The sequence below is a fragment of the Falco rusticolus genome, chromosome 9 (genome assembly GCF_015220075.1).
Source record: "Falco rusticolus isolate bFalRus1 chromosome 9, bFalRus1.pri, whole genome shotgun sequence".
In the NCBI taxonomy this organism is placed as follows: Eukaryota; Metazoa; Chordata; class Aves; order Falconiformes; family Falconidae; genus Falco; species Falco rusticolus.
The window spans coordinates 5,263,243-5,377,077 of NC_051195.1; the positions used below are offsets into that span (position 1 = coordinate 5,263,243).

Sequence of the window (113,835 nt, forward strand, 5' to 3'; positions counted from 1 at the left end):
TGTGTGTATCAGAGCTTCTGTGCCCTCTGAAGCTGCGACCCAACCAGAGTCCTTCTGCAGGCTCCAAAATGGAAATTTCCCAAAACCAAATCAAACAGGACCCAGAGAGGCAGGGGATACAAACTCACCATGAACCCATCGTGCTGCAGCTCCGCTCTCCCCTTTGTTCTCTCTACACTGGGAAAGAAAGTTGTCTCATAGCTGGGAAACATCAAGACATTTCTTGATCTGCCAACTTACACCTGGCTTTAAACCAAACAAGCAGCAATGCTTTGATTCAGCTCTTCCCACCGACGAGCACTGCCCCGACATGACCCCCAGCCATCGTCACAGATGAACCAAAGCCCGTTTTGAGTCCCGCCCAGCTCTGCCTTATCGGATGGCTTACAACAGATGTTCTAAAACCATCACAAATTGTGACAATGGTTTGTGCAACACTTCAAGCCGTAAGACCTCCAGGTGTGGCTGATTAGAGAGAAGAATTTAATTTCAGTCAACATATGCTCATTTACTGGTTAAGTGACCCTCAAATGCACAAACTAGCAACGTGGAAGTTAGGGGTCTGTTGCTGTATTTTAGGTTTTCCTGTTGCTATTTGGTTTGGGGTGGTGGGGTTTTTTTGTTGTTTTAATATAAGAGGAGTGGTTACAGTTTGTAATAGCTTTCCTTTTTCCAGAGAACCCCGCAAAATGTTTGATGAGCATATTTTTCTGCATGTTCAGAAGTCCTCATTGTGTATATGAAAGGAACTCAGTTCTGAAAGTGCTGGCTACTTGCCTATTGAGAGACCGTTTTCTGTCAGGTGGGGAGTGCGTTTTCCTTAGGATCCTTAGTGAAGTCACCTTGAGATATTTTATCTGTATAGTCCTCCAGTATTAGTAGCTCTACAGCTACTAAGACAAACAGAGAAAGAGTAGTTTCAGAAAGACATAAATCCAAATGATCTCGAAAGACAGAAGAATATATAAAAATGCTATTACTGCCTATTGAGACTGTACATATTTTTGATTTATATTTGAAAATATTTTATCAGAAGAAATGTTACACTGTACATTGCATGTTCTTTTGAACGTTAATATACCAACACAAATCAACATTTGAATGCTCTGATCTATGAAACAAGCTATTAGGAAACACTGGTTGGTTCTAGTTACCCAATGTATTAGTTATTGCACATAAACCAAATGTTTTTAGAGGATAATAAATGCCAAGATTTCAAAGCAGCTTAATAATGTCTCTAATATCAGATAATGAGAAATTCCCTCAATGCTGCTAAGCTGGATTTTGTTAATTATAGCAACCGATCTCACAACTGGCATATTTAACCAAAATAATGATTGTAAATCCTATTTGTTAGCCTGGCACTCCGGATTCACTATACGTTGAGGTCTCACTGTCTCTGGCGTGGGCTTGGAAAGAACTCTTGCTTCCTCTCACCTGTGCGTACTATCAACCACGCTACGTAACTCTAGACAGGCAGATCCAGAAGAGTAAGACTTCTGGCCACGTCCCCTCACCTGGACCTAGACCAAGGAGTTGCACTTCAGAGAAGACAACTCCTTGCAAAATGCGCGGCAACAACTGCCTTTCAGTACACCATAAAATGACAAATTGTGTGAAAATTCTTCGGGAATCGTACAATATATATTCATCTGCCCGTCAGCTCTCACTTGATTTGTGCCTCCACCAACAGTTTGCACAGTGACAGCGTAACAGGTAAATATTTATGAAGTATTTGTGGTAGCTGTTAACCACTTTCACGTAATTCTCTCTGGAGAAGATCTATCACATTGGTACACTGAATACATTCTGGGGTTAAGGAAGAACATTTATTCAGCTTTTGTGTATCCAGTAAGCAAGCTCAGTAAAGTCAGACAGCTGCTTTCAAAGTAACTGTGTTTCAAATCAAGCTTAGCTTGGTAGGAAGAACTTGAAATGTGTCTCTTACCAAAAGATTTCCAAATGGAAATGCAATAACATGTTAATTAGGAAATTCTTTACATAGCAAAAGGCTCCCAATGAACAATTACTTCGTATTTCACATAAGCCTTTTATAACACAATCTTTATATGGGGAAAAGAAAATATGGAAGAAAGAACAACAGCATAGAAAACGTCATATAAAATGTTGTATTTGAGTATTTCCCAAGTAGTGATTAAACCTTTCCATGGAAATCTGCCTCAGACCGTTATCACAAACAGAATAAAACTAAAGAAACCTGACAAACGATACAGTCATTCTCTCCCAGCACAAAAACTGCAAGATCTGGGAAAAAATTTAGATGACACATTAGAGAGTCATCACCCGATACAAGAGATGAGCATTGTATCAAGTCAAATATAAAATTCAGGCACTTTTTAATACATTCTCAATACAGGCTTTTCTTCTAACGGGGAAGCCCAGATGCAACGTTTGATACTGACGATGCTGTTGCAGGACGACAGACTAGACTGACTGGGCTGACTAAGGGCGTGTAAAGGGGAAACTCAGTAATATAAACACATATCGAGTATAAAGCAGCTTTAAGTCCCATCACCAGCACAGAAAGCCTCCCGGCACTCCCCACGCCACCTCTGCAGCCCTGCACCTACTGCTACAGCCAGCCACCATCAACAGCCCTGTGCCCACGATGCCAAATGTAGAAACGCAATTTATGACAATCCATAAATGCCTGTCCCAAACTCAACAGGAGGTGGGGAGTGCAGGCAGCTCTTAACAGCTCCTGGACAACGGCACAGCGCATCTCATCACTAAACCAACATCTGCGTTTAGTGCAGCAATGGAGTCCGGCTTAAGGAGATGAAATAACTCTTCCCAAAATCAGCGACCAGAATAGCTAATGCTCTCCACAGTGGCACGTGCCCTTTTAAAACATGATGAAAGAAACTCAGTGGTTGTAATTAATTTGTGCACATATTCCTCCACAGAATTCTGTGGACAAAATCCAATTACAATACACACATTTCTTTCAAAAGTTATTGCATACAGAATATAGCATATAGAACTGAGAGATGTGAAATATTTACAGCTGTAACATTAATTAAAGGCTTGACCTCGCTTTTCTGAGAACTGTTGAGTAGCTGATAAGGCTGTTCAGGTTGTTTTCTGGGCTAGGCCTCCAAGTTCAGACCGTAGGAAATAACACTATTTTGATTTTTTTCCTGATTAGGTTTTCAAATGGATACCTGACACAATTCTACACAGAGACAGTTCTTTTACATAATCCTGGATATCCAGCCCTTAACAGTCGTTTGAAAGCTCTGCACTTTCCTCCATAAAGGGTTTGCTTTTAGCTCTATATTAAGTCATTTAAGTATTGCCATACACTTCCTAGCCTCACGTAAAACTGCAGTAGACAAGCTAAGATAGCATCTCCAACTAGGAGACCTATTAAAACGTATGAATCAAAACCTGATCTCTGCTAACACTCATGTTAGCAAAGCAGGCTAAACTGCAGCAGCTAAGGACTGCCCCACATTAGCCCAACTCATCACGTTAATCAACGCTAACTCAACCATTTTGTAGTACGGTTATGACTATTTTAGACTTGCAGATAGACTGCATTGAGCAGAATAGCTGTAGTTAACTGCTGCGGTGTCTGTAGTCTTAATTCTAGTCTAACCATCTCCCTAGCCACTTCAGCTGAAAGAAAGCCTCAACCCACTTGAAATGCATTAATAATGATAACAACAATAATACTACTAAAGCAAACTTCAGAAATTATCTAGGCTACCCTCCTACTCTTGAATTTTTGAAAAATCTCAGAGCTGTTAAACTGATACGGGAGGGTTTTTTTTTATTGGCATTAGGAGAATTATCACATTAATTCTTTACCTGTCAACAGGCAAAGCATATATGTAGGGGGATTAATTCACTAAAGTAGTTACCTCCCTTTGAAAGGAGAAAACTTTCTAATAGTGCTTTTCCTCTTTGCTTGTTTCTTTGTATAAGGCACCGCAGTCTGCCTTAACAATCGTATTTGTTAAGTGTCACTTACCCTAGTTTTGCTAGAAAATCCTTTGGGAGCCTCAGCCTGTAACATTCTAAGCTCCACTCTAAGTGAATCATCAGTCACTAGCAAGCTTTAAAAACGTGATTCTTTTAAGTCAGTCAAAACCAGCAAACCAATCTGTCCCTCCCAAAAACACTTGAAACAAATTGCCAATTACAGCAATTATAATGATTTTTCACATATTAAGCCTTCCATCTCTTGATTCTTAGTTAATTAGTTCTCCAGTACTGAAGAGGTTTCTGCCATAAATAAAATGTGTAATTTTAAAGTAAACAGAGGGGTAAAAATGCAAATACTTCTCAACCTCCCCTCCCCCCGGAGAAAAACTTTGCTAGAGAACCACTAACTTCCGTGAGTGAGTTTTCTATGCTGCAAATTAACAGGCCCTCCCTAACTCCCAGGAAGGCTCTGAAGGATTAAAATTTGTAAAATGCACTGAACACAGAAAGGCCACCGTGAGGTAGTGTCACAGCATTTCTATTATCTAGCTTACATCTCTGTCTTTTTGCAGAACTACTAGAGCTTTTTTAACCCCATTTCACAAAGATTTCAACTCAACCTTTTATGAAAGGAGAACTATAAATAGCCTTGTAGATTAAAACCGTTAAAAGCTGAGAAGGCTGGAAAGGAAGGTAGATATTATCCAGCTTTCAGTACTACAAATTGGGGCTGGAAGGGCTTAATTACCAAGATATACTTAAGAACACACTAAGGGCTGCTATAAAAATTACTCCAATTACAGCAGCTCTACAGACATTACTCCACCTGGAAGAGAAGAAACCATCACTTCTCTTTCCACATACCTCTTCTGTACCCCATGCTAATAGAGGGCATCACGAACAAACAGAAGCTTTGTGCCATACAACAGTTCTGCTGCACACTGAGTCCTTTCTCTCAGGTGGCCTAACACCATTCACACCAGGTAGGCCAAGGATTTTGCTTCTTTTGTTTTCATTTTGAAATCTCAACGTGGAGATACGCTGCATGTATAACATAAGGCAACAAAATAATTTCAGCCAATGTGTTAGCTTAGAAGTCTCTAAGGCAGAAACCCAAAATTTGAATTTGAAGGTGGAATTCATGATTTTGCATGAATTACACACACACTGTCCCGAAATGGGGAATTCATAGTTTTGCTTATGATTTCATCTGTGATGATATATTCTTATTTATGATGTAATTATAAAAGCATTAACAACAAATGTGTAATTAACAATGAATGTTCAGGAAAATAATTTCCATTAACAGTCAATAAGTCCTTATGGTTTCAGTACTCCTGTGCTAAGCTTTTTGCAATGGTGCTCAACTGGATATTTGAAGTTCCTTCATATATTGTACCTGAAATCAGAAGAAAATAGGTCAGAATAAAACCACAGTGAGTACATGAGAGACCAAGATATTGTTTTAACAGTTCAGTTAAAATGCTCACAAATTATGAAGTGAAGCTTTACTAAGCAAGTTCTAGAAACAGAATTACAATAACATAGATAATATTATAATACAAAAATGTTCAGATTTAACAATCTGCAACAGTTAGACTTCTGCTGGTACAATATAATGATGTTTTCCTGAAAAGCAATTCCTAAATAACCAACAAACCCTAAGTATTTACAAATGCTATCAGCAATAGAAGTCAAAGAAAGGATAATATTGTTAGAGATGTCAGACTGTAAGGTCCAAGGATTATACTAGGAAACAACCAAGTCTTGAGAATAAAACTCAACATAGATTCAGATCTTAATGCCAAAGAGGGGATTTTCAGGTTTTTTGAGCTGGAATCTTGTTAATAGAATGGGACACAATGTCTGTATCTGTATTTTAAATGGTATTTAAGTAAACATTTTAGTTAGCCTTACATACAGATGTTTATACCTAAAGTTTAACCTTTTTACATCTGAGCCTTTGAATCAGTGTTGGTAAGTCTCAGGGAAAAAATATCTTAAATAAAAATAGCCACTCATTCATCCTCAAACTTTAATACCACTAATGCTATAAGAAATACTTGTTTAGAAACTGTCACTCACCTATCTTGCAGTCACGATAATACTTTTCTATTGGATAATTTTTTGTGAATCCAACACCACCCATCCATTCAATGCATTTACTAGTTGTCAGTGTTGCAACCTATGAAAATAGTTTCAGAGTTACAATTTCAGGACTCCACTTCCTGCAGATGGTAGTAAATTTTATTCTTTGTAGCTATTTAAAGAAAACCAAAACAGCAATAAAAGCAGTAAACTAGGACAAGTGGGAAGAAGATGACTGGTAATCTTGTATTCATCTTATGCAAGCCATTTTAGAATAAAAAGGACATTTTTCTAAATCAGAGAACATCAAGAATCCACTAAATACTGCAATAGTTCATATGCTGCCCTTTGAAAAAGACTAGCAGCGGTATACAAGACAGCAGTTACAAAGGGGCAGAAGCAATCCAGTTTTGAAACTTTTTAAGAGTCACAGTTGTGACCAGCAGAGTTGAAAGAGTCACAAATGAAGTCTCACCATGCCATTTCTGCAGCCACAAAAACAGAATTCTGAGAAAATGAAATCTCTCGAGATGAGTGAAAATATTAATTCGCTTTCTCCTTGGATGTTGTTGCTTGTTTTTCAAAATTTTATTTAAGGACATGAGCAGTTTATTCTTTGGTAGCCTACTTTACGTTCCATACATAGACTGAGAAGCAAGATAAAAGTACATCCACATATTTCACATCAAAATATGAATTAAAAGTAATATGTTCAGTAACAGAAGAACTTTCTACACAGCAGTGAAATAAATCCACTGAATAAAGGAACTGCAAGTTACCTCAGCAGCGTAGTACTTGGCCATGCTCGCCTCCTTTATGAATGGCCTTCCTGTTTCAGCAAGACGGGCTGCGTTGTAGGTCAGCAACCTTGCTGCCTCCAGCTGCGTGGCCACCTGAGCTATCTGATGTTGCATCCCCTGTAACGAGTACACCACAAGTCACCCAGAACCAGTATCTCGTACAGTATCTGTACTGTACAACGTACAGTTGTACGTGTAAAGTACAACTGGCATTTCTAGCAAGAACCATGCTCTTCACCAAGCAACATACCTACACTCTAAAGTAAAAATACAAAAATCCAGATGGACTAGTAATTCCACATTTCTCTGCGTCTATTGACACTGAAGCTGGGAAAACTTCTGGGCCCCCAAAGTCCTTTTAGGAACTGCACTCTCATCTTCTCCTTCCCTCTTCTTGGATTCAGGAGTACAGGGGAGCTTCTTGCCTGACTGGCTGGACAGAAGGGTTACTTATTGGCACCCACGAATATCAAGGAAAATTTCAGCCAAATCTTAACATTCTCCTCAGCACTGCAGGGACAAGGCTAGGTCAAAGCTGTATTTTTATTTTGCAGCTGTCTACTGAGAACATTCATACGTTAACAAGTCTAGGTCCCTGACGAGCTCAACAGAGAAAGACTTGAAAACAAGTACCTCCTAAAGTGGACAACTAGCAAGGTGACAACTATTTCTTCCCAGGTCCCATAGCTATGAGACAAGAGTTAGGAGCAGTATGGAAGTACGGACATGAGTGATGAACAGATTCAAGGGGAAGGAAAAAGGTGATGGAGCTTACACCTAAATGGTAGATATTACAGAAGAATGGGTTTATTTAAGGAGACCCAAACATTATGATGACTGAAAAATGAACATTTAGTAGTCTAACTTGCTCCTAAACCACAATGAAATCATTCATCCTACTTGAACATTAACTCTTCTTCCTAAAATTTGCAAAAAATGATGCAGGTTGAAATAACAAAATGATTTGGCAATTACAAATTCCATTTTCCATTCAAAAGATGCAGTTCCAATCACTTCCTAGATATCTGTGGGTGCATCCTAAAATTTGTATAAATTACGAGTAGTACTAATGTTCCTTCTCTTCAGCCAAGATGTAGGTTTCTTTTAACAAGAAAATTACTATAGTAATTACAATTATGTATCTTCCTTATTAAACTATACATCATTTTTGCAACAAAGAGTCTTTTTTGGTTTAAGATACAGATATTATCCTGAAAACGAAATGTCTTTGTATAGCACAGGAAATCCAATAACTCAATCAGTTTTCCTCATCTTCTTATAATTTCTAGTGTCTCCAGAAAAAGGCCTTCCCCTATGCCTCATGAAAGGGTATAAAAACTGGAATACATTCAACACAGTGATATCAAAATCAGAAAAGAAAGGAGTTCCATGTGCATTATTTTCAAAGGCTGTCAATATGCTATCAAGCAAAAGGAGTTATGTCAGTAATGTTTTGAAGTTTTCAATTATTTATATGGTACTTGCAAAGGCATATAGCACTGAACTCATGTATTTGATGTGGCAGATGAATGCTCATCCGAAATGCTTCTGAAAAATTCTCAGATATTGAGGAGGAGAGACATGGCACAAGGTGCAGTACAAATTATGCAAATCAGATTATTCGTTTTACTGACTTCATCTACAGTCATAAGTGCTACTTTCATGGAGGAAATTTCCTATGTGTACATTAACAAGTACCTGGAAATCGAATACGCTTTTCCCGAACTGGACTCTCTCCTTTGTATAGGGAACTGTATGGTCAAAACATCCCTGTGCCAGTCCTAACATCTGTAAGAAATAAGAAATATGTAACTAAAAATTAGTTAATTGAATGCACTTAATGGAGACCGTAACAGTTGATCTTCTGATTAGGCAGTTCACCCTTTGTAAAAAGCTTGTTATCAGGAGGAAAGTTAAGTTTTCTTACCTAGGGATTGCTAAAACTTACACAAAGCTAAAATATAATAAAGGTTCTATATAGAATCTCAAAAGCCAGAATTTTACAGTTACTAGATGTACCGAGGTGAGTTATGACAAAACAAAACAGAAGACGTTGAGGAATAAGCCTATTCCATTCATGAAAGAAACTTTATTAGTACAGGCAAATATTTGTGAAAACACCATCACTAATTTTTGAACAAAACTTAAGGGCCAACAGTGGTTGCATGAATATTAAGTGTTTCTTGGAAAATTCTTAATTACATGAGAAAATTACCGTAAGCTACAGATCTACATTACACTGTTAAAGGAAAAATAATTTGAATGATTATTCAAAGCTATTTCCATAATCAAAATAATTTTTCATTTTATAGAAGACACTGGACTGTCAGAATTAGGAATTTATTTCAGAAGTTAGAAAACTAGCGTAGTGGGAGGAGAGAGAACATTTCTTCCAGAATTTTCTAGAAAAAGCAACTCTGCAGAACAAGTTTAGAAGACCCACTGCTTTTTCACACACTCTCTTCACTCAGCAGTGAAGAGAGCAAAACATAATTTTTATCTTGGAGGATAACACACGGGAAAACTACACATGAACATTTATAAAGAAGTAACTCGCATCTATCCTAGTGTCTGATTTGTTAGCCTAAAGAAACATTATGAAATCTGGAAAGTAAGTTAATTTTACATTTTTTTAACTACTAAATTTTGAGGAGTGTATTGCATTCCAAACAAGACAGCAAAGAAAGGACCTTGACTTTCATATACCTTGGCATATATAGCTATTAGGAAATAAGATCAGTTGGTTTCATTATATAACTACCATCCATCTGAATGCATTGTTTCTACCTAATTTCTTTCCTACAAAAAACAAAGATAGGAAATTAAGATTAGGGAAAGCATCAGATAAGTAAAAGAAAAAAACAAGGGGGGGGGAAATGAATGGCGTGAAGAACTATCAAGAAGCAAGGCAGCAGTATATGGTAAAATTGGAATCTTGTAAAGTCAGGAAGGGATTCCACAATGTGGCGGTCAGCGGCCACATCAAGTGGCTTAGTCAAACTACTTGTAACGATGTACAAGAGATAGGTATTTTTTGATTGACCTGCATATTAAGCTGAAAGCCAAGGGCCCCAGGAAGACAAAAACATGATTCTGACTGGGTTCAGATATCTACTCCATCATTTAAGGTTTTAGAAAAAAACCACACAATACATAAATAACATGAGAAAATAACACAGTCTGCTGCTAATCAGCTGTATTACCAGATTTGTTGCCTTCTTATATAAACTCATATAGATGAACCACGTATATCAACTACAGCACCCAGAACAATATACGCAGCTACCTTGCACTAAAACTATCTGAGACTGTTCTCACAGCCACAATTCCATTTTATGAAATGTTCGTTATCTTTTAAAACTAAATTCAGTATTACAGGGCTTTAGAACTGCTGTTCTTGTCCATTCGAGTACATTTCTCTTAATCTGGAGATGCCAACAAAGTAGTAACTAAGATATAACAACTACCTGATATTAACTTCAGGTTATAAGTGTAACTTGGAGTAATTAAGAGTAAAATCCAGACCATATATTTTACTGCCAGTGCCTCTACTTTATCCATATCTCTGGGAACAATGGGGCCCACAGGCCCAGTTTTTTAAATGCCGTATCAGACAAAGTTCAGCCACAGGTAATCTTGAGTAATGATACAAAAGCCAATCCATTTATCAGCATAGTGTTTTTCATGAGGACAATTACTTCTGGTCTGCCTGCAAACTAGGGCAAAAGGTAAGGCAGACTGGTAGTACAGACATATTACATCATATACAGCACAACTACACCCACAACAAAGTAGAATCAAAGAAAAGATTACTTTCAGAAGTAAATTAAAAATATAAAAACTTGCCATAAGTAATTTTATTTTAGGGCTGACCCTGATTTCCACTGAAATCAACAGCAATCTGAGATCCAAATTGAGTTTACAACAAAATACAACATTTTGAAATAACTCCAAGGCCAATAAATGTTTTCCCCCAAGATGCCATAAAGTTCAATTTTCAAACGCAACAACAAACTAGGACACTTCTGCTATAAAAATATCACATTTATTTTAAAAGTAAGTTGACTTTTAAAAATAAGTTGTTGGGAAAGCATCAGTTAATGTAAGGTCGCATTTGGCAATCCCATACAATCACAATTGGAAACATTAGTATTATACATTTCAGTGTGTTATATTTTCCAAAGCTAGTTTTCTTTGTAAAATAAATTTGCATAATGGAAGATAAAATTGTTGATATATTTCATCAGCAATAAGTTAACCACCAAAGACAAACTAATTGCTATTTAATATTTTCTAAATCTACTGCTTATGTCACCAAAGGAGAATTCTACCATTTACAGTTGGTTTAGTATTTTGCTGTAACTTAGCTACAGGAATAGTGACATCTAGTGGCAATTCAGTTTTTAATAAAGTATTTTCTAAAGTTTATTCTTACTAACTTTAAATATTCTGTAAATTTCAATTCAAATTCAAAGTGACGTACTGGTTATATTCAGTATTAAACAAAATCACCCACCTGTGCAGCAATACCTATCCTGCCAGTATTTAGCATTCCAATTGCATACTTATAGCCTTGTCCAACCTGTCCCAGGATATTGGTCTCAGGAACCTAAAGAATGAAACAACTCAATTATTCCTGTTCTTTTCTGGTTTGCAACTGCTAGTAGGGTTCACAGGTGAAACAGTGTACGTGTTTTATTTAATGTTCCTCATAAACTTTATGACATAATGTTATGCCTCATAAAGGTATAAAATATAAGCCAGACATTTGATTCCTAGAATATCTGATCAGAACATTTCCTGATACATGTCATTACAAACTGATGACTGAGAAAAAAACGTATCAAAATTTAAGAAATCCAACCCTCCTCAAGACATCCGTGAAAGAACAGGGAGGAAAAAGTTAAAATAGGTCAAAAAATCAATACTGTACACAAATTATGCTTCAATAGCCAAACAACTTACAATACCTTAACATTTTCAAATGTCACTGGGCAGGTAGAAGATGCTCTGATTCCAAGCTTGTCCTCCTTCTTCCCTACATGTAGGCCCTCTGTGTTGCGATCTACTATGAAGCATGTAATTCCCCTGTATCCCTAGGATGAATTACAAAATATTCAAGGACTGTTTTTTATACTAACGACACCAAATGCTGGTCTAAATATCTCATTCCAATACTGAAATTTTACACTTGTTTAATACTGTATTACGAAATAAAACACTGGCACCACCACCTGTTCCCGATATCCCTGCTAATTTTGGTTTAACAGAGGCCAGAGATACCTTTCTATTAAAATATTCCGTGTGGAAAACATAATCAGAAAAACCTTAAAAGTTCTCTTGGTAAGACAAGAGGGCTGGTATTACGTACATGAAACAGGACTGTGGTGCCTCTCTATACTGGAAATCACTGGGAAAGCAGGTTATTGCTGTGAAGTTACTGCTTGCTGTTGGAACATATGTCAACAGCCAAACAACAGACTGCAAGAAGATATTGGGTATCTTCAGACTATAGTGGTCAAATGAATAATGGCTCTAAACCCATCTGTCAGATGATTCTATAGGATGCAAGACTTCACTTAAGCCTAATTTTTTCTGCTACTCTTCTCATATAAGCCTGCATATATACTCTTCCTTTTAAAGGTGTCCAAAGTAAGAGCCCTGGCTGATGAGGCTGGCGTCTCTGGGAACTATGTGTGAATATTGGAAGAGCTGCACAATTGTAAGCATTGTAACAGACCTAATTTAACACCCAGAATCGGTGCACACATTCTCCTTGTGATTCCAGGTTGCAGAATGTTGGTATGTATTTCCTCACTTTAGAGGTAGTGGAAATATAACCAATAAAGTAGTCTGAAATCATTATGACGCTATCAAAAAGTTATCAAAAAGCCCAGAGTTGATTTGGTATTCAGATAACAATCTGGACAGGACACTAATGCATGTGACGACACATAGATTGTACAGCTAATCTAAATATTAGCTTCTCTTATATACAGGCTTACGATCTTCACGTTTGATACCTTAAACTAGATTCTTGAAGAACAGAATAGTGATTCCTGATAGCTGTCACTTTTTCCTTTGTGTAATTCCTATTCCCAGTTCTCTCTCCATCACTCATTCTTGCTTCCTCAGCGTTTCCCCCAGCCAGAACCACAGCAGTGTCTCTTAAGCAACATACTACAAGGTCCATGAGACAGAAATGTGAGATGTTCCTGGCCATGTTTCCATCTCTTTCTGTCCCTAACATCCACAGCACCTCCTCTCACTTAAGAGAGTGACACTGAGAGGTAGAAAGAGTCTTGTGGCTCTTCTGGAAGAGTTGCCTCTTATGAAAGAGCAGGCTGCTGTGTCAACCTCACCTTAATGACAGCCCACCTCAATAAATGGGAGCCACTGGTGCAAAGGGTCCATTTCAGTACACAGTTCTACACTGGTCTGTTTTCTTATTTATACTGATGCCAACTGTTATTTAATCTTTGAGCAACACTGACTTTTAATCTTCTCGAATATTTAAAAGCAAACTTCTAACTTTAAGCAGACAATAAATTAAATATTTTTAAAATGTTACATTAAACCAGAAACAACTCCAGATTATATGGCGATGTACAGCAGTTAACAAATATAGAAACCAGCTTACTGAATATATTTTCAATGTATATAGTACTCTCAAAACCACCCACCAGCTTGTGAAGAAATTAATAAAAATTAAGAAAGTGACATGATGTTCAACTGCTCAATACAATTGCAGAAACCTCCCTTTTCTTATTTAGTCAAAACATGAAAATTCAATTTTTAAAATAAGTACCTTCAAGTTAATTTTTTAAGAAGGAGATACTGGAAGATGTTTAAAAAATAAGTACATTTTTTTAAACAATGTAGTTTTGTATTTGATTATTACTCTACCATACTGGTACAGTACATTTTAAAGTCTGCAGCTGACTTTTATCAATCTACATCCAAATTGGTGACAAAACTTGAAAAAAGGATATTCAGCTATGTATTTTTTTACCTGAACACACTTTCCTACAGTATACTTGTTAGGTTTTTCAGCGCATGTAGCCCAGGCTCTATTTTGCATTTTAACACCAACTTGTCCATTAAGCCAGAAGGGTTGGAAAGGCTTAGACTTGCGTGTTCTTGCGCTACTGAGAATAATATCAATGCATGCTGTGCTCTTCACCTAAGCAATTATCATTCTGACATTTTTATTTTCCCTGGTGGAAGAAATTTATTCAATCGCTCAGCAAGTTCTCAATTTTTCTTGGGAAATATTTTTGAAGGTTTGCTGTCAGCTAGGAAAAGGTGCAAAGAATATTAACCTTTAACATCAGATTATTAATACAAAATCCATAGTTTCATGTACCATCAGCTGTCACTGAAATGCAACTAACTTTAGCAACTTACTAAGGATGGATCTGTATTTGCCATCACAAAGAAAACTCCTGCATGTTCTGCTAAGCTAATCCACATCTTTGAGCCGTTGATAATATAGTAGTCTCCTTTCTTTTCAGCGCGAGTCTTCAAAGAAAAAGCATCACTGCCAGACCCAGCCTCCGAAAGACAGAAACTGCCTATCTGTCAATTGAAGGGAAAAATTAATTTTTACTGAACACATAGGCCCAACATATAACAAATTCTGCAATGAAAATAGCTATAAACAAGCACTCAGTTTAACCTATTGCATCCAAGTAGCTAAGTTTCAGATAAGGAGATTAAGAATAGAACTATGTAATTACGTGTCTCTCAAAGTCAACTGCTTTAAAGTTCTGTTCCACAGTAAATTAAATTTTAATGAAGCTAATAAACGCCTTTCCACTTTTACCTCTCAGCTACTGATGACAGGACGCATCTATATCACCACAGATCTCAGCTCTAACCAGTGTTTCAAAGTTCACATGTAAAGATACTTTCCAGTGCTGTAGTCACAAAAAAACACACCCCAGTAACGTTACTTTGGTAGTAAAAACTACATTATAGTTTAGTAAAGTAAGACTTTCACTCACTGTATCTTTAGCCACTCTGGGCAAGTAAGTTCTCTTTTGTTCTTCTGTTCCGTATGTGGTAAACAACTTATTTGTTAGTGTATTTTGGAGTTCACATAGAAGAGCTACAGCTGGATCAACTTTGGCCAATTCTTCCACCACCAATATGACTGAAAAAAATGAAGCTCCAGTTCCTCCATATTCTTCCCCAAGCTCAATACTCATCAGCTGAAATGTAAAAGATGGAAATATATAGACCTGTTAGTTCCTGTCAACAACTTGTTAGTCCAAGCTGACACTTAAGAGATTAAAATAAAAACCACAGAATATAAGTATTTCCAGATCCTTTCCCAGACCTGTTTTCTTTCAATACCCTGAAAAAAAATGACAATTCTTCACAGAATCGTAGAATCATTTAGGTTGGAGATCATAAGGTTTAAAATCATTGAGTCCAACCACCAACCCAGCACTGCCCAGCCCACCGCTAACCCGTGTCCCTAACTGCCACACCTACACCCCTTTTAGACACCTCCAGGGCTGGTGACCCCACCAGCTCCCTGGGCAGCCTGTGCCAGGGCTTGCCCACCCTTTTGGTGAAGAAGAACTTTCCCTGCCACCCAACCTAACCCTCCCCTGGCGCAACTCGAGGCCGTTCCCTCTTGTCCTGTGGCTGGTTCCCTGGGAGCAGAGACCGACCCCCCCTGCCCACAGCCCCTGCCAGGGAGCTGAGAGCCATCAGGGCCCCCCGAGCCCCCTTTTCTGCAGGCTGAGCCCCCCCAGCTCCCCCAGCCGCTGCCCACCAGCCCTGTGCCCCAGCCCCCTGCCCAGCCCCCTGCCCGGCTCTGGACACGCTGCGGCCCCTCAGGGTCTGTCTGGGAGTGAGGGGCCCAGAGCTGAGCCCGGCTTCGAGGGGCGGCCTGGCCAGTGCCCAGCGCAGGGGGACGGGCGCTGCCCTGGCCCTGCTGGCCACGCTGCTTCGGCTACCAGCCAGGGTGCTGCTGGCCTTCTCGGCCCCCTGGGCACACGGGGGGCTCATGCCCAGCCGCTGCTGCCCAGCCCCCCAGCCCCAGCCCGCGGCTGCCGGGGGCGGCTGTGCCCCACGGGCAGGGCCCGGCACGGACCCGGGGTGACCCTCACACCGGTGGCCTCGGCCCCTCGGCCCGGCCTGCCCAGGTCCCTCTGCAGCCCCCTGCCCCCTGGCAGGTCAGCGCTCCCCCCGGCTGCGTGTGGGCCGGAACCTGACTGAGGGGGCACTCGATCCCCTCACCCGGGTCATCGATCAGGAGATTAAACAGAGCCGGCCCCAGCGCCGAGCCCTGGGGAGCACCACGTGTGACGGCCGCCGGCGGGGGGTGACTCCTGTCACCACCACGCTCTGGGCCTGGCCACCCACCAGGCTTGTACCCAGTGAGGGGGACACCTGCCCCCGCCAGGAGCAGCCAGCTCCTCCAGGAGATGCGGTGGGGAATGGTCAATGGCTTGGCTCACGCCTCGGCAGACAACATGCACATTAACGCAAGAAATAACTAACATTCATTATACGCGCCAATCATCACCCTAATGTAATTAAATTTTCCAGAACAACTGCAATCTCAACAGAAGTCTATTATTTGCTGTTGACATTATATGAAATGACATTCTAAACACAGACAAGCTTTAGGTTTGATAGCAGGAAAGGCTAAAATCGAATCCAGGAACGAACACCACAATAGCTGTTACACAAGTCCTCGTGAGACTGCCCACCAAGGACACAGGACTCCCGATACCTTTTTCCAGCAACACTTATCTGAGTCATGGTGGTTCTAACATTCTATGCAATTATGCTTATCCAGTTAAAAAAATCCAAATAGTGAGGTGAGGGGGAGTCAAGGAACTCAAAGGTAAGATGAAGAATGTGGTATGTAAGAAGGAGAGATGGAAGCAGTATTACAGTAAAAGATGGAGAGTGATAATGCAGTGGAAAAGAAGAGAAAGTTACCTTGCTGTTGATAAATCAGAAGTTTTTAATGATTCACTAGTTCACATGAATTATATCTCTCAATCTTTTAAGCTAAAAATCTGAAAAGTGCACAGCTAGAGACTAACAAAATTGTATCACTTTCTGAATAAAAAAATAAGTAAAAGTGTGCAGACCCCTTGTTCAAACAATCCTCGTATTACAGAGTCTTCCATTTTTGAATTCTCATCCATTTTTTGCACCAGAGGTGCAACTTGCTCCTGAGCAAATTTTGCCACTGTAAAGAGGACAAGAAAGAAAGCATGTAAGTATTGTAACACTTTCTTTGAAGATCAATATAACAGTAATGTGGTACTTTTGACAGGTTATGTATGTATTCCCTGACTCTCCCAGACAAGTTAATAAAAAGAAAGTTGCCCAATTGAAACAAGATGACCTACCTGCCACAAGACTCAATTATAATTACATTCTGAACTTAGCTATAACTCTCTACATCAAAGCAAATACTTCCTATAAATTCAGAAACTTTGAAAGCATCTCAGCAACACTTATGTAACATTGGTTGACCAAAAAAATTATGCAAATTATTTCAAATACATCCCTTATTTGGTTAGCTGTATTGTATTTCTGTAAATTAAACCTGCATTTTGGTAAGATGGTCTCAGGCTTTAATGCATGTTATTTTGAGTGAACAAAATCCTGAGACTGCTTTGTTTAATCAGGGCCTTTTGTAAGCTCTCTCCCAGATGTGCAGGTCCTCACTCTTTCACCTTTGCTCTGAGGATCCCTTCTGAAACACTGTCTTCTTTGCGCAGGCCTGGCTGCATTGCAGACACTCACACCACATCTGTCACCATTCTGGGTATACTTGAAATCTCTCACAACCAGCTGGAGCAGTTAACTGGAGCTGAACTAAACACTTCAGAAAGGGCACGAGTCAATGCCAGGCAACTTCTGTGACAGCAACAGTTTTAAACAGTTAACATTTATTTATGCAGAGTACACTCCACTGTGGTACGTGGAACTGTGCTATGGTAACATGAAAAAAGAACATTACATTTTTCTCTTGTGAATTAAAGCAGTTTTAAAATTAAGCACAATCCCACAAAATAATCTCAACATTTAACTAGAAATAAGTAAAGAAACTTCTAAGCCAAACTTTCCCTTCTAGTTAAGTATTTCTGAATTTTAACTACACAGAAAATAGGTACCCATATTTTTCAGCATTGTTTCCTCTTCGGTGAATGTCTGAAGCGGAGCACAGACAACTCCATCACTGGCTAGATTTGGCATCAGTTCCGATTTGGAGGATCTAAAGACATGTGGATAAGCCCGCCAAGGAGCCAAGTACGCTGGCATATTTCTTTTCAGCTGCTGATAATAAATACAGAACATGCAAACAGTTAATAGAATTTGTATTTGTATACAGACAGCAGTACAAAATTTTACGTAGTGTTTTTATTCAGTAAATGATCAGGAAATGTAACTTACATTCAATTTCTAGTTTGAAAGGTTTTGAGAAGATTTACATCCCCCACCCCTCCCGCAGTGTCCTAAAACATAATATCCTTTAATTACACTTTTAACCCCACGCAATTTTCTTTCTAAGTTTGCTAACACAATGCTGCTCTACAAAGTATTCAAACATTAATTTTAGTCAATTTTGGCATTTACACCAAATAAATCCTGCTGATAGTGTTTATTTTTATAGATGATTTTGCAAGTCCATTGCAATGCTCATGTAGTAAGCATCTATTTTGACAGAATACCTTAATTAACAAATACAAGAGTAAATGTGAAATAGACATACAGATGTTTTTCATAGAAGACCTGTCAACTTTATCTTAAGGTTTCTACCTGGCTTTCTAGAGACCAGCAACTCTTGTTTCTAAAGCTATCTGACAGCACTTTATCTGGATTATTGGTAATGTTGTGAAAGGGCAGAACTTCTAACAGCACTGTGGATTTTTGTGTTCAAACTCCACTACTTAATGATTTTCAGAAGGAGCAGACATTTGATAGACGAAGCCCTGGTATTTGCATGCCTCTGTATAGTTAATTTCTACACAGTTAAGTTTAAATCCTATAGTTAGTATGTTAATAATACCATGTAACTAATACCTAATGTGTTTTATTTGGCTGACTTATTTAAAAAGTACAGGAAGGAACTAAAATTAACCCCTTCCCATTTATCCATGGTATACAACAATTTCAAATGAGATCAAGAAGCACTGGTTATCCAACCAAGAGAGCAGAGGTATTAGAGTGTTTTACTATAGGGGGAATGGTGTTAAGCTCATGTGGCAAAAGTCACAAAAATGAACAGGACAGTGGCTTTGGCAGCAAGCTACATATAGTTGATTGTCAGAATGGTAGACATAGATAATGTGACAGGTAATTAGTTTTGTACCTTGGAGACCTATGAACTACTTTGTGTTCAAAGACTTAATGAAGTAGGTAACAGCAGGCTTCAGAAAGGAACGTTTGGTTTGAAAGTTAATACACTTTCCAATGACACACTAATTTCTTAGGATTTAAAAAAAAGTTAGCATAATAAATATGATCTGGCTTAAAAAGCAACAGGCTAACACAGTAGCTCAACTGCTGCAAAATGTATTCCTGAAAAGCAGTATTCAAAAAAGAAGCAAGTTCAACTCAACTGACTGATCTCCAAAGAGACAAGACAGAAAATGGCTTTGCTCTCATGGCTCCCTAAACCCAGCTTACTCTGTGGCTAACATCTACAGATCAGATCTTTGCTGCAGATTTCTGTCACTTCTGCTATGTTAGTCTAAATTGTGGAGATATTAATGTCTCACCAAGACAACTGCTGACAGAAACCTCCAGCAGACACACAGCTGTGCCATAAAAATAACGTATACATGAGCATATGCCTGCCAACATCCATTTTTGCCAACATGCATTCTTAACCCCAAAGCGAGGAGACCGACTGACTATGCCGTAACCAGACTGCTATTTGGCTCACAGAACGCAGGACAATTTTGCAATGCACACTGTGATAGCAGCATTCCTCAAAAAATGGCAGAAACTTCAGGGTCAGGAAGTAAAAATTCCTTTGATCCTTCTAATAATTCACTCTCTTTCATGTTGGCTTTCAACACTTGTCATCTGCCTGGCTGAAGAACTGATGTAAAACAGATCTACGGACTCTTTTTTTGTCTTAGAGACAAGATGCATAAGTCTATTATGGGAAGGAAAACTCCAACTTTAGCACAACCAGTCATGCATGACAACAAAAAACACAGTAAGAAGTGGTAATACAGAAAATATTGCTGTGAACATTCAATGTTCATTCACATTCGACACCCCTGGTCACATAAACCAAACACTGACTAGTGGGGCTGATTCATGAATACAAAGATTGGATGACCAGCAATAGCTGCAACACTTTCAAATGAAGACGAAGTTACTGGCATGACCATAGGCTTCACAGAAAAACAGAGCAAGCTACTCTATTATAGATAAAAACCAAGGCAACCATGTTCTGGAAGCTGTCAAGTCAGGAAAAGATTATTTGCAGAACATCCAACTATGGTAGGGTCACTCAACACCCAGGTGCGCAAACATCCACCTGTGTAAGTCTATATCCTTAGCAAGGTCCGATAAGGAAAAACCTAAGTATGCACACACACATATATTTAACATGGTATGCTTCCTGAGTAGTTATAGGATTAGAAATCACACATATTTCCTGCTTCTTCCACTACTTTATTTCCAAGTACAAAGAAAAAAGCATTCTTCTGTTATGGTAGCTTAACCGAAGATGAATCACTGAGAATATTTTACTGGTACTGACCAAGAGCCATCGGGAAAAAATGCACAGTGCCTTCTTAGGAATACAAATCTTTTTGAAAATCTGCAGGTAGGTACAGTCAGTAGGCAATAAGCCAGTACTGCTGAAACAACTAGTATTACTCTGGGATTACCTCTACTTTTGTTTGATGGCACCTGATGCTTGGGTGTAGAATTATCAACCCCACAGGTGAACATATCACGAAACTCATGCAGAGCACTCTGCTTCACGCAAAGCAAGAAGTACAGATCTTGTAGACCACAAAAAATACACTGATTTTTCTCAGATGCTTTCATGAAAACGGGAAGCCAGACAAACTTGATTAAAAGCAGCCCAGCAAGGTCAAACACAAGCGCATGGGGCTGTATCGGCAGAGGTGACCTGCCAAATGCCTGGCTAGCAAGTAGAAGCTTTGAAACACAGTAAACAACTTAGTGTTTGTTACAGGTTACGGCCACTACAGCAGGCCTGTTCTTGGCAACATGCCAAAGGTTCTGAGAAAGTTACCACTCACGGGAACCATCCCTTAGTAGAAACCACCCCAAGCCTTCCCCTCTCCCCACAGCTTTCACGTGGAGGCTCTTCCACTGAAATCAACTCACTTGAGAGCAGCAGGGAAAGGCATCCTACTGCAGCAAGAGAAACAAAGGCAGCCCTCAGTGTACATACAGAACAAAAGCAGTATTTATCACAAGGTTACCTTGAAAAGTCTTACAACCAGTAGGATGGTCCCAAGGGATGAGAGCTGTACTGGCAACACCCACGGACACAGCAGCAACCCACAGGTATGCCAGACTAATAGCATGGTGTAGAAATTATGTTTTATTTCAACACCTACATTTTTAAAAAATCAACTCACTACATTATTGTTTACATTTTTATTCTTAGAAGTCATACATATTACTAACTTACAGATAGCTTTTTAAAGTATGTGTATTACTCAAATCTTTTGATACTGCTTCCCTTCCCTTATTTTCTGTAGGTAAGGTAAAGATGTCCACTGCTACAAGATTCATACTACTTACCCTACTGAACACAAGTATTTGAAAATTGGTTTCTGGGTTGCTGATAACATTGATTTTTCTGCTTATCTCAATTCTTACCTCTACCTCAGCTCTTTAAAGATCAGTTATTTCAGCTTCCTTGTTTGTTTTATACAATCTGAAACAAGACTTTAAATGCTGGTAGACCTGGCAGCAGCATTAAGATAAAGCCCAAAGCAATATATTTTCCAAAGCTCACTCTGCCTTCCTTGATGACTTCCACTCCTGTATCTGTTCTAGCTGGTTTCCAGCCAGCTCCTGTTTCTAAGCTGAGAAGCTTCATCACAGGAAGCTTGCTTGCTCTCATTTATGGGGTTGATTTTCTTTATTTGCTGTCACCACACACACACAAGCTGCCATGAGAAGGTCCCAGACAGTTTGTTTTCTCAGTCTACACAGTAGAAGCTCATGCATGGCACGAACCCTGGTATCCTGCTTCTTTCCTTCGCCTTTTGATTATCCCTGTGGCGCCACAAGCTTGCTTAGGTAAGTAAAGCAGACGTGAAAGCACCACAGCTGCTGGAGCCGTGCTGTCTCCTCACAGGCGTGTCAGCTGCTCCAACTACAAGCCGCTTCACAAGACTAGCAAGAGCTTCTCTTAGCAAGGCGTTACCTGACAGCACCCCTCCATGCAAAGAACCGGCAAGGCAAAGGAGCCGAGCGCCTGCAAACCCACCCTCAGGCCCCTGCAGAGCTGCACCTGAACCGGCCGCCTGCGCCCCGCCAGCTCCGAGCCCCCGCGCTCAGCTCCCGCCGGGAGCCGCCCCCGGCCGGCCGCGGCAGCCCTTCCCCACCGGTGGCACCGGGGAGCCGCGTACCGGGCCGGCGGGGCCCCCTCAGCAGCCTGCGGCGAGGGGCAGGGAGAGGCCAGGCGCGGGCCCGCCGCGCACGGCACATCCCCCGCTCACCCCTCCCTCAGGCACCCGCGGAAGCGTCAGAGGAGGCCGGCACCCCGGTTAGGAGAGGAGGGCCCACCCCTCTCCCGCGCTCAGGCGCCCCGCTTCACCTTCGCGCAGCTCCTCAACCAGCCGCCCGCCGCCGCCATGTTAGCGCCCGCCGCGGGCCGGCCCCGCCCTGATGCGCGCGCCGCGCCGCTGAGCGGCGGGCCACGCCCCCGGCGTGGTCTCGCGAGACTGCGGTGGGCCGGGCCGAGCCGCGGGAGGCATAACAAACATGGCGGCGGCGGCGGAGGCGGGCGGCGGTCGCGGCGCGGGGCGGCGGTGGTGAGTAACGTCCTCTCCTTCACGCCCTCCCCCCCCTTCCCCGCGCTGTGAGGGGGCTCGGTAGCGTGGCCGGCCACCCTCTAGGTAGCTGTAGCAGTGGTGGCTGGTGCCGTGACACGCCTGCCTGGCGGCCGCGGGGCCCCCGGTGAGGCCTCCCTTTGACGTGAGGGGGGCCGCGGCTTCCCTGCGGGCAGCCGGTGGGCAGCGGCGGGGGAAGGACGGGCGGGGATGGCCGCGCTGCCCCGCTGGGGGCGGCGGGCTGGGCCAGCCGGCGCAGCCCCTCGGCTTCTCCCTTGTGGGAAGCGGGGGGACGGGGCAGGCAGGCTGGCGCGGGGGTCCCCGCGGCCCTGTGGCTTCCCGCGGTCCTGTCGGTTCCCGCCCAGGCGTGCGGGCGCGGCGGGCAGCGGGCAGCGCGGGGTGTCGCACCGCTGGCCGAGGTTGCCGTGGCAGGTGACAGGTCGCGGGGCTCGTCCCGGCGGCCGCCGGCGCTGCGATTCCCCTTCCCACGGGCACAACTGCCTGAGAAGGAGCAGGAGGGCCTTGGTTGAGAGTTTGGGATCGTTCCTCCTTCGTTATTTTAGTTTTAAGTCATTTGCACCAGGAAAAAAAATGAGACTAGTGCAGAGAGATTCCCCCTTTTCTTCCTTAATTCCCTAAAAGAAAACGTGATGCATATATGTGCTTGTAGTCATGTTATTTTATTCTCTTATAATTACTACAGTGTGAGTTCTTGCTGGCTGTGTTGAAGTACTGGTTGTTCTGCGTCTGAATTATTTTGTTTGGTAGAATTCTTGAGGCAAAATATTTATAACGCCTTTCATCCTAGCGCATCCTGTGGCGCTTCTCAGGCAATAAACTCGGTACACATCAACACTATAACTAGTGTTAAATCCAGCAGTTGTGCCTGTGTAGAAAATGAATAACCAGTATTCTACCCGTCGGCATATAAAGCTGGAGAAGATGTAGTTGCCTATGCAGAAAACGTTCTGTGTAAATAGAACTTGAGGACCATTCAGTGTGATCAGTCCATTCGAGTGCCTGAAACATGAGCCAGTCTGCTCAGGTTTCTAGTAATTACAATTGCACTTACTGGTTTGCGGCAGCGACGACATAGCGAGCCCTGAAAAGGAGAATTGCTGGTTGTATATCTATAAAAAAACCCCTAACACAAAATCACAAAAGGTCCTTTTGTGCATAAAAATGTAGAGGTTTGAGGTGGTGCTTAAATTATGACAACTTACCTACATTGACATGAAAAAAAAGAGAATGTTTTGAAATTAAATTGATGAGGTACAGTTTTATTCAGTTGTTTACCAAAATTATGTATTTTCCCCAATCATTTTGGTTTAAATTTGCGTAATTTCTTTAAAAATTAAATGTAATTACAGAAATACAGTCAGGTAAGTTTTTCTACCTTGCAGAAAAGGGTACACAGATTCTTCAGTGAAAATATGGACCTTTAACATTGTTTCACGCTGAACCATTCAAGATTCAGAATGTTATTTAGAATTCAGAATTTATTCAATATTTAAAAACCAGAATGAATTTTAAATGGTTATTTTTTATAATTTGGTGAAAGTTGGCCTGATCAGAACTCTACCTTACATTGTCCTGTTTTTCTCTTCCATATCTTTATTTTTTATCCTGATATCTTTATTTTATTGCAGGAGACACCAACAAATGGAACATAAATTAACTTAAGTCTACATGAGGCTGGTGACACCTGAAAGAGGGTAGGCAAAATTGATTTGTAAAGATGTGTTCAAAACTGACTTGATGATGATGATAATAGTAGTAGCTGAGCATGCATCAGTATGATGTAAAAGAATATACTCATCTGGATGCCAAAAATTAACTAATGCTTGTAAATAACTTTGGAAATACGGGAGAATGTGTTTTAAGTGTGGGCTTGAACTCAGGACTTGAGTGTTTGTACGTCACCTAATGTTTTGTTTAGTAGCTATTGGAAAACAAAAGGGTATTGTTAGTTAAAATGTAGCATTATATATTATTTCTGATTACAATCTGCAGGAATAGTAATGTGACTAACTCATTGCTTTCTTTCTAACTGAATCTAAGTTCTGTCTTCACAGACTCATTGCAAGTTGAGACTGTAGATGTTTGTTACTTACAGTCCCAAAAAAGGGGATGACCAGTTACTTCTAGTGAATATTTTTATTATTTCCATGTGAAATAATGAAGTGGTGTGTTAATGGTTTAACCCCAGCTGGTAACTAAGTACCATGCAGCCACTCTCTCGCTCCCCCCTCACACAGAGGGATGGCGAGGAGAATAGGAAAGGAATGTGAAACTCAAGGGTTGAGATAAGAGCAGTAAAGTAAATCAAAAGCTGCGCATGCAAGAAAAGCAAAACAAGTAAAATCATTGACTACTTCCCATGGGCAGGCAGGTGTTCAGCCATCCCCAGGAAAGCAGTGCTCCATCGCACGTAATGATTACTTGGGAAGGCAAACACCGTAATGCCAGGTGTTTCCCCCTTCCTCCTCCTTCCCCCAGTTTATATACTCAGTGTGACATCATACGGTATGGAATAGCCCTTTGGCTAGTTCGGGTGAGCTGTCCTGGCTGTGTCCCTTCCCAGTTTCCTGTGCCTCTCCAGCTTTCTTGCTTGTTGGGCCCAAGAAACTGAAAAGCCCTTGACTTAGTATAAACATTACCTGGCAACAACTAAAACCATCAGCATCCTGTCAGCATTGTTCTCACACCAAATCCAAACCACAGCACTGCACCAGCTACTGAAAAGAAAAGTAACTCCATCCCAGCTGAGACCAGGACAAGTGGATTAAGACTTTCATGCAGGATAGGAAACTAAAATTTGGGGAGAACTATGAAATGCGGCTTTCTGTAAGGCTTCTTTCCATCTTTGCTAATCAGTGATATTCAGTTGGTTTCCCAACACTACAGTTACCGTAACTGACTTGTCCAACTCTTGGATTTTTTGGTGCCACATGCTCACCAGAGAAACTATTCAAATCATCAGTATGTGATGAATATGTGAAAGAGTGTATGCAGTCTTTTGAAAAGTTTTTGCTGGAAGTGTTTGTTGTTTTTTTTTTAAATTAAACTTAGAGCAGTAGAGTGTTAGAACCTGTCTTTCAAAATAATGTATTTTTTTCAAGTTTTTTCCTTACAGCTCATGGGGCTTGGGAAAAATAATGGACTTAGATTTCCTTTCTTTCTTTCCAGGGAAAGTGGAGAAGCTGTACTCTGTGTTTTCTATCTGACCTATTGGGAGTACATTTTGGAGCATGTTTGCTACTTAGATAGGTACTAAAATTCAGGTATGAACCATTAAAAAAAAAGGGGGGGGGGAGGGGCAAGTTGATTTTGATTATTACATCATTTTATCCAATTTGATATTGTCCTTACGTTGCTGAAATTTATTTCATCAGTAATATGTTTGGTGATTTCTGAGTTAAAAGCTAAAAATAATTTATTAGGGCTGTCAGTTTGTGCATTGAGTCATATGGTATGATGAAAGTAACCCTTCACTTAAGTTTGTTGTGGGTTTTTTTGTTTGTTTTTATGAATACATTCAAATTCAATGACATACGTGTTTTGAAAATATTTTTCCTTCTAGGTACAAGAGGCTGTAAACATAAAGAGTGAATATGGGTGAAAAGAAGCCAGAACCTTTGGACTTTGTAAAAGATTTTCAGGAATATCTCACACAGCAGACTCACCATGTAAATATGATTTCTGGAGCAGTTAGTGGAGACAAGGAAGCAGAGACTCTTCAGGGAGGTAAGCTAATTTCAGCGCTATCAATTTTTTTTTTTTTTGAGAATGACTGGATGATTTACATTTCAGATATAATTATGTAGACCACTACAATTGTATGGATGCATTTCTGATAGTGATTTTCACATCACAAAAGATGTGTATGTACCTTTCTTTTAATCAGGGTGTGTTTTTATAGTTCTGTATATTTAAAGACCAAGGGCGTGCGGAAGCAGAAGATATTTGGCATATTCGCACGGCAGGGTAGGTAGTATCCCACTGATTCTTGATTGAAATGTGTTACGTTATTCACAGCTGGGACAGAAGGTGATCAGAATGGTCTGGATCATCCTTCTGTTGAAGTTTCACTGGATGAAAACTCAGGAATGTTAGTGGATGGGTTTGAAAGGACATTTGATGGAAAGTTAAAGTGTCGATACTGCAACTATGCCAGCAAAGGAACAGCACGGCTTATAGAACATATCAGAATTCATACAGGTATGGAATATTCTGCAGTATTTTGCTGTGAGGCGTTGTGGTATTAACTCAGTGTTATGATTTGCATGTGAGGAGTAAATACCTTCAAGCAGTGTGATAGTTCTTGGAGCTACCCAACAATTGGAACTCCTTTTTTGTTGTTTTTTTTTTTTTTAAATAGATTATTTTATTAAAGGTGTACCTTGTACCTTTTCAAATTATGCAGATTCCTACTTGCATTTGTTATTGCAGACTACTGAATTTGAAGTAACTATGTATGGAAGTAAAGTTTAGAATGGAAACATCAGTGTAAATTGAAGGGCCCTAAATGTAACTTCTAGTTTTTCCTTGCTAATCAGAAAAGTGAAAAACATACATCCTGCCCCATGGAGACTTATAAGGGCTTTTCTTCCTCTGTTGTTCAGCTATGAAAATATTCCTGTTTTGTAGAACTTTCTAGATGTGGCAGTATAAAACTAATAAGAAAACTATTCATACAGGTAAAATATTCACATCAGGGTGTATCATCAAATAAGTGATTAGTAACAGTAATGAAAAGGAAAAGCATTTACTATGGCTTGTTTCAGAGCATTTGCCACTGTTGGATTTCTAAAGTTGAAAAGCAGAACTCTCAGTAAAGGTTAGAATATCCTCAACTGTTCATGAAGTCAGCTCTGACATCTTGGCAAATGAGAGAAAACAAATGAAAGGTCCTTGTGATGTCTGTCTTTGGTCCCTGTCAAGTATATTATACTGATACAGAAGACTTTATGGTTGTTAATTAGAATAATAAGAAAAAAAATTGTATTCTGCAAAGAATGGAAGTTTTGACAGGTTTCTGATCTGTTATGAACTGTCCCGGAACTTTTAAGTGTATGGTGTTGATTGTCTTGGGTAGGTGGCATTCTGGGACTCACTTTGAAGGAAACACATTGTTGTAACTTGGATGTAATTAGGTGCAGTTATTAGTCAGATTCTCATGTTGCTGTGACCCATTGCTGTGAACCGTTGCTTCTACACAGTAACTCCCAGGGTGTATTTTGGGGGAGTCAGTGCTCTTTGCACTGGTCCTGCAGTGTTGGCTTGTTTCAACAAGGTGTAACAGGATAGAAAGTGGCAGCCAACTAGAAATCCAAGAGTTCTGAGGTTCAGATTCTGAAGATCTTGGAAATTCTCGTCTTGTGCTACTGTGAGCTACCTCTGTGTGTAGCTGTGGTTGTTTTCAGATTCCCAGTGAAAGTTTTGTGTAGTTTCAGTAGTGTACAAAGTGCTGTGGCTTGTGCATTTGACACAGCATTAATGCCATGGCTTGCTGCAGATCTGCAAAGCAGCACTGTGTTTTGGAGCACTTTTTTTGGTCTAGTTTTTCATAAAGCACTTATAGCTTTGCCTACTGTTTGCCTTATATGGTATGTGGACAATAAGAAATTTTTTTATTTTAACAGCTTTGCTCGTGCAGTGCTATTTCTGAGCTTGTGGAATGAGGGCCATGTAGTAGGAGAAAAGGTATTGCAGACTTACACAGTTAATTTTTAAATGGTACTTAAAGATGCAGAAGTAACATCAACTTTAAAATTTCATGTCTTTTTAGTAGCATATAGCTAGTGCCATCTAAAATCTTGCATCCCAAGCCCACAGTTACTAATGGCCAGTTGTCAACATGGGCAGATGGACTGCTAGAAGTGTGACGGGAAACATAAATTGCTACTAGATGTTGGTGTTGTGTGTTTGCTGATTCTTGAGGTGTCTTTGATGGCTTCGGTGTGCAGGGGGGTTTTCAGAAAGAATGACTGAAATAATGTATTGTTACTTAATATCAAATGTCATACATTTTAGGTATACTAAGAAGCAAAAAATTAAATCTTCTTTAAATGTCGAAGTGTGGGTATTGGTATAGTGTCAGCATTTCTTCTCTTACTCTAGGAAGCTGCCTACCTTTTTTATATTCTCAGATCTTAGGTTAACAGTTCTTTTGTGTTTTCAGAATGCTTTCTTATCCTGCTGCTGCTTTAGGGAGCAGAGGTCCCGAAGTGGCTAGAGGGAGCGGAACAATAACTGCTGCAGGTTATGACCATTTCAGCACAGTTGCAGCATAATATATACAAAAGCAAGAAGGGTTCCAACCAAGAATTGAGATGCTGAGAAGTGTCCTCAAAAATCTCTGACCCAGTGGTTGTTGTTCAGAAGCCACACAAACTTAAGTTTTTTAGGACAAGGCATAATATTTGGGGTTTCAGCCTTGACTAACATTTTGAGTTGTTTCTCAAGGTTGTGTTATATGATATTGTTAGCATTATACCAGAAGAATGGAGCTTTACATGTGGGCTGACTATTGTCTCAGCGCTGCTGCAGGTATTCCTGTTAACAGGGTATATGCATGACACATTTGATCAAAGAAGCTTTCACAAATATCATAGGAAAAGGTAGCCAAATTGAAGGCACGCATCACTCTACTGCAAAATCATGCAGTCTGAATTATCTGTTTCAGAAAGCTAGCTAGCATTGAGAGAGGGATACAGGACATGTCAGCCTACTGTCGATTGAAGAGCTTCAGCAATTTGGACACACCTTCACATAGTGAGTGCTTTATAGCGAGGTTACTGGTTCAAACATGTCTCATGCCCAATAAAATACCAGTAACTGTACAAATGATAACAGTTCATTTCCCTACACCAATCTGTTCAGTTTTATAGCATAGACAAGAATCTCAGGCTCCCAGAGGCCTTTTATTTCTCTGTGTAGTTTCCCCTTTGCCTTATTACGATACATCTCACAATCTTAATAGAGTGCTGCATGGTGTAGTGACAACAATGCCATTTTGCCATTACCTTAATGGCTCTTCAGGAAAGCCTGGCTTTGTTTCTTTGGATAGAGACAGGGGACTCCAGAATAAGGGAAGTTTGTTTGGTTTGGTTTTCTTGTGTTTTTTCACTCAAGGGCAAGGGGATCCAAGACCTGAGTGTTGTTTGGCTCAGAAAAGTGGCAAAGGGCCAAGAGATTGATGCTGATTCAGTCACTCTGAGCCTTCATAGTCCATACAATCAAAGTAGGGACGTGATAGCCTCAGAGTAATCTAAGTAAACTGCTAGTGCATCCTGGTTAACACACAAAAATGCAGCAAGGTATCTGCCAAAGTAATTATGAACCAGGCATGATCGCGCAACAATTAAGTGCAACTTACTGCAGAATTAACATCATGTTGAGTCTGACAGCAGTGTAATTAGTAGTTCAGCAGTATTAAGGGCATACAACATGAGATGCAAATTTATATCTCTGTAACCAGTTTAGAATGAAATAAGACCATTCAGATTGACAAGTCCTTTGTGAATACGGGGAGTTTGTCAGTTGTCTTACATCATTGTTTGTACCAAATCTCCAGATCTTTACAGATGTATGTATATATATATGAATACATATGTATGCTATGGAGAAGTCAAGGTTTCAGCTGGTGCAAATAAGGTACTTGGAAGTAGCACAAAAATTACTTTCTTTCCTATTGAAGAGCCAGTAATGTAAAGAAAAAACCTATTTGGTATCCCAGGTTGTGACTCCAAATTGTGTGATGTTCCACAAGGGCTTCCTGAATCAGTCACATGCTGTCTTACGGGGCCTCTACAGTGCTTGCAGTGTAATAGTGGCCCTCACTGCATTCAGATTTCTGGCTTTTATAGTTCTAGGTGGATTTTGAAAGCCAGGAAACAGATGTATTGGCCTGTATTTAAAATAGTAGACAATGTTTCAAAAAAAATGTGAAAGCTGAAGAGAAAGGAGTCCACTCACATCTTTCTGGAGTTTGTTGTGCTGTGTGGCAAGAGAATCATTTGCACAATAGTGATTTAGGAACTGACCTGGCATTCTATGTAGGAATATGAGATGGTGCTTCATTTCAGCACCGGAACATGTGTCAAATCCTTCAGGCATTTCTACTAACATTGCACACCTGGATCTAAAAACTCCTGGAAGATCAGTCTATGAAAGGAAAATCAAAAGTCCCAAAGTACTATGTTATAAATAGGTTGGCCTCTAATCATGTCTGAAATTTTTTTAAGTACTTTTAAAAGTGTTAATGTGAGTATCTCTAAATATCATTTAATAGAAGAGCAAAGTTCCACCTATCCAAAAGGAGAATACCTGACTATCATGTGAGAGAGAGCACACAGCTGCCCAGGGATTAGCTGGCTTTTGTTTTCTTTAACTCTTTAGCCACAGGGTCCTTTTTTTCAAAATTCAGTTCTGGAGTAGATGCATGTGTGCATGTGTTATTTAGATAATAGTTCCAGGATGTTTAAAAGTAGGAGTGTTTGGAAGATGCTGAAAGGATACCCTCCCTCAATGTTGAAGCGCAGTTATCATTTAGAATGATTACATTTTGGTGGTACAGATAGTCCTGTAGCCAATGGTGTAGAAGAATGGCTGCAGAAGCATGGCCTTAGAATCTCTGAGGATCTGCACAATGCAGGCCTGGTATCAGAATAGGCCTGTAATCAGAATTGTACTGAAGTTGCTGTGCTGAAGTTAACAAGAAAGGTAGCCTTGAGCTATTCTTGAATCCTGAGACCAAGTAATTCTGTTGTGCCAACAGGCCGTGGCTGTAACAAGCTACAGCTGCTGGGAAAGCAGGTGCAGGGCCAACAAAGATAGGGACCAGTATGGGAAGATAGGGAGTAACAAACTACAAGGCTGAAGCACAGCAACACAATTAGCTACATGGATAGAATGCTTATTTTAGTCATGATAATTAGGGGTGTGAGAACTGCGCGCGTTTAGAGACTACTAACCAATTATATTTCTGCTTTACAAATATGCAGCTCCCAGTTAGCTACTTTTTGTTCCATGCAAAGCCTTTTTCAAGCACTCTATGAGATGCTATGGGCTAACCTCCTTTAATTTTCCAGGTGAGAAGCCACACAGATGCCATTTGTGTCCTTTTGCATCAGCTTATGAACGTCATCTGGAAGCTCACATGCGATCGCATACTGGTGAAAAACCATACAAATGTGAATTGTGCTCCTTTCGCTGCAGTGACAGAAGCAACTTATCTCATCACCGCAGACGCAAACATAAAATGGTGCCTATCAAGGGTACAAGGTCTTCCCTAAGCAGCAAGAAAATGTGGGGGGTTTTGCAGAAGAAGACCAGCAATTTGGGGTACAGCAGAAGAGCATTAATTAATTTGAGTCCACCTTCCATGGTGGTTCAGAAACCAGACTACCTTAATGATTTCACTCATGAGATCCCAAATATCCAGACTGAAGCATATGAGAGCATGACAAAAACAACCCAGAGCAGTGGGTTGCCAAGAGAGCCGCAAGACCTTATGGTAGATAATCCTTTAAACCAGCTCTCTACATTAGCCGGACAGTTATCTAGCTTGCCACCTGAAAACCAAAATCCAGCCTCTCCAGATGTTGTTTCCTGTCAAGATGAAAAGCCTTTCATGATACAGCAGCCTGCTGCACCTGCAGTAGTTTCAGCTGTGTCAGCAAATATTCCTCAAAGTTCATCTCCAACCAGCCCAGACCCTCGGCCTACACACAATCAAAGGAACTATAGTCCCGTGGCAGGTCCCAGCAGTGATCGCAGTGCCCACACCAGTACTCCCAGCATAAGTAACAGTCAACCAAGTACTCCAGCTCCAACCCTTCCGGTTCAGGACCCGCAGCTTCTGCATCACTGCCAACACTGTGACATGTACTTTGCGGACAATATCCTTTATACTATTCACATGGGATGTCATGGATTTGAAAATCCTTTTCAGTGCAACATATGTGGGTGTAAGTGTAAAAATAAGTATGACTTTGCTTGCCATTTTGCAAGAGGCCAACATAGTCAACATTGACTGAGAACATGCTTTCATTTAGTTTTTTAACATATTACAGTATATTTTTCATACTTCCTGAAGGAAAGCTTGCACATTCCCGTATGAATCTTCACATTAATCATTTTGACAAGGGAGGCAAATTTGTTTCTATGTTGTCATAAAACTTGCCAGGGAAATTTTGTATAAGATGTGGTTGTTATTTCATACGTAGCCTTTCAAAAAAAGCTGAGATAGTGCTATAAGAATTGGAATGCATTCACATGCTTTTGTTGCTGAATTTAAGTTGCTTGCACTTAATCCCAGTAAACATTCTACAAATGTAGAAGCAGAGTGTGTCCTGAGATACAGGATGCAATTATCAGACTATTAACTAGGCAAGACAAAATATATTAACCATAAGATATGAAAGGTTAATGCAGTGACACATATGACTACTTTGGAGATGTACTTACCCATAAAAAATTAGCTACTCCAAACTGGAAAAACAAACAGAAGCAACTTTCACATACAAATTCAATTTGGTGTAAAACTTGCTTTAATGTGATGGAGGTTAATAATAAGTTTTTCCTTAATATAGTCTAAACTCTTCACACCTAGGGCTCAAATACTAATTTAACTATTATTTTAAAAACTCCTCACAAAACTAGAAGATAGCAGATTATTGTGAATGAAACTCTGGCAGAAAAAAAGGAAGTTAAAATCTTGTCATTCACTAGTTATACAAAAGAAAAATAAAGTGAGACACCTTACTTTAAACTACACTTCGCAAAATTTTACATCATTCTTTATAAAAGAAGGTAATTGTAAAACAGTCATAATAAAGAACTTGTAGAACTAATATATATTCCATGAGATTTTTAACTGCCTTAAACTAATTTGTACAGATACTTAAAATTTGCACAATTAGACTTCTGTCTTGCAGATAGAAGTTCTAATAGAAACAAACAAGAAGTTTACAAATTAAAAGTCATTTGTTCAGTTTCATCCTGGGCCAAGCTACAACTGATAGGTTGCCTGTATGTTTGGAAGTTTTATAAGCAGGTCTATTGTAAACTTCAGCTAACTTGGAAGTCAGTTTGTCTTGTTCCCTCCCCCAGATCTGCTGTTCTTCTAGTGTGCTAGAAATAAGGGGAGGGGCTTCTGGGTTTTCTGAACTGGTCGTGTAGTAGGTAAAGAAATGCCAGCTAACGACATTGGAAGTCATTGTGATTAATAATTGTAGGTGGCAAATGGTAACTGAAGATGTACGTGAAGTCCATTGCACATGTTTATTTTTTTTATACTGTACATCTTACTTTAGAAGCACCTAGGCTAACAGACAGGCACTTTAAACCTAGCAAAACTAATAAAAGCTCTTAATGTGCTACACAGGAATTTGTAATGTTTCAAAAAAGTGAAGAACTGTTACATTTCCCATTATTTAGACATGCACTTTTATCTTAGTTTGTCTTATTTGAGACAAATTAAAGCTTCCCTTATATGTTCCCCTTTTACTGTCAACAAAGTATGGCAGCAAATATATTTTGTTAAAAGCAGGAAGATTTTACTAACGTTCTGCAAGTCAGTGGTTGGAATCTGAATAGCAAATGTTTGGCTTATTCAAATTGATATTGTTACGGGAGCTAAAGCTTCCTGAAGCCAATGGAAAAACTTACAATGACTTCGGTGTAAGGTCAACGCAGGAAAAACCACCCTTCTGAGAATTCTAGCTTTAGAATTAATTTTCAGTTTAATGAATTAGAAATTTGAGAACCAAATATCTTTCACTGTACCTAACCTACTTACTGTTGAATTTTCCATGCTTAAGTAACCAGCTGAAGGAACTGGATTCTTGGCTGCACATAGTCTTGTAGCGGTGAGATCAAAAATACACGGTTGAAGTATTTCTTATGTAGTAAAGATGGATGATAACATACTCTCACTCCTAAAAAGATTTTTGGTTTCAGGCCTGGTTCAAAATCCTTTTCAGTGCATTTGTGAAACAATCTGATTTTCATTTTTAATAATGATACTCTTTATAATTCCAAAATATCCCTTAGTTGCTTTATACTTTTTAAATTTATTTTATAGGCAAAACCGCAACTCTGTGTGCGTAAACATACAGAGAGAGCCCTTTATGTTAATGACTAAAAGTTGACTGAACTGGAATCCAGTAGGAAGTTACTGCTCCTGTACAGGTTTTGTAACTTGACTTTTCTAGTCAAAGAATGTAGAAATTACAGCTCTCTTTTGATCACATATTGATACATTCTACAATCTGGATTTAGGTAGAACACAACAACAGACGTTACTGGTGAAGACTATTACAATTAGCAATTTATAGAGATAATTTTCCTTGCCTTTTGGTAGATGGTGCAAACGTCTATTCCTAGGCTCTGGCAACTCCAAGATTCTGAAATGGTGGATCATAGCAGCCAAGTACTCGTTGGTTTGCAGCTCCAGCCTTTCTCCCTCTTGGTATCGGTAGGGAGATGAACTCCAGTGAGTGCAAATGTTTGAGATTTCATCCTTCTGATCTATTAGGACTTTCACTGGCAGTGCCTGCAAACATTATAGACTTTTCGTTTTGCATCAGCTAATGATTTGGCAATTTAGAAGAATGACTTCTGAACCATGATGCCCGTGAATGAAATTTGAGATAGGAGAACAGGTAGGTCACTACTAGAGGTAGCTGGTAGCAAGAGGAAGCCTGCAAGATCTTACTGAAAACGGGCCCTCATTTAGGAGGGGATCCTCTGTTGCTGGAGAACACATGTTCTTAATAGTAGAACTCAGTATGAAAAAGAAAATCTAACCCCAAACCTTGCAAATTGTTGTTTACAAGTGTTCTAATACTGCTGACTTCATACCGTTGTTTCTCCTTCAAAGTACCTAAGAAAATCAGCTTGGACATCTATGAACTGTTGACCAATGATAAAAATAATTATTTTTCCTTCTTTCCTTGTGCAAGCTCCTATTTGCAGGGTGGATTCATAGGCAGCAGCAGGCTTTGGTATCTGGACTGGGATTCTTAATTTTCTGATGTAATACCGTATGCTCAGTTGTGCCAAACAGTACACTGACTGATCTGTTTCCTTGTCTACTGAGTAGGTTTGTAAGGTGTATTTTCCTATTAGTTTTTCTTAATTTTGTACATGCTATTTACTGTAATTTAAAGACCAGAATGAGTACTGGAAAATTGTTTTAGAGTATGATTCTGACTATTTCCTTGCACAGGCAGGCCTTACTCTGAATCAGTGAGAGATATTTGTCAGGAATTGTGGACTTGAGTCCTTGGTTAGTAAGACTTTTCATATTGAGTTCTCCATGTGCTACGCTGCACTAACTTTTTTCTTTTTTTTTTTTTAAAAACAACAAATCCTTATAAGGTGGTGATTAGCATTGTAACTTGTATTAACAGGCAAGTTTGGGAATGAGCTGAAATTTTTCCATAGCTTGACTCTGTTGTAGTTGCAAAACATTAACTTTGTGGATTTTTTTGTTTTTATTGTAATAGATTATTCTATAGATTTGTTGAAATTTTTAACATGCACTATTGACAGTACTCAATACAGACTTACTATTATGAGGCTGAACATCTTAGTAGATTATCTCAGTTAATACTTAAACCAACTGGGAAGCAGCTAATAGGGAAAAATAATTGTTTTTTCAGATATATGTTCAGATGCAGAGGATTTTGACATAAAATGCTGGTTGGCATTTTAACACAAAACTCTGTGCTGGAATACATGTTCCAACAGTGTTTCCTAGCAAAACGATCTGTTGTTACTTATTTTGTTCCAGAATGTTTGGGGAGTTTGCTCGTTTGGTTTTTGTTTCTTTTTGACAAAGGGAATGTAATTTAGAAGTCTTCACTGGCAAGTTTTCTGTTAATTTTAATCTATGGCAAATGGATGTTCTGCTGCAGGAAATCTATCCCCTGCTGAAACATTTTTCATTGAGCAATCTTTGTGTATGTGCTTCTAAGTACCTGCTTTGTTAATAATATGTATTTCAGTGTAAAGAGCATATTTTGTATGCAAAAATGAAACCTGTTAGAGTTGTAAAATAAATTTAATTGTGTAGTGAATGTTTTCAGATGACAGTTAAATCTGAAGTAACTCTGCTATATCTGGTGTAGTTCATGTTGTGAAGCTTTGCTTTTGTAAGATAGGAATAAAATAACACTTTCTAATTAAGTTGCATGTTAATTCTTAGTTGCCTATGCTTCAACAGGTGGAACTGGTGAACTGCTCATGACTAGGTGTGGTCTAGATATGGTAAGGAAGGTAAGCTTACCTGCTGGGTAAGCAAGGAACAGTGCCTTTGTTTTGTCTACTCTAATTGAAAAGGCTTCATTTTATTGCTGACATAGGACGTGCTTCTTTTCCTTTCTGCTGTTAATCTTGCACATTTGGTCATCTTCCAAATTTTTTGTTTCCTCATACTCGGATCCCCTTTTTATCAAGAGCGTTTGTATGTCTGAAATCAGTTTTTATCGTGGTGAGGTGGTTGTCGCTGCCTATGGAACTTCTGTGTATGTTGTTATGAGCAACTCTGAAGGCACCACGTTTTAAGTTGACATCGGAGTTAATCCTACATGCGTGCATACATGCATGCAGTTCTCAAGTTTCTGGTTCTTTGCAGTTTGTCAGGGAAATAAGCAGAGAAGCCTAGAGCCATCCCATCTCGCTTCTTGGTTTTATACCTTCCCAGGCATGTATTCTCTGGAGGTGCTCAGGTAGCCGATTGACAGAGCACAGCAGGTCACCATCCAACGTGCTCTTCTAAACCTAAGCTGAAGGAGGCTCTGGGAAAGCTGATCCAGACCGGGGTTAGTCTCGCTGTAAGCAGGAAACAGGACTAGGGGACTTCTATGTGTTCCCCCCAGGCTAACTTTTTCTGTGATTCTGTGAAATTTCAATAAAATCTAAGGATGGTTTGGTTTTGGCTTGATATTCAAAGTACGCTAGACTGTTTCTCTTCCATAATAAGGGAGGAAGAGTTAGACAAGGCACAAGCCTCCAAAGGAGAAGGCTTTATCTCTTAGATGCTTTCAGTGGTACTGCTCAAGGAATAAACACTCTGGGCTCTTAGAAAACACCACCATTCTCTATGTCATTATTTTAAAATATATTTATTAACTACATTGCTTGCTCCATGTTGGAATGCAGAGATGAAACTTGCAGCAGGGTCTGAATATTGATTTTGTATGCAAATTTGTTTTTTCAAGTTATTTCCTTGCCGCAAGTCTTCCAGAAGTTCTGCTTTGAGTTTGTTGAGCTCTTCTGCCAGGCTCTTCATCTCACTTGGGAGTATGTTTTTATCTAAAAGAAAATTAAAGCTGAAATTTTAACGTGATCCTTAAAGATAAAATTTACAGATTCTTGACTCGCACTACAAGTAACTTTGACCAGACTTTGGAAGAAGGTGATTGCTTTGGTCACACCCGCAGGGTTGGGATTCCTTAACAGTTTACCCCAAGGGAATTTCATAGGCTTAGTCTTACGTTGCCAGCTAGCACCTAGAACATGCTGCACATACCTTTTGCATCCTTCATTGCCTGAGAGATGATTCGTCTGCACGTCTGATCAGCCTGATGGACAGCACTAGCTGCACAGATTGCTCGATCTGCTTCCTAGCCAGGGTGACCAACAGAGAGGAAGAATACGTGCAAACGCATTAAACTTGATTTAGGCTGCCATCAACATTTGAAGGACTCTTTGAAAACAAGTAAAACATTAGCAGCAACTTGATGACCAGTGCAGTGCGCACCTGCTCTGTTGAATTCAGAGGTGGGTATGTGCGATGTTAAGAAGTGAACATTATTTTCCTTAGTGTGATGTGACAGCTCCAAAACCTTTTTACTACTCTAGAACATATAACAGTATTCTTAAAGGTAGTTTAGTCGCTTAACTTAATAAGGTGATAGAAGTACCCATTTGAAATAGGATTAACTCTTTGTGTATGCTTTTGCAATCAAGAAGTGCAATCGCTTTTCTCAGTTTCTGTCATTGTGGTGTTCTGAATACAATTTAGGATTAACTAACTTGCTCATTCACCATTATCCGAAAGAGCTGCAACAGTGAAGAGAAGCCTTGCTACCTTTTGCTCAGTGTCTTCCTCATTTTGCTTCACTGGATTTTCCAAAGCAGTGGCCAGCAAACTAATTATCTGCTCACTAAGAAAAAAAATAACAGAGTAAACCACATTAATCAAACAGTTTCGCTGAAGATTTTTCTTTCATTTTGTGATGACACCTCATCACAGAAAAAAAAGCAAGTCCAGTTAAATTTATGAGGCAATCAATGAAATAATCTTTATACAGCAAGTTAGATGAAAAACAATTACAGCTAAAACTACAGCCAATTATTTCCAGTCTTAAAAGTTTCAGACAATTCACATAGATTTTCAGCAGCAGTTTAGTAACACAGTTTGGAGGTTAACTCTGCAAAGAATGATGGCCATGAGTTCCTGACAACTGGCGTGTATTCTGTGTAGCTGACAGGCTTCCAAAAATCGCCATATGGAATGTTTTTTACATACTGTTCAGGCACAGTGAAAAGCTTCTACCCCCCCTGTTCATGAAAATGGTACTTAGTGAAAACCCCAGCATCAACCCGGTAGCATACTCATCCTCTGGAGCGCCATCCAAACTTTTCAGAATGAGGCTGTTCTGTTCCCAAGCGTTCTTCTTGGGATCTGGCATTTCTATTTTTCTTGCCATTAGATATATTGTCTGGTCAGGTACTGGACGGCTTCTTAGACAATTTCTCTGCAAGCAGCATTCAAGTGGACACTCTAAAAATAACTGGCAGAAGCTCAAGGAATCTAAAAGAACATAAACAGCCGAGTTTACCTTTAAGCTATTAAAGCAAAGCATTCTAAGTGCAACATGCAGGAGAAAGGCTTTACATAAATGAAGAATTTCTACACTAGTTCTGAGCCTGAAATGAATATGAACAATTTTACCTTCCAGGCTGCTCAAGTAGTAATTTCTGAGATCAACACATATAAGAATGGTTTGGAGTGACCTAGCATTTCTAATGACGCAGTAATAAAGGTGATGCTTACTGTACTGCAGGAATCTAACAATTAAGAGTTACAAATGTTCCACATGAGCATGTAAAGAATGGGAGTTAAAGCACGCTGAATTTCCAACAAAGCTGAAAAGGTTCTTGTGTGTAGGAACAAAGAGTAATTACATTTTCGAGCCAGCTGGTACACCTCATATCTCATGCTCTGGTAATAAAAATTGTCATCCAAGATGAGGTAGAGCGGCCTAGACGTGCCTGGAGGTGCCCAGCAAGGGCCAGGTCCGGCCTGTCCCTCCGGCGGGCAGAGCAGGCCCTGCCGCTGGCAGCAGGCCAGCAAGCGGTGCCAGGCGGCCGGCGGGGCGGGGGCGGCCTGGGGGTCCTCACCGAGCAGCGCCCGCAGGACGCGCTCCAGGCACTGCAGCAGCTCGCGTCGGCTCCGCTTCCAGCAGGGCGGCTGCGGGGGAAGGCAGCGAGGGGTGAGGGCCCGCGCCGCTCCGCTCCAGCACCCCTGCCAGGCCCCGACCCCCCCCGCTACTCCCCAGGCCCCGGCCCTCCGGCAGGCTCCGGCCCCCCGGCCCCCAGCCGCCCGCCCGGCCCTCCGCCGCTCTCCAGGCCCCGACCCCCGGCCCCGGCCCTGGCCCTCCGCCGCCCCCCAGGCCTCGGCCCCGGCCTCGGCCCCGGGACGCGCCGCGCTGCCTGGCAACGGCCGTCGCGCAGCCAGTGACGCTGCTGAGCGGCGCCTCGGGTGGCCAATGAGAGCAGAGGGCGCGCCGCGGGAAGGCGGAGAGCCGCACTGACCAGCGGCCCCGCCCCCGGCTCGCGCGGGCGGAAGGCCTCCGGCGGGATCAGCTCGTCGTAGGCCAGCAGCGCGCAGGCCCAGCCCCGGCGCTGCGGCAGGCGGCGGCGCAGGGCGCGGCCCAGCGTGGACTTGCCGGCGGCCGGCAGCCCCCCAGCACGCACAGCCCCACCCGCGCGCGCCCGCCGCCGCCCCGCCGCTCCGCCGCCGCCGCCAGCGCCGCCACCGGCCCGGTAGCCGTCCGGGACTGCCGCCGCTCTGCGCATGCGCGGGGCCGCCGGGCGGGGCGGGGCGGGGCGGGAACCGCCGGCCTCACTCGCCGGTTAATTGGATAATGAGCTAAATATTGCATCTGAGTCGGGCGGCTGCGCGAGCCCGGCCGTGGGGTCTGTTACGAACATAAAATCGAGATGCTACTACCTGTGCGGACCCTGATGATTTATTTTAAATTGCGGTAATTCATACTGCGCTTGTTGGTGAGGCCTAAGCGATAGGGATACGTGATAACAGCAATTAAAGATCCCGAGGAATTAAGGACGGTGACGCTCCCTCGGCAGAGCCCGGCCCTGCCTGCACGCGCTGGGTCCCGCGGCCAGCCCCCGGTGAGGCGGCCAGCACAGGGGGCAGAGGCCCGTTCTGCAGAGGCGGCTCTGTACCGGGCTCCGTGCCCTGCCCCACGCGCTAGCTCGTACCCCAAAGTTTGCACGGTGCGATTTACCCCGCGACGTACGGGCTGGTCAGCAGCCTTGGTCTTGCCCATGAGTTTGTCTCTGCGTAGCAGCTTCTTTTCCGTTAGGTGCCGTTTTGACAAACTGTCGCTACATGTATTTTCTTTTACATCAGTACAGGATTCCAATTGTCCCATTTAGCATGATGAAAGTTACCTGTTGGCTTTGTAGTTGAATCAGTTTTTAGCAAAAATCGCAATTTGTGGTAACCAGTAACCATTAAACCATCGTTACATTGTATAATTTGTTTCCTGATACCCCACCTTTTCTGTAGCAACAGAGATGGGCTGGTTTCATTTAGACTCAGATACATTACCTACTGAGTTTGTTTCCACGGCTAGTGTTACGAGGTTACTTTCATACACTACCTGAACTGGCAGGTAGCGTGGCCAGTGGGTCGTGAGGGGTGGCATCTGGGTCCCAGCTTTGATTGGGCTGCGCCGAGGACAAGGCTCAGAGCAACGCGTGGGAACTGTCGGCGAGCCTGGCATGTGGGGTGCAGCTGCGGTGCGTGTGCTGCTGAGACAGCGCTCCGGGAATTGGGCAGACTGCGGGCTTCCCAAGAGGTCAATCTACATTCTAATTTTCACAGCGGCGTATGACTAGAGGAGAATAAACTCTGTAAATAACTGCATTCACTTCTCTTTGGCCTGCAAGTAAAGCTGCACTTCAGAAGAGTCCTGTTCTCAGATGCTGTTACAGATTTCATCTACCAAGAGTTGAACTTCAGGCTTTTGGTTTAAAAATAATCAAGAGGTGAGGCAGAAGAGGCACAAATATAGCCAGCAGCAATTAGCAAAACAATGGGGTGTTACAAAATCTGTGTTTGGTGCCTCTTGGCATCAGGTCTTTTTCCAGAGGTACGTGCTTTCCGAAGGCGTTTTGGCTACACGAGGAGAGGAGAGGACTGGAGGATTGCAATCTTTAAGTTTTTTTCAGACCAGTTACTTGTCAGAATTGGGTGAGGGTTCCCAAGAAACTTTTCAGACGGTTGGTGTAGGTGGGAGTGGGGGTTGTTGAGGTCCTGAAGGAGCTGCAGGAATCTGGGTCTGTGCTAGCTGCCTGAAGTGTGGAAAACACATTTTGTGAAGTATTTCATGGCTTGAGACAACTGACTGGTATTTCTAAACTAGTTCTTTATAATTTTAATACAGTTGCTAGCATTTATGCATATATTTAACTCTCTCTACCCCTCCCTCTCCCTTGTAGCATTTACATGTGCTGTTATGTTTTCTATACAAGCAGTAAATCAACATTTCTCCTTCAAGCATTTAATCTATTACATCTCATACGCAGCTGCATGAAAAATCCTCCTAAGTGGGACATGAGACATTAGGAACTTCACTTGATACAGCAATGTAAACATAGCAAATATGAAGTAAAGGTGGTTTTAAATACTACAAACCTTGGACCAGGAAAATGCAACGTTGTCAAAAAATCAGGACTTGATGTGGCAGGCTGGAAAAGATGTTGCAGAAGATCAGGTTAACAGAAAACACAGATTTCAAAGTGTAGCTAATTATTCAGTATTAAGCTAATGGCATTTTAGAATTTGGAAAATTTAGAAAACTTTTATTTCCTGATACATTCTCCATATTCTCCACAACATTTTGTTTTGATAATTTTTATTTTGTTTTATGAGAGCTAGATATACAGCCTGGCTAAGCAGCTTCTCTGGTACGTGGCCACAGAACCCAGAGCTCAATTTCTGGCTGCTCTGCTAAGTTGCAGCCTGTTCCATCCCATACCACTCACAGCCTGTGTTGACAGGGCAGGCAATAAAGCTCATACGTACCCAAACAGAAATCCTGTCTAACACATTATAAATTATTTTAAATAATATATATTCAGATGGTTTCAATGTATCAGAAAGCCACAAAGTCATCAGTAACTATGTTAGAGAAAAGGCACTGTATAATTCAGATTACTCAACGTAAAATAATGCAAGTATGCATCTATCTTACCTGTTTATTTCTTGCGTTATGACTTGGGCCGTTACTTTGCTTTGGTTGCTGCACATTGTTGTCCCTGAAATAAAAACCACATCATCAGGAAAATCCCCGTTTGGTTTAACTGCCATCAGGGATGCAGCATTTTTCAAGGGACAAGTCTATAGCTCAGAGATCTGGATTCTGTTTCTGACTCCACCCCTTTCTGGCCTTGACAGATAATTTCAGTGTGCTACGCCCCTGTGTCCATGCAATACAATTATCAGTAACAGTTAGAAAGGTGCAATATATTTTGGGAAAAAATGCTCAAGAAGTGACAACTGGAGCATCTGGCCTAAACTACCTAATAGCAGGGCACTGGCTATTAAACTACCTACTACTACTATTAGCAGCAAAGTCTATTTCTTTTTGGAGGTATGGAATTCATTGTCTAGCTAAAGCATCTACCAGGCTTGCTGAATTAATCTGGAGGATGCTCCAAAGTGTTGAAATACGCATTTGTAATAAGTAAAATACCTGTGTTGTCTTCTGCTTTTCCTGCAAAACCTTCTTCTTATTGCATCATGCTTCATTACTGCTAATACAGTAATGATTACAACTGGCAACACAAGGAGGAAAAAAATAAGCAGACCGTCCCGAAGTGATGTATCTAGAGAAAAATAATCGAAATAATTTAAAATAATAATCTTGTTTAACCTCATATTAAAGCATTTTTTCTGCTAAACCACCTTTTGTTATAAAAACTACAATCTTCAAATTATTATGGATTAAAACTAGTAATTTCACTGAAATTTATAAAATGCTGTGATCAGAAAAGTAGGATTTGGCCTTATGTTATTACCAATTCTTTCTGCCTTACTCATCCCATGTTGTATGATGTACAAACATTACCCTTTTCCGTGTATTTTTTCAAGAATTCTAAAGCAGACAAATTTATTTTGTATTTGCTTACCCACAACTGGTCTGCATGTCTTCTTTGCCTTCCTAAGCCTTTAATACAAACCATGTTTTCCCTTTCTCATAATATGGATTGGTTTTTGCCTCACAAAGCTACAGATGATGAACTTTGCTTGTGAACAAAGAGAGGGAAAAGGTTTTGCATGGTCTCTCAGTGTAAAGGCCAGCAAAATCTACTCCATTTTCCCTCTGCAGAATTTCAGGGCTCTTACATGAGCCAATGCACCTTGTTAACCCCTCTCATTCCTGTGAGGACCCTTTCCATATAAAAAGGCTGCTGGTTTCATTCTCAAGTGATGGTCTTCCTCTATTACATCCATCTTATCAGAACTCTGTTTTAAATACCTAAGTAAATATCTAACTATTTTAAAAATGTAACAGTAATTCTAGGGAACTAATGTATTGCTTTTTATCTTAGAGTAAATAGAGGTCAAATTCTCCCTTGGACCAGCTTCCTTGATGTCTACTAACAAGCACATCAGATAATAATGTTTGTTTTTCAAGTCAGCCCATGATTAAGTGTCCCACACAGTAAAAAAAACCAGTTGAAAAGAGACTCACACACACATGCACGCACCCATTAGTTATTAGTAGTTATTTTACCAGACAGTGCGGACAGAATGAAGGCCAGTTTCACTAGCCTACCTATGTGAGCTGGACCACTATTAACACTGCCGCCGTAGCCTGACTCGTTGCAGAACGGAGGCGCCCATCCGGAATTGCAGTGACAGTTCCCGTTGTTGTTACACACCTACAGTCCATATGACAGGGATTAGTCAAATGAACAATGCCTTTCTGCAAGCTGCCACTTCAACCTCCAGTATTATATTTGGAGTTCCACATTAAGAATTGCATGTGGAAACAAGAAATACTGCACAGTATTGCATAGAAATACATGAAGTATTAACTGGGAATAAGCTCTCCCCCTCCATAACATCCCAAAACACTGAGGGATACTGACAGCGCAAGTTAATTCTCTATAGAAATTAACCTTCTGTTTTGTTATTCGCCTGCCATAGATTACAGTCCAGAGAAGACACTTTTATAACCTTTGGACTCCATTTTGATTTTTCATGGAGACATACATCAGGAATCACTAGCGTGTCCTCCTCAAAGGAACATTTTCCCTTTACAGTTCAACAGCTCAGTAGTATTAGAAAAATCCCTAGGGCAATTCAGAAGAAATGTCTTTCAGTGTTAGTGCTAAGAGGTTTACAGTATACTGGCAACATGAATTACAGATTAAAAAGCGGACTTAACTTTTCATACAGATGAGAAAAAAAACAAATCCATCTGGCTGGTTATTGCTTTTATTCAGGGATTTTGCACCTATCTCTGTCTTCTAGAAACAGGGCATGAAAACGCCATCTACTCACCCCATTATCGTTACACTTCTCCTTTACATCACAGTTGTAGCCCAGACGACTTGCATCAACGCATTCAAAACCTACACAGGCCTGGAAAAAGTAGTTAGTGTCTTTCAAACACAAAAGTTCAAAAAATCCCATCCTTTTATAAATATACAATATAAATGTATATGTTTACAAGTCTAAAGCTTTTACTTAAATGTCAAGAAAAAGGGCTGCTAGAACATTCAGTACTTCACAGTTCTATAGCTGTGTTTGTCTCAGATTTTCTTAAGTCTGTGGATGCATTTTGGTGAGTAATTTGAATAACTAATAATGTACTTCACTGATTTGTAGCATACCAGTTTTTGAAGAGCTAATTCATTGCATATGTTCATCTCAAAAAGCAGATTTTTTTATTATATTATGGCATAAAAATAAGAGAGCTATGTAATGCTTTTGAAAGTTAAGAACTTTCCAGTTGGTGGAATATATCCTGTAATGCTGCTGTGATTCATCTTACCTTCTTTTCTCCACAGGCAGTTCCATCACGGACTTGAGCAGGATCAGGGACATCTGATCCTAAGTCAAAGTCAGAAGACCAGCATAAAACACCAGATGCGTTATTGACAACACTCCAAGCAGGAAGATTTTGAAGAGTAACAGAGGTGCACTGGACCTTGCCGCACAGACTATGCCTGTATTGAATGAATGACACTCAGACACAAGGTGAACAGAAAAAAACCCTGAATCAGTGCAATACACCATCCAGTCAAAGTTTTTAGCTTGCACGTCAAGGAAATAATCTTTTAAATCTCATGCTTTTAAGAGTTTGTAACAGAATGTATATTTCACATTGAACATCTCAAGGTTAGCTTTTATTTGCTGGTGACTTACTGAACAGGACATTTCTTGTACATTCCACCACTCATTCCACAGTTTCCAAATCTATCTCCTTTAATATTTGCTTTTTCAAAGCATACATCAGGTGCTTTTCGTGCTCCTATACAAAAAAAAGTGAAACTTAGTAAGCCAGTACACTGTCTTAAAAATATGAGAAAGAAAAATCAGAACTGTCTATTAGGAGACTACAAGTCTCTTTACATTAAATTATAAACATACCTTTTCCATATATAGCTTCACATTGTGAATCAAAACTCTGGCATACTCCATAGTAGCAATATGACTTCATGTTGTTGCATGGGTAACCATTCATGATATAAACGTCGTCTGGGCAGTAGGCATTGCTTCCGTTGCAGTATTCAGGTAGATCACAGAAATCCATTTTCGATCTGCACTCGGCTCCTGCCACTTTAAACTAGAACCAGAGAGGAATGCCACCCGACTTTTATTTTGGAACAACAGAAGTTCTAATGTGAAACAAGGACAGCTGGGAACCTTTTGTGATTTTAAAGAAGATAAAATATTTTTTCAGATTGATAGCTAATGAATATCTAAAACTTCAGTGTCATGTGGTGTGGCCACAAGTTTATGAGTTGAGTCTGCAGAGGACTTGGGTAAATAGTGCAAATGCGTACACAAGTACAAATTAACAAGCAGCCAACTATCACAGCCTTGGTGTTGCACAATGGAGATCACTTCTACTGATTGCTCCTGCGTCCTACGAGGGATGACACAGATTACATTTTATTTCTTCGCTGCTAGTCAAGAGTTGTTAGGCATGTGTTCTCTGTTTACATACTCTGCTGGTGAATGTAGTTTGATAATGTGATAATATGTCAAGAGTACTGTGATACCTCTTTTAAAACATTAAAAAACACTAGGAAATAGCATCAATTTAGCTAAATAAAACAGCCTACCTTACAATTCTTGCAGCACAGTCCTTGAGCGCACTGCGATCCAGGCGTGAGTTTGCAGGTTGCAGCATCACAGCAAGGGTTAGTACATTCCTGAAGAACAAGCACAGAGAAGGGGACACAATGTTTTTACCTCACTGTATAGCTAGGAAAGTACATCATCAATCCAAGTGCACGGAGAAAGGAAACTTTAAACACGCCATCTCTCTGGCATGCCCAGAGGCTGACAGCGTTCTGCTCTAACAGAAACCAATAGACAGTTTGTCTGTATTTCTTTACTACAAGTCATCAGAAAAACATCTGTTCTGACGTGTTGTGGCACAGGGGTTATAGGGTAGGTTTAAACTTTAAGCGGACACTAAAAGAAGCGGAATAGACCGGTTTTTAAATAACATTTCTTATCACCCCTTCGCCCATCTCGTTTTTCTGCTACACTAGCAGTTTGATGTAGGGAAATGTTGGTACCTTTTAGTAACTTTGAAGATAGCAGTGTTTGCTGACAGCCTTTCGATTTATTGGTGTCTTTTTTGAGACACTTATTTTCTAAAGAACGAGTCAATGTATCCCGTTCTTTGAGGGACATTTTCCTCTGTAGATGAGTTGTCTCTTTTATGTAACAGAAATATCCATGTTACTAAAACCAGCACAAAAATGGTGTTTCCACATACTCTTCGCTGAAAGGTACCTCTTTCTCAGCATTGCCTCAAAGTTCTGTGAAGGCCAGTAGCCCTCGACTGAGTTTATAGCAAAATCAAAGTATGATTTTAGGCTTTTACTAAGATTTAACTTCATATTGCTTGCAAAAATGTAAAATTAAGTCCTCTATTAAGGCAAATCAGGGATACCAAAAGGCCAGTATTATACAACAAATATAACATAAACCATAACAACATAAAACAAGTATACAGTTGAATTTCATTCATTACCTGTGGTTTGCCACAGTCACATTCTTCATCGTTATCTACCACATTATTACCACAGACAGGTTCTTTGTAAATATTACTTGGTTTGGGAGGATTTCTAAGGCAGTGTCCTCCTCCATTTAGAATAAGGTTCTCAAAATCATCAGCACTGCAGGTGCTGAAATTCCTGGATCCACTGGAAAGCATAACATTATTTTTTTATTATAAATATTTTGCTTACAGGAAAAAAATACAACTCAAACCCTTAAAATATTGTCAGTCTATAATAAACATGTTTCATAATGCTAAGAGATCATGAGATACTTCATTTTTACTTTATTTTGCATTACAGTACAGTACTAGAAGTTAAATATACTACGTATAACATAACTGCAAGGACTTTTATAAGCCAGAGAGACCATCAGATTATCCATTCTGCCATCCTTTATAAAACAGGCCTTAGAAATTCCTTGTCTGTACTGAGTCTAAAAATGCGTAATTAAAAAACACTTTCCAGACAGACATTCACCTTGACATGGAGTCCCTAAGAACTCAGGAATACATCTTCTAACAGTAGTTTTGGCCAGTATTCAATTACCCTGATTTATTAATACAAATGTGGACAGGCAAAATAATATGATCCTTTTCTCTTAAGGGGAAACCAAAAAAACAAACTGAAAGAAACGTAAGCCGAGAGGTTTTGTTTAAATTAACTGTTAAGAGATTCTGTGTGAATGATGCACGTTTGCACAAACCCAGTGAATATATGTAAAGCACTCTCAGCAGCGTAAAAAACCCAGCAACACACTATCATTAAAAATAAAATAAAATTAAGAAAATCCAAGGTTTTAGGAATGCTACAAATAAAGAATGACTGGATTGGAAAACAGATATCATTTCAAATAAATTAAAATTATGTCAAGTCCCGAGTCAGTGAATTCACTTCTGTGATTAAACTTTTCAAACAACTCCCCATTCACAAAAGTTCTTCAAGATTCATGGGAGTTTCACAGCTGATAAGGCATAGTCACTGCAGATAACTAACAAATGTTAAAATAAAATAACTGGAAGTCTTACTTATCTGTGCTGTGCATAATATAGGATGCAGGACACCTTTTATCGTCATGTTTCATTCCGAGATTATGCCCCAATTCATGTGCAACTACTGTAGCGTGACGTAACATATTGTTATGATTCAACTAATAAAGAGAATCAGTGTTAAAAAACCAATGTGCTACTAAAGAAAATACTGCGTTTCTACCTACCGGTTTATTCAAGCCACAAATCTCAGAGTCTACGAAGACAGAATACTAAATGATATTGTAGAGCAAAAGCAGTGGGAACACACAATTTGTCACCGTTTATTTTCAGGTAGGGCCCAATTCTGCCACTCTTTCTATTCCTTCCATTAGGATCATATGCTGAATAATAACAGTTGGCAGTTGGACTAGATGATTGCTGTAGGTCCCTTCCAACTGAAATTATTCTTTTCTATTCTATTCTGTTCTACTCTAACACAGTTAATTAGTCATGACACTGATTTCAATGGAGCCTTCAATGACAGACATACAGTTAAAGAACAGAATCTACTTCTTAGATTGTCCACAGTGTTGTGGCATCCATATTGTAAGGACAGGAACTGCTGGAGATACCGGTTCTGCCCCAGGGGTGAAGGAGAAAAAAATTAGATTCTTACTGATTTTGCTGTGTTTAAAATTTTTGCCTGTTTAGCATTACTGTGGGGAATTCCAGACACTGAAGTGCACTATGTTCACTTTCCATCCATGTAAAGAGTAAAAAAATACACATTATTTTGTAACTGTATTCCCATTCCAAAACCACTGTGCTTATGAACTTTAATGATACGAGGATGGGCTTTTCTTGTGCAATCTTGAGATAGATGAATTACAAAAGGTGATCAAAAAATTATTTCAGGACTACGTGGGCTAAGTGGACTGGAATGTGAAGAGGAGAGAAGAGAGAAACTGGGAAATACTTTAAAAGAAAAAAAAAAAAGGTAAAATATGCACAAGTCTTCATGTAAGAAACCCAGTTAAAAGAAACCGTACAACTCCAAGCCTAGTCTGCAAGGCCAGAGTGAATTGACAAAACAGGTCAGCAAAGTGCACGTTATTTATTAGCATGATCTGGAAGGTACCTCTGTGGAAGCAATGTCTGGCCACAGCAGTAACTACAACTCTAGGTTTTGTAAATACACAGGGGAAAGCCTACAGTTGTCCAGGTACCTCTTTGTCTCACTAGCAGCATATCTATGACAGTTTGGCAGCTCCTGTGCTAGTTTCTTCCTTAACCACAACATTATGTACTTACAGTGCTGATTGACCCTCCCTGGACTTGTGAGCAGACAGTACCCACAAAAGCCATTCCAATGGATCCAGCGTAAGAACTTCTCCCTCTGCAACAAAAGCAGTTTGAAGGTGTTGTTGAAGGAGGGGATGAATGGGGATTTCTACTAAAAAGACACTGATGAGTTTGAAACAAATATTGCAAGACAAAATATGGTCGTCTTGAAGTCAAGAAGAAATTTATCACCATATCAGGATTTCACTGTAATTAATAATGAATATCCAAATAACATAACTTGAAATTAATGATCAGTCACCTAAGTCTGCTGTGTCAGTGCTTCTGAGTTCACAAAATCACAGGATGGTTGAGGTTGGAAGGGACCTCTGGAGGTCGTCTGCTCCAGTCCCCTTACCCAAGCAGAGCTACCTAGAGTTGATTAACTATAAAGACTTGATTATATTTCCTTGCCATTTTTCCAGGTTAAAACAGCTTGGAAAGTGAGTGAATTTTACTCCAGTTATATTTTCATTCATATGTAAACCCCAAATCATATACGTTAACAACACTTGCAGCATGGCTAGCTTTTCCACTGAATGAAAACTTACATTATGAGATGGCTAACATCATTTCTTGATCGTTTAAGAAGATCTTTCTGTCTCCAAGAAACGAATCTACTCAGTACATCTCCAGCTGAACCATTCATTACAGATATATGGTTTGTATCTGTCCAGATCTCTAATCCAACCAAAACAATCTGGATGTTTAATGCTCTATACATCTGGAAAAAAAAATAATGATAATTACTGTCCATCAGCCTGTTTCAACTGACTTACGAAAGCTTACATCACTACTACTGAGTAAACAATATGCTGAACATAATGATTGAGACATAACTTTATTTTCTTTGAAACTAAATGTATTTGTATTTATAAACTAAAATACATTTATACATTACAAACGAAATAAAAATATGTATAATATAAGACTAAATAAGGAAAGAATATATGACTGAAGGAAATCTTCTTCGTGAAGGTACCTAAGTATATCTTTCAGTTTGAGAAGTTGAAAAGACCATGTTCATTCATCTCCTTAGCTAATTATCTAGAAGAGAAGCTGGGAACAGAGGATCAGAGAGCTTATGGAATTGTTCACAGTGCTGACAGCTCGCTTGATAAAAAACTACATACATGAGAAATACTCTTCCTAGAAATGTAAAACATAGCAAAGACCTCATGTTCCTGGAGCAGTCAAAAGTCTGGGAGCACATGGAAGTTGTTTTAAAACATCTTGCATCTCTCCCCCTGCTTGTACTGCTACAAGACTTGTGCATAAATTCATGATGTGCCTTAAACGTGTTACAAATTGTTGTATAAATTCCAACACAGCTTCAGAACTGCATTAGCTGTTCTTTTGAAAAAAACTATGATAAAGGAGAAACTACTGTATCTGACCTACCCCATCAACATAATTAATCAGTTCAACTGTTTCCCTTTGCACCGCAGCAGGATCAGATTTCTTCATCAAAAACTGTAAAATAGCAGATGAGAATGTCAGAGAAAAAATTTAATGAAGTAATAAAATGTATTTAGCATTGGATGTTATCATTACCCTGTTGTTATCCACAACGACAAATAATTCCACATAGCTTTTCTGTGGCAGGACAGCTCGCTTCTTCTGCAAATTAAAAAGCACAATAAGTTAACATAATAAATAATGAGTTCCAGGTTTTTACTTATCTCTCTCACGATTTTCATTTCATGTGTTTACAAAGCAATGATGAATTTGTTTTAATATGGCCTTAAAAGTCAATTTGCCTTAGATTTCCACATAAACATCTGAATGTCAGTAATTCACATGTGGTCAGACATGGGGAGGCATGAGCTGAATGGCAGCTCCGTGCCTTTCGTGTCATACCCATGACTGTCTTGGGCACTCTGCTCTTCTGCTAAAGGATTGCTTCAAGCTATCTTAAATTCCCATTGTGCTGTTCTCCTATTTCAGGATTTCCTTAGCAGTACTCTCACCGGTTTGGGGTCCACGAAAATGAAGGCCACGAGGCAGTGGCCTGCCAGGCCAAACCCACCAGCAGCAATACCATGCCAAAGCTCTGGACACCTTGGCTGCTGGAAAAGATTGACAAGATGGCTTAGACTGCAGCTTTCAAGAGAGAAACAGAAATGTATTTACCCTGAAAAGCTTTTCCCTGCTAGAGGTACTGTTTGATAAGAACACGTATTTCACAGAGTGCTTCACAAACATCTTCTCATGATGAAGGCTGACGTTCAGCACACCACATTGGAAGGGGATATCCTGCATATCTTCCAATGGGTAAAACATGTGTTCAAATGTGCTGGATGTGTTGAGCGGCTCCATTCCATACCATTTGCCACCAATGTAGAGAATTCCTCTAATAATCATAAAAGAATGAAAAATTATTCCACAGTTTTTTCCCTTGTGGTTATGACTAGGTGAGTGAATGACAGCTGGATACTTAAAAACTAGAACTGTTCATACCGCTATGTTGAAATATGTCATTATCTTAAATTATCTTAATATAGGATATAAGTTCAAATGCCCAACAGGTTCTCAAAAGACAAAACAGAACTTGTTTAAAATACTCAGTCATACACAAGTGTGGGCTCCTTGAATCAGAAAAGAAAAAAAAAAAAAGCCAAATTGTTACTGAGTCTGGATTGTGGGTAAAGAGCTGATGCAAAGGTTCTCTTTTAGTCCTGATCTTTAGTCTCACTTCTAGCCCCAAGCAGCTAACTAATTCAGCATTTTAGAAAACGGTATCTTTTAAGACAGAGAGGCTACAAGCAATCACTGGGGTGTTTATGAGGGCAACAGCAGTATTGCACTGCTGAATGCCCCTAAGTATAAAAGATTTTGCATTTGTCCATGGCTCAGGAACACCTGATACATGCCCATTTGCTGTGCCAAAATCTTTGAGAAGCTATTATCTTGTTCTCCAGAATCTCAAAACTATATTTAGGACAAGAATTCTCTAGTTACAGTCTTGTGAAGGAAGATCCTCCAAAATGTGAATACAAAGTAAATGAAGGATTTGAGTCTGCGTAAGTTTGCAGAACGGCCAAAATGAAGTATCTGTTCTGTTTAGTGAGATCCAGCACTACCTGGAGTACCAGTACGTTGACCATTTTATTCCTCATTTAAAAGAATGCCAGGAAATATCATTTATTGTGAGTGGCATCTCACTGTGTTACTGTACGTGAGAGATGGGTGAACTTTGCCCCATTTGCCTCTTCCTGCTTGTCAAAAAGCCATCAAACTGAACAAGGCTACTACAACCGACAAGTACGTTCAAACTCCTGCTAAAAAGCCAGGCTCAGTGAACACAGTGGAACATGGACACGCTCTAAGAACATCCTGAATATCTGCACAATTTGCCGTGCATGCCATCTCCTTTGCCAACTCATACGGACTGATTCTGCAGGGAGAACACAACCATCTTTGATGCATTAATCTGGCCCCTTTATGTTTCTCAAATAAATGTAATTTTATTGTATTTGAAACACAAAAATCTGCTTCAAATTTGGTCAAAACTTTTTCAGGGAAATGGTTTGTCTTTTGAAACGTGCCTAATTCATAAGACAGAATTGTTTGCAGGAGTGTTTTAAGTTCAGTGAAAGCATCATCAGACAGCATTTCTACTACAAACGTATCTCTGGTCAAGACACTTGCATCAAGTAACGAAGGCCTCAATTCATGCCCATGTTCTGCCTGTATTTAGATGATGCTCCCTCTGGCATTATCTTCTTTCTGTGAAGGAATTTTGGAAAAGGGGGGGAAAGTGGTAGCTGAGGTAAACTATAAACCCTGTAAAGAGTTTCAGCTTTACAAAAAGGTGAAATACTTGTAAAAAATTTTTGCAAGATAGGATGGTGTTTTCTCTGCAGCAGTACGATGAATAGCAACTGTTTTTTACTGTTTTACTTTGGTACTGCACTATGAATTATCCTGAAGTAAAAAGCAAGAGGTAATACCTAAGGCCATCACATGTGCTAAGAGCAAGCATTGAGTCAGAAATTCCTTCAACAGTGCCATGATAATAACAGTGTGTCTGAAATGCAACAAAACCACATAATTAATGACAAAATAAGACTGTTGGCTTCAAATGCAAACTTACATTCTAACTAACCGTTCTATTTGCATGACATCAAGGCTGGCTGTTACAAATTTACAGAGTTCCCTATTCTAAAAGTAATCCCAGCCTTCTTGGAGTAAAATATTACTTGACGTGAGTACCTACAATAGTGTTTGGTCCCTTCGTTTAGAAAACAACAGCTTTTTAGTTTAACCCATCACCATCATTTAGCAAAATATTTTCATCTACGTTGCTCATCCTGTTCTTAAACAGACTCCTCTCAAAGGCTTGATCTGAGAAGATCTCCCATGCACAAAGCACCCAATTAAGTCTCACTAAGCTCACATGCAGTTTAAAGTTGAAATTAAGTTCAACATCATTTATAAGGTTTGTTTGATACAGGACCTAAAACCGACAGAGCTTTGGTGCTGCCATTGTACCTTTAATTGCAGAAATGCGACCTAATCAGGTAGCTCAAATTCAGTCTTGGCATAATCTCCTGGCATCTCCTTTCACACCCTGGAAAACAGTGGTGCTGTATCCCCATAAACAGCCCACTCCCCCGTAAGACATAGAACCTTACGTTTTGTATCGGTTAAACAGAAATGCTACGAATGTGAAAACGCACAAAAGCCTCTTTCCCAGCAAATATATTTTTCTTCTGTAGTTACATTACATGCATCACTCGCATTTTCCCTCCTACTGCCAAAAATGTCACCAGTTTTCACTGTCCTATTATAGAGATACGAAGACACTCAGAATTAATGGTTGTGCATTTGCTATTGCTTTGAAAATACATTTAGATGCACACACGTCCTTGTCATCTTCAGTTTTATCAAATGGTTCATGTGGCCTTCAATTCATAAAGCTTGGCTTCCCTGGTCTGAGGAAACTGATGCAATATTTTGTTATGTACAATACCTCGTTTTGTGACTGTGTTGCCTCCAGTTTCCCATTTCCCCCATATGTATACAGCATAAAGTCTTCACTAAGAAGCTTTCTGGAAACAAAAATAAACTACAGCTCTTTTAACAGTCTAGAAAGCAAGAAAAGTCAAGAATCTTGGTAAGTACTACATTCTGTTAGCAGCACACTCATGCTAAATCATTATGAAAATCCACAGATGTGAAACAAAATACCTTAAAATGAGCTGCATTATTTGGAACATAAGTTATTTTGAAATATTTTAACTAAAATACCTCTAGAGTAGGATCTGAACAGACCACGTTGCATCAGGGCCTGGACTATTACAGGCTCAGGAAAGAGAAACAACAATAACAGACAAATTTCCTCAAATACAACATGTTTAACAACCCTCGCCCCCCACTAAATAAAAAGCTAACACTGAACTGAATTTGAATTGTCCATAAGGATTTTCTGAAATGTACTATATTGTGCTGCTAATAAAAAATTAATTGAAATAAATTTCTTCATAACAAGAAAAAATATTACTCCCTTCTATTTGTATCATAACAGAGACAATGTTTAAGAGTAATTTTGTAATTACTACAATCTGCCATTTAAATGTTTTCCTCTGGATTTTTTCAGTACAAAAATACTCCTCTGTATGCAATTAACTCCCAAGACGGTATGATTCCTTAGAACACTCCATCACATACTTATTTTTCTTCAGTTTTAGAAGATATGTTCCATTTCTGGTTTTAATTGAGTAAGAAAGATTGTCATCTGAATGCTCCTGGAAACAGAACAAAAGATACCACTTAATCAGGTGATTTTTCTACTTGTTTGTGTCCCTTCCATGTTTTGTTGGAGAAGAGCAGTCCAGCTACTACGTATGATTTAAGTGTCTACCAAACACAGATTCCTAACCCTCATGCCTTCTATATTTTGGCCTCAGCAGCACACTTTACGTTCTTCCCTGTGGAAAGTTTAAATTCTATTACCGTATAAATTTTCACTTGGAAGGCAGAAGGGCACGGCCCATGTATGCACTCCTCGTCCAATGACCACACCATGTTTCCTGACACTCCTTATGTTAATCATTGGCAGCCGGATGAACAACTCACAGATTCTACCTTAATTGGTTTGCACAAAGATGACTAATGTTATTTCATTAACAGTCACTTCAGTAATGGACTCATTATCTAGCACAAAAGAGAGTTATCTCAGAACTGAAGAATTAAGGCTCAGATCTTTCTCTTTTAACTCATTTGTTTAACTTGTGCGACTCTGTGGGACCGTTTCTACAAAGCAAGCACCAGCCCTTTAGGTGCTACATGGCTGAAATCCTCCGGTTATCCAAAGGCCAGGTTCCATGAGTAAAATAACACATACAGCATGGTTCAAGTTCAACATCTAATCCAGCTCAGAGGAAATGGAAATAGTCTTTATGTTCCTTCTCCCTCCTGTTTTATAAGGCTGTTAACAGGACTAGAAGCTTGAAAGGTGCTAGCTTGGACCGAAATCCCAGACATTTGGGGGAACAAATATACTCAACACTAGTTGAAAACACTAAGAATCTAAAGAATGAGTGCAGGGCACATTTCTTCACAAAAATATGTATACTATATATTGCATGTGTGTGTGTAATACAGGGCAGTATCAGGAAGAACAGCTACATCAGAAGAAAAAATCAGGTAGAATGACAAACCTCATGAAAAAATGGGTGATGTTTCTCTCTGCCTGTCAGACTTCGAGGAATAATTATTTCTAATGTAGAAAGTCTGGATGTCTGTTCAGAAGATACACCTAAAAAAAAAGTTTGAAATGTCTAAAGAATCAGAAAGGGTAAGCAAGCTGTTATGTTGGCAGCTGCACAGTGGTGATTGCCGAAAGACCATTCTAATCTGGCTGTAAATGGAGAAAGAGTAATTTCACCAGTACAGGACCTGACTGCCCATGCTTCAGTTTGGGCTGCTCTGTGCCAGAGCTCTTGGATTATGCTTGGAATGTCTCAGAAATCAACATTTTGATTCATGGCCATGTTACTCTTAATTTCTGAGTGTTTAAAATGTGGCCTCATGCCGTTTTGACTGTACTCAAGGTTACACCACTCCAAACAACTGATGTAAAGTGCTAAAACCTGCAAATTCAAGCAAAACTTTTCTTTAACAGGGTGTTCAAAACTGGCTGGCAATCTTGGCTTTGACTCTTGGTCTTAGTTACATTATAAGCTTGGATAATAGGTCAAACTCTTCTCATTCCTTCATATAGACAGTATCAAACCAAATTGATTAGTCTTTTAAAAAATAAACCCCTCAATGAATATGACACTAACATAATAGAGAACTCCAAGAACAAGAAAAATTAAAATAAAATAAATAGATGCCTTCCTGTATTCAGTGTATGTTTTGATAGTGACGAAGAAAGTTTAGGAATTGATTAAAAAAATTAACTTCAGATTAAAGCTGGGTTCTTCTGAAGCACATAAAGAAACACTATCACATGATTTAAACAATCTTAATTCTCACTTATTCTGGATTATTAATTTTGTCTATAATTTTTGAAACATTTTTTTTCTCCCATGATTTATGCTTTTAACCTGATGTACGACAAAAAAATTATACACTACCATCTCTGTCCACCTATCTGTGCCATCACAGTAATTTTTTAAGTAGCTGGCCAGTTAAAATTAACTGCAAGAGATGCAAACATCTCAAATGGAATTCAGTTCCTTCAAGCTTTGTGAAATCACCTTGTTGGTGCCAGGAATACTGTGCTGATCCGTAAATCTACAGCAGGGCTCTCTAGGCGTGGCTGACACAATGGTCCTAGTGTAATTTGTATGGTACAATTGTTTTCAATAGCGGGCCCAACTTTGCCAGGATATTTCAGAACTTGTTAGACAGATAATTGGAGAATATTGTATCTCCAGGAGAATAATTTCAGTCCCTAAATACACTGGGGGATGTTTCTTACTTTCTTCAACTACTAGTTGCTGTTAGGTCCTGCACTTGCTCTTCTCCCTCTTGCTCATACTTCTACTTCTTTCGGCCCTTTCCTTGATTAAATCAACGCTCCCTTCAGCCCTCTCGTTCCACATAAATGCCTTTACTTGTATTCCTTCCCCCCTTGCCCTGAATGAGGAATACTTGCAGTTGTCCTCTGGCTATAATTCTGCCGCCCACTGCATGTATAGTCTTGGCTCACCATGCTGCCTCCTGCCATCACCTAACGCTGCATTTTGTTTGTTCAAGCGACAGTCAAACCTTTGCAAAAGGTTTGTAGCCATTTAAATTATATCACAATTATCTCCAGAACATCATGCCAATGCAGGAAGCTAAAGATGAGAAGTCTTCCACATATCTGGTTTCAGGTAAGTGGTTTTATAAAGTCAAAACCAACGTCCAGTGACTTTAAAAAAAATTGTGTGAACTTGAATTCATCTTTCTTTTTCTTGTCAGCTCATCAGTCTGGTTTGAGTGTTGACTTTAATCAGCAGAGACACAACTGTTGCTATTAAACAGGCTACAGAATCAACAACATGGGTTTTAACAACAAAAGTGGTTTCTTCCCTCTTAAATTGTTCTTTCATAAGGAAACAAAGAGACTTCTTCTCATTTATGGCAGTACAAACTCACCCTCAGCCTCCCACGTTTCTGTGAAAGGAATTCACAATTGCAAAGAAGCCACATAATCACCCATTCAAAGTGGGGAGGAGGATTCTCCAGTGTAATGATGATCTCTACCTATCAGGTAACATCAGGACTTTTATAAGCTAGCTGCAGGCTGCACATGTTTAACATTAAAGACTGCCATTGCAATCAAAATGTGGAAGTTGCTGTTAGTGAACAGGTCTGCAAAGAATATTGGCACTCAGTATTTACTTCTGAATTTGCCCTTAATCTTCAATAATTTCACTACCTAAATAACACAATCCATTCTGCTTCATGAGTTAAATGTGTGTTGAGCTAGCAGTGGCAACGCGGTTCTAACAATTTAAATTTTGACACCTGAAAGCAGGTCTTTAATGCACATCATAAAAATATCACTTTCTAAGAAATATTTCGGTTCTTACAGCTAAATCTAAAATCTGAAGACAAATCATAAATGGAAATGAGTTAATGAGGCACTAAAACAGAACTGTAGGCATTTCCTTCACAATCCTGAAGAAGAAATCTTTTTCTACAGTCTGTACTATTGATGAAAGTGACAGTAACTGCAGTTGTCACCACCCGTGTCCTGTATGGAAGATGACGTATTTACCTACCTACTACATCCTGGAGAAAAAAACCCCCACAACAAACACAAAGAGCTCAACTGTGAAAACGTTCAACACGTAATCTTTTCCAGACACCTTTTTCCCGAACAAGATTTTCTCAATTAGCAGGTCAGCTAATAGCCTAACAGCTGGGAAGAGCCATGACTCGATTTGAAAGGTGTGCATCGTTATGATCAGGACTGGAGCGTACAAGAAGACTTGGAGAAACTTTCTGAGTATGTAACAAAAACTGAAAACTTACCTTTTATCCAAAAAGGTTTTCCAGTTAAAGTTAGTCCAAAAGTGAACAAAAAGAGGCTGTGTTTTAACATGATTAGGTTTGCTGGAGAAACTAGTACAGCATCTGAGCAGACTGTGTACCTGGCTCTTAGCTGCTCTGCACCAGGGAACTAGAGGAATGAGAACCGTCTGCTCCGATGGTAAACAACAGAAAAAGTACTCCGATACTTCATCTCTGCTAAGGAAATGGGAAGTAAAATTTAATCCATTAGGCTTGCAAAATAACCTGGTTAGGCAGCTTAAGGCAAATAACAAGCAGCGTGTCCTTAAACGCTGATTGGAGAGAGGACCAACCCATGCTGGGATCAAACTGGTTTGTCCTAAAGGACTTTGATACCACAGTGAGATCATATGAGATTAGAAACATAAAATAGTGCTACCAACGTATACAATGTTTAGGATGTTTATACTGGCTATTATCAGCTCAGTTAACAAACCTCTAGTATAAAACAATCTACTGTTTGAAATTTCAGCTTGTTGTTCTCCATTTTTTCATCTTTACTTTAAAAATATCAAAAATACAATGTGTATGAAAGCATGGAAATCCCATAAACATGTGGAAGTCCCCAAACCAGGGATCTTACCCAGCCCCTTCTATGTTAAAGATAATTCTCCTCACCAAAGTAATTTTGTGCAGCTCATTGCTCTTCCAGGATCAGAACAGTCCTCCGAGGCATCCTGCAACCACATTGCCACCAAACGCAGAAGAGAAATGCTTCTAAAACAGGATGAATTTGCTACGTGTTTCAGAGGTGTCAAGCGCATTTAGAAACTCAAAAAGGAGACTGAGACAGCAGTTTTCGTGCTAAAACATTTACATTAATGAATTTTAATTCATTCATTCATTAAAACAGAGCAAATCCGTTTTTTCCATTGCCAGTAAGTTACATCAAACAACGGCTTAAGTGAAAAAAAGGAGAGAACCGACTGCATCAGTAAATATTAGCTTGTACAAAGCCTGCTCAGATCCACCGCCCCGTTTGCACGGCCTAATTACGGCCCCTCAGCCGGGCACCCACCGAGGAAGGCGGCACCCGCGTCCCCGGGCGTTCGGCCGCCTCGCAGCGCTCCCTGCCCGGCAGCCGGGATCCTACTGGAAATGCGATGAATCCCATCTTTTATTTATCGCCTGTCTCCTATGCGGTGCACCGTCGGCGGGCGGCTCGGCGGGCCGGGCGGTCCCCGGGGCAGGCCCGGCGCTGGCACCTGCCGCACGCCGGGTGTGAGCTCGGACGCCTGGCGGACAGCGCCAGCACCGCCGCTCCCCCCGCCCCAGCCTTCGCTCCCCGCGGGAGGGCGACGGGACCCCGCAAGGCCGATCCCGGGACGCGAGCCCCGGGCGGGGGTCACCGCCCCGCCCCAGCCGCGCTCCCGCCGCCCGCGCATGCGCAGCCCCGCCGCCCGCCGCCCCTGTGCAGGCGCCTTCCGCCCGCCCTGCCCCCGCCCCGCTCGGTTCCGGCCGCGGCGCAGCGATGGCGAGTGGCTCCGCGGCGGGGCTGGCGGCCGAGCCGTGCTGTGTGGCGGCGGGGTGCTCCTGGCCCTGCGCGCCGCCGGGCGGCCTGGCCCGGGCGCTCTGCCTGCGGCGGGAGGCGGGCGGCGGCGAGGCCAGGTGAGGGTGGCGGCGGCCGGGACCCTCCGCCGGCCGGGGAGGGCCGCGCTGTCCCCCTGGGTCCCCTCGGGCGGCTGCGGCCAAGCGGGCGGCGTGAGGGGGCGCCGGGCTGGGCCGGGGTGGGCGAGCGGGCGGGCGGCGGGAGCGAACCTGGGCCTGGCGGGGCAACGCGGCCGTGGCGCTTCTTCCCCGCAGCACCGAGGCCGTCGTCGTGGAGAGGCGGGCGGGCGGCGAGGCGCCCTGCGTGCTGCACCTGGAGTGCCGGCCCGGCGGCGCCGCCGAGATGGTCTCCGTCGGGATCCTGAGCGAGGCCCGCAACATGGAGGTGTACGTGGGCGAGGAGTACTGCGGCACCGGCCGCGGGCAGAGCCTGGGCGCCGCCCGCACCGCGGGGTGAGTGGGGCCCGGGGCGGGCGGCGGGCGGCGGGTCGCTGCTGGGTGCCCAGCCAACGCGTCTGGCCCTTCTCTTACTGGCAGCCTCCTTGTCTGTGTGTCCGGGAGGTGCCGCGGCCGGTAAAGCCCCGGTGTCCGCCCGCGCCAGCCACCCGGTTGGGGCTTTCTCGGAGGTCTGAGCAAAAGTGGTTCACTGGGAGCGGGCACCGCCGGGGCTGGGGCCCCCGCTGCGCCCCCCGTGCCTGCGCCGGTGCCGCCGCCTCGGTAGAGCCGGAGGGCTGCAGGCGTGCTGCCGCCGTCTGGGTTCTGTTACTAGTGAAACGTTTGATGAAGTTACAAAGTGCCACTTTGAAATTGCGTTGCGTGAGACCACAGCAGGAGTTTAGGACAGGTGCAACCTTCCTGTGCTGTTTGCTCTTTCTGGATGACGGATGTGCTTGTCTCTTCAGCAGATCTCTTCTAGCTTATCTTTATCAAAAGATCTCTTGTCTCTTTGGTAAGTAGGCATTACCCACTTTTAAGGAGAAGAGAGAAAACAAAAAAAGGATTTGTTTTCCCCTTTAATACTTCCATGCTTTCTTAGGGGAATTAAGGCGGTGTGTTCTCTTCTGTTTTTAAGTCATTACATGGCACATCTGCTTAATTAGCTGAATAAAAACAGCTGATGCAGCCTCAGGGAAGATGCATGAATAATGTACTGAACCTCTAAAGCTTCACTAGCAGATAATGTAAGTAACACACAAAGCCATTTTTATACACTATCCACTAAGATTCAATATGAGTTGCATATAAGCGTTAAAACTGCTATACCACATTAGAAATATGTTCCAGTCACTCATGTTTCTTATCAAAATATTTACTGATACAGAGTATTTCTAAAGAAAAAAGTACTTTATGTAGTGATGTCACAGCTCATTTATTTTATTTTTCTAGCGAAACTGACAAGGTTACTTTATACAAAAAGTACCTGAAGTTCGAATGCCCTGCAGCCTCCTGTAGAATTAAGGTAGGGACCTGAACAGAATTTTTCTATTTTTCTTCATCTTTTTAATCACTTAGTCGACTAAATTGCATTGCTCTTAGTCAAATTATTGGTTTTACACACTTTGCTTTGTATAGTCACTTAAAAATCAGTTAGATGGCGCTTCGTCTTGAAAGCAGAGTTCTCCTTTTAAATTTGTATTACAGATTTCTTTTTATGAAGACAATATTTATATGAGACAGAGAATGCAGTCTTACAGGAAAAAGCTTCATAAACCAGATAAACTGCAGATACTCAATAGTTGCTGTGTAATTGGAACTGTGAACTCTGATGCAGTTAAATAACCTTATGAAAAACTGTCTGGCCACTACTCTTAAGTGCTTAAAGATCAAGGCCTGATTCATCTTTAGGTCATGCAGGCACCGCTGTTCCCGTCAAGAGCTTTCTGAAAAGTAATAGCAAGGAGAAATCTGCTTAATTTCCCTGGAAAAGAGTTCAATATTGTTTTTCCCAAAACTCAAGAGTAATGCATTGTCCCATTCATATAAAGAAAACATGAAACTAATTTTCCTAACCAAAGTATTTTTTTTCCTTCTTGCAATAGCTGCTCTCCATTGGTGAGAAACAAAGAGTACTCATCAGTAAAATAATTGTACAAGTGAAAACAGTGTCTGCAAAACTAGCAACTGATTTTCCTTCACTAGGCTCAAGTATAGATCTAGACAGAGTGCAAACTATAATGGAATCTATGGGATCTAAGTTGTCTCCGGGTGCTCAGCAGCTCATGGACATGGTTCGATGTCAGCAGAAAGTAAGTTGCTGTGCTTTTCCATAAACATAAGTAGTACAGATCTGTGACCTTACCTTCTGTAACTTTTAAGCATGTTCTAAACTGATTTGGTGAGAAAGATTGTTGATGATTTTTTTTTTTTTTAACACACACCCTCTGCCATTTTAATCCTGGTTTAGCTGTTGCCACTCTTAAATTAGTGCAATGAATAAAGATTGTGTACTCAAGGAATTGCTGTGCATACACAAAATCCAGAGTTAAGAACTCGGTTTCATCATATCACTGCCACCCTACTCCTCTTCGGTGTGTTTCCATTGTCACTACTTGTCAAGGATGGTGGGCATGTTCCCTGTAATGGTTGGGGTGTAGGTTGATGGGTTGGCTTGTCTCCTTTATGGCTGTTAAAAGGATGTCCCCTTCAACTAGAGAGAAGATGCTCATACAGGGCACTTATTTGATTTAGATCCTAATCCTGCAAAGTGGGCTGTTTCCACAGAATCCTGAATCCATCCGATGTTAATAAACTTGGGGATATAGCGTAGTAAAAATGAAGTCGTAAAGCTGTTTTGCTACTTCGAGACTCACAAGATAATTAACGCATAGTAGGTACAGGGAAAATATTTTCCTGTGCTCTTCCTTAATAATATAATTCAGAACTACTTCCCAAATCTCTGCATCACAATGGTAGAATGCTGACTTACAAAGTCTCTCTTATTATTGTATAATTTTCAGTATATTTTGATACTTAAATGTTAATAATTTTTTTTCTTCCTATCAGAACAGTTTATCTCTCGAAGACAAATTTAACTGGATCTTTGGGAAAAATTCAGACCTTGGAGGTGATCATGCAATAGATGGATTGCGCAGTGCAGCTATTCAGACATCACGAGACCAATCAGCTGCTGAACCTGTGCCTGTTAAAAATCATTTAACAAGTGAAACAGTGTATGAACACTTAAAAATAAGTCATGATCTGAACTCACAGGTACCTGAAAGAGGGAATACTCTTGATTCTGAAAGACTTGCTGCTCAGCAAAATACAGTTGACCTCAGAAATGATTTTAAAGTCATGGGATCTTTGCATATGCAGGAACAAGCGAGTAAACCCCCAAATGTAGCTGTTCCACAGGTGCTTCTTCCTTTTCTTCAAAACTTATGTAGTCAGGTGAATCATCTTCGGTTAAAAGATGGCGATAGGCATTTTGGTAAAAATGCAGTGACTAAAGAGGAAGGCATTCAGTGTGTTGGGTAAGTTAAATTTGGTACACTTATTATAGTTGTTTGGCTATTTAATTGACAAGTTTAAAAAATAAACAAAATACATCATGTGGGTGTTTTATTCCCATTAACAATAATAGTGACTCTTAAAATACGTGGTTTTGAAGGCTGTGTGGCGATGAACATGATTACAGTTAATTTTCCAGGTGAGCTGCTTGAATATATAGGAATTTTTTCAGAAGAAATCACCTCATTTGGTGTTACTAAACTTCTTTTGTTACATTTTTGTTACAAAAATGGTGTTTTGCCTCCATTTCACCTATTGTGATTTTTAAAAAAGTACAATCTTTCTGCAGTTTAATGTAAATTTAGTTTGCCTTATCTGTTACTATATTTTCATTTTGATTATTTCTACCTCCTAAATTCTTATGTCTTCTTTTTTCACACAATGTGCTGTGACCTTTCTGCTGTACTTGGTGTATCTCATCCCACTGATCTTTCCTGTCCTCGCTCATTTTTTGGCATTTACAGTGCAAACTTCATAGTAGTAGTGTACCCAGTTTGATACCTAAGGAACATTAGTGGAAATACTGAGCTGTAGGAATGTTGTGTAGGAATCAGAGTTTTAATAGAGCCTGGCTCCTGGGAAAGTAGAGTCTTTTTAAAGAATGCAGATGCAAAAATAAAGAATTGCAGGGTATGTATAACTCTTGAAACACTTCAGCTGTGAAGAATATAGTCTGGCATACTGACAGAATTTGAACTGTATATATTGTTGAATTATGTGAGTTTTGTTGTACATAATTGAGCTGTCTAATGCATAATGGAGCCTTTGAAAAAAAAAAAAAGGTTGAAAGAAGATGATTACATACCCTAGCATGTTCTTAAAAAATTTGAGGTTTAAAACAAAACATGTCAGGCAGGCAAGGTATTTTGCTTGTGATAAAAGCTAATACCTTCCAAAGTTTATTGTCTAATAAATGAGATGTTACATTTAAAAGAAGTTCAAGCGCCCAGATCTCTGTCATGGCCCTTGTCATTAAGAAATAGGTTATACTTACTCTTATATTTGCTCTTTTCACAGAGTAGAACAACAGCCTATTTGCTCCTATTTGGAAAAGATCATCTCAAAAAATATGGAGCTGATGGAGAAAAAGCTAATGGACTACATTGATCGCCAAATCCAGACTCTTCAGACACACATAGATAACAAAATGGTTCTCTTAATGGACTTGGTTCAGAACTCCACGCCAAACAAAATTGCACAAGCACACTATGATTCTAACGAAGGGTTCTCTAATGGAGAGAGGTAGATGTATATAGATATAGGACTTCAATGTAAGTACTTTAAGGGCAATTATACTTTACAAAGCTTAGTATTTATGGAGCTCTATATGGAGTAAAGAACCTCAGTGTTGAGCTTCATTTTCTTACTGTAATTATATTCACTATTGTACACAGTTGTTCTATGAGAGATTTAAGAATGTGTGTGTTTTCCTAAATATTAAGAATTTTCTATGCCCTTTATGGCTTATTTATTTAAAGAGCACTGCTAAGAGCTGTATGAAGCACAGTTTCCCAGTTTCAGTTTGAACAATGGAGTACTGTAAATAAACTGAGTTACAGCTTGTCTTTTTACCTGCATGTAATCAGTTAAATTTTTTTGTTGTCTTGATTTTTAATATGTAATGTGTTACCAGTAGAATAGAATGTAGTTTCTTGGTGCTTTTGGTTTATTTTAACAGCACTTCTAGTGAAGACTTTTATTACTCCATCTGTAAGAAGACAGGTGTTACTGGCATTGCCGAACTTAAACTGTGTAAGGAGTCAGGTTTAGAGAGGCAGGCTAAATTGAACCCCCCCCCAGCCTGGGTTCTTTGAAAGCCTTGCTGGCTGTGTGGGCACCTAAGTTAGGAGTCTAGGCTCCTTAAGTGATACCTAAAACAAGACTGTCATTATACTTTTTCCCTCCTAAACTAATTGAGCCATGCAGGAACAACTGAAATGAACATATACTTAGTAATCTTGTATTTGTCCGTGTTTTGTTATCCTGAGAAATGTACGTACTTCATTTGTGGCTCCTCTCAAGGGGACTTCGTTGCCAGATAGAACGTGCTGGGGGTGGGCAGGATCTGCTGCGTGTCACCAGCCTTAGGCCAGATAAATGGCTTTATTGCATCATGCTTACTTGAACCTGCTGGGATGAGTTCTGTGGTCATTTGTGGAGGCAGAAGTGTGACTCGAGGTTCCTCTTTTGTGGAAGGTCAGGTGTCATACTTGATTCTGTTGATTACTCATTGAGTTCTGGGGTGCCCCCATTTAACTTGGCCTGTATAGGGAATTGATGGTAAATTCCGAAGTCATGTGCACAGGTGTTGGTTGTATTCTGTGTCTTAAAATGCACTGAGCAAAAGCTGTTAATGGGAAGCAAGTGTTGACTCAACAAAGCAGCATAGGCATGTACAATCCAGTATCTTTATCTAGCCTGCCTAATAGTTTCTTCTTGAGGAAAACCGGTGTCTTTTCAAGATGGTCAGGTCTCGATGGTAGCCACCCACATCAGTAGATTTTGAAGAGGGGATAATTTGCTTTGGACAGACATCTTGCAGTTGTCCCTTAGCTTAACTCATGTCAGGTGCAGTTTCAAAGTGAGTAAAAAAAAACAAGAGAGGTTTTTTGGGTTGTTTGTTGGTTTTTTGTTTTTTTTTTTAAAAGGACCTAAATTATCTTTTACTATGCAAGTCACTTTACACAAGTAAAGTTAGTTTTTAGATGCTTTCTAAGAAACACCCTGAGGTAGACACTCTTTTTGAACTTGGTGATTTAGATAGAGTACTTGGTTGATAGTGTGGGGTTTTTTCTCATTACAAAAGAAGTTGAAATACGTTTCCAAGCATTGCTGTTTTCCAAGGCTGTTAGTTTATTGATTATTTTTTTTTTTTTTTTGGTTGGTTGGTTGGTTGGTTTGGGTTTTTTCCATCTCCCCTCTTTGGGTGACAAATCAGAACAGAAGTTGACACAAATTTGAAATCCTGAAGTAGTTAATATGAGCTCTGGATTTTTTGGTAGCCATATCCTGCTTGTTGTTTGTCATATTTTAGTATCACAGCTATCACAACAATAATAGTTGAAATTAAAACCACAAATGAAAGTGTAGAAGCTGTATTGTGGCAGGTTCAGGGTTTCTTCGGCGTTTACTCTCGTGGGGGATTCTGTGTAGAGAAAAAAATAAAGTGGGATGTGTAAAGTTTTAAATACTGTGTAATTTCAATGGAAATAAGTGTTTTTTCAGATACTTTGCTTCTGAGAAGTTGACCCACACAGACTGCAAATTCTGAATCTGTAGTACTGAAGAGTTGTAAAAATTTGTAATAAAGCAATCAAAAGAAGAGCATTATGATTAAAAGATTCTCTGGTATTGCTGCAGCCAAGTTTCTGCCCAGCAATGCTGTCATCTTTAGAACTGGACAGATGGGAGACATTGCTGAAGCAAAGCTGGGTGAAAAAGAAACTTGAGGTTCTGACACTGTGCCTTCTAATGGTGTAGTAGCAGGGCCTCAGTAAAACTCATTATTTTTCTGGAAATCATGAAAGATACTATGAGAATTAATCTATGCTTTATAATACTTTGAGTGTAATCTGTTTGTACTTGCATCCTTTTCACACTATAGATGTGTCCAGTTTCTAGCACATGGGTGCAGAATCTTTCACTATTGAAATAAATGGAAATATGTTTAAAATGCTGCTAGAGTTCAGAGATGTTGGTTCACTTTTTTAAATTGCTCATTAAGAGCATGATTATTTCTGAGTATTTCTTACATCTGACACCTGAAAGCACGTGGCACAATGTGCTTTTCTCAGGTGAAGCTTTGGACTCGATAAAAGTTAGAGCATGAGCATACTGGGAGTAACAACACAAGCTTTTTAAAGCCATCTTTTCCGTATTTTGTAGTCTACATTGGAGTTGGCTCTGCGGTAATCTTGATGAGTATTGAAAGCCAGATTGTGCTGAAGAGTATGTCAGATTGGGGCACTAAGGCTTAATTGTCTTATAAACAGCTTTGCAGCTGTAATTTAAAAGCCTGGTGCTGTTGCTTTCTGCTCCAGAGGCTGTCCTTTTAATAATTTTTGTTTTACTAGGCAATACATACAGTGTGAGGATTTAACCTAGCCTGGAGAGTAAGTCTTCTGTGTTTATCTTTTCTGTAGTACCAACAAAGAAAACTGAGCGGACTGTTAGAAGACACGCAGGTTATAACAAAGCTTGACAATGATTTGGAGTGTGCTTTGCAAGTAGCCTGGCTTGAGAAATGAGCCCTGGTCCCTATGTGCCTCATCCAAAAATGTCATGTTTGAAAATCTGTAATCTTTTGCGATTCATAACTTTTTCTGAATACGTAGTCAGATCCTGCATACGCTACCTTTATAACCAGGAGTGAGCGCTGCTTTTTGTACTTCAAAAAGCACATTTTAATCCAGAAGGCAGTCAGCTTGTCAGTTTGAAAAGTACTCTTGTGGTCTCACAAGGCATGAACCTCATTGAACCCATTGCTGTGCTGTCATGTTAGATTTGTACTAGTGTATTTCACTTATTTTGTTAGTGGAACAAAGGTAATGGTTTTGCACCAAGGAAGAGCTTAATCTGATTCTTAATTTATATATTATTTTTAACTGAGTGATCAGCAGACCTGAGATCTCTTTTCAGATCGATAGGACCTGCTACAATATTAGTTTTCCACGGGTATGAAGAAACAGTGTTTTTGTTTGGGTTGGTTCCCCCCCCCCCCCCCCCCCCCCCCCCCCCGGAGATACAGTCTTCGGTACAGTGAGAGTTTGAGTTGCTGCTGTTGCAAATTAAAATACAACACTGGAGATAAACTGATGGAAAGCTCCCCAGGGACCTGAAGGTGTTGAACACTATGGAAGATTCAAATTTAAGTGGTGGGTAGGTTACCACAGCGTCATCTTCATTTCAGCTGCAATGGAATTTATAGATCTGTTAAAGCAGTCCATGTACAATAATCATTCTTGCTAAGTACTGTTAGGTTATATTTCCTCACATATTAGGAGATGGTAATAAAATTAATTTTAGTCTTGCCACTCTGATTAAGTCATATGTCAGTGATCCAAAATTGGGGTGGTGGAGATGCTATACAGGTGTCAACAAACATCAAAAGATTTGAGTTAGCAGAATGAAAACTTGAGCAAAGAGTTTTGATTCAGGTCTGCGGAATACGAGTACTGATGTACAGGCTTGGAGAATGGATCTGAATCACCCACAGTGGTTGTGTTCTGAATGATATTATTGTTTGTTATGTAAACAACTTCTAAGGTTGAATTGTTTTCCATTTTGTTTTACAATAATCTGTATGCTCTTTTGACAGTCGATAATGTTGCCAGTTACCAGGAGAGAGAGAGAGAGATGATGTTGATGTAAGTGATGCTCTGACCTTCATCCTGTAAAAGGAATCCTATGAAGTGCTCAGTTGTGGTTATATGAGCAGTGCAGTTGAAAGCAATTGCACTGAAAGTTACAAAGCCACCCAGCTATGCTTATGAGAGGATCAAGATGCCTTTGCAGTGTGAACCAGGTTGCAATGGAAAAGCTGTTATCAACCCTTTTGCTTTTTCAAAACGCTGACCCAACCCATGCAGCAAAAAGGTTAAGGAATACTGCGTGGAGTGTGGAAGGTACCAAAGCTGTGCTTCAGTCACCTTTATCAAAACAGTGCTATGAACGAGCCCTTGGGAACCTTCACATCTTAGCATCTTAGAGTTTTTCCCTTTTCTTGTGACTCCAGGGTAAGCACCAGCCATATCACTTGCAGAGAAGATTTTAAGTTACATACATAACATTGTGCTATTTCGGATAACCTGAGCTGGAGAGGGAATGAGATATTTGGGGTTAATTTGTGTGGATTCTACTGGACTTTGAAATGCCCATTGATCGTCAGGCTCTTAAAGAGGAAAAATATTCTTTCTGCTTCAAGGCTGGAAATGTGCAATAGGATGGGCTAAGTGAAAGTGAATCAGCTTATTCAGATGTTATTCACAAACTGTTTTTACAAGCTCTTACCGTGCGAATAAGCTAATAATAGCTTATGAATAATTTTTTTCCCTATTTACCTTTATTGTTCCACAGCTGAGTGATGGCAAGGAAAAGATTGAATCTGTTACAGCCGGACTGCCAGACGGATCAGTCAGCTGTGGGTGAGTCTCGTTACAACCGAGGGAAGCTGGGTAAGACTCGCTCAGAACAATTTTCACGCTCTCTGAAGAGCGTGTAAGGAATGCTGCCATTGAAAGAGAAATTGAACCAAAATGAAGCATGTTACCGTAAACTGCTGTGCTCATTTCTCACTTGGTCCAGATCCTTGAACCCGTTGATGGTTTTTGATTTGTCAGTCTGAAACGACTAGTGTGCCATTTGCGGTCATGAATTTCATGCTCAACAAAGAGGTTAGATAAGCAAAACTCTGTAAACCTCATGCTGAAAGTTTAATTCTAAACCCAGTAATACAGAATGAATTGCAGACTTTAAAAGGGAAAAGGAGTCCCGGCAGCCCAGGGAGGGACCCTGCTGGGGAAGGAGAGTGGCAGTGGCAGCTGGTCATGAGCTGAGCGCGGCCCCATTCACCACCCCGGAGAGAAATCCGGAGTGAAACTGAGCTGGGGGGAAAGGTGTTTTAAGATTCAGTTTTTATCTCTGTTTAAGATTTTAGTTTTTATCCCCTGCCCAGCTGAGGTGGGCAGTGACGGAGCAGCTTTGATGGGCACCCAGGCTCCAGCCAGGGTCAACCCACCGCATCACGCTACAAATCTGGGTGCTCAAACTGTTTTCCAATCGAGTGTGCTAAGCCCGTGTTCAGAGAGTGTGATGTGTTCAGCTGTCGGGTGATAACAAAATACTAACAGCGGGCTTTGAATTTCCTTTCCTCCCTCAAAAGAAAATGGTTAGTCTTCGTGATACTTCTTTAAGATGAGTGAGAATGACTGTAGGGAAGGTGTTTTACAGTAGCAGAACCGCAGAACAAATCAGAGTGTATTTTGATACAAAGGAGTAAGGATTCTGCTCTTGTGACACTTATTTACAGGCGCTTTCTCCCACTGCCTGCACCTGGGAGCACAACAGCAGGGAAAATGTGATTTCAGGCACTTTAAATCATCACCTGTGAGAAGCAGAGCAGCAGGGTTTTATGAGTGTAATGGAGTTTTGTAGGGACTAATTATGATGAGGTGATACTATGCCTGAGGATGGGCGTTGTGGTCCTGCGGGATGAGGGCTTTGGCAGTGAGCTTGCTCAGCTAGCGCCCAGGCTTAACCGTCAGATGAGGGATTACAGCTGGGGCCTTCGTGAGAGAGCTGCGTGATTTGGGTGTTTGGGAGCTGGCTGAGTTATTCACGGAGAAACTGAATTCTGGAATGACTCTAGTTCCTTTTTGAAGGGATGAAGCATAAAAGGAAAAGCTGCTGAAAAAGTGGATCTTTTTTGTCTTGTGTGGCACAGCCTCTAGACACAGGGCATCCTTATTCAGTACAGGGCATCTCATCGTGCGTTTGAGTAGTCTGCATGTACTTGCCCTATGGAAACTGAGCGTTGGCCTTTGACTGTGAAAAGCATCTTTAAGTTCATCAGATTATCAAAATTTCATCCGTCTCTTTCCCTGAGATGACTGCTGTACTGCTGTACAATTCTGCAATCGACAAGGTATTTTTCTCTATTATGAAGTGAAAATTATTAATTTCCTTTTTTTTTCCCCCCACTAAGTCATTCCAAGTAGGACAATTTAACATTAAAGCGCAGAAACACTTTCTTGGCTCATAGTGATACTGTTTGAACAGATATTGAAAGAAAAAGGATGAAGCAAGTGCTTATAATGAAGTAAATTTAGATCTGCAATTTTTTATAGCTCTGATCTCCACTAATAAAACCTGACATATGGAAAGATTATAATAGTTTATAGGTATTGCAGAGCTTATATCTCAGCATGTGTACAATATTTTTTCCAAATTTGAGTTCCTGTTTAAGGTAATTGCTCAGACGTTACTGGTTACAAGGGATGATATCCTTTGATTTGTATCTCTTTGTGAGCTCAGAAAGCAGCGCTGACGTGTGCAGGTTCATCATCCTTAAATGCTCAGGATTTGAGCTATTTGGTACAATGAGGAGAACTGGAAGAACTGAGAGAGGGAAACAAAGTCTTGATGAGAAAAATCAGCCAGCTTTTCTGATGACTTTTTATCACTGAGAGTATTTACTGAAGTCTAAGGTTTTACAGATCTGGAATATAGATCCAAATGATCTGAAATTAAGGAACACAAGTACAGTTAAGATTAAAATACCTTCAGATTTATACCCCCTCTAGTATAATGTATTTTTAGAAATTAGTAGCAGATGTGCAATACACAGATCATGTATATAAGTGATCAATGTAATGTTATGGTTAGAAGCATTATTGGGACAGTTATTTGGGGATGATAACAATGACGGTGTCACTTGCACTTCTTTTGCCTCTTGCCAGATAGCCCTGGTAGTGTTGGAAAGGATAACTGTATCTGTTGCACGCTAATACTTTGCACCGTAGGCAAACTCTTGGGTACATGGGAGCTCTGTACTTGAACTGGACAATCCTTGTGCCTGGTGCGTAGTAGTAGTAGTTCCTACAGGTTGGGTCCCTTACACACCTGAGAAAAGAAAAAGGAAAAAAAAAAAAAAATCACTTAATTTTCATACAAAAATTGTGACATGGTCACTAAGCCCATTTGTTTCTGAAGGAAAGTTTCTTGTAACCAATGAAATTTCTAACTGTGATGTTAATCACTGTTCACAGCACAGAACTGAACACAGATGCAACTGTGGAATTTAGGTATGTATGTTGGTATAATATGTAACACAACATACATAAATATCACACATGTATGTAAATGTATAAAAGTAAAGCACCTGATGAAATTTTAAATATGTCAGAAAAACTTACTTTGTAGGCCTGTTATCATTCCAAAGTTATTTTTTTGTTTCAACCTTAGAATTTCTGAAGAGCTGTGAAGAAACAATTCCCTATTCCAAACCAACCAAAACCCCTTTAATCATATGCTTCATTCTTCTCTAAATTTTTTATATAATTTATGAAATGCCTTCTGAGAATTTATACAGATTTTTCTCCCCTAGCAGAATATTATGGTGAATTAATTACATCTAAAAAGCCAACTAACAGAACTGGTGTCCTTATCCTAATAGCTAGTTCATTTCACATCCTGCTGCTTCTTGCAAGCAGGTAAATCAAACGTGTTTCAAGACCGTGTATCTTTGGTGTATGTATTTATTGTTGTCCATAGGAGGTCAGTTGCATGTGAAGAATTATTTTGAAATGGTTGTTGATATATTTTCCTTACTGTCTTCTGACTAAATCAGGTGCCGCAGTTGTAAAGTTGTGAGGATTTTGAGAGACCACACAGGTGGCTCTAAATAGATTTAGCTCTGTGCTGTAGAAGGTAGCAAAACACATCCTGGGTTGGCTGAACATAGTGTGAAGCCCTCACTGAATTTGAAAAAGGTTGTGAATTGTAAAAGGCAAACTTGACAGTAAATCACGTAGACGGAGTTTCCCTGGTATGGAGAGACTAACGCTGGGTATTGTTTGGACACCAGCGTTCCTGTGTGATTTGCAGTCGAGGATTGGCAAGAGGATTTGTATTTCTGCCCTAGAAGGTGCCAGATATGGATCCTTCCACTACATTGGAGGAGGTCATGGCTTGATGGGCTATGAGAGCTGCAAAGTATGGCTGAAACCTTGTCCTGAATGTCTCTGGACTAAAGTCAGGTGAGCTAAGGGGTAACAGGGCTCAGCTGTCTGTGCTGGGAGGATCCTGGGCCACCCAAAGTGGCCCAATTGCCTGTCCCAGCTGAGGACATTGTCAAATTGTGAGCAAGTCTGCAGAACCATGCGAAATAAGAGGTGAAATTACTGATGGATCAATTACTGTTGGTGTGTGTTCAGTTAGTAGCTCAAGGACTCAAGAGGGAAAACACCAACATGGAGAGGAAAAGTCTTAAAGGGAAAAACCCCCATGAAGAATGGCAGCCGAGCACATGGAGGACTTCAAGGAGCCATGGAGGAAGACTGACCCTTCCTCGCCTGACTGACCTGACCAGCAAAGGCTCATTGGGAGTGTCCTCGGTGTGCTGAGCACACTATAGTGCACAGCTTGTTGAATCCTGCTCTCTGTTGTAGGTTGGAGTGAGTACACCACCATTGCTTTATACATTGCAGCTGTACATAATCCACTCGCAGAGTCTCTTTGTTTTGGGCCCATTTAGCTGCACACAATGTGACCAGACGAGGGAGGGTTATGAAAGAGAGGTGGGGTAGTGTGTGAAGTGGGAAAGGTTGATAATATCATATAATTTAGAATAATTAACTTTTAGGAACATAGTTTTGTTGTGGTGTTAATACCACCTTTGTCTATGCTGTGGATGTTCCATGTCAACTTCCCACATCTTGGCATTCACAAAGCCATGGGGTGGCATCATCTGCTAACACTCTTTAAAAATACTTTGGACTTACTTTTTTTTCATAAATGATTTTGGTAACATCCTGGCACATGATAATTTCAAACCTGTATGTTTCTACCAGCCTTCTTGTGCCACAGCCTTTGTACAGCATGTGAAACACGGTACAGGAGTCAGTGTCAGGGGTTGCTCAGGTATCTGTTCCCTGCACGGTAGCCTCTGGCATTGGTCTACAGTCTTCTGGTCACTGTTAAGAAAATTCCCTTCCCTAACTCATATATCAATCAATCGAGGATGCAAGTGTATTAACTTTTTTAATATATATTAATTCACATTATAAACAGAGGTAGTGGAATTTTACTGGAGACTCTGGTATTGTTTGTGCTTAACTAAAATGAAGGACAGCCAGCAAAGAAAGCAGGACTTTGTTTTGTGGAAGCTTTGAGCTGTCCATGAAGGATTCTCTTGGACAGCCAAGATAACACTAGCATCCCAGCCCCTCTGATGCGTCTTTGAAACCCTCCCAGCACCATCTGGTGTCATAGACCAGTAACTCCAGCAAGACTGACTCCAGGGATGTCTGCATCAATAGACAGGCACTAAGAATGCTGCAGGAACAGAGTTTTGCAAAGTTTTGCCATGGTTAGCAGTTGGTAGTGTGGGTGTGAGTGATTAGTCAAATCATGTTGTACGTGAGCGTTTGAAGGCTGTAAGAGCCCAATGTAAAACTGTGTTTGGGTTGCCCCAGTTTGGGTGTGATACTACACGTACATGAATAAATATTTACCCTTGTAATTTTATACTTTGCATCCCAGGCCTCCTCGGTTGGCACAGGCCAATTAAGTATCTTAGTAACATCACCCGCACGTATTTAGGCAGATAAGTAAGGTCTTCTGTAAAATAAGAAATGTAATGTTAATAACCCATATGTAAGCATAGAGTAAAATGCAGTATGTATTAAAAGCTAATAGGCTTTGCAAATGCAAACGTGGGCCTTGCTGCTGTACCTGGAAATAGCAGATAAGTGGAGAGAGAATGAATTTCTCTTTCTTTGATGATGGACCATTAAAATCGCATTAACTCCCTCTCCTACAGCTAACCCCAAGGTTACACACGTTAGCACTGTCAGTCCAGAGCACGCAGGTACTGACTGGCCGGCAGCCTGGCAGGCTATGGGGGGATGTTTTAAATGTATTTTCTCCGTAAGTGGTGCAGATGTAGGCCAGCTCATCCCCTTGATGCTTACTACTGAGGGTGGTTCAGCTGCCAGCTCCTGTAGCAGTGGCATGTGGTCCCTGGGTAACCTGTGGCATCCCCAAGTTATCTGCCTGCTCCCGGCTTCTCCTGCCTGCTTCCCCCTTTCTTCTGCACTCAGATACCCTCTGCCAGCCCTGGGGAAGGGAAGGCATTAAAAAGAAAGAAGGCGAATACCTTACCTGGGCTTATAGGTGCTGGGTCTGGTTTTTGATGGACTTTTAATGCAAAAAAAAAAAAAAAAAAGCCCCAAACCAAAATAAAAAAAACCAAACAAAATGAACACACAAAGAGAAAGAAAGACTGAATGAGGAAAATGTGTGCTTTTATGTAATCAATTAGTATACATTGTAATCAGCTGAATCCATTAAGACTAGGAAATGTTAGCAGCAACAGTTTTGAGGAATAGAGTTGACATGGACAAAGGGCTCTTACTAAGAAAAATGTAAGGGCTTGGATACTAAAGATGACACGTTATTAATATTCATGGGAACAAGATTTAATTCTGTTTATTCCTTTGTGTAGGCAGATAGCCTACATGCTTTGCCTATGAAGTTCAGTTTCGCTATATGTTGTCAACACAAGTATGTATGTTTTAATGAGGCAGCTGAGTGCCCTTTACCAGTGTGCAGCTGGTGGGGCCAGACACTAAAAGGAAACCTTAGCCTGCTGTCATAGCATGTGAGGAGGGATATTTTCAGTAATTAAAACCTGCAACAAATGCAGAACTTGCAATTCAGATTTCCAAAACAGAAATCCCTTTGTAGAAAAACTAAGGTTCAAACCAAATACTACTGAATATGTCAGAAGGATTCCCACTCAACTTCCAGGGAGGGAGCTGATCTAGAGCAACTCTGAATTTATACTGGTGTACTGTGTCTGCCCCAGTCGTTTCCCCTTCCCTAGTGCTTTTATCAGTGCAGGTATTGCTCCCATATGGATACCCAGAACATTTCCTATCCCTTGACTATGGAAGCCAAAGGAATTATCCCCAAAGCTGAAAACCAGACCCGTGAGGTTACACACACAGTGGAGGCAGGGAGCCATGCCAACACATCCTCTGATCACAACTTGATAGAGAACCGAGCATGTAAACCAGAGTAAATGCTGTGTTACTTACAAGTGGTAGTGGCTGCTGCTTCAGGAGTTGGAGAAACTGGTAGAGCAGGTGAGTCTGTTACTATGAGAAAATATGACATTAATACTGTCTGTGTTTTAAATACACTGATGACTCACGTGCAGTAAACTGCTCGGGACCACTCAAGAAACAACCAGAAATGAATACCTGCGTTTTCAGCTGTTGTGGACTCAGCTGGCACTGTCAAAGAGAAAGCAAAAGCCCGGCTTCAGTAAGTGCCCATTACCGTGTGGGCAGAGCAAGGAGTGGTAACGGGGAGGGAATCGGTTTACACCCTAAGGAGGTGCGGGAGGGCTGGCTTCATTGGAATGGGATGATTGAGCCCAAACCTAAATTTGTGTTGATGTACTGTGTCTGCCCCGGCGGTTTCCACTTCACTAGTGCTTTCGTCAGCACAGGTCTTTCTCCCATATGGATACCCAGAACATTTCCTATCCCTTGACTATGGAAGCCAAAGGGATTATTCCCAAAGCTGAAAACCAGACCGGTGAGGTTACACACACAGTGGAGGCAGGGAGCCATGCCAACACATCCTCTGATCACAACTTTGATAGAGAACCGAGCATGTAAACCAGAGTAAATGCTGCGTTACTTACAAGTGGTAGTGGCTGCTGCTTCAGGAGTTGGAGAAAATGGTGGAATGCATGAGTCTGTTACTGTGAAAAGAGGAAACTTGAAATTACACATTGTCAATGTTTTAACTACATCTATGACTCGCATGAAAAACTGTAAACTGCTCGGGACCATTCAAGAAACAACCAGAAATGAATACCTGCGTTTTCAGCTGTCGTGGACTCAGTTGGCACTGTCAAAGAGAAAGGAAAAGCCCGGCTTCAGTAAGTGCCCGATACCGTGTGGGCAGAGCAAGGAGTAGTAACAGGGAGGGAATCGGTTTACTCCCAGGACCAAGCATTAGACCGGTTCTACCAAAGCTGAAGTCATGCATTCCTGCTGCCTCAGGTGCCGTGTGTTCTGCAGGGGCTGGTGCGAGGCAGGAGAGCAGCCAAAGCTGCAGGTCAGCTGCCGTCCCACCCGTGTGGAGGTGCGTGGTGCCCGGCCCAGAGGAGCCCTGCAGGCGTCCCCCGAGCAGGGACCAGCCACAGCAGCCGAGGGATGCTGCATGCTGGGGCAGGAGTGTGCCAAGCCTGCCGGAGCATGAGCAGCCTCCGTGGGAGGGAACCATCCCCGTGTGGTGCCTCTGCCCTGGTGCCAACAGGCTTTGAGCTGCCGCGTGACGGGCTCTGGAAACCTGCGGGGTGTTCGCTGACGTCGGCTTGGGTGTGGGGGGATAACGGGATAAAAGTTTTGTTTCTGACATGTGGTGCCCACCGTGGTGCTGCGCGCTGCACCGGTGTGTGCTGCTGCCCCGGTGGGTGCTGAGCGTGGCTGTTCCCGTGGGAAGCACACTGTGCAACGATGGGGAAGTGCAGGAAGGCTGGCTTCCTCCAAGTGGAATGATGGAGTGCAAATCTGAATTTATACTGGTGCAGTGTGTCAGCCCCAGTGGTTTTCCCTTCCGCAGTGCTTTCATCAGTTGAAGTATTTCTCCTGTACCGATACCAAGTCCCTTTCCCTCCTTTATGGAAGCCAAGGGAGAGGTGATTGGGATTATCCCTGAGGCTAGTGGTTAAATCTATGAGATTATACACACAGGTACCTGATCAGAACTTGGGCAGACAACTAAGCATGTAAGCCAGAGTAACGCTATTACTTACAAGTGGTAACGTCTGTTGGTTCAGGAGTGGGAGAGGTTGTCACTGTGAGAAAGAACAGATGAAATTAAATATTGTCTACATTTTAAATATATTTTTGCCCCGAGAACCATAGCAGAAGCCTTGGCCACTTGCAGTAGTGCATGAAGCCACGTGAGTAACTAGGAAACATGTGGTTGCACAGCTGAGCTGTCGCTGCATATGGCTGTGAGCACGCACGTTGCAGTGCGTTGGTGTGCATCACCTCTGGAGAACCTACAGCGAGACCCTGAGCTTTGGGGGGGGAAAAAAAAGTAATGCAGCTGGGGAGGGCCTGGCTCTGGCAGCCAGATTGCCTTGCCAGGAAGGCGGGTAGCCTGCTAAATCCTGAATTAAGATGGAAAATGTGAGTGCCTGGCAGTTAGTTCCTTGACTGATTGCAGGAGTGCTGTGTGAGCTGGGGGTCCCGCTGTCCTTCAGGGTCTGACAGCAGCTCTGCTCACCACGGTTCAGTGAGTGACCAGACATAAATACCTGGTGCTCCAGCTGTCGTGGACTTCAGGACTGTCAAAGAGAGAATAAAAACCACGCTTTAGGAATTTTTCCAATACTGAGTGAGCAAAGCATAGGTTGACAAAGCAAAGCAGTGTTATCATTTAGGTGTAATTAGACCTGATGTAACAAGATCCCCAATCCAACTACACTACAGCAGTCCACACCATAGTTTGGTGTTTGTGCAAAGCAGCTTGCGGTATCGCCACCACCTCTGAGGGTGGATGGGAGCCGTGTGTGGCTGGCTGCATCTCTGCAAAAGAGCTCAGTGCGGCAGGACAGCTTGGTCCACCCATCCCACCAGGAACCATAGAATCATTTAGGCTGGAAAAGACCTCTAAGATCAGTTTGTGTTCACCCGAGTGCCTTGAATTCTCTGGGGCTAATGATGGGGTGAGGGATCTCTCACCTCCAAGAGAACATGGATTTTGGCTCAGAGCTGCTGAAGTCCAGGGGAATCAGCACTCTGCTGCGGGATAAACTGTGTTTGACTAAACCTGAGATAAACGAGCACCGAAGTACTCCAGACCTGTTACTTCAGGTGTGGTAGGTTCCTCAGAGGCTGTCAGAAGAGAAAACAGAAACCATCAGAAGAAAGAAAACCCGACCAATGCTCTCAGTTCTAAGGTGACACAAGCAGCAGCACAGTCAGGGCTCTCCCCAAAACCAGGACTGAGGTGACGATTTCTGAAACCTCAGAGAAGCTGCAGGTGCTTCTGCCCAGACATTGGTATTGCTGCCGGTTATTATATTTTTTAATATGGTATTTATTATAATAAATTACATGCAGCTTGGGAAGGTTGGGAAACAAACATTTTGTTCTGCAAATCAACGAAATGTTTAAGCTGGTATGGCTCGTTCTGCAATACAGCCTTTTGATACAGTGGAAGAGAAATGGTTTGTGGTGTGCGGACTGTGGTGGGCTGAGGATGGAGGGAATGAGGGATGCAGGCTGGTAGTCTGAACATGATTTCTTTTTAAATGCTTCTCCTGGGGCTTGCAGCTGATATGCAGCTCATCAAAGATTTGTTGCAAAGATTGGAAACAAAGATTGTTTCTCAAATTGTCGTAATTATTTGTAACCATCAACTAAAACCAGTGCATGATACCAGAAAAAAGGGGAGAAGAAAAAAGAACAAAAAATCAAAGTGAAAATATGGACCTCTTCAGAGGAGTGGTAGAAACCTCAATCACTTCTTCAGGAATATGTAAGTCTCTCAGCTATTGTTACTCATTTTATCATTATAATACAACATGACAGCACAGCATAAGTATCACTTCCCTACAGGATCTCACTTCCTCCTGGGCAGAAGCAAAATTGTGGACCTCCTGGGTCCACAAAGATGCAGTGCCCTGCCAGTCTACACTGATGTCTAGGATCAGATACACCATGTTCATCTAGTGCCAGAACCTCAATCAAAACCATTTCCTCAGCTGACAGGGATTTTCTTCATTTTCCTCAATAAATGGCACATAAATACGATGCAGATCTTCGAGTACATAAAAAGAATAAAGTACATTTATAAAGCTGCAAGTTTGACATGAGTACTTTGAGGCTTTTAGCCAAACAGCCTTTGTCCCAAAGGCAGATTCCAGGTTGGTCTGCCAAAACCTACTGGTGGTCCTCTCTGGAAGAGGATGCCTGTAGCTCTGCGCTGCCCTCTCTGCTCCCTGGTAGAGGAATCCCCTGCTGGAAGGATGGGATGGCCCTGGGGTGTATGGAGCCCACGGGGGCTGGTCCCTCCTGGGACCAGGGTGCCCCTGGCCATCCTTCCTGCCTCTTACCGGCCTCCCCTCCTGCATGGCCACTGCCAAGGGTCCCCATTCCCACAGTGGCTCCAGGCTTGCGCCAGGCTCCTCCGTTCACACATACCAGCTTGCATCCATGGCTTAGGCAACTTAGTTCACGTGAAATAAAATGGAAAAGGTGCCTACCTTCACAGATAACACCCACGTCTTCCTTGTGGCAGCAGTTGTGAGTGCCCAGCCCCCTGTGAGAGCACTGCTCCAGGGAGGACTCGTCCCCTCTGCACATCACCTCATCCAGGATAATATCTCCTGTGCCTTCCCCAAAAAAGGCATCGGTTTTGGCTGAGACAGCATCTCCGCATCCGAGCTGCCTGCACACAACCGCGGCGTCCTTCATGTCCCAGCCATCATCGCAGACAGTTGCCCAGCTCCCGTTGTGAAAGACTTCGAGGCGTCCCGAGCACGTGTCCCCTCCGTTCACCAGTCGGAGGGACATGTCTTGGAAAAGCAGAGGGAAATGCGTGGGCACTCGGCAGCCTCAGAAATGGACTTTCCAGGTGCGTTTATCAAACAGCAAAAGCCAACTTTGTTGTGTTGCACAGAAAGTGGCAAAAATCTTATTGTAACAAGCCACATTGTGTCAGCTCATCAGCTATCATAAATGCCTGCTCTCATAGTGTGCCATATACACCTGGGAGTAAATGTAAAGATTTTTTTTCTCTTTCAGGCTCTGATATGTGTGTCCATAGCTAACATTACCATTCCTATTGATAGCAGTATTTAACAGCAAAACTCAGATAAACCTCAAGTATCTCGGAAACTCATCTTGCATGCATTTACTTGCTTTTAAATTTTTACCTTCCTACCAGTGCTTAAGTTACTGCATAAAATATATCAGCTGTGAAAGCTTTGCAAGACCCATCTAGGAAGAGCTCAACAGCTGGAACAGGCTCTGTTATAGTCAGGGTAGTAACTGGCTCTAGGAAAGAAAACAGAAAAGTTTTACTGCAAAGGATGCTTAATAATGTTCTTCAGTTACCATGTGGGGAAAAAAAAAAAAGCAGTAGTGATACAGAGCAACCCGTTTGAGAAGAATCGAATCATCGCCAAAAGGGAGAAGGCTGCAAACTCTTTTTTACATGTCAGGTGTTAATGGTTGCGGTTACCTTGCAGATGTGATCTGTAATTGTTATAGGTAGGGACATACACAACAAAGAGACACGTGTCTGCTTGGGTCATGTTTTGACTCCACTCGAGGTCTTTACTAAAAATCTAACCCTATTAAAAATTTGCTTTGATTTTTCCCCCAGGGAAAGATATTCCCAGGATAAGCTGTAAATCAGCGTTCTTTGTGCCAGGTCTGATCCACAAGCCCTTTCACCCAGTTACGTTTCATGCTTGTAGCGTGCCCACCACGTGGGCGAGCTTTGTCCGTGGGCCACCACTCGCCATGCCATGGCACCAGCTGCACGGATGCTGCAGTGACTCAGGGCTCTCCAACTGTACATGTGTTTCCAGCCAGAATATAGAATTGCTGGAAATCTGGGACTTTATTTGGAAAAATCCTAAAGGAAGTTACTAATTTCCTACTAAATATAAGAAAAGGGAGTCTGATTTACTAGTCATAGTTGATAATTTATGGGAAGTCAGGACTAGGAGGACTGAGATCGAACAGGGATGATGTAAAATGATGATTTAAATAGTGATGCATAAAGCAGGTTTTCTACCTTTTCTTTACCATCATTTTCATCTATACCGTAGTGCTAAAGGATGAATACAAATACCCAGAGCCAACCTTTCCCTGGGATACCTTGCAATCTAAGGGATACGGTTTGGTGTTTGGTTTTTTCCCTTCCTTTAAATAATGCCTGGTCCAGCTCCTTTTCCCATCCTTGCTCACCCTCTGGAGTAACAGATGGTTGGCACAGCATCATTTCCCCAGAATAGTAGCAGAGCTATTTCTACAGACCAGGCTCATTTCTGAGAGCTGGGTACTTACAGAATACTCCACACATTTATCTCACTTTCAGAGGGAAAGGCTTTTAGAGATCTGAAGTTCCGAATTAGTTTTATGGGCCTGGAGTGTGTTTTTCTTTCAGAGAAAGAAATCAGAGACACCGCCAACAACATAATTGAGTTCCTCCTAGTTTGTGGCCATCATAAACTGTACCAAGTATACACACCTGTCTTACTCCTTGGTGGGTCAGTAATTACGAGGTTTTCATTTCAAGACATTTTACTGTCACCTGGCAGCCATTTGTAATCAACTAATGCACATCCATTCAGAATGAGGGCCGTGTTTCCTAGGACTCTCTTTCTTCTTAATTACTTTTCTCTGACCATGATCAAAGCTCCTTCTATATCCAAGTACCACGCTTGTCATTTACTTCTGCAAAAGTTGGCTGTAAAGAAATGCCAGCAGCAACGTGCTTGGCTCACTTCCCAAGATCTAGGTCTAAACTTCTACAAGACTGCCAAATATGATTTCAAGGAGGGAAAAAAAATATCATTGAGACACAAGGTAATTAGTCTGTTGATCCAGGCATTGAGTATTCACCAGCGATAGTGAAAGGTGTTAAATAAAAAAGTTTAGGAACTGGACTACGCCAGCTATCTAAATCCAGGTAGGAATAGTGAGAAAGACGCAGACTGAAAATCCTAGATCCAGATCTTGACCTAAATTAGTCAGAAATAAATCAGTTGTGATTCATCTGATATAAAAGTGTTTTTACTGGGAGGGAGGCATCTCTCCTACGAAAGCTTCTAAGTAAATTAAGTATTTAATTAATCTGAAATATGAGCATCAATTTGAAGTTTTTGGGGCACTTTTTCAGAAAATAAAAGATTGATTAAGTAACAGTCCCAAGAATCTTTAATATGCTCTTGTGGGGATGTCTGAAAGCTGAAAGGTAACTTTTTACTTTAGCAAGTTATTAAAAGAAAAGAATCGATATTTATCTCTTCAAAGTCAATGCTTTCTGCTTAGTGAAGTGTAGAATATAATCAAAGGAGTCAGTGAGCACTTAGTTTTCCTGAGACTTTAACACAAACAACAGTTTACCTGCCGTATGTAGAAATGAAAGTAATGAGACGATTAGTTAGAGCTATAGAGGAGCCTTTTTCCCCTTTAACTGCTGAACAACATCCCTGTTACACACAGTATACGTAAATAAGATGAAATTGTTTGCTCAGAAGCTTAGTTGAGCAGGCATAGGCAAAGCACTTAATAGTTGCAAGCACATATTTCCATAGTAATTCTTAGGAAACCGTATCTACACCATGTATTAGGTTATTTAAGCCTGCAGAGTAGTCAGCTCATCCATCACTCGTTTGAGGAATTCACAGTCAACTTCTGAATGTCAAGCAAATAAAAGTGAATCTTGAGGGACCACATTAATTTCTTAGTTTCATGGGTGCGTGCAAAGAAGTGCAAACTCCTTTCATTCAGCTGGAGTAGAGCCCAGTCTGAACCAGTAAGGCAAGCAGCAAAACCTGATCAAAGCTCTGCCAAATATTCTTCCAAGTAGGGAAAGTTTTCATTTCTGTCCTTTTGGAAGTGAAATGACTGGCAGGAAAAAGGTAGAGAAACAGTGACTAAAATGTTTTTGCTGTGCTGAAGATTAGTCTGTTCATTTCCAAGACATTTGTAGAAATTAGGGTGGATAGATCCTAGATCTGAACATGAAAATATTGTTTGCAATAGTGGGCGGAGCTGCTAGCAAGTCTGTACTACACTTTGTAGTGCTGCTACCACTGGTACAGAGTCACAGCTCGGAACTTCTGACAGCATAGATAAGGCTGTAGAAGACAAGCAGTGTTAAAAAAAGGTGGTAAAGAGAGGAATTATTGGTTGCCTTGGTAATTGCTTATCATTTTGTGCAGCATCTTGGACTAACAGATGGTATGGGTGTAAAACAGCAGCACTGCCACCACCCGTAATGAGAACCTCAGCCCTTGCCACCAAAACTGGCACAGTACAGACAGAGTGGCAGGAGGAAAGGCAAGTTCTGTGCACTGTCTGGAGGGCACGATCAGAATTCAAAATGATCTACATAAACTGAATAAACGTCAGAAATCAGCAAGCTGGAATTCAATAAAGACAGGTGGAATGGGCTGCTCATTGGAAAGAGAAAAAACAATGCACAAAGGCAAAATCATCCTTTCAGCTGGCACAGGACCATGGAAAAAACATGTCCAGCCAGTCCAGTGTTGGGCTCGCTCTTGGGGTGGAATGTGGGAGCTACTTTCTTGCCCTGGCTAAGGAGACCTCAGCTGCTCGGTCAATGATTGCACATTTGGGGAAGATAGAGGTAATGGGAGAGTTTGGGTGAATGAATCAAGAATATAATAGGCTTGAAAATCACGAGCTCCGAGGAAAGCTTTAAAGAATTGCATTTGTTTTATGTGGGAAGTGTCTTTCACTGTTCTGAAGAAGGCTTTGGAAGAGGATGGTCAGCAGTGACCCTGCTCACCAGAGTCCACAGAGAGCTAGAAGAGCAACTGTAGGCACTACAGAAAACGTCTGTCGATGAAAGAACTTTGAATATAGCGTCCAATGCTTTTTTTTTTGGGTGTGTCTTGAAAGCACCTGTCAAGTTCAGAGGCAAAGTACAACAGTCATCTCCCCTGGTGGAGCTTTGCATAGGAGTTTAAAGCTCACCGATGCTATCAATTTTTGCTTCATTAGAAGAGGAGGTAGGACAGCATGTGGTGGGTAGGAAGGTCCCAGCTCAGCTGATGGCTGATGCAAAATGGCCCTGTCTGGTGAAATTCTGGTTTTAAGATTTTTCAGTATGTAAGGAATTTAATAGATTCACTACAACTGCTCATTCATTAAAAACTTGCAAAATGTATTATAAAATAGATGCAAGAATAAAAGCTGCCTCAACAAAGAGAATGGGGAAAGGGTGGGACATACACACGCACGCTGCGGCACCATCAGCGCTGGTGAAGGGCTGGACCCGGAGCTCTGTTGAGGTTCCTTTCCCTTCCCCAATGGGAACACTAAGAGGTGCCGAGGGGGGGTATATGGATGGAACAAGCATACAAGGTACGCCCAGGATTGCCTCCTAGTTTGCAGTTCAGGGGCTTTCTGAGCCCCGAACGGTGCCTTGCATGGTGGTACAGGACAGAGGCGGGTTTCCTCCTAAGGATGCAAAGTGCAGGGGTTGTGTCTGGCTGTTCCTTACCTTCGCTTGGCGTGGACGGCGGTGCTGGAGCTGCTGATGGCTCAGTACTCTCTGTGACCGGGGCAGATGTGGTCAGGTTGCCTGTTTCTGTTGAAGGTTTGAGGGAAAAAAAAACCACATCAGGAACAATGACCAATAATGACCAAACATGAATATCAACCAGAATTAAGTTTTTCATTAAAACCATTGGGATTTGTCATTTTGCCAGAAAAATGTGAAAATACAGGAAACTTTGTTTCGGAGAATGAACGTGGACTTATCACTTGTACCTCTACCTAAGTCTAAATATGAAATAAATATTTAAAATTTGGATTTTTAAGTTTCTCAGCCGCCGAACATGAAGCAATGAGTTCTTAGCCCTCTATTAAAACTTCATTGCGTACGTTTTCCATGTAGTATGGCTTTCCCTGAGATTACTTAGACTCAAAACTGATTTTGTAACTATAGCCTCATCTTTGTAAGCTGTGCTTAGGATTCCTAGTGTAGATACTGCCTCAGCCTCTTCATTTCCTGACGTGGATGGAATACAGGTATGTTAAAGGGACTGTGAAAGACTTGAGGAAATACATTATTGGAGAAAAACATCCATCACTGATAGCAACTGGAGCTGACGATTGCTGATAGGATTTTGATCATGTTCTTGAAGGAAAAGTGAATTGGATTTTAGCCTGTAAAATCTGGTAATTTGAGTCACGACTTCAAGTAGCTAATTACTCGGGCAATGTGATATTTTGTTAATATTGACAATAAGGATCTGGGCAGCAGGTGTGGGGGCTTAGGCAGTGGGCAGTCAAGTGAACTTTCTGCTGGTAGGCAGCTCTACAGAACAGCTGCTGCGTGCTGTGCTTTACACTCTCCCATCGTTAATTCCTTGATGAAAAAGTCCAACAGGAATGAATGGGAAAGTATATAGAACCAGCTTCTGTACTGTGTCAGGTGGTAGCATCTCCTTCTTTAAAACTGGGAAAGAATTATCAAAGATTAATCGAGTCTTTGAAGTGAAGATGTCCCCGTCTGATTTAATCACTGATGCTCTCCACTTCCCAGCCAAAAGCACTGGTATTTGGGCACTTTTGCTGATACCTGAGTTCTTACAAATAGCACAAGCAGCTTAAAGCTCCAAATTGCTCACAATTACATATCTCCCAAGCTCTGACCACCCAATATTTTTAGAAAGGAAGGGTTTAGAAGCTGGATTCTTTCTTCACTGAGATGATTTATTAGCTCTTGATTATCTTATACTTTATACAGTTATTGTAATCCTACCAATGTAGTCTATTTTAAACAAAACTAAACACCAGTATTATTAAATTTTATGTCATAGTATCGGTTCTTACGTTCAGCAGCTGTGGAAGAGATTTCTGGAGCTGAGGTACCACCATCTCCTGCAAATGGAGCGGGTGAAATGGATGATCCTGCAGTACTTTCAGGGGCTGTGAGAAGAGGGAAGAAACATGGAAATGGGAGGAAAAGAGCATTTGGGTAAGGCTGAATGACTAAAATCAGTCATATCCATATATTCCTGATATGTCTTGACAGCCTGATATTTTTCAAGTTAAGGTGTTGTAAGGGGGTTGTTCTTTCACAGAGATGTTTAATTTGTAGTTGTCTTCCATGAATATTTTACAGATTTACATGGTCACATCTTAATTCTTCCAAAACCCCCAAATCAACAGACTATTTGTTTTAAATAGCACTTGCAAAATGGCTGTTCTTACCTTTATAAGCTGCGGTTGGGATTTCGGGAGCTGATGGGACAGTTTTCTCCGTGGCAGCAATGGATGCAGAAGGTGTAACTGAGGCTAAGAGAAAGTTGAGGAAATACAAAGAAGAGGAAAGATCAGCAGCAATTAGGAGTGAACATGTGAATTGCAGCCTTGATGAAAGTAAGTAATTTGGGTTTTGTGGGACAGTGAGTCAATGCACAGACTTATTTTTGCTGAAAACCAAGGGCTTCACCTTCATTTAATGTTCAATAATAAATATAGTCAATACCTGTGTTATTTCTGACTGCATTCTTTTACTACTAGAGATGCAATAGCCGTTTGGAAAGAGGCAGAGTGGCTGTTGTTAGGGGAAATAAAGAACCTGATTAGTCTTGTGCTTTGGAAGTGAATTCCAACACGTGAGTATTCCTTGCCATCCTCAAGGATTGTCAAGATCCCTGGAGCAGACGGTATCTCAGCCCCTGCCCAGCTTGAGCTGGGTGCCCAGGAGGAACCTGCAGAGGTGGCCAGGGGGTGGGGAAATCCGTTACTAAACGGAATAGCTGCCATTTCAAAGATCCATGAAACCATTAATACTTCAGACTTCATGGAAAAGACGGTCGGTTCCCTGAACCCTAACTTTTGGTAATGTTGCTCAGAAGAACATCTTCCAAGTAGTAATTGTAAGTGAACTTGGGAGACCGATGCAACTGGTGCACCTCTCAGCAGGGTATAAAACACCTGATTTCCATTCTACCTTTACACTAACTCAAGAACCAGGAAAAACGAAGCAAGATTGTTAAAAGAATTCAAGTTGAAGAAGATAGCCAGGTAAAAGTGTTGCAATTTGAGCTATGGCAGTCAGCAAATAATACAACACAAACAAAATAGCAAGCAGCAGAAAGCATCACCATTGGTCAAATTCTACTGTCCAAATGTTTCTCCATCCTCCAGAGGCCAGATCACACTGTTCCTCATCTCTGCTTCATCCAAAGCCTCCTTCTCCAGACTCTTCCTCCACCCCCACACTCCTCAGAGCTATTTAACTGCTTTGCTGTTGGATCACAGCTGCACATCATCCAAGCAAGGCCACAGCTGCATATTATCAATGTCGATCAACCCACTGTCTTCATTCCCCTACATAAAAGTGCCTTAGATGAACTGATTGTTAAGATCTCACCATACATACGTGCAGTCAATAATTGTGTATGCAGTTGGCTTAATCACATGCCCATTTTCCCTCCAACCACATTTTCCTATGAAAATGAAGATGGTGTTGGCCATTGGCTCTTCCAAGGCTAATTACATGCAGAGTTATTAAATATTTTTACTGAATTCCCGGTGTTCCTCCTGTCTGCTCTAAACAAATTGCATAATCACCCCAAATTTCCGCACATGACATTTTCAGTTTGTCTTTTTTCCCTTGCCTTTGCCAGTTGAAATCAGGGATGCTGTGGTAGATGTCACAACAGTGCTGTCTGTGGAAAATGTTGACGCAGAAGTGGAAGTTTGGGGCGTCTGTGAGGATGCTGGAAGTTAGAGGAAATAAATCGTTAGAGAATTGTAAGAACGGTAATGCAAACTGAGACATTGGTGCAATAATTTAAACATCAGGTTTTGCTCAGCACTGGGTTAATGCACCAGACCTTAACTTCTGGTAGTGTGGGTGAGATTTCTGTCAATTAATGGCAGTTCTAAATGAACTTCAGAGGTATTTGCCAGGGATGCCGTCAGTGCAGAGGTAGACGTGCAGAATATGCAGTTCAGGGCTACTGCGACGTGGTATGGTGGGTTCAGGTCTTGAGGAGAAGGTATTTTGGGAACCAATCTTTCATTTCTGTGCTACGTATGGTAGAAAACTGCATTTTAGCACCCACTTCTCTGTGGCTGTGGATTATGAAGAGCATAATTAACTCAACACTTAAAAACCCCAGGAAACATGAGTAAAGCCTGTACCTTAATGTTTACAGGGTGCTGTGATTATTTCGGGAACTGTGAAAAAAACAGGGGTCAGAAACTCAGACCTGGAGTGCTAAGACTAGCCTTATATTTTCCCTAATTATTATTAGTAGATGAATGGCAAATACAGTTCCTATAAGTAATCCAAAACCCAGAAATTATGTTACAGATGGTGAATAAATAGTAATTTGGAACAATAAGTAGTAATTCAGAGCGTGACCTTTCTAGAATACTGTCTGCCAAGAAGCTGCAATCGCATGATTTTTGAGTTAAAAATCAGTCTCTGAGCATTCGGGGAGACCGTGAAGAGCTAATGGGCTGATGTCTCCGAAGCCCTGCCTTACTGACGGTGGAGCCGGGGAGTATGCCACATCTATGAACATTGAAAAGAAGCAGAAAGTTGCTTTTATCGTGCAGTTATTTATATTGCTTCAAAATAGGCTGCTTCTAGCTACGCGATCTTTGGTTCCTATTATGTTTATGACAAAGGGATTAATTTTTCTTTTCAGTTCAGACATGCCTGGTTCACATCTGGATGTGCTTGTATCTCCTCTTAAGTGGTCACCTTTTTGATCTTGGGAGCCGCCTGTAGTCAGAAGTTGACTAAAGTGGTCCTGAACTACCTTCTTTTCACCACCGTGATACTCTGTGCTTGCTGCTACCAGTCTTGGTGTTTTGTCCAGGACATCCTTGTGTTCCTCAATCTCGCCTGAATACAGGGAATTCTCCACATGCACACGTTTTAGCTCTAGTCTTGTTTCCAGGCTCTGCTCTGACGTTTCTTGCATTTACGGTCAACAGGAAAATCCAAAGAGGTTTCAACAGGAAAATCCAAAGAGGTTTTAAAGATTGCATAAAACTTTTTTTTTTTTTTTTTTTACCTGAACAGATGACGCTGACATCCTCATTGTGTTCACAGTTATGCCTGTTCCAGCCGCCGTGCCGACAGTCCCAAAGGTAAGATTCAGTTCCTCTACACACCACGTCATCCAGGTGGATGTCTCCTTTGCCAGGGCCGAAGTAAGACTGTCCCAAGACAGAGACAACTTGACCACAATCAAGTTGTTTGCATACAACGCTGCCACTGTTCACATCAAAGTTATCATCACAGACTGTCCCCCATTTGCCTTCATAGTAAACTTCAACCCTCCCGGCACATCGGTCCCCTCCAGATACCAGTCGCAGTTGTGGAACCTCTGAAATTAAAGCAAATATTGACAGGTAAACATCTCAATTTGTTAATTCCCAGGATATCTAAGCTTCTTATGCCTAAGCTTGCATCTGCACCTGTGCCGGGGTGGGCTGCCCAGTGTTACTGGGTCTCCAGTGCCCAGGACTTTCTGGGGAGCACCTGCAGCGCGCGAGGCGGCACAGGGCAGGGAGCTGAACAGCAGAGCCCGAATCAGTGCAGCTAATGCAGCCCTGTTAATTCACCCCTGTTAATTCAGCCTTGTTAATTCAGCCCTGTTAAGGTTAATCCTGCTGCGTACAGGACCCGATCAATCACGATAGGTCGCTGTTGGGATAACCAGCTCACCCAGAGCTGGCTCATGTAACCTTACAGGTGTGCCCGGTATGTTCGCACTCAGGACCATGTCTCACCTTCTTACCTTTGGATTTAAATTTGCTTTTTATCCAGTCTGAAAATTTCTTCCATAGTGATTTTTGATCTTTATCTTCTGAGCCCTCTGGGGAGTTCGACCACGCACCACTTGCTGTGTCAGATAAAACACAATAGTATTGGTGTCACTTGTCACAATTCTAGGCATGTTTTATGTTTTGCTGTGAGATGGTACCCGCTATGAGCTGATACAGAGATACAGTAAGTGTTGGTATGTGGTGTGTTTTCAAAGCAGTCCCGTGGTTCCCCCCTTGGTCTGGAAGGACATGCTCATTTCCTCATGGTTCAGTGGAAGTTCTCTTTGGAGGACCTGATTTCATGGCAGCACAAAGAGCAAAGGGATCCTATCCCAGAAAACCTCGTGTGAGTCATTCACCTCCAGTGAAGACACGAGCTTCTGGGAGCCGAGCTCTGCTGGATTCCACCGAGGCAGCAGAAGGGGTTACTCACCTTCACCCCTGGGATTTCCACAGCTCAGGACCATTCCTCTGGGCAAACCATGGCAGTTGTTTTGGCTGACAGCCCAGCGTGTTCGCTTAAATCTTTGCAAATACCTGCCCAGGTCTGCATGGGAAGCTCAACTTTAACTCTGCAGTGAAGAATATACTATACACTGCTTAAGGTATTTAAAAATCTATGTTTGATTAAAACCGGACCATGGTATCGTGGTTCAGACACCAGAGGATGAAGTGGTCTTCCAAAACAGGACACAAACCTGTGGTCTGATCGTGCGGTTTTGATAATCTGTACTTTTAGTCACATAAATACCACCGAAAATCTACTGGTGTTCACTGGAAGGAAAAGGATTTAGGCTTCCAGGGGTAAAAGCAATGTTTTCAAATGGCAGCTTTAAAAACCAATACCCTTGGTGTTTCAAAATTAGCGTGCTCTGAAGAGCTGTCCCTGATTCAGTCACTAAAATCAGAAGAAATTTCATTTGGGGATTTTTTTTTCTGTTTTTCAATTTGGCATTTGATCTTCAGACACTCACTTTCACAGACTTTGACTTCAGTGATACTATAATTCTTGGGTTTGTAAGACATCACCCTAAGTGATTTTTCCAGTCAAGGTTAATCCAGCCTACATCAGGTCATGTCAAAGACAAAAGTTAACCTGTGGAATAAGGACAAAGTTTTGCTCTGGGGTTTGACCACCTTCTGGAAATGCAGCTTAGCCCTCTTTGATGCTGAAATTCCCTCTGGGCTGTCTTTACTCTGGTCTTATAAATAATTCAATATAGCCAACCCCTTAATCTAGACTTTATGAAATTATCTCTTCTTGTAAGAGATTGACAAGACTTTCTTCATGGTGCCCACTCTGATAATTAAAGATCAAAGTATCGCATTCAAGCCAGCAAGATGATAAGGAAGGTTTGGGGTTACTGTCGTTTGAAGTTTGAAGGAACATGACACTGCAGTAAAGTGTATTTCCACCTGAGTCTGGCAGGCTGCTTTATGTTTCTTTTTCTCTCTTTACACTTTTAAAGGTACTGTATAGAAGAATTTAAATTAAAAACTAGAATATTAGAAGAATGTTTAGAGTACACCTTTCCCAAACTATTCCCCTCACGGAAGAGAAACAAAATATTTTTCAGCCTTCTTCAGCCTGTAAGGTTATATTTGGAAAGTTACAGGTTATAGTTTGAAATGCAACCATTGGATTTGATCTGAATCTTTGAATTAGAAGATAAATTAAACCATCAACGCTACGGTACAAAGCTTGTCAGCAATATTCTAAGAGCCTCTCTGCCACCACTTCTCAGCAAGCTGGTCTGTATTAGTAATTAATTCTGTCTGTAACACTTCCCTGCAAGCGTGAAAGAATTGTAGACACAGTACCTGGCTCAGACAGAAGAGCTGCACTCAGCAGGAGCACCCAAGTGAGACTGGCTTGCAGGTCCATTTTCATTGAGGCTGGCTTTTCCGACCCAAAGCACTTCCAGAATTTATACGGAATGAGTCCTGCTCTATACCAAAGGCGTGTGCTGTGCAATTTGATCTTTCTTCCTGAGCTTCCAGATCAATGCCAAGAAAGTGATTTACTGAGTTATTTTCATTTCACAGGGTACATCCAGACATCCGGATAGGTAGATCCAGATCACGGTGCTGTTCCGGACTGGCTGCCGAGATCTTCCCAAACACTCCCCAGGCACCTTTGTGGCTAGGTGTGTTGATGATGTGGTTGTTCCAGGAAGCAGCGGTTTACTTTTGGAGATTAGGCTGTTTAGTAATGTTTCTCATGCCACCAGTTAAGTCGGTTTCCAACTTAGAACCGTACTAAACCAGATTAAATCGGTGTGAGAATTGTGCCAAAAGAAGATTAGCATCCAAAAACCATCAGGAAAGTCTCAACCAAATTCTCTCTGTCCACCACAGATTGCTCCTGTAAGAGGCAGTTTCTATGCTTTTTCATATTTCTCTGACTCCTTTTTAAGCCGGGACTAGATCCCTCCAGCGTGTTTCAGATCTGCAGTTATTTGTGTCTGACTTGTAGCCTCCAGAGCAATGAAACAGGACTAAGAGATACTGGCCAAGGCACGGCTGAGTAAGATCTGCTTTGGGGGTAGAAAAGCAGGGCAACTGCTGAACTGCAGCACCCGAGGAAATGGAGCAAGATAGGACCAGGCAGTGCTAAATTAAGCTAAACCTGTGCAATTCAAGGAATCTGTAGTTTGAAACAGAGGGGCATGACCACCTGCCATGCCCTGTTCTGAGGAAGAAGACCAGTATAGACTGAAGTCACGGGGTCCTGTGCAGTGATCTACACCGATCTGGTGTGATGCCCAAGAAAATGGTGAGCACTGATGGAGCACAGTAGGGAAAACCCAAACGATCCTCATGAATTGTGAGGTTGCCAAAGGGAATCAGTCCCCTTAATGACAGTGCTGTAAATGCTGGGCAAGACAAAGGCTCTGCTGACCATTTACGCCTTGCACTCCATCCAGCAGTTTCACAGCAAGTCCAAACTAGGCTGAGAGTTTCCCCTTACCTTCAAAGGACAAGGACATGTGCTATCTGCCGGTCCTTTGTGTTCCATCCCTCACCAACATGGACTGCACAGGGCCTAAGGAAGTGGAGCCTTTGCGTGTTAGAACCTATGAGACAAGTTTGTGGATCTGTGAGATACTACACAAAAATCCTACTGGCAAGAGATATGCGATTGTAGGATGCGAGGCAGAAGGTATTGCTGTGCCAGTATAAACGTAAATTAGTAAAGGACTAGGAGAAAGCATGAAAAAAAGTCGTTGTGGAGAGGAAATATACAACAGGTCATCACGGTATCACTTCGGATTAGGTGACTTGCATTAGAAAAGGGAATCCCACCTAGAAAGACCATCCTAAACAGCTGGAAAAGATTGGCCTCTAGCATGGCCGTGGACCCTGCAGCCACACAGTCTTCTCCCTGGTATCAGGTGGGTGGTGTCACCACCGCTGTGGCCTCTGACACCCCAAGGGGTGCCTCCAGCTCTGCCTCACTTGGTACTGTCAGGGAGAGGATGGGTCTCAGCTAGAGAGAGAAGGAAAAAAAAGTAAGTTTTCTTAGCTGATTTAAAACTTAACATCAATTCTTTCTTTCTGCAAACGCTTTTCTTATTTTCTTAGCACAGTATGGTATGTGATACCCATCTTATCAATATTTACAAGTATCTTAAGGGCGAGTGCCAAGAGGATGGGGCCAGGCTCCTTTCAGTGGTTCCCAGCGACAGGACAAGGGGCAACGGGCAAAACTGCAACAATGGGGAGTTCCAGCTGAATATGAGGAAGAACTTCTTTACCTTGAGGGTGAGGGAACACTGGCACAGGCCACCCAGAGAGGCTGTGGGGTCTTCTCTGGAGACATACCAAACCCACCTGGACGTGGTTCTGTGCAGCCTGCCCTAGCTGAACCCACTTTAACAGGGAGCTGGACTACCTGATCTCCAGAGGTCCCTTCCAACCCCAACCATTCTGTGATTCTGTGATATCTGCTAAGATATCCATGTTCTTACCTTCACAGTACCTTCTTGAGCAAAACCAGTCGTGCCAGGTACCGAAACTCCTAGTTCTGTGCGTGTGTATTGAATTCAGTGTCATTCCCTGAAGTGACTAAGTGGGTTTATAGTAGATCCTTACCGATATATTTCTATCCACATAGCTCTAAGCTGGGGCTGAACAGTACGGTACGTACCGGGTTTCTTTCCTGACAGCAATTAAGCTATTTTATACAAACATTTTTCACTTTTGAATGAGAAAGAAATTTTGGAAATAGTCAAAAACTTCAATTGAAACCTCATTAAGATTTCATTCTCAAAGCAATGACAAACAAATGAATTATAACCTGTGACATGACCCAAATCTAAGCACTCTGGATTTAAAGATTTGGATCTGAACTACGTCACACAGAAGGCACAGAAGTCTGATGTGCACGTGCCATTTCAGTACAGCTTCGTCTCCACCTTATAATGAAAGCATTTCTTTGGCTGCTACTGGACTTCCAGCACAATTCTCTCTAGGAAGTGTGGAGTCCTGTAGAAACAGCGAACGTGTCGGTCTGGTGACTCAGCCGAACAGTGTGCCCAGCAGGAACAAGTAACAAGGAAATCCCATGCAGCAGGAGCGTGGGTGTTGATGGAAAGTGGGGATGCAACTAGATAATTCACATTATCTAGTTATACTAGTTATATCTATATATACATCTCTATATATCTAGTTAACTAGATAATTCACATTATCTAGTTGTGGGCATCTGATCTGTTTATGAACTAAGCCCTTAATCAGTGGCATTTCAGTGCACCTCTGTTTGGGAGTCTCAATGCAGGGATAGGAAAATAAGGGGAACATGGCCAAATACAAGTTATCTTGAATATGAAGAAGCTTTTTCAGCATTCCTCAGCCTTTTTGATAAAACAGGTCCCAAAGAAGGCATTAGTCCCAGGGAACATGCGGCAGGCTGAGGACTCCACTGCCCAGCTCTTGCCTGGTGAGGCCGGATCTCACCTTAGGCTGTTTTACACATCTAAGGAGGAATGGTGGTAGGCACAAATGCTTGCAGGGACAAAAGATTTGTGCAGCTAATCTGTAGTGATAGGTAACAAAGAGTAACCAGCCTCCACATTAAACATTGCTGCTCCCGTCACGGACATTGAAGGCGCCATTGGAAAGGAGGTGGCAAGACTTCAGCCCGGAGCTGAGCAAGCAGATTAATCCTCTGTGGCCGGAACCAGCAGTGATGACAGCAGGGCTGACCTTTGTGGTCTCGGAATAGCAAAGCTGTTTCCCAGAACATGTTAAAGAAATCTATCAAATTTCACTCTCAGAAAACAAATGGCATTTGTCTGTAGCGAAATAGTTTTGTGCTGGAGCTTGGGTGATAATCTTTCTTCACAGAGTGAAGTTTTGCTGAATTAGCAAATCTACCCCTCCCTGGAAATAGCTTTTTTCCAGCTTTTTCTAATCACATGTGAATTTCAGTGTGTATTTGGTGTTGTGAAATCTGGCATCTGAACATTGGGGAAGTAGCATGCATGAAGTGTGGGATCCTTAAGCTTTAAGTGGAAAGAGGGGAGATGCAGATGAGCTGTGAGGCAGAAATTGTTCCCCGTGAGGGCGGCGAGGCGCTGGCCCAGGCTGCCCAGAGCAGCTGTGGGTGCCCCATCCCTGGCAGTGCTCAAGGCCAGGCTGGATGGGGCTGGGAGCAGCCTGGGCTGGGGGGAGGGGGCCCTGCCCGGGGCACGGGGTGGGACTGGGTGGGCTTTAAGGTCCCTTCTAACCCAACCCGTTCTCTGATTCTATGATTCTATGTGTGTGCATACGGAGACAGGTACATTGATTTGTAGATGTGAACATTCCCCAGAGGACACCTTCTGCTGAGGTGCAGGTTCTCCATGCAGTCACACTGCTCTGCAGTTCTGACTGCGCAACGCCTCCAGCACTTGCAAACAAAAGCGAGCTCACCAAAGGCGTTTAAACATCTGGTTTTCACGGAAAATTAGCGTTGTAATTCCTATAAGGATCTGGGTCTAACGTACCAGGGGAAATGCCAGGCTGTTCTGGAGGCTCCTGCCACTGGAGGGCAGCCAGGCACTGTCCTTGGGGAGCGAGCACGGTCCTGGGGGAGGGGGTCTGGCAGCAAAGGGGGTCTGGCAGCACAGTGCTTTTACAGGGTCCGTGAGGAGGCCTCCACTTCAGCAAGTACTTGTTACAAGTAAGCAGGATGAAAACAAACGTGTGCAACAGAGACAGCTACAAACGGCAGGACGGTTGTTTCCATTCCTCATCTGTCTCCTGCCAAGGTTGGAGGATCTCCCAAACGGAGATTGGGAGAAACTCTCCGGTCTGCTTTAGGATTCCATCTATTTCATCTTCCCTTGCAGCTCTTCCCTAGTTATCACTTACAAAGGTTATAAACCACAATGCCTGATAGCTCTCCTACCTAATATTTGCAAAGAATTTCACTGAAGTTATCTTTGAAGGAATAAACCAGAGCTGACTGCCTTTCTCTTATACATGTATTTCTTGTACAAATACTTATTTGTATTTCTTCTTCCCTGAAAAAAAAGACTACTAATGTGTGCGAACTCACAAAACAGTGCACTTTTTCCCGTGCTACGGTGATGTATTTGTTACTTCCTTAAACACACTTACGGCACTTTCAAGATTTCTTATGCAACAAATCCTGGGTTTTGCAGAACGCGTCATGGTCGCGGCAGCCTGGTAATGGCTGTGCCCAGTGCCCTGCCATGTGGAGGTGTTTGCAGGGCCATACAGAAACAGCCCCAGCAGCCTGTGTGGCTGAGGAGCCAGCGTGCCAAAATCTGGATCCCCACACCAGTGACCCCATCTGCCCCATAAGGGCTGTCCTGGGGGCACAAGGGAAATGTTTCTCTCGGGTCATGCAATACCTTTGGTAAGGACCTGCTTAGCTGTTTAAAAATTAGTGTCTTTTGAAGCGAAAATGATTGTGAAAAATGATGTAGTTAATTATAATGAAGAGAAGTCAAAACATTGATTTCAGAAGACATGCCATGCATTTTTTCATCAGTTTTATCCTTTGTTTCTAAAAGCAGGGAAGAAGGACGAGCTTCAAAGGAAATTCTGAGGCTTTCCAGATGTACGTCTAAATGAAGGTTCCATGAAGGTTCCTTATTTTTTCTACTTTGAAAAACACCTGGAAACAAACATGGGAATGAAATAATGTGTTGCCAAAGAGCAGCAAGTTGGGAAAGATGCACGAGGAAGAGTGAGCAAGCAGAGAAGCCAAAGACTGCTTTTTTCCTACTTTTCCCAGCCCTAATCCCTGCCACCTCAGGGGCAGCAGAATTCCTGGATAACAGCAGTCCTGGTCCTGTGTGCACACACATCTCTGCACGCCTGAGGTTAGCAGGCGGCTGGGTGCAATGTGTGTGCATTAAAGGATGATGAATAGCTGTTGTGCAGCTTTGCGCTATGCTTTGCATTTGGAAGTGCAATATTCTGTTGAGGTTTGGCTGCGCGGGGTGTGTGCCTGGTTGCTTGCTCCTGTAAGGCCCCTGATGCTGTGTATTCACTGCTGCTGCTACCCATGCCAGCTATACACAGCTGTGTAATGCCCTAATACTTGTTCCTTAGCTGTCCAGACGTATTCTTAATTATGCTTTAAATGCGTATTCTTTCAATGAATTCTTTTTTCGTGTTTTCTCTCTGCCAGCCATTCCATTAAATTCAATCCTGCTAAGTTCTGAAGTGAAAGGTGTTTTTGCACACTGAAGAATGTGTAGAGGAAAGGGCAAAGCCCAGGTGAAGTGAGTCACATCCCCGATAACAGGCTGCAAACAGCCTCCCCACATTTGTGGTGAATTTCTTGGTGAAACAAAGTGGAAACTTCCCATGTGAAGCTATCTTCTGTGGGCAAAACTGAGTACTGAGTGTTGGCTCCGGCTTCCCGGTCCCAGCGGAGAATTGCCTGGGGATAAGGATGTCACTGTCCAGCCTCTGGAAGCCGCAGTCCACCCTGGTGAATCCTACGAGGGAAAACATTTGTCAGGGATGAGGCTGTGCCAATGTAAATGGGTGCTGGTGACCTTGGCTCTGCAGGCAGTAGGACAGCTCTGTCCATCCTGTCACCCAGGCTTTGTGTCAACACAGGCTGCTTACCTTGGCGGGTGCTGCACTCTTGCAGCTTTTCCTGCTCGTCACGTTCCCCTGGACAATGGTATGGTCTTAATAAAGAGGTTTTCTCAGCTTCTAGCAAATCTGTTTCATCCTAGCAGGTACCATGGGTAGGGGTCACACAGAGTACCACTGGTGCCGGTGCCTGTCTCCAGCACCTTTAAGCGTTTGTTATTACCAACATGGAAGTGGTCTTCTAAGTGCATCGGGGGTGCCAGGGAGTGAGGTGTGACTTGTGCTGCCTTTAAATGTCTTTTAAGGACATTTTGATAGTGAAATCGATGCAATAAGAAACGGGGGTTGAAGTGCGCAGTCTAACCAAATGCTAACTCTTGTCAAAGTCTGACTCCTTCAAGAAAGAAGATCCATATTTGAAGGCGACATTTCTATTTGGAGCGTTATCTCCTGAGAGTTCGGGGAGCCCACAACAATTCCTCAGGATTTTGATTCAGAGGCTTCCCTAACAGAAGAATAATCATTATGTTACTGATTAAAAAGTGCACAGAGACAAGACAAAACCCAGCACATAAGTGGCCCAACCCCAACAAGATCAACTCCCAAATTAAAGTCAACAAAGCTGAAATCACAGAAGAGGAGGGAGGAGTGCCCTGAGCCAGCGGTTCCTCTGATACTGATTAATTGACTCCTTCTGATACTCCTTCGTATGAGTAGTGTTCAATTAAGGACAAAAAATTGTTTAGGGAAATTCACAAATGCTTCTGTGGAGAAAATACCAGTATTTGTGCCTGCATAAAACTCAAGGATCTTTTATGGTGTATTAGAGCCCTAACAGAGAACTTCAGCAGAGTCCCTGCATGGTTCCTGCTGCCCATCAGCCTCTGCGGCACCTTGGAGCGAGCGAAGAGAATGGATCTGGCACTTTGGTTTCCCTCAGGAATTTAGTAACAATACCCTGGGTCTTGATTCATGAGGTAGTTGAGTATACTAGATGTACGTGCAAAAGCTGCATCAAATTTGTATACATATTTACTGGCAATAATAATGATAAATAGAAGCCCTAGCTTTGTCTTATTAGTTACTAATGAAAGCTGATGAAAAGAGTAATTAACAAAATAGGGAAGATGAATTAGTAAAGAAAATAAACAACAATAAACAATCAGGCTAACTACATCAATTAATTAAGAAAACTTTCTTCCCTTTGTAAGTCCTCAGCGGCTGGGATGTAAGAGGAAAAATGTGCCCCTAAAGAGACGTGTAGAAATTTTTTGTCTCTGCAATGATGTTTTTCCCAGCTTGCACACGTAAGGTTGTGCAAACACACGTGCAATAGGTATGGACGCTATGAAGTGACCAGCTTCTGTGGGACATGTCACAGCGGCACCTTCTCCTGCTCCACGTGCCCGTCTGCCCCGGGGAACAGCAGTGGGTGGTGGTGACAGAACTATGTGAAAAAGCAGATAGACTATTTAACTGTGACATTTTGGGCAACTAATGCAGTGAGACAGTTGGTATGGAAAAAAAAAGGGTAAGTAGCAAGCTATGTTATGCAATGGTAGCATTTATTAGCTATTAATGGTATCTAATAACCACATCAATCAATACCTGCACCTTAGGTCATATGGAAAACATTTCTGACTATCCTACCTCCATGTACTAGTGTGAATTGTGCTGAATCTCTAGTCATGAAAATGTTTCTGCTGGATGAATCTGCTGGTAATCAGGCTTATTTTCAGTTTATTTGAGTACTGGACTGTTTCCAACCATGAGGAGAGAATTAAAGCACAAGACGGCTAGATTTCCAACACGTTGCATACAAAGTAAGATAACTGCAGGAAAGACTTACTGTTAGAAGGATTATAGAAATATGTTATTTTCTAAAGAGCGTTTTGATGTGAACAAAAAGCACTGTTAGCTAAGGTAAAAAGGCATGGTGTGATGGGAGAATGACACAAACACTACTCCTCTGAGGCGCCATGCTCTTCAAGAGAGGAGACTGTCAGGGATGTAGTGTGGGCCAAGTGTATCTCTGCAACGGACACCTGGCTTCCCTTTTCTGATTCCAGATTGTGGAATCCTGTGTCAATCAAGTTAACAAAGTTTGTCTCACAGTTTTCTTACTGGGTACACCAATCCTAGCAGACTCTAGAGCGAAGAGAACCCAAACTGTTTGTATGCTGCTGCTACTTGAACTAAAGGTCAAGAACATTAGTCACAAAATACTCAGCCTTGTGAATCTCAGGTAATTAGCAGACGAAATCACTGAGACTTTGAATTTGTAATAGATAAAATTAATTGGAAAGAGGCTTTCCTCTTCACTTCTCTCTGAGAAATCCAGTTCTTATGGAGACCGGGGATCTGTAAGGTGGAAGTGCCTGTGGAGATTTTCTTGGAGATACCTCAGCAATTTACCAGGCTGAAAGGTAATGTACGTCTTCACCCCCTCTCTTCATCCTGCCGACCGTGTAAGAACAACCAAAGAGAAAAGTGATGAGTTGAGCTGGCAAATAGGTATGGGATTCATATTTGTTAGGTCTCAAACAGCCCACAGAAGTGTAGGAAGAAATTATTTTGCATCACGGGCCTAGCTCCTAATGATTTTGCAGCTATATGTCAAAATGCATCTTATGGGAAATTCTGGAAATGAAAAAAATAAAGCAGCAAGTACCTGAACAGACAGCATTGGCATCTTCATTGTGGCCACAGTTATGTCTTGACTACCTGTTGTGGGGGTGTTGCCGCATGTAAGCTTCATACCCTCAGCACTGCGCATCACCCAGGAAAATCACTTCAGAACCTTTCCCAAACTGGTGCTGGTGTGGGCTGCTCACATCCAAGCTGCCCACAGGTGACCCCAACATCACTGCTTTCCCAGAAATCATGGCAGACAGTTCCCCACTGTCCTTTGTAAAAAAGTTCAACATGCCACTCACATGGATTTCTGCCATTCTCCAGCCACGGAGATATTTCTAGTAAAGGCAGAGCAGAGGTGAGTTACACGCTGCCCTGACTCTAACCTGGCACTTGTGCCAGGTGTGCGTCTGCACTGCAAAAAGGACAAGACTTGAGAAAAAGCTGTTCTGCAGAAAAGAGGCATTCACGCAGCCTGACGTGGTACCTGGAGCAGGCAGACACCCCTCCGATGCCGTGCTGTACTTACACCATAAGCAAACACTAAGACGCAGAGGCTGGGTGTTGGCAAGAACAGCTGAAGTGGCCATTTGTTCTGTGCAGATTCAGTGACTCTTTGGAGTAGCACAGCACTTTAAGGAAGGCTGCATTCCCCGAGAACAACTTTTAGAGGGTCTAAGCAGACACATGCGAGGGACACTTTGCTGTTCTGTGATGAATTTCTGAAAGTATGCCCAAGATTTTCATCTGCTTGCAACACGATGTGCTAGGCAGTGCGATAGGCTAAGGGAGTCTGATTTTTGTTCAGTGATAAGTTCTGAATTGCACACCTTACACTCCTTTTCAAGGTGGTTTCCCAACATTTGTGTCTTCCATAATCATAAACCTACATCATTTGATGAGCTATAGCATGGCACTGTTTCATCCTCTTTAAATAAATTTTAACCTTTTCCCTTTGCATTCCAACAAAAGCAAAATGTATTTATCAATAAATACTCAGTCATTAGAATGATCAGTTCAAGAATTGAGGAGACTCACCAAATGTCCTGTCTCCTCTGGAAGCTATGGATTAGAAATATGAAAATATGAACAACACAAAAATTGTTATCTTAGCAGCTTCAGTTGTATTTCAGAAGAAATTAATTAATTGCCAGAAGCAGAAAAAACACTACAACAGACTTTTGTGGTACCTGGGGGCAACTGGAGAGAACTTTGTAACTCAGCCTGCTCTCTCTGAGCGGTGAGGAGCCTCTCCCTTATATTCTCTAGTTTGTTCTAAAATGAAATTACATTTGCTATAACCTGTCTTTACTACCTTAATCAAGACAAAGATCTGAGCTTGTGCTGAAAAGCTAGAGCAAGAATTTAGTCTTTAGGAATGGCTTCTAAGTTAAAAAAAATAAACACCAAACCCAAAACCAGTTAAAAATTATGTTCTGGAGAGGCATGGGAAGGGTTCAGTCTGAACATGCACAGACTGGATATCTGTGATATAGCTGGTGGTAGCTGATTACCTTAGAGTTTTTATGAGAGTAACAGCCAAACTGTGATGTGCTTACCAGGCCTCTTTCCTCCTTCGCTATCTCGCACAAAACATAACACATCTCTTTCCTACACTCCCACCAATGCTGCTGACTCCCCACCAGTAGCATATTTGGAGCATCCCAGATGAGAAGACCTTTCCTGAGTGTGCAACACCAGCTCTTGCTCCCAGTAGCCACCCCTGAAGCATGAGCAGGAGAACAGAAAGAGGCAGCTGGGCTCTCAATTCACTTCTGCCTTCACTGTGCTGCTCTTGTGTCACACCCTGGCAGCTCTGCTGGCTTCCTTGCTATAAGCCGTGTCTCAGGCTGATGATTAGATTTGCAGTTTACACAATTCACAATTTTACATAAATAAAATCATGCCAAACGTACCTGAGCAAAGCACACTGGCATCTTCTCTGTGCCCACAGTTCTGTGTTGACTATCCTGTGTGACAGCATTCCCACAGGTAGGATTCATTTCCATGGCACTGCACCTCAGCCAGGAAAATGCTCCTTCATCCTGGAATGAAATGTGCACTTCCCAGTACAGAGAGCTTTTCCACATCCCAGCTGTCTTCACATGACCTGCACATCATTTATGTCTCAAAAGTCATCCCTGGGCATCCCCCAGCTTCCTTTGTAATAGACTTCGCCACAGCCTTCACATCTGTTTCTGCTGTTTATCAACTTCATGGACACTTCAGCAGAAGAGAAGAGTGAGGGAGCTAAGACTCTGCAAGTTGCCAAACCCCCAAGTTAAAAACCTGGAGTAGTTTTGGAGCTGGTTCAGCCTGTCATGGTGGCTATCGGATTGTCTCCTGGCCTTCCCTCTGCAGGGAAGGTGGAGGGACAGAGTGATCAGCGCCAGCAGACCTAGTGCCGTTGGGGGGCAATTTGCAGTCCCCGGGTTTTTCCTGGGCCACTGGTTGACCCAAAGATCCCCTGCCTGGGCCAGGCAGACGGTCACGGTGACCTAAATCAGGTTTTCATTCCCAGCTGAATACTGGTTATGACATTAACAGTAATGACAGAATTGACCTGACAGAATTATGTTAGATAAATACTAGTGGGCGTTTATCTATTGATATATTAACAATGAAGCATTAAAATTAGTGGAGGTAGAATCAAGGTTTTACTCATCGAGATGAATAAACCAAGAGATGAGGTTAATGAAGCCAAAGAACACAATGTGACTGTGACTTTCTTCTAACTAAATTATCTTTTCTCCTTGCATTTTAGTATCACTGAAGGTCCTTTGAGTTTCATTAGAAAGTGGAAAAAATCTCTTAGATTTATTTTTGCGTGTGAGGTAACTCTACTCAGCAGATAAAACGAAAAATGCTGCTTTATGCAATGCCTTTTCTTTTTCAATACTTCGGGCTTTTAGCAACCTGATCCAGTGAAGGAGTCTTTCACACACAAAAAGTCCCATCTTTCCAGTACTCTGGAAGGTGCCAGCAAGCTGGTTGTATGTCTCAGTTTCAATTATTAATTTTCATTAAAGATTAAAAATCCACGGTTACCCTCATGAAAACTATGTAAATCAGTATTACCGCTTTCATTGTGGTCAAAATATACTATATTTTAAGAAGTTCTTCTCATGCATAAACTACTGAAGAAACTAAGTAAGATGTAAACTTGTAGCAATTTAAATAGGAAGTTGCTTATGCTAAGGGAAATCATTTTAATGTAGAAACGGTTGAATAAATATGAAATCAAAATTGCCAGGTATTTCAGTTCCCATAGAAGCTGTGAGAGGAGGAGGTGGACAAAGTACACATTTTAGCAATCACAGTTTCTGTAAAACTATATTTTTAGAACAGATTCTTCACTGAAAGGGTGGTGGGTCACTGGAATGGGCTCCCCAGGGAAATGGCCATGGCACCAAGCCTGCCAGAGTTCAGGGAATATGGTTTAGTTTTAGGTAGTCCTGCAAGGAGCAAGGAGTTGGACTTGATAATCCTTATGGATGCTCTCCAGTTTATATTCTGTGTTTCTATAATAGTTCACCTTTGCAAAGTGTATTTTTGTTTCAGAAAGCGTTCAACAGCTGGCTGATTAAGCCCTTTATAATACATGTGTTCTGAATCTGGGTGACAAAAATGATGAGACACGAGATTATGAGCTGACTTTCCTTGCTAGCAATTGAAAATCAATGGAGGACAGGATAAGAGTTGGTAACTTTTTTGCCATCTGGCAAGATATTAAAAAAAGTTGCCAGGGCTAAATTTGGGTAAGACCCTAGAATGGCCAGAAGGTTGAGCGCAGCACTTTCGTCCTCTAAGGAATCTGACACAGCCCTGGTTCCTTCTTGCTGGTCGCTACCCCTGGGCTGCAGGAGTACCTTTGGATTTGGTTTACCCTGGTTATCTCACTCAAATAAATATTTTGCAGGCATTCAGTAGAAGCTTTGTCAAGGTGAGGCATGTGGAATTAGGACCTTCAGTTCATGAAAAGTCCCCTGTGTGAGGGCTTGTTGGTTCTCTAAGTGCAGAATGTGCCTGGGGTTGCGTTTTGGTGCTCCTCCCTAGTCTGTGGTAGTAAGCAAATAGAATTGGTTATTACAGATTACAGGTGATTACAATAATGTGATGGTGGTACGAAGGTGTTGGATGGACTGAGTGACACCAACTAAATTGCACTAAAGTTCTTGATTCTTAGCTAGATGGAAGCTTGCAAGGTCAAAAATTGATTTAAAAAAAAAGTGAGATTCTCTGTGTAGGATAGAGCCTTGCTGCTGGCAAAAGAGCCATCATGCACTTGAGAAACGGGTTTTCTAGTTCAGGGGAGCACTTCTCAATTTGAGAAAATTAAAAATGAACTGTGACTCCTTTTGATAAAGCGAAGATATTAACGTGTGCACAAGCGAATGACACTGGCATTGTGGCGGCTGTCATGCTTCTGTCTATACCACCCTCTGTGAGAACATTCACACAGATAGTTCTTACTCCTTTTGCACTGCACATCATCCATGACAATATTTCTTGGGCTGTGAGTGAAAGTGACATCTCCTGAAGATGATACAGCATCTCCACAAACCTGCCAGTTACGGACAGTCACAAATGGCCCCCCAGGTTCCTTTGTAAAATATTTCAACGTGCCCTTCGCAGGGTTCCATCCATTCACCAACTCACTGACATTTCTTTGAAAGAAAAAAGAGAATTTCCCCGAACCTGAGTACTTCATGGAAAGACACAATCAGAGACTTATGCAAGTTAGAAGAGACCTCCAGGGGACTCTCATCCAGCTCCTGCTTAAAGCAGGTCCAGAGCAGGTTGTTCTGGGTCATGTCTATGACAGCATTGAATACCTCCAAGGATGGAGATCTCACTGCTTCTCTGGGTCCCTGTTCCAGTGTTCAACCACTTCATGGTAAAAAATTACTTTCCTTTATATCTAGGTGCAATTTCCCATATTCTGACTTGTGCCTGTTGCCTCTTGTCCTATTGCTCTGCACCTCTGAGAAGAGACTGGCTCCACCTTCTCTGTGCCCTCCCAGCAGATGACTGTAGGTGGCAATAAAATCTTCCCTTCACACTCTTAAGACTGACCAAGCCCAAGTCCATCAGCATCTTGTACATCTTGTACTCCAGCCCCCCTGAACATCGTGATGACCCTTTGCTGGGCTTGCTCCAAGGTGCTCTTGCCTCTCTCGTAGGGGGAAGCCACACTCCCGTACTGGATGGGAGCTACAGATCTGCCTCGCCAGTGCTGAGGGCAAGGATCGCCTCTTTTGATCTGCTGGCAAAGCTCAAAGGGCACATTTTTGGCTCACGGTCAACTTGTTGTCCACCAGGAACTCCAGATCCTTTCCTTCCAGCTGGCTCGCCGCCCGTACTGCTGTGCTTCAGAGTCTTCACTGATACTTAACTATCAAAGATATTTTTTGCTAAGGGGGAACTGAGGTGGTACAAAGCAAGTTAGAAGAGAGACTTCTGCGCCATTCTCATTTCGCTAGTTATGTGTGAACATGCGTTTTCAGCCTGCTGGGATGCTCCTGCTTTGCAGGGTCCCTGGGGCAAGGCCATGCCCCCAGAGCCCCTACCCACAGGACAGGGATATTTCTGAGTAATTCACTCTCTGCAGCACAGGATCCGCAGCAGCACTGCTCTGAGTAAATGTTAGGTGTGAACTTTCATTCAGTATATACAAAGTCAAGCCTAATTTACCCTGACTTTATGTTCAGATGGATGTAATTTGGGGAAGTTCTTGACTTTATGCTCTGTTAAGCACTAACAGAACAGAAAAGCTAATCGTCTGCCTGGTACCTGGGTACACTGGTGTGTTATTTCACAGAGAATTCACATGCAACACGAAGAGAGCAATGTCCAGACTTTGCAGTTAAAATCAACCAGTGTTTTTAACTGCACCAATTCAGTTCTAAAACGTCAAAACATGTCGATATTAAAGGTAGTGACACAAATTTAAGAAATTTATCTGTCACTTCAGATCCTGCATAAGCTGTGAATGCAAGGCAGTAGGTCACTTCTAGGTGGTGTTTTCAGTCGCTGCAGTGACAACATCAACGAAATGTTTTATCACACATCGTGCTGAAAATGTTACTGAAACAGTGAGCAGCGGATTGATGCATCTTCTGCCAGGATTGCTACACAGGCTCACAACAGAAGTCAGACTAGTTCTGAAGTTCATCAGCTTATTACTGTAGGGGAAAATATGGATTTTTAAAGTATTAGTGATAAAAAAATTGTATAAATGAGATAATGTAGTCACCAGAGAAAAAACCCCAAGGTAATCAAAGTAAACCAAAGGGATTTGATTTGGCAAGGTTTGAGTACTACAGAGGAAACGTTACTGGAAGGTAGAAATATTGTGAGAAACTGGAAGAGTAGTCATGGCCAGTGTTTCTCTTTTAATGATGGCTTGCTGGCTTTCAGAAGGCTCAGGTTAACGAGGAAACTCAGGTAGGCTGCAGTGAAAAGAGAAAAATTAGTTCTAGGCTATTCCCTGAAGGACATCAGTAACTCCCACGTGTCTCACAGTGGGCACTGATCTTCTTGTAGGCCTGTTGGTAACATGTACAGGCGATATTATTCCTATTAACTAGTACAGGATGAGGACAGGTTGTTCCTCACAGTTGAGTTTATTGATGTCCAAGCAGGCAGATGCTCCCAGTGAGCGCACGGGGCCACTGTTTATTTCACCTCTAGCTCAATGACGCATCTGAGAGAAAGTTTTGGAAGACACGCCGTGCCAGGTGGCTCAGAAATCAGTTTGTCCCTGCCCTCTGCACCTGCACAGGCATTTCTCCCTAGGATGGCTCCATCATATCAGCTGCAGGGTAAGCAAGCATCAAAGGAACCTCTGCACGACACGGGCAGTAGGATCTGTCGGGTGACATTGACTGAACAGTTTTACTTCACCTGGTAATTCTCTCGGACCATTTTATCCAGTTTTCATGGGAAGACCTTTGGCCATTTCAGTTCTAACCGAGACTGAAATGTCTATGGGGTGGACGTAGCGGGGCTCTCTGCTGCGCTTTGGCTGGCCGTGACTTTGCACCACTTTGCACTGCCAAGCTGTGAGCTGGGTGTGCAACGGAGCGCTGGGTACGGGGTGAATGAAGGTTCAGTGCAGGAGGAAGGGAGCAGCAAGCTTTTGCAGTAGTGGCTTTTATGCTGACATGGAGCTTGAGGTCGGCTCTGCAAAGTCAGACTTAATAAAATGCACCTGAGCAAAAGGTGCTGATGTCTTCCACAGGTACACAGCTGTGTACAGACCTCCTGCGGAGCACTCCCAGGTGTAAGCCCCATTCCCTTTGCAGTGCACATCATTAAGAAGGATCTCTCCTGAGCCTTGGCTAAAACTGACATTTCCAGGGGCAGGAACTGCCCTGCCACACACCAGCTGGCTGCAGATGCCCTGGGCATCCTTCAGGTCTCAGGAATCACCGCAGAGGGTGCCCCAGCTGCTCTGGTGATGGCCTTCGACATGGCCCCCACATCTGTTCCTTCTGCTCACAAGCCTGAGGCACAAGTCCTCCCGAGGCCAAAAAAGACAGTTCTATTTATGAGTGATACTTCCATATTGTCAGGTTTTTAGCTGACTGTTGCAAATTTGAGACAAGAGATTGCTTCTCACAATCAAAGACAAAAGATTGGCCAAAAGTGATATAAATTCATTAAAAACTGGAAGATACAGCATATTCCTAACACAACAGTTTAGGATTAACATATGATATGGTCAAAGTCTCACAGGGATGTATATTCTACAGTGTTTGGGATCCATAAATTAAAATCTCATTCTGGCAAAAGGATCTACAAGTATATCTCTTTGTAACCACATACTGGTACTAAATGACTATATTCAGCAAAATTTACTTAATCAGTAAAATCAATAAAGGTATATATGACATGAAAATTACTGGGAACTTCAAACAGCAAAGAAATTGGGGAAAAAAAAGAGGAAAGTATAAGAGAAAGAGATATGGTGCTGAACAGCACAAGGCACGGTACCTGGCCCCTGCAGACATCCTCCATGCAGCAGCAGCATCCGAACAGCGGTCAGCATGGTACTCATGTTAACCACGTGCCCTATGATGCTGATAAAATGTGTTTCAGAATTTATAAGCATGCAGATTTAAAGGGGTGTGCTCTGCAGTTTGACCAGCCTTATTTTTTTTTAAGTTGGTGATTTCATACAATGGAGATACTTTTAACTTTTAAAAACATTTTCTTCATTTTTTTTGGCAAGAGTTTGTTTCTAATAGCTTGATTTCTTGATGACATTAATTATTGTTTGAAGCTCTTCTCTTCTGTGGGACCAGTGGTTAAACCCTCCCCTTGGCATATCCGATGGCAGCCACTGGCCCAGGAGGAACCAGCTGCATGCAGCCAAGGAGAAAATGGGTGTTGCCAAGTGAAAAATGATGGCAGACTTTTGTCACCTCTCAGTTTCTCCGCTGTCCTGAAGTCGAGCTGGGGATGGTTGTGTTCCCCTGTCCCCTTGCACACCAGACCCTCCAGCCCACACGTCCGTGGTGGTGGCTCTGTCCGGGTTCCATTGAGGTGGTTCTGTGGGCTGAGGGTTGCAGGGATTTGCAGCACCTCCTGTCCTGGACTGCTTGTACTGTCCAGCAGCCTGGACAAAACGAGTCCCAGCAAGTAAAGCCCCATCTGGGGCACGTCTTGGGGCAGGGGTACCACAAGCTGGCTGAGGTCTTAGCCCCATGCTTCCATGGCTCACACAGCCAGACCCTGGCCACCAGAGCACTTGCAGATGTAAGCATTACCAGGGTACCGGACTGCCTTATCTGCTAGGAAACAAAATGGTTTTTTTCAAGATGCAATGCCAGAAACCCCTCAAGACTACAAACTCTAGTCTGTATTTTAAACAGTTAATTTTCTGCTTGCCCTGTAAGTGTCATCCCAGCTGTCATACTCCATAGCCTTCAGGAAGCATCTCATGTGATGCCCGGATTAATCCTTGCAGTGTTGGCAAAGAGTAGTCCACTTGTCTTCCTCAACAATGCATTCCTTAGAGAAATCCCATGAACTTTTATGAAACAAAGAAGACTTGTTTCACACTGGCAAGGCTCAGATCAAGTGTTTACATGCACAGCGTGCAGCTTTCAAATGCACACCGCCCAGGCTGCCTAGTAAGCTGCTCAGGAACTTGAAAAGAAACTGAAGGAACAGGTTGTGGCCACCCTTCTGCAAGTGGGGCTTCATAGTTGGCTTCCTGAGCTTGTGACTAGGGATGTCAGGATCCAGCATTTTTTAAAGAAGGCCTGGCTTTGCCACATTAATAGTAAGTCATTCTCCCTGCCACCTCTTTGCGTGGGAGAACAGAGCCCTCACATCTGTGTAACTCAGCTTTCATTGTATCTCATGCAAAGTAGCTTTGTTTGAATCCAGGCTTGGCAATGGAAGGTGGTGGTGACTAACGCCAAATGCTTCAGAAATACCTCAACATCACTAGCTGAACCTATATAAACCTTTGTAACCAGGTAACTTCAGCAAATGAGCCCTCAAGCTGGGGTCCTTTTGTGCTAGCAACTGGTCAGGCACAGAAGAAAAGTCAGTCGCTGTAGAGGAATGAAGCTGGGTTAATTAGTGTTGATAATATACAGCTGTGGGCTGGCTTCAGGGGCGGTGGGTTGGCTGATGTAGATGAGGTGCCGGTGTGGCTGCTCTGTTAGGAGGGTGGGCAACCAACGAAGAGGGAGCAGCCAAGGAAGAGAGAGGAGGAAGAAGCAGGGAGAAGAGAGCAAGTGAGTGGACCTTGGATGAGGTGAGATGAGGAGAAGGCAGCAGAGGGACTGGCATGAAGAGTGCGTTGGTATGAGATAGTAAAAGACCTTGTTGCAGCTTGATAGTTTGGAGAGTGCTGTGACAAGTCGCTGCACAGAGTGCCTGATTTTAATCCGTGCCTAAATGGAAGAGCAGTAAGCAAAAGTGATGACTGAGATAAGGCAAGGAGCAACAACAGCTTGACATGTACTGGGAACTGATCTTATGGTTTTCAAGGAGCAGGGATGAGAGGGAGGGAAGAGAAGAAAGAGGAAAAAAAAAAAGTGATGTGAGACCTCTACTAAAAGCATAAGAGACTTCATCCTCATCCCAGTAGATGGGTTTCTTTGCAACCTCTGAGGCTACCAGGCAACACTCATCTGATTGCAACTGTTCAAACCCCACACTTTACCTGTTCTATTTAGTCACTCACACACCCACAGCAAACCTTCCCCAGACTTAACAGGTCTGCATGACTGTGTCTGAGGATAAAATACATCACAGTCTTCATACAGAAAGAGGAGGAAAGAGAGAAGCCATCCCTCTAAAACTACAGTCTCTGAAAATAGAAAAAAATGACACCCCCCCCCAAAAGAAGACAGTTTTCAAACTTGGCAGGCTCTTTAGAACTGTGGAGTCCAATTAACTTCTACATTACAGCCTGTGACTAATTTACTTATTTCGGAAAGAGGAACAA

The 113,835-nt window shown here is 41.8% G+C and overlaps 6 protein-coding genes across 9 annotated transcripts; 2 read left to right on the plus strand and 4 right to left on the minus strand.

The window, feature by feature from the left end:
* Window positions 1-1,810: 1,810 nt before the first annotated feature.
* Window positions 1,811-22,740, minus strand: ACADSB (acyl-CoA dehydrogenase short/branched chain). 2 transcript variants are annotated; one of them, XM_037399569.1, is made up of 11 exons: window positions 22,645-22,740; window positions 17,993-18,152; window positions 16,958-17,058; window positions 14,846-15,052; window positions 14,247-14,417; window positions 11,810-11,935; window positions 11,356-11,448; window positions 8,538-8,627; window positions 6,819-6,956; window positions 6,037-6,136; window positions 1,811-5,350 (listed from the first exon to the last, which is right to left on the minus strand). In XM_037399569.1, the coding sequence occupies exons 1-11, from the start codon at window positions 22,681-22,683 to the stop codon at window positions 5,280-5,282; spliced, it is 1,296 nt and encodes a 431-aa protein (XP_037255466.1). In that variant the 5' UTR covers window positions 22,684-22,740; the 3' UTR covers window positions 1,811-5,279. The 2 variants fall into 2 exon arrangements, with proteins under 2 accessions (XP_037255466.1, XP_037255465.1); XM_037399568.1 differs by having other exon boundaries at window positions 17,993-18,155; window positions 22,645-22,708.
* A 78-nt stretch (window positions 22,741-22,818) lies between these two features.
* IKZF5 (IKAROS family zinc finger 5) lies at window positions 22,819-37,074 on the plus strand. Of its 2 annotated transcripts, XM_037399195.1 has the most exons (7): window positions 22,819-22,861; window positions 24,529-24,594; window positions 26,069-26,163; window positions 26,463-26,626; window positions 26,918-27,100; window positions 31,975-32,853; window positions 35,250-37,074. In XM_037399195.1, the coding sequence occupies exons 4-7, from the start codon at window positions 26,494-26,496 to the stop codon at window positions 35,270-35,272; spliced, it is 1,218 nt and encodes a 405-aa protein (XP_037255092.1). In that variant the 5' UTR covers window positions 22,819-22,861; window positions 24,529-24,594; window positions 26,069-26,163; window positions 26,463-26,493; the 3' UTR covers window positions 35,273-37,074. The 2 variants fall into 2 exon arrangements, with proteins under 2 accessions (XP_037255092.1, XP_037255091.1); XM_037399194.1 differs by having other exon boundaries at window positions 31,975-37,074.
* PSTK (phosphoseryl-tRNA kinase) lies at window positions 36,248-41,064 on the minus strand. Its single transcript, XM_037400063.1, is given in 7 exon segments — window positions 36,248-38,206; window positions 38,424-38,517; window positions 38,985-39,060; window positions 39,512-39,710; window positions 40,085-40,370; window positions 40,715-40,866; window positions 40,869-41,064. Coding segments are annotated over 7 exon segments (1,209 nt in total). The 3' UTR covers window positions 36,248-38,000.
* A 71-nt stretch (window positions 41,065-41,135) lies between these two features.
* LOC119153176 (disintegrin and metalloproteinase domain-containing protein 9-like) lies at window positions 41,136-60,517 on the minus strand. The gene is made up of 22 exons (XM_037399193.1): window positions 60,250-60,517; window positions 57,438-57,535; window positions 56,446-56,522; window positions 55,748-55,826; window positions 54,726-54,802; window positions 52,906-53,125; window positions 52,327-52,392; window positions 52,174-52,245; window positions 51,324-51,496; window positions 50,743-50,827; window positions 49,489-49,610; window positions 48,436-48,607; window positions 47,513-47,602; window positions 46,815-47,010; window positions 46,590-46,695; window positions 46,216-46,390; window positions 45,723-45,803; window positions 44,992-45,097; window positions 43,906-44,038; window positions 43,405-43,468; window positions 42,846-42,898; window positions 41,136-42,502 (listed from the first exon to the last, which is right to left on the minus strand). Exons 1-22 carry the CDS (start codon window positions 60,317-60,319, stop codon window positions 42,424-42,426), a joined length of 2,394 nt encoding a protein of 797 aa, XP_037255090.1. The 5' UTR covers window positions 60,320-60,517; the 3' UTR covers window positions 41,136-42,423.
* Window positions 60,518-61,720: 1,203 nt separating this feature from the next.
* On the plus strand, window positions 61,721-67,988 carry C9H10orf88 (chromosome 9 C10orf88 homolog). Of its 2 annotated transcripts, XM_037399364.1 has the most exons (7): window positions 61,721-61,896; window positions 62,092-62,289; window positions 63,223-63,295; window positions 63,876-63,888; window positions 63,976-64,082; window positions 64,840-65,309; window positions 66,364-67,988. In XM_037399364.1, the coding sequence occupies exons 1-7, from the start codon at window positions 61,760-61,762 to the stop codon at window positions 66,590-66,592; spliced, it is 1,227 nt and encodes a 408-aa protein (XP_037255261.1). In that variant the 5' UTR covers window positions 61,721-61,759; the 3' UTR covers window positions 66,593-67,988. The 2 variants fall into 2 exon arrangements, with proteins under 2 accessions (XP_037255261.1, XP_037255260.1); XM_037399363.1 differs by having other exon boundaries at window positions 63,876-64,082.
* A 245-nt stretch (window positions 67,989-68,233) lies between these two features.
* Window positions 68,234-92,623, minus strand: LOC119153488 (deleted in malignant brain tumors 1 protein-like). Its single transcript, XM_037400064.1, has 3 exons — window positions 92,566-92,623; window positions 91,910-92,257; window positions 68,234-82,672 (listed from the first exon to the last, which is right to left on the minus strand). Exons 1-3 carry the CDS (start codon window positions 92,621-92,623, stop codon window positions 82,038-82,040), a joined length of 1,041 nt encoding a protein of 346 aa, XP_037255961.1. The 3' UTR covers window positions 68,234-82,037.
* Window positions 92,624-113,835: the final 21,212 nt, after the last annotated feature.

Coding starts and splice junctions, on each gene's coding strand:
- ACADSB (XM_037399568.1), bottom strand. CDS start 22,683: ATGGCGGCGGCGGGCGGCTGGTTGAGGAGCTGCGCGAAG. Junction 15,053..16,957: donor GAGGATTGTTTGAACAAGGG/GTCTGCACACTT, acceptor TTTACATTTCAG/CTGATGAGTATTGAGCTTGG. Junction 8,628..11,355: donor GGATAGGTATTGCTGCACAG/GTGGGTGATTTT, acceptor TATTTCTTACAG/ATGTTAGGACTGGCACAGGG.
- LOC119153176 (XM_037399193.1), bottom strand. CDS start 60,319: ATGTTAAAACACAGCCTCTTTTTGTTCACTTTTGGACTAACTTTAACT. Junction 52,393..52,905: donor GCAGGGAAAAGCTTTTCAGG/GTAAATACATTT, acceptor TTTAATTTGCAG/AAGAAGCGAGCTGTCCTGCC. Junction 47,603..48,435: donor GTGACTGTGGCAAACCACAG/GTAATGAATGAA, acceptor CTTGTTCTTCAG/GAATGTACTAACCCTTGCTG.
- LOC119153488 (XM_037400064.1), bottom strand. CDS start 92,623: ATGGTCCTGAGTGCGAACATACCGGGCACACCTGTAAGGTTACATGAG. Junction 92,258..92,565: donor GTTACATGAGCCAGCTCTGG/GTGAGCTGGTTA, acceptor TAACAAATTGAG/ATGTTTACCTGTCAATATTT. Junction 82,673..91,909: donor TGTCAGCGTCATCTGTTCAG/GTAAAAAAAAAA, acceptor TGCTTTTCCAAG/ACATGTCCCTCCGACTGGTG.
- C9H10orf88 (XM_037399363.1), top strand. CDS start 61,760: ATGGCGAGTGGCTCCGCGGCGGGGCTGGCGGCCGAGCCGTGCTGTGTG. Junction 62,290..63,222: donor GGCGCCGCCCGCACCGCGGG/GTGAGTGGGGCC, acceptor TTATTTTTCTAG/CGAAACTGACAAGGTTACTT. Junction 64,083..64,839: donor TGGTTCGATGTCAGCAGAAA/GTAAGTTGCTGT, acceptor TCTTCCTATCAG/AACAGTTTATCTCTCGAAGA.
- IKZF5 (XM_037399194.1), top strand. CDS start 26,494: ATGGGTGAAAAGAAGCCAGAACCTTTGGACTTTGTAAAAGATTTTCAG. Junction 26,627..26,917: donor AGCAGAGACTCTTCAGGGAG/GTAAGCTAATTT, acceptor CGTTATTCACAG/CTGGGACAGAAGGTGATCAG. Junction 27,101..31,974: donor ACATATCAGAATTCATACAG/GTATGGAATATT, acceptor TTAATTTTCCAG/GTGAGAAGCCACACAGATGC.